At 37.4% G+C, this 144179-nt stretch overlaps 1 protein-coding gene across 5 annotated transcripts; it reads left to right on the plus strand.

Annotated features, from left to right (window-relative positions):
* The first annotated feature begins 43712 nt into the window (after positions 1-43712).
* Positions 43713-116976, plus strand: NETO1 (neuropilin and tolloid like 1). Of its 5 annotated transcripts, XM_063326434.1 has the most exons (12): positions 43713-43821; positions 44660-45695; positions 49349-49402; positions 51023-51160; positions 59684-59932; positions 84058-84099; positions 84209-84336; positions 94901-95129; positions 108979-109092; positions 111369-111927; positions 113096-113170; positions 114394-116975. In XM_063326434.1, the coding sequence occupies exons 2-11, from the start codon at positions 45668-45670 to the stop codon at positions 113154-113156; spliced, it is 1602 nt and encodes a 533-aa protein (XP_063182504.1). In that variant the 5' UTR covers positions 43713-43821; positions 44660-45667; the 3' UTR covers positions 113157-113170; positions 114394-116975. The 5 variants fall into 5 exon arrangements, 4 of the variants coding, with proteins under 4 accessions (XP_063182504.1, XP_063182506.1, XP_063182505.1 ...); XR_010069991.1 differs by lacking the exon at positions 43713-43821 and having other exon boundaries at positions 44480-45695; positions 113082-113170; positions 114394-116976; XM_063326435.1 differs by lacking the exon at positions 43713-43821 and having other exon boundaries at positions 44481-45695; positions 113120-113170; positions 114394-116976.
* The last annotated feature ends 27203 nt before the right edge of the window (positions 116977-144179 follow it).

Below are 144179 nucleotides of genomic sequence, written 5' to 3' on the forward strand. Positions count from 1 at the left end.
GCCAGATGGCTGAATGTTTGTGTTTCTAAGTAATGATAGGTAACAGTATGTGAGGTGACAGGGCAAGATCTCTTTCCCTTATTGTAACATCCTGTGCCTTGCTTTGGATTCTAGCCAGAAGGCACAGAGCACACCTGACCGTGACTGCAGCTAACAGTCTCTCTTGATTTTATCTTTATTTGTGAACTACACTTTAGAGGTTAACTAAATTTTCCTTTTTATTTTTTCTGTATTTTCTGCACAACTTTCTGAACCTTTATTGCAATACTCCTCTAGTGAATATATTTCAAAGATGTCACTTTGTGTCACTCTGTGACATTTCTTTTTCTATAGTAACATTTCTTTATATTAGGGAGTAAAATGGGATATTTTGATCCAGCAACACTGACTGTGGATTATTTTTTTTGGAGTTCAAATATTGTAATTTGTTGGCAAACTATGTGCAATAAAAGTGCTCAATAAAAAAAAAAAAAACAACAATTCAGTAGAGATACCTCAACAACAGATTGAAATATGTTTCACACATTCACTGTTATTTAAATTCTCAGTTGCTAACAGTGCTTGACAAGGTGCAGCAATTTTGTCTTGTCAGAAATTTAATTCTCTAGAATACCGAGCTTTCAAAAAATACTTATGTTCCAAGAAAATTAAAAATATTTAATCTAAAGCTGAAGTACTGGTATGAATCAGCTACAATGGATGTAAGTCACAATTCCATGTAATGTTACGGTGGGGCAGTTTCTGTGTTGCTCAAGCTTCTGACTTATTAGCCTCAGACTAATATTAAGACCAAGATCTAAGTCCATTTAATCTATGATGTAAAGAACAATATTTCTCTCTCTTTATTGCCTGTCCTGTCTTTAGAATGTTTTATATTTTTAGCGTCGTCAGAAATGTTACATGGTTTATTACTATTTTTCCGTTGAGGAAATTATTAATCTTTTGTATTCATTTTAAGTTTTGTGGAACATTTTGTTTATCAGCCTGGAAAATATCACTTTCAATGAGTAGCTGTCCAGCTTCTTTTGGATGGAGTTTACCTATTTTCTAGCAAATCTAATATCCACCCTGTGAAACAAGTCTGACCATAGAAAGAATTTGTACATGCCATTGTATCCTCTTCAGTTGATGACTGTAGCTCATTTTGTTTCTCTCTAGGTGTAATCCATCTTCCCATTTGTAACTGACTTGACATGGTTCTCTAATTTTATCTGTTCCACATTATTTGTTGTTATAAATGCCCATTTGTTCTTCTGGTATCAGTGTATAATTGGGTTCATTCTCTCTCTGCTGGCACTTGCTGAAAAATGCTTTGGTATTCTAATTCCATTGTCTTTTATATTCAAGCTATTCTAAAAGTCAAAACTGCGGAAAGCAATTCTCAGTAATGTGGAAAGAAATGTGCCACCGTCTTTGCACTGCCCATATGCTGTTTGCCCTGTCCTGCGAGTCTCTTCTTGGTCCCTTTTCTGGAAACTTTTTTTCAAGTGCTGAGATTTTTGTAGAGAGCTGCACTACAACAGTAGATCAACAAATAGGTCAGTACATTTTCTCCCCAGAATGTCTTGAACAGCTTGATTCACTTATTCCTTTGCTGCCAGGCAGTGTCTAGAATGACAGAGGGTATCACTCCTCCTGCATCATTCCTACTGTCTTCACCATCTGAATAATTAGGTGGTTGAAACACAAAATATTAAAGGAACTTGGATCTCACTACCACACGTTTTCTGGTCTTCACTTGTCCTTGAAGGTATATTTCTAATCGCTGAGCTGGAACCAAACCTCTTTGAAAGTTTCCAGTGTGAATATTTTAAGTTTCTCTCACTTGATCTTAGTGTTCAAAATATGTTCTTAGAAACATAGGTGACTTGCTGACAAACTTGTTCTTGGAGGTTTTTTCAGCCTGTTTATCTTGTGGGTACTGTTGACCTTAAATAATATTAAGCTTTAGAATTCAGTTTGGGGATCCTATCACTACTGCCATTTTGAGCTACAGAATTTAAACAATATGGTAACAGTCAACTAGTCTGTCCCTATGCTTGAAGTCTGAGAGCATTTCCCTGGAATTTGTGTGGCACTTCATCAATGCTTTGGTTTCTTCAGTAGGGGTCACAGGGATAAAAAAAAGGAAAGGGTATTTGTTTATTTCTGTTGTTGGAAAATGCCTTAACTTGAGCGACTGGTCTTGTATGCTACTGAATTTCATAGGAAACTTAGTTACTCATGATTTATGTTCCATATTTAGATTGATATCACAATTTTGATTAACTTCAATTTCTGTTATTCTGATTCCCAGACTCCTATGGGAAGGTAAAAGAAGAATGAAACAGAAGCAGTGAGATTACTCTCTAAACTTCAAATATTTTTTCATGTCACCTGGAAAATTCTTCCACTGGCTGAGTTTGCTGCTTAGCATTGGCAAAAATTAAGCTATTTAGTTTTACCTCATAGCATACCAAGTACACACATCGCTTTCTACACTGCTTTATTCTTATATGTATAACCCTCTTCCTGCACAGCTATCATATACTACAAAATGCGTGCATGACATCTTGTGTTTTTCTGATATGGGTGTCGTTCATGTCTCTTTTGCATCCTCTTCCATGTATAAGTGATAATGTTTGATAATGATGGTTTGATGTGCTCTTGTCACTTTCTCGTCTCAATAAGTTAATGACTTCCTTTTCTAGGGTAGACTGCAGACACTCATGTACATACATAATATAACAAAGAATAAAAACAAGGTTTCATCTCAAATGATCTTTATTTTTCTCTGATAATTTATTATAATAGAAGGCTTTTAAAATTTTCTTAATTTTAGTAAAGAATAATGGATAGTGTAATTACATAGAAATAACATTTAATTATGCCTTTTTTCTTTGCACGATATGACCTATTAGCTACAGTTATCAAAACTCATTAAAGTGCAATAGACAATAGCATTCACACAGTGTGTCTTGGTCATGCCAGAAAATTTTTTTACCATTCTGTACTGCTTGGCATTACTTTATTATGTTTGAGTGACTGCAATGAAATACGAACCCTACTGTAACTAAAATTAAAAATTCAAAACTAATTAATATTTGAAATAAATCTAACTTTATCATCTTAGCATTTTTCCTGAATGCTACCACTTTATACTCTCTCAATATAACTTTCTAGTGTATTGAACTAAAATGAATAATTGTTTATTAATGAAAAAGCATACGCAATGTTAAACACATTTAGCTAATTCTACTCATGAGCCATAAACCACCTTTTACCCAAATTAACACAATCCTTGAAAAATGTATGGGATAGCAAACAGTTAAAGAAATCTGAAAATATGAGTATGTAAATGAAGGATTGTCCATTCAGAGTGACAGGTATCAAATTTGGAAAAGAAAAGGAATTTTGCATAGAGGCAACAACCACATGAAGTAGAAGAATGAGTAGGGAACGGTCTTGTATCGGTAAATAAGAATTCATTCACTGTCACTTTCAGTGAAAGTGATGAAGCATTGATAAAAAAATAAAAAACCTTCCAGTGAACTGAGGACCTGAAATATGATAAATGGCAAAACTATAGAAAGTCATTGACAATGAAGTGCTATGAGTAATACTCTTCACTGTCTGAGAGAATCTGATTTGATTTCTGGATTTGTTCTTTTACCTTATCAGGCCACCAAATAACTGCAGGATTCTCACCAACACGCCCTTTTGCTAAAATCAGCCTATGTCTTTGGATGTTGTCCAGCCTTTGCCGAAAGCATAATGACCGCTTTATTTTTCTATACAATTGGTGTACCTTCAGTATTTAACCCATACTTGGTAAAATAAGTCTGAGTATCACGAGTGTGAAAAGAGCTACTTAGGAAACAAGCTATTCCCCTTCAGTTATTTACAGGAAAGGATGCTGGAAAAAAGAGGTATAATTCCAAGGTATGAATACTCGATAAAATTCACTCCAAGAAATCACAATTTGACTTTAATAAGAGCAGCAGTCAAGTTTAACCTACCTAATCATAGAATCATAGAATGGTTTTGGTTGGAAGGGACCTTAGAGATCATCTAGATCCAACCCCATGCCATGGGTAGGCACACCTTCCACTAGATGATGTTGCTCAAAGTCACATCCAACCTGGCCTTGAACACTTCCAGGGATGCGGCAAACTGTTCCAGTGCCTCACCACCCTCACGGTAAAGAATGTCTTCCTAATATCTAACCTAAATCTACCCTCCTTCTGTTTAAAACAATTACTCCTTTTCCTATCACTACACTCCCTGATAAAGAGTCCCTCCCCTTCTTTCCCGTAGGCACCCTTTAGGTACTGGAAGGCTGCTATAAGGTCTCCCTGGAGCCTTCTCTTCTCCAGGCTGAATAACCCCAACTCTCTCAGCCTGTCTTCATAGGAGAGGTGCTCCAGCCCTCTGATCATCTTCATGGCCCTCCTCTGGACCTGTTCCAACAGGTTCATGTCCTTCTTGTGCTGAGGGTTCCAAAGCTGGACACGGTATTCCAGGTGGGGTCTCATGAGAGCGGAGTAGAGGCAGAATCACCTCCCTCAACTTGCTGGCCATGCTTCTTTTGATGCAGCCCAGGATGCAGTTGGCTTTCTGGGCTGTGAGCACACATTGCCGGCTCATGTTGATCTTCTCATCAACCAACACCCCCAAGTTCTTCTCCTCAGGGCTGCTCTCAATCCATTCTCTGTCCAGTCTGTATTTATGCTCGGGATTGCCTTGTACTTGTCCTTGTTGAACTTCATGAGGTTCGCATGGGCCCAACTCTCAAGTCTGTCAAGGTCCCTCTGAATGGCAACCCTTCCCTCCAGCGTGTCATCTGCTCCACACAGGTTGGTGTTATTGGCAAACTTGCTGAGGGTGCACTCAATCCCACTGTCCATGTCACTGACAAAGATGTTAAATAGTACCAGTCCCAGTACTGACCCCTGAGGAACGCCACTTATCATTGGTCTCCACTTGAACATTGAGCCATTGACCATAAGTCTTTGAGTGCGACCATCCAGCCAATTCCTTATCCACTTAGTGGTCCATCCATCAAATCCATGTCTCTCCAATTTAGAGACAGTGCAGGACAGCAACAAATGTTTTGCAGAAGTCCAGGTAGATGACATCAGTTGCTCTTCCCTTATCTACCAATGCTGTAAGCCTGTCATAGAAGGTCACCAAATTTCTCAGATACAATTTGCCTTTAGTGAAGCCATGTTGGCTGTCATCAATCACCTCCTTATTTTCCAAGTGCCTTAGCAGAGATTCCAGGAGGATCTGCCCCATGATCTTGCTGGGCACAGAGGCGAGACTGACTTCCCTGTAGTTTCCTGGGTCTTCCTTTTTTCTGTTTTTAAAAAATGGGGGTTACATTTCCCCTTTTTCAGTCAGTGGGAAGTTCACCAGACTGCCATGACTTTTCAAATATGATGGATAATGACTTAGAAACTTCATCCACCAGTTCCCTCAGGACCCACAGATATATCTCATCAGGTTCCATGGATTTATGCACCTTCAGGCTCCTCAGATGGTCTTGAACATGGTCTACCCCTACAGTGGGCGGTACCTCATTATCCCAGTCCCTGCCTTTGCCTTCTGTGGCTTGGGTGGTGTGAGTAGAGAACTTGCTGGTGAAGACTGAGGCAAAAAAGTCATTGAGTATCTCAGCCTTGTCCACATCCTGGGTAACTAGGTCTCCTGTTTCCTTCCAGAGAGGGCCTACATTTTCCTTAGTCTTCCTTTTATCACTGACATCCCTGTAGAAGCTTTTCTTGTTGTCCTTGATGTCCCTGTCCAGATTTAACTCTGTCTGGGATATCGCTTTCCTAACCGGATCTGTGGCAGCTTAAAAAATTTCTCTGTATTCCTCCCAGGCTACCCATTGTTGCTTCCACACTCTGTAAGCTTCCTTTTTCTGTTTGAGTTTCTCCAGGAGCTCCTAGTTCATCCATCCAGGCTTCTGGTGTTTTTGCCTCACTTCCTCTTTGTTGGGACAAGCCTCCTTCTGAGCTTGGAGGAGGTGATTCTGGTCAATATACCAGCTTTCTTGAGCTCCTCTTCCCTCCAGGGCTTGATCCCACAGTACTCTGCCAAGCAGATCCCTGAAGAGACCAAAGTCTGCTCTCCTGAAGTCCAGGGTAGTAAGCTTCCTGTGTGCCCTCCTCACTGCCCTAAGGATCTTCAGCTTCACCTTTTCATGGTCACTGCAGTCAAGGCTGCCCTTGAGCTTCACATTCCCCACCAGCCCCTCCTTATTGGTGAGAACAAGGTCCAGCATAGCACCTCTCCTCAATGGCTCCTGTATCACTTGGAGAAGGAAATTATCTTCAACACATTCCAGGAACCTTCTGGATTGCTTATGGACTGCTGTGTTGTCTCTACAACAGATATCAGGGTGGTTGAAGTCCCCCATGAGGACCAGGCCTTGTGAATATGAGGCTGCTCTTGTCTGTCTATGGCAGGTCTCATCTGCTCGTTCTTCCTGGTCAGGTGGCCTGTAGCAGACCCCCACTGTAACATCACCTGTCCCTGCCCTCCCTTTAATCCTGACCCATAAACTCTCATTTGGCTCCTCATCCATCCCCAGGTGGAGCTCCATGCACTTCAGCCAGTCATTGACATAGAGGGCAGCACCCCTCCTTGTCTTCCCTGCCTCTCCTTTCTAAAGAGGCTGTATCCTTCCATTCCAACACTCCATTCATAGGACTCATCCCACCACGTCTCTATGATGCCAATAAGATCATAACTCTGCATGCCTGCACATGTGTCTAACTCCTCTTGTTTATTCCCCATGCAATGTGTGTTTGTACAGAGGCATTTAAATTGGGCCCCCCGATTAAGTTGATTTACTGGCTGGAGTGACTGGGATTCCTTTGTACTGCACTCCAGGTGCTCTCATGCTGAATTCTGATCCTTCTCCAGGCTCTGGGGATCTATTGCTGTCACTGGCATCAACTGGTAGGAGTGGAATGGATTGGGGTTCACCTCTGCTGGCAACTGTAGTTTAAGCCCTCTTCAAGAACTTGGCAAGCCTATGACTGAAGATGCTCTTCCCATTCCTGGCAGATGAACCCCATCAGCCCCAAGTAGACCTTATTTCTAAAAGCGAGTCCCATGGTCTAAGTAGTTGAACCTCTGGCTGTGGCATGACTCCTGTAGTCTTTTGTTGACTCGACATTGACTCTCAATGAACTTTAAGATACAAAGCTGTGAGGTTGCTATCAGAAAACTGTGTTTGTATCCCGCAGTTGAGCTAGCCTGCCAAACTTCATAAGTTTTTATTTATTGTTAGTACAAAGTACTTAAAACACAACTACAAAACAAATAAGAACACACTGTCCTTAGCACCTCATCTCACTCCACCTCTTCCAGGGCCTGATGCTGCAATCTCAGCTCAGACAAACAGCCTTTTTAATTGTGGCTAGCTCCATCCTTTGTCGTGAATGTCAAACAGATGAGGAACAATTATTTCTGTGAATAGAATGCACAAAGGTTTAAATATCTCATTAAGAAGCAGTTGCTCAAACTGAGCTGAAAAAGCATAGAAATATTTAAATGTGACCATTTAAATATGTGAAACACACTTACAAGAGAAGAGTCAACTTAGAGAAAATCTTTGCAAGGTCTTGGACCCTTACCCAGTGGCTTAACCTCCTTAAGGATGAGCCGTCTCCTTGAAGTGACCAGTAACTACAAATATGCAAGTGTCTGAAGTATTTCAGCTATACCATTCCAGTCTTGTTTTACATATATCAGACTCTTCATATATTTTGCAATAAGCAAGAATAAACAAACTAGACTGTAATTCAATTAAAGTATCAGTTCAGGATTTTTACCTAATTTCTATTAAAAAGTGTAAAAAAATGTGTAAATACCTTGCAATTTAATCTTCCGATCAGACAATGGCAAAGTGATGTCTTTCATTTGCCACTTGAATTTCTGTCATTACATACCACAGTAGTGCTGGGGGTAAAACAGACTATTTAGTAAGAAATGTCATTTATGCTAATATGAAACAGTGGCTTAGAGTTGCTGCTTCTAGCGCTGCAAATAAGTGTCTGCAGAACTACTGTTCGCCAATGTAGTGCTGAGGATATGAAGTTTGAACAAGAATAAGAATTTCCTCCATTTCCACAAATTTACAAGTACGGAATCAGAATTTCTTTTTGTGACTTCAATATGTTCTCCTTGAAAAATAATGGTTTAAAAGAGTAAGATAGCTGTACTTGCTAGTTAATTTTAGGAAAAAGCACTTTTAAAAGCCTGGGAGAGTCTCTCATCTGATTATCTTTTCATTTGAAGAGCAACAAACCAAAGTCACTTGCACAAATATTTGGCAGAGATATCCGCTAAGATCATTAGGAGCTTTAAGATCCCAATGAATTCTTGAGGCCTGGCAAGCTGCCAATGTGTCTTTCCAAACTCACAAGCCTAATGCAAGTTATGTAAGATGAGCTACAGACAGAAGACTAGATAATTCCAATCGTTTCACACAATTTACTCGTACAGTATTCAACTGTACTGTACAAGGCACAGCTACTATTTGGGACGCATTTAGTATGCTGCAGGTGCGTTAGTGCTAAACCACAACCTTCAGGTAATGACAGATATGATGCAATCTGGGATGCAGCAGCTGCTAATGAGTATTAATACTGCATAGGAAAAGCAATTGTTTTTCTTGGCCTGTCAGGCTGGCTTTGATTAGAGAAACGCAGCAGAAATACTCAATTAAACAGTTCTTTCAGAAAAATGGCCTCTGCACCTTATTCTTCGAGTATTTCCAGTATGCAACTGGACCTGTGTAATTTCCTGTCAGACTTGCCAACTCCTGTTGAGTTTTAGCTTTTGTCTTGCTTTCTTTAAATATTTTTTTTTGCAGGCTTTTTAACAAACTGAATTAATGTGTCATCGCAATCATTGCTGAGTGAATAATACAGCCACATCACAAGGACCACAGCAGAAGGTAAGGAGACTGCGCTAGTAGCTATTGCAGGGATGTACGTATTTTCACTCAAATTAGTTTTGTCTATATAGAGTGTACTTGTCTTCTAATTTTGTGTATTTTTGTAAGCAGTGGATGAAATGCCTTGTTTTATTTAAGATACAGCAATGATGATATATAAATCTCCGCTTCTCTCATCAAACCTTCACTATACAACTGGATTGCACCTCCTAAAAAGTGAGAAGCTCTTTTCTAAGGGTCTGAGACATGAGTGACCTTAGGAGCCCAGGCTCCTAGTCCAGACACAGCAGCTGCTCTCAGGCACGTTAAGCAGTCCTTTGCCAGCCCCTGCTTGCCAGCTCACTTGGGAAAAGATTTGAAAGCGCAAGTCCAGAGCAACAATATTTCAGCAATTTCTGTTATCAGGGCTCATGAACCTTTGAGGAACCTGTCATCTCCTCAGAGGTGTTTTACACATTTAATGCACAGCTCAGTGTCTTGGTTACAGAATGGTTTTGTAACAAAGACAAAATGAAACTCAGACCCTTCCTCTGTTTCCACGTAGGCTATGTTTAGCGCATTTCACTTCAAATGTTAACTAGAGATAAAGACAGGGAGCTGCCATCTGGGCCGTGTGATCCCTCACTGTAATTTGGCTCTCCCTTGAAAATGCTCTTATCAGGGGAAACACTGCAAGTGGAGAAAGGACCCAAATATTCCCCCTCCACCTTGGGGTGAGGTCCGTCTAGGCTAGAACTGCATTCATTGACAGGCTGGCACTGAACCTGCCTACTTACCTTTTAAACCAAAGACATGAGTTTGTAGGAGTGCATGCTTTAAACAAGTTGCACAAAAAATTGCCTGTTTTCCTTCCCACCTGCCATCCCTACCATGAGTAACTAATGGGTGCTAGAGTTAGAGGAATGAGCACAAGTGCGAGAGTGTATCACTGTGTATTTGCAATGGGTATCACATATATTTCTTGAGCTATTTAATTTCTGTTTTCAGACTCTGATTTGTCTTTTCCTTATTATTACTGTCTCATATCTGTCCTACTTTTAAGTGTGATAATATTTATTTGCAAAGTATGATTTTTACAAGATAATAGACAGGAGCTGTCAAAATGGAAATAGCTTCCATTTGCAGTGGTCTGAAAAAAATTTTCTGCTAGTTAGCATGGCTATTCATTTCTGAGTTTGTATTTTGTATAATGTATATATAACTTGTTTATTTCCTATATAATATCTTTATCAAAATCACATGAACTGTGGAAACACTTAGACATATTTTGTTCAGCTTTGATAGCTTTGCTGAGCATGATGGAGTGAAGGATGCTAATTTTAGCAGAGATCAGCTGATGTACACTGTTTGTTATTCCTGGAGAAATTTGGTCATGTGCCTACGTCCTTCCAAAGTGCAAAGCATGCTAAGTGACAGTAAAAAAACTCATTCCTTGTGAATTTGTGGCAGTAGATCTCCTCTTTTTCTTCGGAGTAGCTTGTGTCTTCCTACTAACTATTTTTCAGGTTTCTTTACTTACCAGTCTTCTTAGTCAAGGAAAAAAATCTAAAAAAAATTAACAAAGTGTTCGTATCTGCATTGTGTAGGTCCCCCTATATTCAACTTATATGGAGCACAACCTTGTTCAAAGCACTGCAACATATATATACCGTTGTGTATATGGGGTGGGCAGAGCTAACTGAAGTTTCTCACTTCCTTTACTTCTCTTGTAATTTAAGGGTGCCGAATAAAACTCAGATTTTTGAACACCAATTGTTCATACCCTTTTCTAGCCAGTATGGTATAAAACTGAATAATGTTCTTTTTCATTTTTCATTTTCCAGTTAGCAAATATTACCTGTAGGAGGGGAAAGTAGTAACTTAGGGTGAATCTCTTAGACAGGAGTGTATCTAAAGGGCCATAAAAATTGTAGACTTGATGTCTTGCTGTGAAAAGGTACCAAGACAATTTTCTCTGAAAACTTCTCTGAAACCCTCTGAAACAGAGGGTATTTGTAACTACAAATTCTTGTAGTTAAAAATAAATAAATAAATAAATAAATTAAGCTGTCCTTAAACCTTTTAAACACAGCTGTCTGTCATGAGATTCATTTGCTGCTAAAATCAGAATCACTTTGAGCCTGAACAGATACCCAGGATGCTCTTTCTCTCAAATGGTCTCTGTAGAGTCCTTAACTGTAGATCAATGTTTCTGAATTTTTATATAGGCTTTAAAGGGAGTATTGAAAGCAAATGCTCTGTTTCCTAGAACTAGTCATGGGCTGTTACATTCTAGGGATTTTACAAAGGAGTTTTCTTACTGGTTTGTCCGTGTTATTACCTGAAGGACCTGTTGGGCTTAAGTTGACGTACCTCATTCTTTCCTATCCGTCCACTCTACTAGACAGTGATAATATCCCCAAATTCTTTGTAAATATGAAAAGAACTCCCAGTGCTAGAAAGACTGATGGAGAGAGAATGCAGAGCAGATACATGTCACCAAAAATGAAGGGATTCCTGATAATAAATGAGGAGAGCTATGGAATAGGGGGGATTGTTCTTCATATTGTTTAAGACTATGTTTGAAGGGCTTTCTCGAATCAAGGCTCAACCTCATTAGGTACAGAAGTGCAAATTTTGATTTAAAGTGTCATCCTCATTTTGCTGCTGGCATGATAATTTCAGGCAAGCAATATGAACAAAAAGAATTGGACAAAACACTTCTTTTAGATTTTTCAAGAATTCCAAAAGCCCTTATGCTCCCAATTCTTAGTTCACACACAATCTCATCAACCTGGTTACCAAGACATTTATTTTCTCTTCCAGTATCAATAAATAAACCCTCATTCTTGTCATTTTCTTTGATATTCTTTGAACGTTACCATTCCAAGATGTTAATCCAGTAGTACCTTATATCTTTTCTTATTGGTTCATACAATCAATTTCTCTAAAATATTTATGTAGGAAATCCATAGGGTGTGTACTGACAGCTTCTGAAATCACACATCTGCCTTCAGGCTTCAGTTAACAGGAGAAAATGACTAGGGAAGTTATACAGAATTAAAAGCAAGAGCCTATGTTGATGTGAATTTAAAACAGGATTCTCACTCTTGAGTACACACAAGTTAATTCAAAGATTCATGCTCACTGACAGCACTATGTAAATCTTTACGTCTGTACTCTCTGACTGTTAGTATTAAATTTTAGAAATGTAGCAATGAATGGAATCATTGCTACAACATCCTGTCCATAATCTATCGTAGTTGGAGTTTTCTGGGAGTTTGGTTGGGTTTTTTCGGTGGGATTTTTTGTCTTGTTTCTGGTTGGGAAATTTTGTTTGGGTGTGTTTTTTTGGTTGGTTGGTTTTGTTTGTTCTTTTTGTTTGTTGGATTTTTTATTTTTTCATTTTTTAATGGCCTAAAATCTAAGTGAGTACAGAAATAGGCAAGTTTATATTCACGGTGTGCTGAACTAAAAGTTTATATCCAGACCTTTCTGAATTTCAGTCCTTTGCATACTTACAGCTCTGGGTATGAATGTAACTGCTTGGGCTGATTTCCATGGCATTGGAATTTGTGAACTAGCAGATGTATTTAACTTCTTTTTCTCTTGCGTTTTCTTCCCACTTCATTTCTTTTTCATCCACCTCTCCCAGTGGAAATAGAAAGAAGAAAATGTATAGAAAAAAGACATTACACTTGTCAGTACCTGGTTTTGATGGGGTTTTGCACAGTTTAGACTTTTAGATGAGGAGTGATCAGATCCAAAATAGAAATCTATGTAAAATGGGAACTGCAGTGAAATATTACATTACAAATAGGAAGAAATATGGTAAAATTATTTACAATTTTATGAGAATGTAGTCTGACTTGTGATATGATACTTGCTACTGATCTCCAGCGAGTTCCATAGGAGAAATAGTACTTTATTTCCTCACAAGACTCACTATTAGCAGAGCAATACCCTAATAAAGAAACAATACTCAGTGCTTGTTAAGGGAGCAAGAGAAAAGCTGGTGTGTCCTGGTGTACCGTCACAAATGAAATTTTCATAAAGAATTGAATTTGATCATTGAGAGAAATTACCTTTGGAATAAGATCAGAGAAGTTCAAAGTATTTCAACTGTGCTTTGAATGTAAGTAGAAATTAGTCAGCTGCTCTCTGTTCATATGGGAAGCTTGTTGCTGATAGTTTTGTTCTGCATAACAAATACAACCACAGATAAATGACCTTGATTTCCAGAGTTTAACTCAAGTGCTTTTCAGCAAACTAAACTGCAATTAAAGGAAAACAAAACAAAGAAGTATGGTTCACAGCTCTTTGTCGAGTTATAGTGATTGATCTGAATAATCCCTACCACTGCTTCATTTTCATTGATTCAGTAAGATTTCTGGAAGTGCAGCACACATACATGCACACACACAAAGAAGGCAGCTTATCTACTTGTCAAATTGTTTAAGCCACTAGTTATCAAGGGACCTGATCAAATATAATGAGGAAAGAAATCTCATTAGGTACAACAGACAAACAGATGCACGCACAGGGACGAATTAGAGGGAAGTGGTTTCCTCAGAGATTTCAGGAAGTTCTTTAAAAAAATGAATTTATTTGTTCATTTATTCCACAAAGAAGGACTCACATAGAGATTCACTGTGAAGTTCCAAGGCTCAAATTTCTGTTCTTCTTGAGCTGCACACAGAACTTCAAATCTGTTCTCCCAAATTCCAACAAGAGCTCTAATTTCTATGTTTTGGGGCTGCTCTGCTTCAGTATGTGTAAATAATTAGTCCTAGCAAATGGGCAAGAGTCACATCTCTCGGTCAAATGTATTCTGTTTAATGAGTCAGCAATACGCCACTTCTGAGTCCTGCCTTGTCAGTTTCCCTTAATTCTGTCCTAGAAGTACATGAAAGAACAATTTATTCTCCTTTGCTAAGTGAGCTCACAAGATACTTAATATCAACCATGGTAATAATTTTTTCAGCCTTGATTTACCCTCTAGGTAGATCAATGATACACTCACATTCCTGAGCATATTTTCACTGAACAACTTCTATTTATAGCCTGGATAGACTTTGAACCAGGTTCTTGAAAAAGATAACAAAGAGTTGTTACTTCATGAGCCATTCAGTCTCTTCACAAAGGGTATCCAAAGACATTCCAAAGTTACTGTGGATTAGCCTTTCAAATGGATTAATTAAATTACATTAAACCTCTGTGTGGTGATGCTTAATCAGAATTACAGGATTTCAGTTCGGTTCAGTTTAGTTTAATGTATTTTGAAGTGAATTGCACCTAATCAATTATTCCATTTAAGTTTTGAATGAACATGCTTATATGAGTACTAGATGGGGTTAAGTAATCTACTTTAAACTCACACCTTTAGCTAACTTAATTAACTTTTTGACCATGCCCACGTAGCCTGAGTCGATTTCAGCATGTATACAGGCACAAGGAAATTTATCCCCCATTCTTTTACCTTTTTTTCAGGCCAATATTTTAGAATAACTAGAAAGAATGTAGAATTGTGTTTTTTTCTGAAAACACTTTCTCCCTCTGATTGCTTGATTAAATCAGATCAAAGAGTTATTGAACATATTTCACAAATTAAGAATTACAGTCTTAGGTGCTTGATCTTAAAATAACTAAAGAAATATACTTCTTACTTCGGTAAGGAGCACTCACTAAGGTTGACACTTAAGGAAAAAAAGAATTCTTAATAGTTTCTGTTCTCTTTCCAGAAAACCTAAGCACAGAATCTTCTGTCTTAGTAGTTATCTCTTACCCAAAACCAGTTTTGAGTCAAGGAAATTAAATCAATTTAATTTATTCCCAATTAGCAAACTTTTAATTACTGATTCTTGTCTTTAAAAATAAAAACAAACAAATAAAGACTTAGGGCAACATCTCAGCTTCCACCTGGACGCATCTCCTGCCCCCTTCTTGGTCTCCAGTCCCCTTGTTACAGGTTACACTTAGTCCTTTCGGGCAGGTGACAGGTGGCGCAGGAGATGAGGGTCAGTGCATAGTGGTTCCTACTCAGCTGCTCCAACGTGGGTTCCTCCACTTACCACAGTGTCTTTGTGGTCATGCCTCCTGCTGGGTCACCTCTCTGTCCGCTCTTGGCTGTCTCTTTTTCTTCTGCCCTGCTTGGGACAGTTACCTTTGCTTTGATGCTTTTCGTGCTCCTGCCCTGGCATATTTCTCACTTCTTTCTTGCCCCTGCCCTGGCATTGTCTTTTGTGTCTCCTCCGTTGTCCAGCATCCTTCCTATGGTGATCTTTTCTTGGGATTGACCATTATTACTTAAATGTCTTCACAGAGGCATCATACTATGCTCTCTTTTGTGGAGGTGGCTGGAAATGTCTACAGGGCAGTCCCTGGCCCCTCTTACACAGGTTTCCCCTGTGGCCCTTCCACTAACAAATCCCTGACAGTTGTGTCCAATACAGTAGAGGGCTCCTAAATTTCTTGTGTGTTTAGACTCAGAGGATAAACTTGTCAAGATTTTTCCTATGAAAGACCATTAGAGAGCAAAAAGATGTACACTGTAAATAACAGAATTCCTGTTATTATTCTGCACCCTTGTATGCCTGAGGCTATTCTGCTTCTGTCAGTGACCAGCTTTATAACCCATTGACCATTTTTTATAGTCTTCATCCAGACAAAACTTTCTTGGCTGCTAGCATGCTGATGTTTTTAAAGTGACACAGAAATGTCTCCTTATAAACAAATAATAAAGACCTCACTATGTTTGAGACATTTGCTTGCAAAAATGGTATCTACTGGGAAAACCCAATCTGTTAAGAGAGAGATATTGATCAATTTCAATAGAGAAATCAATTCAGGGTTTTTTTTTCATTTTTGAGTTTCACTTAGACCTCGGAAGTCCCTCTCTGAGCAAATCCAACAAACATTTCCTCAGAGCATTGGCATTACCCACATCAGACTTTCACTGTGACTTAATAGTTAACTGGTGAACTCAATCAAGAAGAATAAGAAAAAGTGAAGCCAGACCAGGTCCCATATCTGGTTCAGTGTCACACAAAGGCAGAAATGAACTTCTGGTCTGAAGCAAAAGCAAGGCTTCTTTTTATGGAGACAGCGATACCCCATGCTGTCTAATGTTTTCATGAAATTTTGGGCTGTTGATTCTCCCTGCCACCTTTTTTTTTTTTTTTGCAGGGTGGGAGGGGAGGTTACATTCCCAACAATCACTTCAAATGCTGTAAGGCTCTTCAAAGCAGTCCACTTACTACAGCAGGGAACCATTTAGCTCAACATTTTCAGTAGGGAATGTATAGGTGCCCTGTCTACCCACCACCAAAGATCAGAATATTTTCTCATGGGTTAAGAAGTCAGAAACAATAGCTCTGCAAACAAAAGCTGATCATGAATCTAGAGCAAGTCATAGGTAAAGTAAAAGGAGAGAAAAGATGCATTAGAAAGAATAAAACCCAGAGGGTTTCAGCATAGTTCAGAACCTCAGAAGTGGAAATCAGTTATGTGTGTGACTGAATGTAAGATTAGGACTATGCAGCCAGAGCTGAACCGCTTACAACTGTCTAGTGGTGCTCGGGTACAGAATTAGCTTTTGCATCTCATCCTTAAGTTAAATCACATGAAATTAACATTTTCATATTAAAAGGTGAAGGATCATAAAATTAATTTTGATCTACCAGTCACAGAATATCCGAGTAACATGCCTCAATCTTTGGATGTCACCACTTGACAAACCTTCTAAAATATGACAGGTCAGTAACTTACTGTGGCTATTGGTTGATGAAAACCATGCAAGAGATCCTAGGTCACTATTTTTTGCAAGTCATACAATTCCAGGGGCTGCAATATTCTTTCTACATCTATATAACCTAGACATAAACATCTTTTAGATGTTTTCTGTAATAGTTTGTATAACTGTGTAATCATTAAAATTTTACTTCAAATTAAGGAATATATTTCTTAATTTAAGTATGTTTTTTACTCCACTGCAAGTCACGTAAATGCATCTGATATAGTAAGAGCTAAACTGACTACATGATGTACTCAGGGTTTCCACAGTTTTCAAAGACCTTTACAAAACCAGTTTTAAAAAGTTGTCCTGCCCTTCTCAGCAAGTGACTCTACTAGTTTGTAGGCGTCAGCCAAAGGTTGTTTTGCAACGAAAGCTTCCAATGTGTGAAGGAAACTTTAAGTATTGTTATGCAGATTATCATTTAGATATAATTTTAGAGGGGGAGGTCATCCTCCCCCTCTACTCTGCCCTGGTGAGGCCACATCTGGAGTACTGTGTCCAGTTCTGGGCTCCCCGGTTCAAGAAGGACAGGGAACTGCTGGAGGGGGTGCAGCAGAGAGCTACCAAGATGATTAGGGGACTCGAACACCTCTCTTATGAAGAAAGACTGAGGGATTTGGGTCTCTTCAGTCTGGAAAAAAGACGGCTAAGGTGGGATCTTATCAACACTTATAAATACTTAAAGGGTGGGTGTCAGGAGGATGGGGACAGGCTCTTTTCAGTGGTGCCCGGGGACAAGACAAGAGGTAATGGGCACAAGCTTGAGCATAGGAAATTCCACCTAAACATGAGGAGGAACTTCTTTCCTTTGAGGGTGGCAGAGCACTGGAACAGGCTGTCCCTTCCAACCCTATGATTCTATGATTCTATGATTTAGCAGACACTCATATCTGAACAGATGGTGAAATCAATTCAAATGAATATATAAACACATTTTCAAAGATCACAGCACCCTAAAGGAGAGTGCTAGCATTTATTTATCTTGAACAGTTTTTGTTGTCTTAAAATAAGACAGAGATAAGACTACTGAGACAAAGATTTTCACTCATAATTGTCATTTTAGATATCTAAATCCAAAGTTTAGATCCTTAAAATCTCTTTGTAGCTGCAGAGGTTCCAGAATTTCCAAAGTGCCAAGTTTTGATGCCAAAAGGATCCTTATAAGCAAACATTTCTGAAATGGGGCATATTCCTATCTGACATGGACCTGTTGGAACGGGTCCAGTGGAGGGTCACAAAGATGATCAAAGGGCTGGAGCACCTATGCTATGAGGACAGGCTGAGAGAGTTGGGGTTGTTCAGCCTGGAGAAGAGAAAGCTCCAGGGAGACCTTATAGCAGCCTTCCAGTACCTAAAGGGGTCCTACAGGAAGGATGGGGAGGGATTCTTTATCAGGGAGTATTATGACATGACACAGGGCAACAGCCTCAAATGGAAAGAGGGTAGATTTAGATTAGATATCAGGAAGAAATTCTTTACGGTAAGGGTAGCGAGGCACTGGAACAGGTTGCCCAGGAAAGCTGTGGATGCCCCATCCCTGGAAGTGTTCAAGGCCAGGCTGGATGGGGCTTGGAGCAGCCTGGTCTAGTGGGAGGTGTCCCTGCCCAGGGCAGGGCGGTTGGAACTACGTGATCTTTAAGGTCCCTTCCAACCCAAACCATTCTGTGATTCGGTGCAAACCTGACCACTGTTTGATAGTGATTTTACATTGAGCGTCAGTGACATTCACAGCTTGATGTGTTTCCTGGTTCAAAACATGTGACCAACGCTACCTCTCCACCTCCCTAGCCAAAATTTGAAAGGATGCATGCTTTTCTTACAAACTACAATCCATCTACCGTCTACCTGGAGAGCTCACCCAGAACATATGAGACCCAAGACTTGTCTTGTCAGCTCCCACACTTGCCTTCTTTTCCCTACCTTTCCCACCCATCACCATTTTCTAAGCCCTTCTGTTTTCTAAATTCTGATTTTAAAATCACTTGTGGGCCATTTATGACTGGCTAAAATCATAAAACTAGATTTTTTTTGTGATGATAGACTTAAAGTTTTGCACTTCATCATTTTAGAGCACAGCAAGACCTTGGCCTCGTTAAGAACACTCACTCATCTGAATCTACCCTATTTGTGTTGGATTTTTTTTCCTTTTGCCTATAAATCTTTTACTATGGAAAGGTAATAAAACCCTATGGTCTTGCTCAACAGTAGCTCATCTGAATATCCATACTTCATCTGGTCCCTGATCTGTCTAAGCACAGCCATCTATTGCCACTTTTCGCAGTTCAGAACAGGAACAGTCTGTGACCCATGGGATGAGAGAAATCTGGTTACAACGAAACTGTTGTTTGATACCACTGTGGAAAACTAACAAGATAGGACATAAGGAATAGGTCATTGGTATTGTGGAGCACACCTCCATCTGCTCATCTTGTTTCCAACAGAAATTGGCCTCTTTGTGAAGGAGGTACATTTGCAATAGAAACTTTTAGCTTTGGTTCCTTAAAAGACTTCTCATATTGTGCTTCTTTGAGAAAACAGACATTAACTGCAGTCTTCTGAGGCTCTTGTCCCATTTTTAAAGAACTGCTCATAATTTTTACTAGTGCTTCCAACCATCTCATGAATTTTTATGCTGCAGTCTTTAATATTTGCATGCGTGTTTACAGAGTACAAACTAAAACCAGGAACTAGCTTTCTGTCCCAAAATTCCACCACACAGTGACTGTGAATAAAGAGTTAGAACACATTTTAGTATTGAATTAAAGGAAATTGGTTCTAGTACCATGGTTTCTTTATATGCAAGTACTATAGGATCAGCCTGTCATAGGACGCACTAAAAATCATATTTATTATTGCCAAGTACAGACAGGCTGGCGTTCGATTTAGGGCAGTAGGTAATTCCTTTAAACATTGAATTACCTCTCTGTGTGGTGTTAGCAGATGACACAAATCTAAATTCTGTTTCAGACTTGCACTTACCCTACTTCACAACTATGAAACCACATCTATTATACCACATTAAGGGCTTTGAAGGTTCAAACTGATGATCATAGAGTGAGGTGAAAAGCTTATAGCTTTGATGAAATCTAGTACACATTTAATGAGAGGTTGCATTTAGGATATTAATTCTTACAGAAAGAGTGACAAAGCTAATAATTTTTCAAAATCCTCTTATTTTCATTGTGTCTGAATATCCATTAACTATTTTAAGGAATGGGATAGTTTTTCATGTTTAACTAACTCTTTACGTAATGAAAAAAATGTGGATCTTAGTATTTTCTCTGAGATCTCTTGTTATTCTTGAATAGTAAGCCAAGACATTTATTGCAGATCGCTATCTTCCTACTTACTCCTGCTGAATTATATTTTTTTATTTTTTTTACTAGTATGCCAAGATGTTTGAATTAAAGGTGATACCACTTATGGTGTGAATACCAGCTCTTACATTCTTTAAAGCCTCAAGGCCAATATATATTTTGCACAACAAATAAGGAGATTATTTTCCTTCCCTCTCTTCACTGCCTAATCCTCAGGTCCTACCAGAGTGCCCCTGAGAAGAAAGCAAGAACCAGTTTTTATACATATTTCACAAAAGGCACATTAAATCATGCACAACCCTTGTCTGTGACACTAACAGTCAGAACAGACAATTTTGCCGTCATTTGCCACTTGAAGATGTAGAAGACTAACATCTCTTTTCATTTTCTCTATAATTTCAGTCTCATCTGAAACATGTCTTGTTAACAGGAACAAAGAGTATCCTTAAACCCCTCTTACCATTTTCTTTTCAACTCCAATTAAGCCAAGAGTCGGAGCATCTTTTTTCTATTTCACATGCTTTTTCTCCTTACTACCCTATAATTGCAAGTACAGCAATTCAGAAGTTGGCCATAGAATTTGCATATGGAAAGACAGTAAGAGACAAAGAAAATCACTTGCAGTTAAGTAATCTTTCTTCTTAGCAGTAGTCTGTGTCTACCTGTGTCTGAAATTAATCTCCCTGTGCAAGAGGAAACCAGACTTTCTGATGTCAATGAAAAACTCTGTCTATTTATGAACACACACACATATAAACACACAAATATTTATATAAAAGGACAGTAAACGTAAATCCTAGGTTGGAAGAATAATTACAAATTTATCAGCATAAATGAATATGATTTATGTGACAAGTTAAACAATTTACCTTTAAAATATATTGTACAATAGCTGATTGGAAAGAAAGGTAAACAATAAAATCATGTTCTCCCTACTGTTCCAGAATAATCAAGATTTCAATCAAGCCATGCAGGTTTATAATTTAATTTGTCACAGTATATGTCTACTGAAGTCTTCACTGCAGATAGAAGAGCTTCCAGGGATCTGCTGTATAACGTAATACTAATTGTGTGAGGTTAAGAAATTTCTTGATCAAACGATGAAGATGATAGGAAAGATTGAAAATGTTGAAGAATTTTAAGGTTCTAGAAATACAGTAAGTAGTAATAGCAACTTGAGGGAATAAATCAAGAAGAACCCATTAATTGTCAATATCTTAGCAATCTTAAATAATAAACTCATTATATTTTAAAGTACACATTTCCACTCACCTTTCTATATTTATTTTTTCCTTTTTCTAAAGCTTCCATGCTACTTTTGTATCTGATTGAAAAAAGGCAAACCTCTCATATCCCATATGTCTGCTGTAGCTCTAGCAAAGTGCTATTTCAGTTCATCTAAGAGCAGAAAAATATGAAAGTGGAAAAAGTATGTATTAGAAAAAAGAGCACTTTACTGCCTGATATTGTGGAGAACTTATACTGAGTATCATGTGATTATACTACCAGAAAATCTTTCTTTGGCATGTGCAACTATCTGACAAGATAATTAACAAAATACTATTGGAAAAAAAAATATAAGCAAATATTTTTAGTAAATGCAAACCAGAGATATTTAAATTTTAGTTTGATTTGTCTGTAATAATCAAGACACTGTAAGTCTATTCTCATTGTCAAAGACCTAAAGAGAAATAAGATCAACAACAGCTGTGACTTTGTTTACCAGTATGTCTCTCTGTTAGATTTATATTTGCTTTGTTTGACATATTATTTTCCTGAAATCAGGTTATGGTGATATCTGGTGAGATCGTTGCAGCAAAGGCTACCATTTTGCACCAAAATAAGCCTAATAATCTAAACCCCAAAATATAGAACCCTCGAGACAGGCTACGTTACACATTGAAAGAGAAGGACATTTAGATGGCAAAACTACCACACCGTAGTTCGTGAACAGGAGAAGTTAAAGGAGTTCTGGTGTATTTCACCTCGCCCTATACAATATAATGAGATGATTTTTGAAATTACTGCAATGCAGCTGGAAATAGGGTACTGAATTTTTACAGACTGAAAATCTGCTGAAACCGAATACATTGAAAATGCAGTGAAACTAAGCAATAAATTCAATGTATATTTGGGTAATTGAACTTTGAATGTTCATGGCAGATAATTTCTCTAGATATTAGAAATCTGTGTCACACAGCACCGAGTCACGTTTTCTCATTCCTCTTTCCAGTCAAGTTTCTGTCTGCCTACAATTTAAGGAATTGACTTGTCTGCTGTGTCTATTGAAGCATGCTGTCTGTAAAACCTTAACTTATGGTTTATTCTTTCTATAATGTTTGATGGTTTGTGACTCATTTTTCAGGTGGCCAATCTACAGGGATTTGTTAATGGGAAGATACTACTACTGCTTTTCTAAAACCATTCAGGGATAAGTTAGTCATCCCTAACTGGGAGACAGTAAGGTCACAAAATATTTGTAATTTTGAAGAAAAGGTTAGGATGCTTACAATACATGAGTTGTAAAAATTAGGATAATGAGATGAAGAAAAGACTTCATTAGTGCATTTTTGTGTATTTTTTGTTCATGTAAGCACTTAATTCATTTGTATCTTCTCAGTTGTGCTGACCTGTTGGTAATTTCAGAAACCTGCTTTAATTGTCACTGAAAAATTACTGGGCATTGTCTTGGCTATAATCCTCATTTATTTTTCCGGACTGTCATTGGACAGAGAAAGTAAGGTGGCTCAATAATTTATATTAGTACCTTAAGACAAGACCTGCACAACCTTGTACCCTGCTGAAATTAGAAAAACTGCCATGAAGTTTTAAATCATTTCTATGGATGTGTTTCTATAATAGGATAAACATCTTCACCTGCCTTGATTTAATGTTGATTTTCCCTTAAGACTGCAATTACCCATCTGGCAAACACGGAATGGTCTCCTTAGTTATTCCTCAGCTAAAATTTACAGAGATTCATCCAAATGTGCTACTGAAATGTGAAATTACTTTGGAAGGTCAGGGACAAGATAGCTCTTAATACTTCCACCTGTCATTTCTCAATGTGTCTCAAAATAGAACTGCATCCATGGCTAATACGTCACATAAGAGTGAATGCAAGTTACGGTGCATGGAGTATATGCAAGCTGGGTGTGTTGATATTGCTTGGTAGCTTGAGATCCTGAGGTGAACTTTTGAGATCAAATTTTCTGTGCCACCATCTGCACATGCAGGACACTTTCCTAGTCATAGGCACATATGATCGTAAATCTTTCATAAAGTATTTTGAGAACATAAAGAGTCGCAGACTATGTACCTCTGTTTCTTGGACCCTAACAAATTTCATTTATGTACTTTACAATTCAGTGTCCTGATTAACTGAAATTGAAATGAATGGCAGTATAACCCTGTACTGACAGTAAATATCATCAGACTTGTTTCTCTCTGGAGTGTTAAACCATATGATAGAGAACTCTTGCATTACTGCATTTTAAAGAAAAAAGTTCTTGCCAGGAAACATATACTGGCTGTAACTTTTAGAGGTCTTCTGAAAGTGTTTTGATAAAAATAGATGAGAGTGGAGACTCTGAGACAAAAATGTGCTCAGAAAGAAGTAACTGTGACCTCATCTCATGTCAGAACATTTTTTGTTGTATTGCATTGTTTCCCTGTGTTGCTGAAGATGTTGTCTCAGGCTGATTCCTCAAGGTCTTGACCTGCAGATATAAGATATTTTGAGTGAGATTTTTCAGTGTAGACCAAAAACTGGTTTGAATCTTACCATCTGAGTGAATACCCTAACCTTTACACTTAAAAGGCACACACTTAAAGCGTTCAAAGGTCTCTATTTTATTTTGAATCAAAAATATGAAAATAAATCATAAGAAGAATGCAATTATTATCTTCTGCTGTGTTCTATTCACAGATCTTGCAGCTTAAGGCAATGATCTATATCAGCTTTACACAGGATTACAGCAGTCACTTGATAGTTCATAAGACACTAGAAATTCAAGTGGTAGCTTACTTTTGACTTGTAACAAAAAAAGGCCCGAGGACCTGCTATTAATATCACTTTATCATTCATGTCATCATTATTAGGCTGCCTTTAACAACATTCTAAATGGTATTTGCCCACGAACTGGTACTTGAACAGCTTGTATAATATATACCTCCCTCAAAAATAAATCACTATCAAAACTTTCATATCCCCAGACATGTGACTATATACCATTAGCAATGTCTGTTTTCCTGCATGACATTTTTTAATATATTCAGAACTATCTCATTATTCTTGACACCACCAGCATTTGACGCCATGTGAAAGATTTCAAAATGAGAATCTGCTAAATGAAATCTAGTCTGACTTTTCATTACCTCCTGGAGGAGCTACATTCTCTTTTTGCAATGGCTATCCTGTAGAAATATCAGAATATACTGCTCAAGGGTATTTGGCAGACAGAAAGGCATTTTCTGCACAGAGTGTTTTTACATTATGGAATACCCTGATGATTTTGAAACCTTAAAGTTATGTTAATATATCTGACAATGTAAGACACTCTTGAGACCACATGAACATTGGTCGCAAACCTAGATATGTCTTATCATCTAATTTTTCAAGCTACTAAAGAATGCAGAGATAAATTGCCACACGTTGCTTGCCCCAAGAACAGTGAACCGTGGTGTCAGAGCAGAGCAGACTAATTAGTCACCTTTCACCACCTCAAGGTCAGGAGAACAGGTTTTTTGTAGCTTGCAAAAAGTGATCATGTATGCTCTCTTATGGTCAGAATGTCTCTCTCCATTTTTTCCCCCAGTACCATCAGTATGGGCAGCCATGAGGAAAAGACTGCGATGCCAACCTCCTATTTTTGCAAAGTACTTTGGTCATCATCAGGTCTTTATATAATAATTTGTTTTCTTCGTGGAGTCAATTGATCACACAGTCATCTTGGCTGTATTTTGGTAAGTGGGTAGTCTGCTACTGAAGTCTGTTTATCTTCATGCATTGACATGTGGTTTGGACCTTTCTGATGCATGTCAGGATTCTGCAACTTTGAAGGATAAAGCCATCTTGTACTTTTATGTGTTTAATGTTCATGTGTGGTAAATGATTGTCCATCCTGATTCAAGCTCTCCTGTTATAATGTCTTTGAAATAGCTTTATGCTACATTACTGCTGAAAATAAGTTCGGCATCCTTTCTACTGCACTGTGTGATGTCTGCTCATTCACAGCTGTTTAAAATTTCACCCAGTGAATTATTTTTTTTTTGCTTTTTCCCAGTTAAAATTATCTTATTTAAAGCATCCTGTAACAGACATATTTTACACCTTTCAATGTTTATCTAGCCACAGCTTTGCTCAAGTAAAAATTTCACAATTTAATAATTTTAAAAGAAATCTCACTGTACTCCTGTAATTGATGACACACAACTACAGTGCAGAGGCACATATTCTTTTTTAAATGGGTTTATTTTATCTGTGAAACTACAAAAACCCTTCAAGCTTGGCCATGCGATTCAAATCAGATGGTCCACCACCATGTTATACCTTAAGTAGATGGGATGGCTATATTAGATTTTCAAGAGAGAAGGGGCTTCCTCTTCTGCTGTAGAACAATGAAAGCAAAGTTGTGACAGACACTGCAGAAAGAGTTCTGATTATTCAGGAATATGGCCAAACATTAATAATGCAGTTCTCAAAAATGTCGGATTCACCGTGGAGCAAATGCTCCCTTTCATCTATGACATCTGTAAAGAACATAACAAAATAAACATACTAGCTGGTGTCTTCATCATGCTTTTATTTTTGTTTTTATTCTGTTCTCTCTTCATTTATTCAGTCATACAAATAGAAAACTTTCTCCCATCCAAACTGCAGTGTCCAAACCTAAAGTAGTTTAAAAGAAAAATCCGGTAACTCTGTAATTAAGCAGAGAGGAAAACACGAATATCAGATATGGGTCCATGATAAATCAAGAAAAGAAAGGAAATTCAGACTGTGATTAAGGATGAGAGAGTGGTTTTGAAACCAAGAATTTAAATAGGTTTTTTTCTAATGTATAGCTAAGAGTATTACATCATATATCGTTGTTATAGCAAGATTTTGGGAATATCATTCATTCAGTGCATAGGAACACACATAAATGCGGAGTGCATTGTGGACTAAGTAACAGTAAAACTTCTGAAAGAATTGCATTTCTTTCCTTTTGCACCTTGAGTCCTACAATACAAGTGAATTCCATTCTTTCTCTTTTAAATATGGCTTTTTAGTGTGGCATTATGATAAGAGACAAAACTTAAACACGATCTTTTTTACTCAGGATTGTGAAACAGAAAAGATTTTGCTCAAAATGCAGATTTTATTATAGCCAGACTTTTTACTTTTCTGTAAAGTTCTGTAAAATTAGTATTGATCTGTTGGATTTGGGTTTTTTTTGGGGGGGTTGGGTACAGTTTCTCTCCACTCTTCACAGCAGTTTGTAGCAGACCTGAGTTGTAGAATTAATAGTTCGATCCCTATATCGATTAAATATAAGCTAAGATTTTGCCTTTGGGAATGTAAATGAATCAGACCAAATAATTGAGTGTATCTTTTAAGTACTAAAGCTGTGTAACCAGCTACAGGTTCTTACCCAAATTGCAGAATAGGCACAGGCTGTGAGACATTACTGGTGTACTGACAGTGAGTTTGGAAGTCAGGATTTCCAGAGTCTGTAGCTGCTCAGTGTTAAATCAGGGATTCCAGAAACTCCAGGAAGGATGCTTAGCCAAGAGAGCCCTTGGGACTTTCAAGCACCTCAGAAAGCCTCAAACATTGCAAGAGCTCTGTGGTCACCAAGGCAGAGGAAGATTGCTTGGCAGAACTTCCGTGGGACTTGAGAATCTGAACATCTTCAAGTCCTTATGACCTGCTTGAGAATACACAGGGAAAAAAGGAAGAATCTTTCGGGTCATTTGCAGCAGCTGGTTTAAGCAGGTGAAGCAGCTAACTTTGAAAGAATCAGCATCACCCTTTGGAAGCCCGTACCAGCACATACTGGTACTTGGCCAGCAATTCATGTGATGTGACCAAGTCCAGGTAAAAATTTCCTTCTTTTCAGACTTATCATACAGATTGCATGAAAATGATATTTTGACATGCATTTTTTTTAAACAGAGACTGAAAAGCATCGTAGTAAGAATATTTTAAAAAATTATGCATTGCATCAAACCAAAATCTTGTTCAATATCCTGTCTCTCACAATCAACAAGTGCAATTTCTTAAAGGAAAAAAGGAAATCAGGTATTTACCCTCCAACTTTCCCAATTCACCCACTTCATGTCACTAATATTTCTGTGGGGCCCCCATCATACCTGTTGTCAGTACTCTCTCTTCAAACCTATAGAAGCTACTCTATTTCTCTCAACAAGCTTCCTATCTTTTGATGCATATTTTTTCATGTTAATGTTAAGTTTTTTGAAATGGGATGAACGGGACCATAGGCAGCATGTAAGAATGTGCGTTCTAACCAAGTTGCCTATTTTGTTCTTTTTTCTGTTCCTGATCATGGCTAACACTCATTTTGCCTTCTGAAAATTCTATCTGATATTTTCAGAGCTACCTACAAAAGCTTCAAGAGCTCTTTCATTCATCATAATAAAGTAGAATCTGTAACTGTGTGTCACTGGGTGATTATTTTTTTTTTAATTAACTACCTTGTATTATCTCATTTGAGTTAATCTGCTACTTTATCTTCCAGTTTCCTGAGGCTTCTTCCAAATATGATAAGGTTCTTTTGTAATGCTTCACATTCAGCTTTGACTCTTCTGTGTGATTTTGTATTCTCAGCAAGTAATATCACATCATTACTCTTATAATTTTCAGATTTATTTGTGAACATATTTAAAAAAAAGACACCCCAAAAGGTTCCTCTGAGAAGTCCCTATAATTGTGATAACTGATCATTTATTTCCATATTTTGTTTCTCAGTAGGCGAAAATCTCACCCGGTGTCTCTGACGTCTTAGTTTACTTAAGAACTTCTGTATAGAATATACTGAAAAGCCAAGAATGATCTATTAACTGAATTGCCTTTTACTTTCTCACAAGTCTATTAATGTCTTGGGGAATCCTGGTGGATGCATCAGACATGGTTTTCTTTTACAAAAGCTGTGTTGATTCTTTGTAGCATGCTGTATTTGTCCTCAAGTCACCTTTTCCTCTTGTTTCTACCATTTTGCCCACTGTAGAGCTCAGGATGATCTATAGTTACCTAAATCATTATCCATGTTTCTTTCACAAGCTGGCATTGCTAATGTCACTTTTTATTCCTCTAGTACCAATTCCAGTTTAAGCAGTACTTTAAACTCATCCATAAAGAATAGTTTCAGAGAGGGAACATACGCACCTCCTCTGGGATAAAAACCAATACATAGAATTTATCTACTTCTTTTTCTGATAAAAAAAATCGTGTTCTTGCATATTCTCTATATATTATCTGTATCTGCCTTATATATATGTCTTATATATCTGGCCTGTCGCTTTTTTATTAAGCTATGAAGCAATGGAAACTAAATGAACACATTTCCTTTTCCACTACATTATGTATTTCTGATTTTGAATGTAGTATGAAATCCAATGCTAATCCTATTAAAATTTTAATCTTATAACTGAGAATGTGAATGTGGCTTTTGGTAGACTTTTTTGGCAAATACAGCATTTCATTAAATGAAATGAGTGATATGTTTATTCAGTTCAGATATACTGTGAAAATTAAACCTGATTAATAGGTTTTTTCTAATTGAGATAATTTATTTTACAAGGGTAAAGAAAACTTAGTGATGAATTTGGGTCCATTTTCAAACGTACATTTCAAAGAAAAGCTAAGGACGGTATAAACTTTGTAACACAGTAGTCATACAACAGGATAGGCAGACTATAACTCTCAGAGCACTCTTGAATTAACTTTTGAATGATCTCAGAAATGTTATCACCTGTGATTTCTCCCTTTCTGTATGACAGGCGAGTTTCTAAATATTTTGAAAGTGAACTGGTATGATTTACGAGGATTATTCCTTTATTATTTTCAGGAATGCAATCATCTGACTGTTCCTGAAATTTATTAGAAAATTTAGGGATTATCTGGGAATTATTTAGATTCCAGCAAGTATGTTCTGATCACAGGCCCTTGTGCTAGACTGTACCTTAATATTATATGCTGTGGTTAAGTCATAAAGACCTTTGTGCTTACTTTGTGATCTGTCTTTTTTCTTGCTTATTAAAGCTTTATGCAGAAGTCTGCTATAAGAACCAAACTCTGATTAGAAGCAGCAATCAAAACAGGCAAGGTGAGCCATAGTGGGGGGCATTGTGTCATGTGCTGCACTGAGCAGCCAGGAGGGAAATGAGGAAGGAATACTTGGCACCCCAAATGTCTCAGGTGTGTGGTGTCACATTATATCCTATACCACCAACAGCATAAATGGTGTAACTGAAGTCAAACTGCGAGAAAAAAAAGTATCCCACATATAAACAGTAGTTTGGCAAAGGGTTCCTCTGCAGGTAGTTTGGAGGGAGGTACTATGAGCGTCAAGCCCGCAGCTTATGTTTTGGGATACCTCTGGTTTGTACTCTTTTTTTGTGATCTCTCTTTGAGCCAAAGACTAGACCGATCATAATGTTTAAACGTGACAAATCTAGTTCCCTTACTAGGGGAAGCTTCAACCGAGCAGCACCACTGCACCCAGAGCAGTGTAAGCCCAGAGTCTCGTGATGCCGAAACAAGCTCAGCTGGCCCACGGCATTTTGTCAGTATACAGTGGATTTGCATCCAGAAAGACCCAGGTTGGATATTAGCATAACTGTTTGTAGTAATAGGGTCACTGCAGCATGGAAAGAAATTGTCCATCAAGACTTTGTTATCTCCTTTATTAGAGATTTTAAAGAACTGGCTACACAAACGTGTATCAGGAATGACAAATATATAGCTCATCTTCAGGAATGACAAAAATATAGTTCATCTTGCCTTGTGCCAGAGAACTCAGTGACCTCTTAAAGTCCCTCTCAGCTTTATTTTCCTATGATTCTATGAAGATTTGAAAAGAAATATAATAAAAGCTTTGAGATGCTCACAGACTGCAGTAATGGAGCCATATAATGTTTTGAATAGATGACACCAGTGCTGTCTTCCTGGGACTTTTGCCAGGTAAGTGATTTTGAACTACAGCTTTTCTGAACACTTATACTACTGGATCCCTCAATTTATTACCAGTGAAGCCTTTATTCTTAAATCCATATAAATAAATTAGGCATTTGAACAGAAGGGAACACATTCTGATTGTTAGGAACTGATTAGTATGCTATAAATGCTAATAAATGTAAATACTTCTATAAAGAACACTTCTCTGATTTAGTCCATTTCCTTTTTGACCTTTGGAGACCTCGTTCATTTCTGATCGCTGTGCAGGTAACATGATTAGTAACACGTACACACAGATCTCAGAGGGTTCTATGAGTCTTTTCTGGCTTTCAAACCTTTTAATATTGTCAGTGGAAAAAGGCACGTTTTCTGTGGGAAAAGGCTCATTTTGGTATAAATTTGAAAGATGAAATCCAATTAATATTGTTAATTACTGCAATGTAATTTAGTTATGGCAATATGTGTAAAATTGAAAATTATCTTAAAAGTATCTGGAAACAGAAATATTATATATATTCAGAAGTTAGGTATGCTATATGTGAGATTATTTGATAACCTAATAATATCCCTTGTTTGTGTAACAGTAGTATAGACCCTAATTCAATTATCACAATCTATTTTTTTCTTAAAAGATTTTTTTTTCCACAAGACCGAAGCAATAGCACCATCTAGAAGAAGTATACTTTCAGTTATGTGTTAGTCTTTTCTCATCTATCTTTTTTCCTCTTTCCTTCCTACTGGGTGGAAGATAGCCTTAATGTGCTTCTCAGTCTCTTGGGTAGACTTTTACTACTTTTGTTATTTGTATAAGGCATTAGAAATTTAACTTAAATTCATATCCTTCTATTTAAAATAAGGTCTCTATAATTTTATTCAGTAAAATCATTATCATAAAGATAAAGAATTAATTAGCAGATATTCTTTTTTCCTTTATATCAGACTGAAAAATGGCTGAACCATTTTTGACATTTTTACAAAGTATGAAGATAGAATCAGATACTTGACAGAAAAAGTCCACACAAATGGATAAAGCTTAGAAAAGTATAACAAACTGGAAATGGACCTTAAAATTGAAAATGCTGGAAAAACTCAAGATAAGCCTTGATGCACCATCCAGGATATGTGCTCATATCAGTAACACTGGGCCAATATTAACATGTCACATGACAATAGTGTAGCTTGCAAAAAATTGTCTCATATAACACCATGATAACCCTGATAAAATTTTCTCCCATAAAAAAGATGACAAAAAATTTTATCTGTAGGCAAAGAACAGTTACTCAAACATGCAGTACATCAAAAGCAAGTTTCACTGATCCTGGGATCAGTAAATGGCCAACTCATTGAATAGTTAAACTCATTCTCTGAGCAGAGAATGAATGATTGAACATCCCTCTCTGGGTATCTCTGCTGGTAATATAAATTCAGGACCAAATTCAATAATGCTCTTGGTATGGATATTTATGTTTTATACTTAGTGTTTCAGTCTCTCCTACCAGCCACCTGAGCTGAAGAAGCCTCATGGATTGTCCAACACAGTTTTTGTGTTGCACAAATTAGTGTGACTGACATAATTTGAGTACTTGATATCTCATTGTCTTGAGTATGCAGTGGAATGCTGTGCTTTGGTTTTTCTAGCTTGTGAACATATTATCTTATATTTTGGAAGTGCTAGCATTTTTTCAGTGCAGCAGTTTGACAGAAGAAAGTAGTTCGTTTGTTGGGGTTTTTTTTATTAAAATATAATGACTTCTTGAAGTGAAACTTACTGGGGCAATGAGCTAGTTTCAAGAAAACATCTTTTGGGAAAAGTTTCTTCTGTCCAGCATTGGATTTTCCAGGAAAAGTAAACAAGTCGTTTAGATGTGGTGTTGGGGGATATGGTGTAGGGGAGAACTTTGTAGAGTGGGGTTGATGGTGGGACTCGATGATCCAAGGGTCTTTTCCAACCTGAATGATTCTATGATTCTACGATTCTAAGTAAAACAACAGGTCATGGTAAACACCTTGACAATTACTAAGGATGCAGTACCTCTAGATTAAATATGCAGTCTGAATCAGGAAAAAAAATACTTGAACCAAGATTTCTCAGATTCCAGATAAAGGTTTCCTGTCCAACTCTTTAATTAGAGAAGACAAGGTCAAAGAGATGAACCTCGTAGCTGAGAAGAAAGAGGAGTTTTTTCTGTCCTTGCTTCATAGTGATGATAAAACCTTGTGTCAGTTTCTTCAACTTTATCTGGCTAGACCTGCAGTCTACAACAGAGTTTTGATTATTTATTTTTTACTGCAAGAGTAAGCCTGTTGTCTGTGTCTTCCTCCCCAAAATTTGAATTGACCTTTTAGTTTCCCTGGGCTCCGGCCATAAAGTAGCAATTAGATTAGAAATTATAGGGAAAGTCAAGTATCCTGGAGATGGAAGGACAACCCTGGTCTGTCTGACAAGCCTGTCAAAAATACGTGCCTTTTAAATCTTGCACAAGCTGGAATTTTCTCCACATGTGAAGTTTTGTAGTGACGCTTACTGCACTGCTGCGCTTCAGCTATGAGGTGAGATAAGCATGACAGGCATAAGTAATAACGCAGATTATGTTGTGCAAAGGAGCTTCGTACATAGATGCCTGAGCTAGACCCAAGCAGTGCTCAGACAGTGATGTGGCACACAGAGCTCAAGATCCTTCAGGCCATGGTGATTATCCTGTTGGAGGTTCCTGTTTGGAAGTCAGTGCTAGTTCGGGAGCAGCCATGCCTTTCAGCGCTCCATGCAGAGACAGAATCACCAAATGGGCGATTGTCAAATTGTAGTAGAAACCAAACTGCCTAAACTCTTGTTTCTTCACAGGTAGAGTGCCTTCCTTGCATATAACCTAAATTTTGGACAACTCAGAGAAGCTGTAAATTTACAAAGCATAGAAAGCACTACTCCACAGCTTCAGATGAGAAGTGTTCTGGACCTTATACCTTCTGTGGACCTATAGGTGGCAATTGTCATAATGATACAACTGAGGCCTGGCATCTTATACAATATGAATATGTTGAAAAGACCTATTATGTACCAGCTGATTTTTCTGCTCAGCACAATTTGGGAGAGAATCAATAACAAAAATGGCACAGCATAAACAAGAAATACGCTATATGATCTCTCTAACTTCTGATTTTTTTCTTTTGAGTCAGTTTCTAAAAAGCAAGACCAGGACATGTGCCTTTAATATATTCCAACTTATATTTAAAGGGTATTAAATGTAACTGATTTAGACTTTTTATTTCATGTTCTAAGTACAACGAAGCAGGACATTAGTATTTAGTGCTCTTTTAATTAAAATAGCAGTTTACTCTAAGCCCTGGAATTAATTACTTTTTGAACTGCTTCTCTGCTTAACTAATAATGTTTGGCAGTTTTAAAACAGAATAACTAAACTTGAGGCTATTCATTTTAGAAAGCTGATGCAAAATACACTGAGTAAACTGAACTGTAATTTAAAAAACTGTCATGTGCAAGTGCATACTATTCGTTTAACCATGAAGACCTCAGTGAAAATTTGCTTATGTGCACTGTAAATGAAAGGCTATACAAAAGATTGAAATCAAAGCTAATTTTAACATTATTGACCTAATGATACTAAATTTTTCCCTAGCTGTGACTTTATAGACAGCTGACTATTTTTCCATGAGGCCAGCCCTTGGAAAGAAATAGTTTGCATTTTACAGGAAATGTATAATAAAAATGCTGGGTTTTAACATATTTTTCTTAACTATGAAGAAGTATTATAGAACTTAAATGACAGGACATGCATTTTAAACCAGAAATTGAGAAAAGTTTTCACCTGGTAAAAAATTACTGATATAAATAATAGTCAAGGAAGGACTCTGTATTATATAGCTATTTTCTTGGAGAAATTACAACCTTAATACCTACTAACGTTTTGTCCTAAAGTGTAATACAATCATTTTGCCTCATTTAGAGTATTTTGATGCCAACCTCCTAAAAGTGAAATTCCCATGTATGCAGAACAAGAAAAACACCCTAGATAACTTCAGGCATTAATAAAGTAGGCTCCTACATAAGGCAACTGGCTTTTGGAAGCAGTAAAAAGACCCAAGTAAGGACAGACGTGGCAACGATGTGTCCTGTGCCATTATAGACAGGGACTGGCTGTGTGAACCACACGTGATACTGTTGTGGTTTGACTCCAGCAAGAAGCTCAGCCCCACACAGCTGCTGGCTCACCCTCCCCAAGTGGGATGGGGAAGAGAATTGGAAAGGTAAAAGTGAGAAAACTTGTGGGTTGAGATAAAGACAATGTAACAGGTAAAGCAAAAGCTGCTCACACAAGCAAAGCAAACCAAGCAATTCATTCACTACTTCCCATGGGCAGGCAAGTTCAGCCACCTCCAAGGAAAGCAGGGCTCCATCAGGCATAATGGTTACTTGGGAAGACAAACATCTTAAGTCTGAACACACACCCCCTTCCTCTTTCTTCTTCCCCACAGTTTTGATTGCTGAGCATGACGTCATATGGTATGGAATATCCCTCTGGTCAGTTGGGGTCAGCTGTCTCGGCTGTGTCCCCTTCCAACTTCTTGTGCACCCCCAGCCCGCTCGCTGGTGCGGTGGTGTGAGGAGCAGAAAAGGCCGTGAGGCTGTGTAAACCCTGCCCAGCAATGACCAAAACATCCCTGTATTATCAATGTTGTTTTAGTCACAAATCTAAAACAGCACCATACAAGCTATGAAGAAGAAAATTAAATCTATCCCAGACAAAACAAGTACAGATACACAGGGAAGAGTCTCTTCTAGACATTTGGGGTGCTAACGAACACTCCCTGAAGCAGCAGTCGCCAGCTCCACTTGTGTAGGTGCTGCTGGGGCAGTGACTCTTTGGAGCAATTTTCATGTTCTACTCAGGTCACTGTCTCCATTTTGGGGACGCTACCACTATGAATTTGCTTGTGTTGCTGAGAACCTCAGCGTGATTCGCTTTTCACTTACGGTCACCGTGTTTAAAACTCAAGCACCTCATGAAAGATGTAAGCTGAGTGATATCATCCTGAATGGATCCTATCCTGGTGGAGGTTTTCTCTGAGTACTTCTTTCACATGAATTCAAGTCCTCAGAAGTATTTAGATTTCTAGTGCCAGGTCTTGATGCGATACTTAATAGTGGAGCTTCCTGGATTTTTGATTATTTTTAATGAATCACTTTTAGCTGAGAAAAGTTAAGACTGCAATGTTGTCCATTCATACCCAAGTATCTCCATTAGAAGTACGTCACACTCGCCTTCATATATTTACTCTTTCCATCCCTTGTTTTCTCCCCGCCTCAAGATTAAGAACAGAACAATACAATTAAAGTCTAAACTATGTGTTAATCTAGAAGCTAGTAATTAAAATAGGACTTCATTTGGACTGATAAATGTGTATCCAACATCTTCAGTGAAATTTTGTTGATTTACATCTGCTGACAAAGCTAGGTTTCTGCTTCTAATTCTGTGTTCCTGTATAACTCTTCCTCTTTTATAGAATCATAGAACAGTTAGAATTGGAAGGACCTTAAAGATCATCTAGTTCCAACCCCCTGCCATGGGCAGGGACACCTCCCACTAGACCAGGCTGCTCAAAGCCCCATCCAGCCTGGCCTTGAACACTTCCAGGGATGGAGCATCCACAGCTTCTCTGGGCAACCTTTTCCAGTGCCTCACCACCCTCGCAGTGAAGAATTTCTTCCTAATATTTAATATGTCTGCCCTCTTTCAGTTTAAAATTGTTACGCCTCGTCCCATCACTACACTCCCTGATAGAGTTTGTCCCCATCTTTCCTGTAGGCCCCCTTTAGGTACTGTTAGGCTGCTATAAGGTCTCCCTGGAGCCTTCTCTTCTCCAGGCTGAATGACCCCAACTCTCTCGGCTTGTCCTCACAGAGAGAGGTGCTCCAGCCCTCTAATCATCTTTATGGCCCTTCTCTGGACTTGCAGTTAGCAAACTGCATGCAGCATTCCAATTCCTTTTCTCTAAGAGGTAATAAATAAGTGCCCTTTTTTAACCAGGTCTACAGTAATGGATATTTTCATGGTACCTAACAATAACTAATAATAAAGATGACCTACCCTACCTCCCTAGTGTAAAAAAAAGTGTTTGTCTTAAAATGTAAATTCATTCCTCTTAGCAAACCTCTGGAAAAAACGCATTTAATCATGTGTTCTGCAAGAATACTAATGAAATAAAAATTAGTTGAACTTTCCAATTAATTCTTTTAAGATCCCATAATATTAGGTAGGAGAAAAGGTGCTGTTTTGTCTTAGTAAGGAGGTCATTTCTTTTGTTAATGCCAAAGTGAATATTAAATGAATTTCAGGGAAACATGCAAGTATCCTTATAAGTAAATTAAACTTTGCCTTAAGATGCAATGAAGAATAAGTACATACAGTCCCTACATACATCACATTGTTTTTAAAGGCAGTTTTCAGGTGGGACTCCCATTTGGTATTTGGATATATTTGCCCTAAATACAGCTATAGGAAAAAGACTGCAGGGAAAGCTGCAATAGGATGGTCCAGAGGTAAGTGCAGATCAATCAGATAATATTTAATGTCACCAGAATATGGCTATAGAGCCTACTTTAACTGCAAATTGTGATGAGGTCCCAATTGCATCCATCATTAGGCTATAATTTATTACCACAATAGTTATCCAAACGTTTTCTATTCACACATGGCAGACCAATAGGCAAATGAATGTTCTCTTACCGTATCTGCAAATAACTAATTAAAGATGATAGGGAAAGTTCTTCAGAAGAGCAACAGGAACAAGGCCCAGAACTGTCTTACTTGTGTGAGCAGAAAGTTCCTGCAGTTCATCAGCAGCTTCTGTTGGCTATCTACAGCCACTGGAGTCCTTCTATGGAGTATGCAGTCACTTGATTTTATTGAGAAATACATTCTACAATTTACTTTTCCCTCCTCCACTTTGGAGCCTTGTAGTTTTATCAGATGCTTTCACTTTGGATTAACATTTTCTACAGCTGGCATCATACGGGGAGGTTTATTCCCCCCCGCTTTTTTCGGGATTGAGCAAAATCTCTGTAAGGCCTCCTTTTAATTCCAGTAAATATGGAAATGAATGCTCTGATTTGTATGAGTATTCACACTTGAATTGGCATAGTTCAAAAAAAATGAAGTGAGAAACCTCAAAGTTGACTTATTTCTAGTCTTCATTACAGAAGATAAAGAAAATTATGAATACCTAATTCCAAAATTCTGCATATGCATATGACTATGTTTATGCATTTATGTAGCAATTGATTTTAGGAAGATTTAAAAATGTGAAACATAGTTTAGGATATAAAAGTGAAAGAAGGCCTAGATATTTTGCAGTTTGAAAAATTCACAAACTTTTGTTTGTGTAAATATGAATCACAGAGGAGCATATTTTCCCACCCAAGGGATTACTTTCAGGATTTAAAAATAGGTAGGTATATAAACATTTTGAATCATTCTTAATAATTCTTCAGATTCTTTAATATCATATTGTTCTTGAATCTAACATAGTTTTTCTGAGTATTAAGTAGCAGGTTTAATAGTAAAGTTATTACAGAAGGACTGTTAAAATATTTACCCTAATATATAATGATATATTTGTAATTTATTACTTCATAATGAATATCAGATAGTTTTAACTCTTTAATGCATTTGCTCAACAACATTTGGCTGAAAACAGTGTTGCATTTGATTTTGCAATAGATATTAATTTATTATACCAATTATTGATTATATGGTGGTCAACAGGTTTAAAGGGTCACCCTTAACTGTGATATAAATATCTGAGTCTTCCATCTCAAAAGTGAGCCAGTCAATATTCTGTGGTAATAAAATTTAATAGAACTTTCTTACTGTAATATTATTGATTTTGATTAGACTGATCTATGTAAATGAGACCTTTTAACTTTCATACAACATGACCATTGTGTGGAAACTAGCTGGAAGATATTCTTTAGAAAAAATGCCAGTAGCATAAATTTTCATTGAGTGGTGAGTTATAGAAGTTTTGTAAGGAGTAAGTTATCCATTTTAAAATTAATTTAACTTCTGACATTTCAGTATATTAAGCATATTCCCATGGTTTATCTTCCACCGTTGCCTTCAGATTCTTAGTCTGTGATCAATGATACAGAATATAATCTTGGGAAAGATTTACCATGAGATTCATGTACTCTTACAGTAGTTTGAAAACTGATTATTTATCATTTTTTTCTTGTTCATTCTTTTTTTTTTTTTTCTTAGCATGAATTATTTTGGCCACAGAATAGTAATCGCAAAATTCCTACTGGATGAGTTGGAAAGGAGAAAATATTTTCAAATATTCCTGTTTAACAGCTTTCTTCCAGATTTTGCCAATAAAAAGCATGGGATTTCAAGAGCTCTTTCAGATAGCAATATGTCTATGTTTAATTCATAGAGCAACTCACCAACATGTGAATTACAAAAAACCCCACCATATTCTGTACTTAGAAATTCTGTCAGGAGTGACCCTTATTCTTTAAATGGTAAAATCAAAGGTTCTTGAAATCCTTAATTTAAGTGCCAAACATATCTCAGACTAAAAATTGGAATCCTGGCTAGCACTTCTACAAGTATCATTTGTTCCAGAGAGGATAGTTGGCACTGATTTTCTAGGTCAGTGGTCTCCAAGCTTTTTTGATTGCGAACCCCTATCAGTAAAAGATTTTTGAGCATGCACCCCCAGTATATGTATATTTATTCATTTATAAATTATATACATGTACCACTGCACTAATGTATTTGTACATTATAAAACATATACAACAATAGTAATTAAAAAGGATGAGCTAAAGATGAAATAAACACTATTTTTAAAAATATTCTTAATTTTGTTTAATAATTGTGCAAAAAAATATTGTCGTCTCGCACACCTATGGATTTTATTGTGCACCCTGTGAGTGCACAATCTCCCCCCATTTTGCAGACCACTGCTCTAGATAAACCAAAGAAAACTGAGTACAGTAGGCAACCTTGCCAATTCCTGTATTGCACAACCAATACTTTTTAATTCATTCCATTTCAGAGCGATACTAAATCAAATGGGAAGAAAAGAAAAGACAAAAAAAACCCCCAAAACAAAACCCAAACCAAAAAGTAAGCATCCTGTAGAAGAGAAATCTATTATCTCATTGAAATCATGGGGTATTGTGTAAATCCAAATTGCACGTAGTAAATCCTAGGCTAATTATGAGTAACTCTGCAGATAAAAAGTATCAATTTTTACTTCTTTCATTTTTAAAATGCTTTCTTCTTATATTTAAGTATTATCATCCAGACTAGCCTGTAGAAGGGAAACACACATCAATTTCCAATAAAAGATTGTGAGAAGACGTGTTCTAACTGTGTTGTGTTCAGGAAAGTCTTGTTGGAGGGTAGAGACCTAGAGTCCTCCTGCACTTACAGGAGACGGGTCTGCAAATGCCCAGAAAATGGATAATGAGAGAATAGATTTTGTTTTAAGGGACCAAAAGGTGCCACTATCCTGATATCCAACAGGGACCAGTGTCTGTATATATTATGCCTCTCGGTAGGTGTTTCAGCACAAAAAGAATGGAGCGTATTTCAGTTTTTCTTGTTTCAGCTTCTATTCTAGTTGAAAGAAATATTGGGTAAGTCCACATTAATAAGTAACTCAGTGCAAAAGAAGCTTATCTGAAAGGTGAAACGGTTGATACTGAGATGTCCATGCCTTCTCTGTATCTGTTTTAAGGAGTATTTATTTAGCATCAGTTTTACTCTGTTCCCATGGACTGCATGCCCTTTAGAAGTTGGAAAACACTCTGCTCCTGCAACACATCTCTCAGTCTAGTTTCATCCATAAGTAATACAGCTCACACACTCAAGACTGCTCCAATTTGCAATCCAAAATACGGTAAGTGGGGGCAATTGCAAGATTCACTTCAAAATCACATTCCTAATCTGAACTAAAACACGAACGTAGATGTGCTGATCATCTTGATGGCTCATTTTAGTGTTTCCAAATGTCACACTGTGTATAGCTGTATTATTCTGAGCCTGTAGTTTGGATCTGCTACGTTCTAGCTACAAAACCCATTCACAAAGAGATCGTGACAAAAAATGCATCTGTGATTACATACGTCAGCATGGAATTCACACTGTTTTTAAAAAAGTGTGGAGAAGTGAAATATCGCGCTCTCATTTCTTCTTTTCCACCCTCAGATGGGTAGATTGCTCTCCATAAATCAGGAAGGCAATGTCTCCTGCATTTCAGAACTTCGCTGTTTCTTGCGGTTCGAGGAGTCTTTCAGTAGGAATGTGGGAGTAACTCATGGCTACTTTGAATCCTTTAAGTCTTTTATCTACACAAAGGGGAATTAATTAACTTAGTTATTAGGGGGCGTAGTTAGAACAGTAGTCAACGGCAGAGCTGGGATAGGACAACGCTATCTGAAACGGCCAAGAAAAGGTATAAATGCTGGTTTCATAAGAAAAATTTTAACAGAGAAAGGTACAGGGACAATTTACCTGTCTCCACATTGGGGAACTTTTAACTGAGACTGAATAATCTCCTCCAGTTCAAGGAGAAAATAATCCAGATATATTGCCTAATTCTATTATATGTTACAAATGAAAGCAGGCTAATTCAATCCTGAATATTACGGAATTTCTTTTTCTCAATAACCATAAAAAATGAAACTATTCCTTCCTTTGTGCTCCATTGTCCCTCAGTGCTCACTTACAGAATCACAGAAACATGTAATGGATGAGGTGGGAAGGGACCTCTGGAGGTCATTTGGTCCAATACCCCTGGCTCAGGCAGTTCTCCAGGATTTACTTCTATTTTTCATATAAACACATCAATTAACCACAGAAGGGGAGAAGCAAGGCAGATATTTTTTTTTCTTGTGATTGGAACACCAGCATAACACAGTTCTGAGGCAAAAGCTTTCCTTCTTTCCATTAAAGGAAAGTGTCCAGTCCTTCACTTAGGTCTCAATAGGAGACTGTACATGACTGTTTCTGACAAAACTGTTAGAAATATTTTCATACTTGTCTTTTTTTCATTTTGTAATCTCAATTTGAAAATGTTCCATAGTGCTTAAATTGGCCTCCAAATGGTTGATCTCCTTTCAGCTATGCTAACCATCCTCAGGCTGATCAGTGTCTTAGGTTAGCCTAAAGATGTTTGACCACAGGAAGGAAGTGCTTTATATCTTGCTGAATAAAATGTTCTAGGTTCAAACAAACTCCCATAAAAACCAATAGAAAAACTTAGCTGTGAATGTGGAAGACAGAGCCTGACAGAATGTGCTATATGAAGAGATTACCATGTAATGGATGGTTTAAAACTACAAAGGATAACTTTTTATGTACTGAATCAAGGAACATAATTGTGTTTGGTTGTGTTGCTTATTTTTAAAAATAAGATTTCAGCTGACATCCAATAAAGAACTAATAAAAGTACCTTTCTAATCTAAAAGTGTAGCTGTCATTCCATGTAATAAAATAAGGCAATGTTCTTACTCTAAGGAAAATGCAAAACTTAAAACTTCAGAAAAACTTAAACCCATTTAAAAATCAATAGGACTCTTACCAAGTAAAATCCAAAGGATTCCAAACAATACTAAGATGTCATTTGAGACAATTGTTTATAGTCACTATTCTTTTCCATTAATTTTTTTTTTTTACATTTCATGATTTATTAAATGTTAATCCCTTTCTCCCATTTTTATTTTACTGCCTAGTAGAAATATAAGGGTAGAAATATGATATATTGGTGAAATAAAGATGCATAAAATACACACTAAGTATATAAATATTTACCCATACAAAACTATGGTAGTGAAAAGTGCATGCTGGCTGGTGAGCTACTACCTTTTCAGAAAGAGTATTTACCAAAACTCATATAAACAGATTTTGCCACAAAATGAGACATCAAACAAAAAAGGTGGCGGTGAAGACTTCAGTACTTGTATGAAGTTCAATATTTCAGACTCTCTACAGGACGGAGATCTATTGAGGTAGAAAGTGATTTTGACCAGTCTCTAACTTACAAACCCCGTGTGCTTGCTTATACACACATTTAAACAAGCTTTAAGCACCCAGCTACATAGATCCTGAGATATCCCCTTAAGCTCTCATTAGCAGAACTGGCAATGGTCACTGAGGTCTCACTCCGTAACGACAGTGACTGATTACATTTTGGCATATTTTAAACATACCTGGTATGTACCACGTGCTATTTGCCAATACTATTGCAACAATGTCCTTAACATTAAGAATGCCAACCAAAAGAGATCTAAGATCTTTAAAGATGAAAACATCCTATTTCAGAAAAGGAAAAATGTTGAAGCTTGCTGTTATATGATGTGACACAGCACATTTTCTCAGAACAGCAAAATCAGCTGCTTTGTGCCTACTTATTCTATAACCTTTTTTTTTTTTTTTAAGTAACTATAACTTGAAACTTAGCCATATGGATGTCTGCCTCATCCTGCAGAAGAAACATCTGACTGTCTATAAACACTCCTATGACTGTTTTCAACAGTATCTTTTTTTAGTTTACTGTTGCTTGACTAAAGCATACTGCACATCTGTATTATAGACGTTTATCCTATGGATAAACCAGATGACTTGCAATTACTGCACAAATGAAGTTCTTTAACTTGAGGTGGGAGAGAATAGGGAAGGTCAGAGAAAGTGCTGAGAGGGTTAGAAAGCGGAGTAGGACAGTTTATTAAGATTAACAGCTGCAGACAATGCTGCTAATGGCAAGACAGATTACAGAAAACAGGTGAATCCTTTCATGGAGTCATACATCCTCTATATTCTTTACTGTAAGGAGCTTACTGCAGAGACCTGTAGCTGAATCCTGTGCCTTTCTGAGCGTTTTTGAATGCTCAAAGTCTGGATGGCTGGGGTGATGGCTGGCCGGCTAGTTGAATGGATGAATTCTGCTAGCCCAGATCACCTCAGATTTATCTTAATGTGCATGCCGCTATTGCTGTCTGCATTCGTAAGCATCGATGGCAGATATACTCTTGATTTCAGAGCACAGAACAGACAATCCACAGGCTAAAAAAAAAACCCCTGAGATTCTTTGTTAAAACACGACGATATACCAAAAAAAAAAAACCAACGGAGGCTTCCTCATCCTTCACCTTCTGGAATAGCAGTTGCGCGGTTCAGTGCTGTCCCAGAGGGAGCAGAGGGACCCGCCTCATTAAAAACGTGCCCTAAAGACAACAGGTCGCCCCGCTACGTAATTAGCGCCCACCGGCAGCCGATAGCCGGCCGTCTGGGGGCCCTGACCCCGCGGGCAGCCCGGCTCCGCGGGTGCGCACCCCCCCCGTGCGCCCGGCGGCGGGGGCCGCCTCTGCCAGCAGCGATCGCCTCTGTCTGACCTGCGCTCGCCCCTTCTTTTGCCTTTCCTCACCCGCGCAAAGGTGGAGCCTGGACTGTATTTGATTTTTAATTGATTTCCAGCCTCCTCCCCAAAACCCTTCCGACCTCCCCCCCTCCCCGCTCCGGCTGCGCGCTTCCAGACACACTTCTCTCGTTGCAACCGGCGTAAGCATCAGGTGCGGGCAAAGAGGAGCGGGCGCGCCCCGAACTCCGAGGTGCTGGCTGTGGCGTGGGGACCCCGTGGGGTGCCCCGCGACCCAGGTCCGCCGGCTGTGCCCCCCCCCATCCCCGCGGGGGCGGTGGCGGCTCTCCCGCGCCTGTTGTGCCCCAGCCAGGACGCCGCAGCAGCGGTGCAGGGGGACCGGGGGAATCCCATCCTGCTCCCCTCGCACTCCTGTGGCACCGATCTTCCCCTCCCCGCCGCCCCCGTAGTGCTATTCGCCTCCCCATCTCTATCTCCGCCGCCCTCCCCTTGCCCGGGCCGGGGGGTGCGGGGACCGCGGCGTTGCGGGAGGCAGTGGCCGGCTGCCGCGGCCCTGCAGCAGGGCCGGCTCCCGGGGCCAAGGGGGGACGCTGCTCTTTCTCTCCATGCACTCCTCCTCTTCTCTTGTTTTTTTTTTTGTTTTTTTTTTTTTTTTTTCGCTGAGATCATTTCAGCTCCTCTCATTTCTCTTATTATTAATATGTTTTCCCTACTCTACTCTCCCCCCTCCCTTCCCGCCCTGGCCGCTAGCACTCTGCAACCTCGTCAAACGGATGGGTGTTTGGGGTGGGATGTAGCTGGAGAGGAAGATCAGCCTGAGAAGGGGAGGGGGGAGTGAAAGGGACAGATTTTGCTGTCGTCTCTGGGCTGATTGGAAGAGGCAATCATTCTATCTGCGGCCGGAGGATTAGCCGCTAAACTTTTATTGCTCCCTTTTGTGTGTGTGTGTGTGTGTGCGTGCGTGTATGGGGGTGTGTAAATGGAGAAGTCGCCTCTCAAAGGGGAAAATCTTTTCAATTTCCTTTTGGCAGGTGCAGTTCAAGGAGGAACTCACGAGCGTTTTGTCTGATCCATGAACTGATTAGGGGAGGGGAAACGATCCTTCTCCTCTTACTCTTCCTTTCCCAGTTTTGAAATCATTCTTTCCCCACCACCGCCACCCTCCCGCCCTTCCCCTCCCCTTCCCCTTCCCCTGCACTGAATGAATGGAAGAGTCTCCAGGGTTTTCTTCTTCTTCTCGCCCTGGAGTGGAGAAGTGAGGGGACATCTCTCTATCCTCTTCCATCTCTATCTCGCTCCATCCATTCCCGAGAGGATTTCAAACGGTGCAATGTGTTTTCAGCCTCTTGCCGCTGCTACCACTTGATACTATGCTACGCGCAGGGAGAGGGTTTTGCAAAAATGGATTTGTTCGATTTTAAAGGATTTCTTCTCTAATAAGGATCGCATTGCACACAAATATGACTAAATCCCCTATTTGGTAAATCTTTCTTCCCCCCACCCCTCCTCTTTGGGTTCCCTCCTGCCCGCCCCCACCCCTTCAGAGGAGCAAGCACAGGGAGCTGATGACGGACCCATTAATCCCTTCTTCAATGCATCAAAAGAAGCCGAAGGGCTGGAAGTCGCTGGGCTCGGAGTCCTGCAGGAAATGCTTCGATCTGCTTTTGGTTTTGTACGAAACTGGTGACTAGGGGTTCGGCTCGCCCCGCCGCCGCCGCCCGCCGGCACCTGGATGCGCGGGCCACCGCCGCCGCCGCCGCCTTGCCCGCCGCCGCGATGCAACGCTTCTGGTGGTGCTGATGGTAGCTCGGGTGTGATGGGATCGAGCCGGCGGTGATTATTTGAAGGCGGTGAGGGAGAGCGAGCGAGAGGAAGGGCTGCTCCGCTCTGCTGTGTGTGGGCTTCGGGATTATTATTTTTTCTTCTTCTTCTTCTTCTTCTTTTTCTTTTCCTACTTCCATCCTCTCCCCGCCACTGGAAGTCCTCCCGTATCTAAATGGAATTAGTGGAGACCGAAGCCCCTTGTGTAAGGAACAGACATGACCCATGGGCGCAGCTTCTTTCACAGTGAGTATCTGCCCCTTCCCGCCGCCCCAGGCTGAGCTCCGCCGCCGGGCATGGGCTCCTGCCCTCCGCTGCCACCACAACTCGCGTAACGGGACACCCAGAGCTCCGCGGCGTGGGGGTAAACTCCCCCCAGCCACACACAACACCCCCTTCCTCACCGCTCTGCGCTGCAGCGGAGGGGAGCCGGTGTCTGTCAGCGCTATGGGGCGGGGGGGGGGGGGGGGGGGCACGCTCCTGCGGGCTAGAGGTTTTCACCTGGGCGCGACGCGTCTGATGGCTTTCGGCGTGACAGGAGAGAGGGGGGCAGAACGGCCCCCGCCGTCCGCGGCGGTGCGGTGGCAGCCCCAGCCGGGGCTCGAACCGACGGACTTGGGGAGAAGGGGCGCGGGGCGGCACCGCGGCGGGGGCGCCCACGGCGGGCGCGGATCCCGGGGGGCTGCGGGGCGGGGGCGGCCCCCTCGGGAGAAAAACCTCCAGGAGCAGCGGGCAGGCACCGAAACGTAACAATTAATCGTCGAAGACCCCCGCCGGGGGCTCAGGCTGCGCGGATGGGACCCTCTCTCCCGCCTCAGTTTCGCAGAGGGCTCGCTCTACTGAGGAGGCTTGACAGGCAACAGTTCCATCCAGCACCTCTCTCTACGCCCGCACATGTAAAATAGAAGCGCTGTTGCCAGGTATTGTTTGTCCAACAACTCTTTGCCAGGCTAAGCCGCATCCATGCCAAATCACAGCCTCCAAAAAGCTGCCTGGCCAAGAGATAAATCTCTTAATGTACGGCTTGTAATGGAAAACCGCACAGATCCAAAAAGATGCAAAGATGCGTAATCAGAGTGGCACTAGAAAGCATGATTATAATTACACCCGTGATTAGGAGGGAAAGGGGGAGGAGGAAAACAGAGAGAAAGCAACAAGAAATTTGGTGAAACTTCTTTTAAAATATTCCCAGACCCAGATAATCACAATATTGTTGCCATACTGTCAAAGCTTTCCTGAGTGACAGCTTTGAGTGAGTGAAGAGTGCGTGACTGATCTCTTAGGGGTCTTTTTTTTTTTTCCCCTCTCTCTAGGAAGCACTGTTCTTTTCCTGTGGCTTGAGAAACAAAAAGGCAAGGGGTCATAAAATAAAATGGAGTACTTTGACTCTGGAAGTAAAAAATATCGTGTTATCTTTTCCCATAAAGCTCACAATTTTAGTTACTTTCTGGCAATATATAGATTTTGGTGATGCTAGTGTTAGCGCCACTAAAGGCTTTCTTTTTTTTGAAATATAGAAGTATTTCTCTCCATCTATCCAAATGTTAGATATGGTGTGTCCAGAAAAAACTTACTTAGTCTTTTAGTGCCTTCTTGCCTATTTCATTTTATTTTCAAGATTATTTTGACTCCTTATTAGTAGTCAATACTGCCATGATGATATGCAAGTATAGCTCCTTGCTTTGGAAAAACATAGCTTTGCAACTTGGAAGCATCCTTTCTAGCGGTTACAGCTGGAATTGAAGAGACTTGTGTTTTTTCTGTCATCTTGGTAATAATATCTCAGTGACTTGGACCAACTCTCTTTACCTCTCTGAACTTCTATTTTTTCCATATAAAAAAGAAGGGGAGAACTAATAGATAAAGGTGCTTGAAATGAACCTGTAAGAATCAGATATGAGTTATTATTAATTGCCTAAGAGAAAAACATTTCTCACACGGGGTTTGCTTAGCTGCTGTGCCTCCTATTTAGCTGCCATAAATTCATGGGCAGAAAGAACACCAGCAGCTGGCTCTGTATTCAAACAACAGCACACCTTACGCTATTGAGAAATTAGGTTTTGATTGGTGAGGATTACAGGCGTAGATGCACTATGTTCACTGCGTGAAACACAGTGAAAGTAAATGAGCAACTTAGTAAATGGGCGAATCCTTCATCCCCTTCAGATTCTGACAGAGCCGGCAGGCAGAGTCCCAGCTAGCATGTATTTCCAGAATCCATCCCTGAGGAGAGTTAAGGGCATGAATGGTTGGGTAGCATTCAGATCCGAGCAGAAGATATAATGTTCTCACTGAATGCCCATGACACAGAGGAGTTTTTAACTACCAGCCCTGCCAACATCCGTCTCTGTTAGCTGGGGGATTCAAAAAGACACAGGGGCTGTGAGCCTGACCAAGAAATAGTGAATATGCTGCCAAACCTTCATTTTCCCAGCATTTCAGCCTTTCCCTGTTTGAAAAGGTAGCCATCATCCATGCCTCAAACCCTCTGTCACATGGGAGGGGTTAAAGGCATAGAAATAGAGATCCTAATGCCAGCAGAATACTGGAAATATAGAGACACTGGCTTCCTTCGGGGTAAAAATGGTACACAATTTGCAGTTTAGAAGTTGAAAATGATGCAAGCACCATTTCTGAAGGCATCATTTAGGTACCTAATCACTAGCCCATGATGCCTTTTGGTGTCTCTTGGGGATAAGAAGAGGAAAGTATGCCATTCATTTATATTTGTTAAAGACCACAGGTCCATCAATTCCTCATCACAAGCAACAATACGAATGGCAGCTGATCAATCCAAAATACTCAGAATAAACACACAACTTCATCTCCACTTTAACTTTAGTGCAGTCTGGGCACTATGTCTGGGCTTAATGCCAAACTATCTGGGGTCAAAATCCCGAGCACTCCAGGAACTGATGGATCTGTTCTCTTTTGCTATTGCTATCCCATTTTCTCCAATAGCTAAAAAAGATATGGGTGATGGCAAGAAAATCAGTGCATAATTTCTGCATCAGGTAGCCAACTAGTCACTTTGATCTTCCCAAGCAACCTCATTACCACTGGCCTAAGTACTTGCCTTTTAGCTTTTTCTACTTAAAATGTCATATTCGTAAACTCCCAGAAACTCAGGAATTAGCTCCAGGTTAAAGTCCATGTGAGAAAAACCACATTTGTTCCCCAGAGGCACAGCTGTCCTATCATGGTTGGAGATAGGAGATTTCTCTTTGTAAAATGGGATGCAGATTCACTGCAGCACAAAGCAACATCCTCTCGACAAGTCAAACAAACTAGATTAATGAGACTGTTAAGCACACGCAATAATTTACTTCACTGGGGATTTGCAAATGCTGTGATGGATGTGAAGAACTCAACCCCTCACTTCTTTCACAGTCCCAATACTCATTTTCAAATTTTATTATGCTATAGCAAGAGATGTGAGACCAGTGGCACTGCAACTTAGCAGGCCTTTGTCTCCCTCCGTTAAACTAGGAACTAGATGATCTTTAAGGTCCCTTCCAGCCTGAACCATTCTGTAAGGTCAGCCGCTTTTCTGTTACTGGCCCAAGCTGTGATTATATAAATAAATATTGGTGAAATGGTTTTCTCTAATATTAAAAAAAAAATGAAATAGGAGGGAAACATCAGTGCCTGGGAATTTTGTTTTCAAGCCAAAAGATCTCCTCTGTATTTGGATACATTTACTACGATAAACACTTCCAAGGACAGATCACAAAGAAACTTGTTTATACAAAATGTGCAATTTAAAGATGCAAGTAAGCATGAAACTTTTTTTTTACGGTAATTCTATTTAACTTGTATTCTTCTAAGATAGATGGTTACAATTGATTTAATTGCAGGCACTATCACACAGTGGTATCTAATGCATATTTCTCTTTCAGTTGTAGCAAGTCTAATCATTCTACATTTGTCTGGGGCAACCAAAAAAGGAACAGGTATGTAAACTTCAGACATTTTTTTCAGATATTATATATTAGAGTCCAAAGTATGGATTTGAGTTTTTAGTTTAGTTCTTGAAATTTTTAGTAGTTGCCTACTTCCAGTGTTTGTCCTTTGTTCATTTGCTTTGAGTACTAGTGTGCCTGTACACACACGAAAATCCAGTGGTACTTTTTTTAACAAGTTAGTGACCTGATGCACAGCTAGATCTAACTAAAGACTCAGCCTGACTCTAACTAAAGACTCTGCCTGACTCTAACTAAAGACTCTAAAGTGCCCCCACTTTCAAATTGGGATGTCCAGTTTGGGCATTGGGCTATCTACTCTTAAGATCTTGTTGCTTGTTGAAGTAGAATTCCAAATCTGAAGTTGGTGGTGTTAGAAAGAGGTTCTTAAAGGCCCTGGATGCTAAGTGTGGTGACAGACAAGTAGGGAGAGTTGCTAAGCATGGTGTGTGTCTGAATTTGTGTCTGAATGCTCGGTCCCTGCAGGCTTGAATTCATTTCAGGAAATTGGGATCCGTGTTTCACTCAGCTTGGATACAGACCAGGAAGAAAGAGAAATGCTTGCAGAGCATAAGTCAGATCTCGGGTGGTTAAGATCATCGTTGGAAGGTGCTTGTATCCCTCCATTGATCATAGGAGGGACCCTCAAATGACTTGGCTCTACACATTAGAGGCTTAAGTTAGATGGGATACTGCTTGGATATAGATACCACATTCGGAGCAAACCACAGGAGTCCTCTTCAGACACCTGTGTGAGATCTAGAATCTACTATCCTTACTTTTAATGCAAACTTAGGTATTTTTCCCCCTGAACAATCCGTCTTATTTTAGCCTGCTTGTTAAAGCATGATGCCCAGCAAGTGATTCTTCATCTTCTTCAGCCAGAAAAGACTCAAACCTTTGTCTCCAGGCTTTCTGCCAATGAGCAGAAACGAGTGCAAGAGTTTCAGGGCTCAGAAGAAAGCAAACAAGAAGGTCTGACTCTACTCTCTGATGATTCACCTAAGAGGAGGAAAGTTCTGGGCTGTGACTCGTAGCCTCAGAGTTATTTATTAATTTTACAGCAAACAGCGAGATAAAAATAATCTACGAACCAGAATCCAGGAATTCCCCCGTCTATCTCTGCCTGCTGAATATATAAAGTCAAACTGCTGTGAATTTAAAACAATTCATATATTCTGTCGTAATTCTGTTTTTTTTTCTTGATTTTACAACTCTGATGTATTCCTGTTTTACAATATGTAGCTTGCTGACAGAGCACATGCTTGAGCCTTTTGAGATACATGAGTGGGAAACTCGTCTCCCACTTCTTGAGCACGTGCTTTCTCTACAAGGTTATTATTTAAAAAACAGTATCAATATGTCTTCCCCTAGACATCCAAGCCTCTTCTCTGCTTTGAAAAAATGTTTTGAGTAAGAATTATACGTTCGTACCCCTAAAGAATAGCCTTGTTTTCCCGCAGGTCAATGGTTTATACTTTTAGTCTCAGTAGAAAAAATCTGGCGCCACAGACAGAAGGGACTGTTTTATTCTGTAGAGAGTTCTAATTGTCGTAGGGACATAATAATTTGTGAGATAATGATATAATGCTTAATGTGATTGTTTCACAGAAAAGCAAACTACTTCCGAAGGACAGAAACCAGTGCAGTGTGGAACTTGGACAAAATATGCAGAAGGAGGCATCTTCACTTCTCCCAATTACCCCAACAAGTATCCTCCTGACAGAGAGTGTGTCTACATTATAGAAGGTGACCAGCTGAAGAATCTTTATATTCTATCATCAAATGTATTAAAAAAAAGTGTTTTATTTTATTATATGTGAAGAGTAGGTAAAGCCCATATGATCATGATAAATCTTTTCAAAACACAAGATTTAGAGAAGCTCTATGTCTGCACTTTTTTTTTTTTTGGTAAAAAAAAATTAAAAATTTTGTAGAGCATACTAAGAAATACTGGAAAATATTTGATTTATTTCCTGACATCACTCATAAATTAGTTCAGGTGGTAAGTATGCATGAGTCACTTCATAATAAACACAGTGTAATTTATTTCAGGATATTCAGAAAATGAATAGAACCTAAAATATTGTAATATGATCAAAGAAATAATATTTTAAAATTAGTTTAAAAAGTGAACACTGGAAACAAAAATGCTTTTGACTTCCATATAGGTATTTTAAGCTTATCATAACTGAATCAGGGATGACAAGCATAGCTAGGCAAAGAACAGTAAAGAAAACCATACAGAAAATATCCATATAGCGAGCGTAAAAATTATTTTCCATCCAAGTGTTCATGAGAGATGAAAATAAATGAAAAAAAAAATCAAAAGAAAACCAGAAAAGAATAAACACCACGCAGCTATAAGACACAGTTTTTAAAAAGTAGGCAGTTGCAGGCATGGACATTCTCTAAGAAAGGTTAGATGTATATTACAAGCAAGTTACATGGTTTCTTTTCATCAGTCCTAGAACAATGGATGTTGAAAGGATTGTTGTAAAAATGAATTTGTGGAAAGTAATAGAGATTAGATACTGTCAGAGCTTAGTAGCAGAAAAGATGAATCAGGTACAGAATGGTAAGTCATTGGAACGAAGAAGATTCGTTCATGGGTTGTGACTACATGCAGAGTACAACACTGACGCTTGTTCTGTCGATGCTTAGTTGGACAGATTATTAACAACAAATGATGGAACCAGGAATTATAAAAATACTTATTTAACTAAAGATGCAGGTAGTTCCGAGACGGATCTTCAAAGGTGTGTAACTAATTCAAATTGTATTAGCCGCTTTAGAACCCCTGACTAGGCACTTTTAGAAACCAGTCTGCCTTTCCAAATCTCATGCTTAGTTACTAAAGAAATATATTTCATAAAAATCTTCCAGAGAAATGATGGACAGAAAACGTTGTATGTATTGGTTAGGAAAAAAAAATCAGAGCAAAATAACTGAGTTCTCTGAATTCCACATTAGCACTAGGTAACCTGACTGAAGTCAGAAGTAAAGACTTGATTATAAATCATGGAGTCAAACAAGCCCTTTAAAGAAAATTTATGGCTGTCTAGTCTTCCCTTTTGAGTCCAGAATTTAAGCAGACACATAGTAAACATTTAAGTTCTTTCATGGTTTAGTAATTGATTCAAAATAAAAATAAAATGGAAAACAAACCAGATAAATTTATAGATTTAATATGCACTAGTTAGTGTTAGATTTTTGTTACACTTACATTGCTAGATCCAGATCTTTTTGCATATATTAATCAAATGATCTTTTTAATGTTCCTGTGAGACTGGGAAGCAGTAAGCCAATTTTATCTTTAAGGATCTGAAACAGGGATGTGTTTTATCATTAAAGAGAAAGGGTGTGGAAAAAGAAATAAAATATAGCCATTTTTCTAAAACTAGTCCAGTATATCAGGCCATAAGGTGTTCCTCATCTTAGTAAGAAGGTGCCTGAAAGACATTTATTGTAAAGACCTTTGTCTTTATTATATTAGTGAAGTACTTATAAAAAGATAGTTAGTTAGTTGAAAGGTGTCAAGATATGCTATTGAAATAGCTCAAATTGGAAATGTCTAAGAACAATTTAGGAAGGAAAGATTTAATCAAACAGCTTCAATGATGAAGATGCTCCATGTTCACAAATATGGAGCAATGTATAGCAGAAGGAATAATCCAAATTCAACAGACATCTTGCTATATTTTACGGGAAAAATCAATCTGTCAAAAACCAGTTGCACGTAATTTCTTACGACATCAATATTTTCTGCATCCTGTCCAGCCATAATCAACAGTTTGGATTGTACCAGGGTATTTTAAAACCTCTTCTGACAGCAGCTCTGTCAGTATACTGCACAACATTTTCAGCGCTGATATCCCCCTGCCCATTTCTGTCTTCTAAAAAGATTGGGAATAGTCATGTGAAAAATGTCACAAATATAAACAGAGATATAGTAAGACATCTGAGCAATGACATTTTAAAAAGTGACAGTTTTCAAAAGAGGCAAAATGCAAAACACTCAAGGGCAACAAAAATTACTTTGTAATTAGAGGCAAATATTTGTTCATATTTATTCTTTTTACAAAACACGAAGACAACAGAAAATGATAAAGACGGCTAGCAAGTGAAAACTTTTCCTCTTTTGTATTCTGTGGAACTCATTGGCATAAGATATTGAAGTTAAAGGATTTCAAAAAAAGGATTAATTATTTTACTAATAATAACATCTCTGAGGTAGGATAACAATCTATGGAGTGGATAATCCTTGCTAATCCAGGACGTAAACATCCATTCAGTTTTAGAGTAAGCCAGAAACGTCTCTATATGCATCTTATTCCTGTATTTATTATTAAGAATCCAACACGCTTCAAATAGCTTCTGGTTGCTGTTGAATAACAAGTACCAAACTAGAGGGACTGTCAGTGTCATCCATAATAGCATTCCCACATTGCTTTCTCCCCTTTTTATGTCTTAGAAAGTTACGTGTACCAGGGCTCTATATACCATACTGGCAGCTCTGTGGTGGGAGTTTAGATAATTATGTGAATCACCAGGTTCCTTCCTGCCTGTTTGCTGCCTTTCCTTCACTTTTGCAAAGACAATCTAGGGCAAATTGTGATGACTTCCCTCAAACACAATTCCTACGGACTTCAGCGGACCTGAGTGAGGACTCCAGGATGTAGTGTTGTAAAAACATTGAATTTCATCTCATGATACAGTTTTTCCCCCCACATTGTAGCTCATGTGAAATATATGCAAGCCTTTTATCATTTCAAAATTACTTTGGTGAAGTAAAGGAGCTGGCAAAAATTGCCATGATCATAGACTGTGAGTTTCTAAAAAAGAAGAGGATTTCTGACTGCAGAAGCTTCTATCCTAGCAGTTGAAGGCGTAAGTAGATCAAAGAGCTAGAAGTTTCTTTTTCTTTTCGTATTTTTTTTTCTTTTCTTCTATTTTAGTAGTAATGATAATTAACTATTGGAACAACTTGGAATTTTAAAGTCCAGATTGGATGCCTTTCTAAAAAAAATCCTTTAGGTCATCCAGAAGTCATGGACTCAGTACAAAAATTATTATGCTATAGAGGAACTTCTGGTGAATCCCATCTGCCTTTCAAAATGCATTTAGAATTTGATCTTTTTTTTTTTTTAATTTCAGTCTTATTGGGCATATATAAAACGTAGGAAATAGCTGAGTGTACACATTAAATTCCCTGTTGGACCCAATTTGACCCTCGTTTCTCATAGTCATGACTCTAACCCAGCAAAATTCACAGCTGCCCAGCACAACTGCAGCAATGGTAGCATTAGCCTTTGCCAGGCTGCAGAAAATTTGGCATGGGTGCTCCAAAGGCAAATTTGCACAGGAAGTTTTGTAGGAGCAAAGTTTTGTTTGTGTTAAAAATATTTGGGAAGTGGGATAGTCATACTTTACACAATATATCTTAAGAATTTGTTTGAAAGTCCTGTAAGTGAAATACTTGTAAGACTTTATCCATTCTTCAGTTTTTAATAATTAAATGCTTATTTATAAATATAGTCATGGACTAGAACTGTTTAACAGAGATATGAAATAAATCTTCCGCTTCATGTTTGTGTTACATTTAGAGTTGGCTCTCTCAAAGGTCTTCCGTGTTTTCACTAAAGACCATTGAACTCTTTAATCCTAGATATTTCACAGGTGTTAGAAAATGGTCACATATCACTGTATGAAAAATCTCTGCTCAAAGTCCTTTTGTATTTCACAGTGATTTTTGTGTTCAAAAAGTTTTTCATCAAAACAAGGAAAGAATCCTCTTTTGAAAGGAGGCTATAGGTGGCTTTCTTACCAATAATAGCTGGACAACCCAAAAACCCAAGGATTATTGAAAACTATTAGTAGTGTAGCAGCTCAGATAGATGGGGCTAGGTGTCGAATTCAGTGTCTCATTTCCATGCAGTCTGGTAAATTGAAACAGATTTTTCACCTAACTTCAGCTGTCAGTTACACAGACTTAGAGGCTGATCAGAATTAAAACCTTAATTGTGTGTTTTTGCTGCAACTGTTCTTCTACCGCAAGTTGGAACCCAATGCCTTTTTTTTCACTGAATGTAAAATCTCAAGACAGCACTCGTGTAAGATAATTAGATGAAAAATATGACAAGACATGCAAGCATTAAGTAGTCTTTCCATGCTATTAAACATTTTTGAAGAAAGATAATTGGAAGCTAAATATGGAAGATTTTTAAGATGTGAAGTAAAATAATTCTATGAGACAGCCTCAATATATTTTATTTGGACTTAACAAAAACTTTTCCTGACATTGCAGCCACATAAAAAGTTCTGACAACGTGTATGGGCTTTACCTGTGAATCAGGATACCAGAAATGACCACTCCATCACTCCTTTTCTGATTAGATTGCCAGATTCCAATCCAGTCTGGAAGAACCTCATGTTTGGGGCTTTTTGTTTGTTTGTTTTGTTCTGTTCTTCTGTAGCTGTACATACATTATTATTAGTTATTATTCTGGACTTGTTCTCACTCTATTTCTGTAAGTTTTACTGTGACCACAGTTGCACAGACTTTGTTGCAAAAGCTGTGGCACAAGATGCGTATTTATACAATACCTGCTTGTTTTAGCTTGCATTCGGCAAAGAAACTCTTTACTAAAGACAGAGTATAAGTCCAAAACAATACATTTTTCTCTAAAAGGGAGTTAAAATTGGGAGTTTGAATTGTGTGTTTTCATCCCTTATGGTAATTTCCAGGAAGATTTCAATAATTTTGTTTCTTAGGTAAATTATTGCAAAAAAACCATTTAACTCTAAATATCTTATAAGATGAAGCATGGAGGTGTCTTTAAAAGCACATGATGAAAAGGTGCATGGATGTGTGTATAGGACCCCTTCCTTCCTTTGCCCAATCTTTTGTGATCACCACAGTTCTCACAGTTACAGAAACATGAAGTGATGTATTCCGTGTAAGAGTTAGGAGAAAGGACCTCGTCCTGTTTGGACTAGCTTGCAGAGCAGGCTGGGACGCAGGCAGTACCTATGCTAATACCTAAAACAGGTCAGGAAATGTTCACTAGCCTTAAAATTGATAGACACAATCATGCATGTACAGATTAACTCCCTTCCCCTTCCCAGTCAAGAGTACAGATGCAAGCTGCTTGCCGTGAATGGTCCTTGACTGATGCGAACCACCACATCATGCCCGAGAATGGGTTTTGGCAGTTCTGACTGGCATGGCCCAAATGATGCCAGGAGGCGATTTTAACATTTAAGGAGTGTGAATGGTCAGTGGTTCAGCCCCTAATCTCATTCCCTAGCCTTGTCTTATTTATCAGCGGGGAAACGGTGCTAATGAATAGTCAATGCTCCATTCTTAAAGTGGAGCAGCCTCTACACATGGGAGCTTTGAGGGAAAGTAGAAACTCTTCCTTGAACCCTTCTTGAGCTGATGTGATTCTCTCTGACCTTCTTGGCAAGAACTGAGCTTCATAGGAAGAGCCTCATCTTGACTTTGTTGAAAAATAAATAAAAGCAGAGGAGAGTAAACTATAGCAATATTCTGATCCTAAAACTAGCTTGCAATGTGAGATTCAGACTGCTATATAGAGGTTGTGGAACCTGAGCAGTCTTTTCTCAGGCTTAGCTTTCACCAAGTCAATAGGTCTCATGTGTAAGTGTAGGTCTGATTCTCTTTTACCCACAAAGACTCCTTTTATATTATACTGAAGCTATAAATAGCTTTAAAGCTTCTTTTCAAAATCATATAAAATGACCAAGCTCAAGGGCCTCATACCCATTTTTATCATGTGTTACACGAGTCTTGCATCCAGAGAAGACCTGTTAAGGGTTTAATTATGGGCCAGCGCTTCTAAGACTCCTATTGGTATGAAATGGAGTAGTGAAGTCCTAACACAGGAAGCTGATAAAGGACAAATTTATTACAAATGTATAATGGCGTATACACAAGAACAATGGCATAGACCATTTTTGAAGCAGGTATCTCTTTGTTGCCGTGGAAAGCAGAGCAGCCACACACTGTGGTATGATGCTGTCTGACACTAGTAATACTAGTGGAATTCATCTTCATATCTAGTTTCCAACACTAAAAAATTACAACAGAGTTTATGTAGGTTAATAGTATAATATTTTAATGCAGAGTATATGAGACTTTCAAGCCTTAATAAGGATTCTTAAGATGATGTAAAGCATTGCCAGGATGGAGTTTCTGATACCTGACTCTGCAATCCCTAGGTGAATGATGAGTAGTTCTCAACAAATCTCCTTAAATGGAATAAGAGCATACAAAGTACAATCATAGATTGAAAGGTGTTGATTGCTCTCTTCTGCTTTAGTATTGCTTAGTTAAGTTTAAATCAATATTTGTTATAAATAGGTGAAGTCAAGGGTAGAAACATCTGAAAAAAACTAATCGATGATGTCTTCCAGTGATTCAGTCTTTCACTATAATCTAAAATGCTACCAAGAGTAGCATTAGTAAGATCTTTTTTACAAGCTTTATTATCAGATTTTAATTTTGTGAGTTTTTTCACACTTTCAAAGTAGTTTCATTTCCACGGGCTGTGAATTTGGTGCAATTATATGTAATGTTTTAGGTTTTGATTTTGCTAGTGAATTTATATGGGCACAAAGATCACAAATTTCCTATGCACTGGTATAAATAACAATGAGCCAATAGTAAGTACTTTTCTGTATGTGAATTTCTTCAAATTGAGAACAGTAGGCAAGGTTTCTTTCCTACTCTAAAATAAGTATTTCAATAAACATGGATCACTTGATTATATTAACATTGAATGTAAAGCTATAAAAAGATTCTTTCTTCTTGAATAACCTGTATTATTAAGTTACTTCTTCAATCCTTCTCATAAAACTAGGTTGTATTTATTTGCACGAAATAGTTGTAAATGGGATCTGACTGTGTGATCTTGTGTAACGATTGTAAGATTTACCTAATGTCTTCTTATTTAGTTAATTTTAAATAGTCTCTCTTCTTAAGTAAGTAATGCAGTCATCCCAAAAGCTCCAACTTAAAACATTTCAAAATACATACAAGATCTAGGTTCTGGTCACACTGATAGTGCTGCTATTATTTCTGAGGAGAGAAATGGAAGGATGCTGACTGCTGGAGTGACAGCAGTTTCCATGTTAAGCTTAGGCACTCGGCTTGGAGTTTGATTTCGCATGTTTTAATGTGAAAAAAATGGTAACTCAGGCAAAGCTCATAACAATTTCAACCTCTTCTAATATGTGCAAAGTGTAGGACTCGATCCCATGTGAGTCACAGCATGCAATGACACAACAAACCGTTGCCTTAGCAGAAGGCTTTGTCAGCAAAAGGCTATGTCGCACCGTGATCTGTACACTGAAGGCACGCATTTTTTGCTATGGACAGGATTAAGCAGAGGAACAGCACATGCCAGGGGTGCCGCAGCTCTTAAAATTTGTAGACAAAAACATGATTTATTTTTTTCGCCTTTTAAGGAAATACTATAATTCAACCAGTAATTATTTTGCTTTATGCAGGAGATGCCGGGGAATATTTCTGTTAGAGATCATCCTCACTGCCACTAGCCTTAGTATCTTTCAATAAAGATGGGTTTTATGTCTAATTAAGTGGCCGCTATAAAGTTTCTTCAAAGTTTTCAGTAGAATATTGTTTGCTCTTTAGGTAGACATTAATTTTGCTTCATCCTTATCTTGTTTCTTAAATGAGAATTCACTACACTTGTCCTTGTGTTTCGAAAGAGATGGTAAGTAATTCTGAGTAAAAGCAATTACAGTCAAGCCTGTCATTAACTGCAATACATATAGAAACAGAATTTGTCCTTCTAAGTATAGCACAGTTCTGATCAGTTTTTCCTTCATCTTTGTGAACATTAGGTAAAAGAGTATTCTGATTAACATTCTCCCCTGCCCTCCCCAATCTAATAAAACACCGGTTTTCCAGATGCATAAGTTTCTTAGAAAGATTTTGTGTTTGAACCTATTGTTCCTAAATTGTATTTTGCTTACATCATAGGTATCTCTCTTAGTTTTGCTAAGAACTACTGTCATGAGCACTTTTTGAAAGGAAAAGAATAGATCAGTAAACTGATGGTGATAAAATCTATAAAAACATAGATGTACTAATTTTCAAACAAATTTTTAAGCAAAACATTAAGATGCATTCAAAATTGATATATTTAATTTACTTTAATTTTGTTTTATGTTTGAAGGGTCTTGGTTTAGAAAATAATAAAATAATTTTATTTTCATCTCTAGCTGCCCCTAGACAATGCATTGAACTACACTTTGATGAAAAATATTCCATAGAGCCTTCGTGGGAGTGTAAATTTGACCATATTGAAGTACGAGATGGACCTTTTGGCTTTTCCCCAATCATTGGACGTTTCTGTGGACAGCAAAATCCGCCTATGATAAAATCCAGTGGCAGATTCCTATGGATTAAATTTTTTGCTGATGGTGAGCTGGAATCTATCGGGTTTTCTGCTCGGTATAATTTTACACCTGGTGAGTACAAACCAACACACTTTTTGATAGAAAAAGCTTATCCAAGTAACTTTGCTAATGAAGTATAATTGTGGTGTTGAATAATATCTTTAACTGGGACTACGTTTATTATCAAGGAAAGTATTAACAGACAGTAAAATGATAGAAGGTATATATAAATTTTACATAACAAGTAAGGCTTATTCAAGGAAGAAATTTTCAATGTAGATTTGTCCAACATGCATCTATTCAGCCTCTGTAGTTTTTTAAAAGAATTATTTTCAATTGAATTCTATTAGAGAAAATCATTCAAAATGTTTCATGGGAAGTTATGCATTTTATGCTTGATTGTTACACTGTGCAGCTTTTCTTTCAAAATGATCATTGATAAAGTATTATAATAAAAAAATGTAATTATCTCAGGAAATTCCATCATTGCTTTTCCACTTCACCAGTCATTTCCCCAACTGAGGTGTGGAATAGTTCTCCCTTTTCAATAAAGCAAACTATTACAAGTATTGCCAGAGGAAGCGTGAGGTTCAAATAGTAAAATGAATTAAATATTTTTCTAAAAAAGTTGTAAATCTTAATTGTAATTGTACAATTATTTCTTGTCACTTTTTAAATTTAATTAATTAAAGTAAAACAAAAATCATACTCATACTTTCCATTAATTCCTCTCCTCCCCCCGCTTGTTAACGAAAGACTGCTGATTTTAAATTTCATTTTTGGCTGCAGCTACCCTATGCTTCACTGCACTGCTGGATTTGACGTAGTTCTGTACCTTCTTATGTATTGAGTGATGAGTCATACCTTAATATAGATCACTCTAAAGCACTGTAATTATTATGTAATTTTGTCAATTATGTCACTATTGTTTCAGCTAAACTGTTGTATTAGGTGGAACAATATTCTTTAGAATATCTGCTAAAATTAACATGCCCCACATTCTGCTTGCTCTTATTCCAGTAGCATCATAGAAAAAAACAGGACAACTTGAGTGTTCCTTTATGTGGTTTTCTTTCCCTAATGCAAGGAAAATAGTTACAGAATTAACCAGAATACTTCAATTTTCTTTTAAGTCAAAGATACTGTCTTCCAGAGGGTAAACATACTTAGACGTTTCAAACAGCAATGGAACACAGAATTCTGTAGCAAATAATCTGATAGTGAGGTATATCTTTATATTGTAAATGCAAAGACAATGGATTAAACGTTAATATAGCCACACTTACTTGTCTCTGAAAAATGAGTTAAATTTGTATCTCTTATTTTCTGTGGCTCTGTGGGCTTTTGCCATGTTCCTCCCCACCTCCGTTGAAATTTCTTTGCTTTAGGTTTCATGTTCTTCTTGTTTCAAAGGGTTATGTATTACGGTTGAAAAGATGTTCATAGCGCAATCTGCAGCTTATTCTGTCTAAAAAACTCTCAAGTGAAAAACAATTTCATGAGCCATGTTTTATCCTTGTTCCTTTTCTACTGATGTAAGGTGGATTTCTACACAGAGATCAATGCTGGTAAATTGCTATAGTGGCATAAATTATTCCAGACTTCAGACGGAATAGCTATGTCTTTTTTTTTTTTCTTTTCCTTCATAGATTTCAATAGAAAGTTCTGCAAATGATAGAGGGTTTTCAGGAATATTGGCCAAAATGAGAATATGATTAATGTCACAAGTGCAAAACAGCACTGCTGCCTCCTCGATTACCAGTAACAAAATGCAGTTCTCATATTGGATGATTGCTTGACCAGTCCTTTATTATATAGGCATGGATATGCTTTTTTGAGATCTGTTGTCCAAATATGTGGAGGGGCCACTGTCAACTCATCAAAGAGAGTGGTGTCTTTCAAGAATACATGAAAGAATAGCGTAGAGGGGGATTGCCTCCAGAAATTATCACCTAAACCATCTAGGTCTGTCTTGAGTAGTGACAACTTATGAAATTAAGCTATGAACAAAGGAGAGATCAGAAGAAAATTTTCAGCTATACTCTCTTTAAAGAACGTCAAGAAAATGAACCAAAGCAAAGACTCATTTGAAACTATTGGTATCTAGAGCAGCTGAACACTCAGGGGAGATGCAATCTGTTGCATCTGATGGGGCACAAGCACCACACTCTGCCGAACTGCATAGCAGGCTTTCTCAATCCCAGTGATAATCGCAACAGAACTATTTCTTTAGTACCAGCAGTCTTTGATGTTCCCCACCTCTGTGGTCCTCACCCACCCCTGAAATGTTCCTCAGCTGCCAGTTTTGTATTTGATGTCTTGATGGAGGCTCTGGTTTGTTGATAAATACAAGAAATGTGATGCTGAATGTGTGGGTGTGTGGCAAGATTTAAAAAAAAAATAATTAAGTAAATGTGACTAAATTGAAACTGCAACCATTTATTATTATTTGAATGGTACCTGGAGAAGCAGGGAAAGAAATGATTTACTATATCTCCAGGGTGTACAAAAACAGGTAACTGGATTAAGTTGAAAAAAAAGATCAATTAGGGTATCAGGAAAAATGTTCCAATGAAGATCTATTAGTCTGTGCAAAAGGAAGGAGCCCTGTCACCTGAGGCATTTTAAAACTAGTTTGGACTAAGTCTTAAAAAAAGAAATTTTATCGAACAATCCTGAGGAATAGACTAATATTTTGCAATTACTGGAACTTTTCTGTTTAATAATTTCTTTGACTCCTTGGTATTGAAATTTTTGGAACTCCATCCAACAATGCAAATGTCCAGTGGAGTTTCAGTAGTTTCTCAACAGGCTGGGGTTTCAGGCATCTTGAAACAAACATAATTCTCTTGCTGTGAATTCTGTTTCGTTTCAATAGATTTGTTTTCAGAGCACTTTTCAGCACTCTAAAAGGTGAGATCTAGCAGAAGAAACAACTTTAATGACAAATCCAGAACTACACATGAAACCAACACAAACCACTCCCAGTAAGTGATAAAACTACGGAAAATTTTGCAGAAAAATATCCTTATTGGAGGGATAATTTAGGCTTTCATTTTTGTGGTTTTATAGATTGTACAGTTAAGCAGATGTGGCTGAATGAAGCTGCATATATGGTATAAGGATGAACTATTTTAAATATCAAAACTCTGGTTTAGGAGAAGTTGTCTTTTTCTTTTATATTATTATAGCTAACTACCAGTAATAAGGAGATGCAATTTGGATGTAAAGTAAATTTTCAATGATTTTGTATACATGAGAGTTTATAAGCAAAACAAAACATATTTAGTCTTTATGTACTACTTTATTTTTTTATTGTTAAATGCAAATTAACTGTGATAATTTATAAATGGAACTATGTGAACCTATGAAACCTTCATAAATGTATAGAAACATTCTGTTGTTTTCTCTGCAAATGCAATGTATAAAAGAAATAACATCATACTACAATATTTTCAGGTTGCTCTGGTTTGTTTTGAATGCAAATATGATTGGCTAGGGAAAGATACATGAGATAAGTCACATAATATTTCTTTCTTGCTCTTGTTTTGTCATTCTTTGGGCCACTGAAAGGCCTACAGCTGAAATTTCATTATACATCTCTGAGTTCTTGGACTCAGTCTGTTACCCTTATTTTTGCTAAAAAGCTGTCTCATGATGTTGAATCACAGTTTTGTGTAGAAAAATTCAGGTATTACTTCAAGGGGATATACTCTTGAAAAAACATTCTTTTAAATGAGTCAGTTTTTTAGTGTAGCCAAAGATTCAGACAGAGAGAGGATATGTTTATTTGAGCTTTCTTACTCAGCTAGAATAATCAGATTTCTCTTTATCCTGGTCCCTGATTTTGCAGGACACTGGCTTAAGATAGTACATCATTACTTTCAGTTCCTTCACTTAGTAGAAGCCATCTGTGTTATTATTTAGCCTCATTAATATAAAGGTCAGTCAGTAATGTTTTCTGTTCAACTGCCTGATAATGGAAAAAGAAAAAAAAATTATATTCTTATGTCCTGAAAAGTGGAGTGTAAAACACTGCCTAATCAGAATAATGGTACTTTTACATCTCCGTTGCAGTGGTACAAGTAGCTGTAGAATCTCAGAGTAATAGAATAATGACATCATCTATCTTGAGGAAAAAAAAACAACCACAAAAATTCTTCCTGATTGGGGAATTTCCATATTTTAGGACTGATGAAATATTTATTGTGAATTTATTAAAATCAATTACAGTTTTAAAGAACTTAGATAAGATACTGTCAGATCATTTGGCCGTGTAATGTCCAAGCCCTCCCTTGTGTATGTTTTGGGCAGGACTATTCCCCAGTCACCTGGGACAGCTGAATACTTGTGGGAGCTTGCTCACTTGTTTTTATTTATTTGTTTATTTCTTTTCCTGTTCTCTTCTGAACTTGGTCCCACCACTTCTAAGTTAATGTCAGCAGTGGCAACAACTTGAATCATAGAATCATAGAACAGTTTGGGTTGGAAAGGATCCAACCCCTCTTCAATGATCAGGGACATCTTCAACTACATCAGGTTCCTCAGAGCCCCATCCAACCTGACCTTGAATGTTGCTGGGGATGAGGCATCTACCACATTTCTGGGCAACTTCTTCCAGTGTTTCACCACTGTCATTGTAAAAAATGTCTTCTTTCTATATAGTCTAAATCTATCTTAGTTTAAAACCATTACCCCTAGCCCTATCACTACAAGCCCTTCTAAAGGGTTTGTCCCCATCCTTATTATAAGCCCCCTTTAAGTACTGAAATGCCACAATTAGGTCTCCCAAAAGCCTTCTCTTCTCCAGGTTGAATAACCCCAACTCTCTCAGCCTTTCCTCAAAGAAGAGGTGTTCCATCCCTCTAATCATTTTTGTGGCCCTTCTCTGGACTCGCTCCAACAGGTCCGTGTCTTTCCTGTGCTGAGAGCTACAGAGCTGGACACAGTACTCCAGGTGGGGTCTCAGGAGAGCAGAGTAGAGGGGGAGAATCAGCTCCCTCGACCTGCTGGCAGCGCTTCTTTTGATGCAGCCCAGGATACAGTTGGCTTTGTGGGCTGCAAGCGCACATTGTCAATTCATGTCCAGCTTTTCACCCACTAGTACCCGCAAGGCGTTCTCAGGGCTGCTCCCAATCCCTTCATCCCCCAGCCTGTATTGATACCAGGGGTTGTTCCAACCCAGGTGCAGGACTTTGCACTTGGCCTTGTTGAACCTCCTGAGGTTCACACAGGCCCACTTCTTGTGCTCGCCCAGGTCCCTCTGGATGGCATCCTGTCCCTCAGGTGTGTCAAACGCAACATTCAGCTTGATGTCATCTGCAAACTTGCTGAAGGTGCACTCGATCCTACTGTCTATGCCATTGATGAAGATATTAAAGAGTACTGGTCTTAATACGGACACCTGAGGGACACCACTTTTCACTGATCTCCATCTGGACAGTGAGACATGGACCGCTACCGTCTGGTACCATCGGGTACCATTGACTGCTACCATCAAACCAATTCCTCATTCACTGAACAGTCCAGACGTATCTCTCCAATTTAGAAAGAAGGATGCTGGGGGGGACCATGTCAAAGACCTTACAGAACTCCAGATAGACAACATCCATAGCTCTTCCCTGGTCCACTGGTGTAGTCGCTCCATCATAAAAGGCCACAAGGTTGGTCAGGCAACCAACTTGTAACCCAGTTAAGTTTTCTGAGAAACAATAAACAACCTCAGAGCCATGCAACTTTGAATCTTTTTCCTTTGGGATCAGAGTTGGTTTGAAATTATAAGAAATTACTCATCATAACTCCTCTTTTAAACTGATGAGCCCGAACACACTGATGTTTAAAAAAAAAATGTGTGATTTTTTCTTTTTATTTACTGAGATTTCTAGCTCTCAGTTTTTCAAATTGTTATAAGCAGATTCCTTGAGTTATGAAAGTTTAGTGTATTCATACAAACACACAACAGTCAGGCACTTCATTGCTGTTTACAATGTATTAGGGCTTCTGGTCTTGTGAATGACAATGAATTTCACTGTAACCTCTGGATGTTGCATTTGTATCTTACATTGAGAATCATCATCAGCTACATACATATTGTCCTTTCAAGGGAATTAGATTTGCAAGATTCCATTAACTTACACGAACTGCAGGATTAGGCCCAGAATATTTCAGTACCATAAATATGAGGTTATAATGGGATAATATGCTTATTTTAAATTTCAAGTGAAATTCTGTGTGTGGAGCAAATGAGTATCTAAAAAATCTCACAGGATTCTCAGGTCCCATATTACCTTTTTTTATCACATACTTATATTTTTCTTTCTACAATACCCAAAAGGCAACTACAGAACTTCCTATTTTAGAAATCCCTGCATGCTGGGAGTATCGTATTACCAACAAAAAGAAGCTAAACACTTATGTTCCTACTCGTTGATCTTTGCTATAAAAATAAGAGCAACATAAAACCAAGATATAGTTTTAAGTATTCTAACATTGGAAAAAAGAAAGTACCCTATCACATGGTTTGGTAAGAGCTGCATTAACTAGGGACATTAGAGTTGCATTTGTATTGACTATGTACGAACATCGGAGGGAAGGGTCTTTCCAAGTCCTGTAGTGGTATCTCACACACTAGGACTGCAAGGAGCAAGTTTCCAGCTGATGTCATAAGTGAAGTCATAAGTTTAAATTCATATCCCTCTATTGATGGATCTTAAAAGACTTTCAGCGTTAATTTTATTTGGGTATTTTCTACTTCAGCCATTGTTATGAAAGACTGTTCCAGGATCCAAATTGTTAGGAATATTCTTCTGATTTCTTACCCAAAATTATTCACAGCCAGCTTATGCCTTTGCCTTCTTATACCAACATTACTTGTGAGCTTTGAAACCTTTTTTTTTCACCAAGACTATATGCCACTGTGTCCTGAGCTTAGTGATGGCAGTCATCTCTTTTTTAAGATGTCAGTTTGCTTATCTCCACAAGGCAAATTCTCGTATTCTCTTTTAATGCCGTAGGCTCTTTGTTCCCCTTTCCATCAGTACCACCCCTCTTCCTTCCAGAATATCTTCTTTGTTTCTGTTCTGCAACAAGTTGAACACAGACTTCTAGAGGAGGTTTACTAGGATATTGTACAGCAGTACAGATACAAATAATTCTTTTCTACCTCTAGAGGAAATACCTCCCTTGATATGTTGGTGATCTCACCAATAAAGGTGATTATGATGTTGCGTTGTTAAATATAATTTACAGAGGAACCACATTTCTCTGACAGAATGTCTGTCATTTCAGAAGCACCTGGGAGGAACCCTTAACAAGCTTAGATTTACATCCAAAAATAATACTAAAAGATGAACATTTTTAGATTAAGCTGCATTTTTACAACACCATTGTTGTAATTCTCAAAATAGTTTATGTTATTACTTGTTACAGAACAATTAAAACTAAATCTTAGAGGCAGGAGAGGTTTTTCCTTAAATATGGTCCTTCTCTTATGCTCTTTCCCCTAAGGATACACTTTTGGCTTTATGCAAATACTATACTGAATTATCTTAACCTTAGGTCTGATATAGAGCGATTACCCTTTGCTTTAAACACTTGCAAAATGTGGAAATAATCAGTGAGCCCTGGGCATTTGTTTTCCCTATTAATTCTTGATTTCTCTGTAATGTTTGTGAAGCACTGGTAAATGGCAGAACAGAGAAGATAATATGGAATTTGTACTGAACAGCATAGCACCTCCAAAACCTGTTGTTAAGTATCTTACTTGGTAGTTCTCATTCAAATGTTTTAACACCTATTTCTTCAGGGAAAAAAGTGAGAAACTTTGTGTCTCACGTGTAATGAGTAAGGAATTTTTGAATACTCTTCAAAGTTGTTCCAGTTCCTCTGACTTCCTTATCTGGCAGATTTTCTAGTAGCTCTTACTGGGATGCACTTCTGTCTGATTGTGTTGCAGTCTCATCCTGGCAACACTGTCGTCTGTAATAGTTTCTTTTAGTGACCTTGGCAATGTGGATGTCTGTGGAGTTTCTGCTGACATTGAAGCATTTTTTTCTTTACTTATCCATTCCTTAAGTTGTTAACTTTTCATCTTTATGTATTGTATCTACAGGTTTCTGAGGTGTTATGGGTATAGACAATAAATCTTGACAGTCACCGCAGTGCTTTTGTCTAATCAGCATGACCGTGGCCCTTCTGTTAGGCAGATAAGCTATTTTTTATTCTAGCCACAGAGTGGCAAGTAGTTTGATTCTTTAGCTGTCATATAGAAAGCGATGCTTTTACGTTAGATAAAAAAACATGTTTATATCACTTGTGTTGAGTCATCCATATTTGTTAATTTGATATTTGCATAGGTTCAAGTAACTGTGATTGTTGATTCTGTTGTTATCATCTGTTCCTTTGATGAAGTGTTTCTCAATTCTAACAGCAATAAGTAAAGATCTTTTTTGACATATTTAGCTTTCCTTAACAGATTTTGAATAAATAACTCTTTGAATAATGCTTCCAGCTAATTCTCCTTAAAGAAATGCACACAAACCCTTATTAGAAAGCTCCCAGTCCTCTGTAACTAATAAATAAAGTTCTTGATCAATAATTAGAAGCTCTGATTATTTAGTCTTTGGAAAAGTCAGTCATGTTTCTGTTTCTAGAACTGAATACTTTTGCAGTATGTAATGATTAGCTAATGAGTAAATGTATCAAATTCAAAATATATCCTCTCTCAGCATTTTAGTGTATACTCAGCAACTATTTAGCGTTGGTTCATTTTCTTAGGGTAGTATTTATATTTTTTTGTAAAGAGGTCAATCCAGAGAGTCTCATTTTCTGACCAGAACTGAGGTTAATGTTACTTAATATTGTTTTGTATATTTGTAGTTCTAGTAAGTGTATGTTGACACCTTAATATATCTTTTGTGATATTGATGGCTGTGACCAATGTTGACTTGTTTATTGTCTGTTGAGAAATGCAGACTATGTAATTCTTTCATGTCAGATGTAACATTTGAGATTCTTTGGTGCTCAGGTCCAAAAGTAAGATCATGCTTAATTCAACTTTGATAGAAATTTTGTCCTAATGTTTCTGTAAATAGACTTTTAGCTGGCCTATTAGATTATCTATGCCTTTGATCTGTCTTCTCTCTTATTATATGATATCAAAGACCTGGCGATCTTTAATACCATACTGCTCTTATAGGGTAGAAAAATACTATCATGCATAGTCTTTTCCATGTGAGGAACAGAAATACAAAGATTTTTGTGAGAAGTAGATATCATCTCTATGGCTAGTTCTAGACAATATATGTATTGCTAGTTGTGAACGTGGTGGAAAATCAAGAGCTTGACTCAAGCCTCTGAATAACTGGACTTACTCCTATCTGGTTTTTCCCTTTCTCTCTTTCTCTTTTTCTCTGTACAATTATAACCTCCCTCAAGCTACAGACAAGCTCTTTTTACCTTATATACATTTACCTTATACATACACTAAGGAGTTATGAGCAAACCTCATCTCAGTAATGTTAACTGATGTTATGTATATAATAAACACAGGTATGCTATCCTAAAAACAATCGTGATAAATTGAGGAAGTGAGAAGTTGAATTCTTTAAGTTCAATCTTAAAAGAATCCAAACTTCAAAATATAAAAATCTATAATGAAGAGGTATATATTGGTAATAATAGGTTCAGGCAAGAGTCACCTGCTTATTGCGAGCGTTGTTTAATGCTTGTGAATGCTGAGTAGATTAGTGTCTTTTTTTCTTATAATATTAATTCACATTTTGCAGACATATTCCTTCAAAATTTTTTAAGTAGCGTATTCTTATGGTCAACAGGGTAAGTCTGACAAAATGTTCAGCTACTGAACACAGGATGCCACAGATGTCCGACATCCCTATTTAAAGTTCTAGAATTTTTTAGCCTCCTATGCTCTGTTTCTATAATGTCAAATAATGTAATTTCCACTGTATCTTGTAGGTGTTTTATTAGTTAGCTTTGAAATAAATAAAAAATTGTCACATAATTTTCATTCCTGCAAATCTTTGAAATCACCTTTACATGCAGAATGCCACTAGCACAGCTAATGTTTTTCTTTTGTTTGGGAAAGCCAATAAGTAATTTTTGTTCAATTTATGTTCAATGTGTTTATTTTTAATTTGCACACATTTTTTATTGTGGTAAGTCCAAATTGCTAAGTGTCTTTTTTTTTTCCCTCTGAAAAACTTGTTCATTTCACTAAGGCCCTCAAGCCAAATATGAATAATAGCTACTATAATTTAACACTACAATCCGTCAAAAATCTCTGAAATTACTTTCTGATATGCCCAAGGTTAATTCCAAAGAACAGTTGCTTAAGCTTACTATACTCAAGTGCTGCACTGGCAAGCCACTAAATCTAGCCCAAATTTAGCAAACAACTTCAGGAAGTCTACATTTAAGCATGTACCTAAATATGGGCAATCTCTAGGCTTGGGTACTTAGAGGTAACTATGTTTACTGTCCTCTACCTTTTCATCTATTGAACTAAGTCAGAATGACAAATTTGTTTATTTTGGAGAACTGAACTACTATTTCTTCAACTCTTTTTGTGAATTAAAAACTAGTTTTCTACCTTTACACAAATTATGTGGTAGTATATATTGATTCAGCATTTGCGTATTTGATCAGTGTCACGCTAATATAGCCTTAAGTAGGCTCAATTTATTCACTAACTCCCAGTTTCCACTTGTTTTCATATTCTGTTACAGTCACTTGAGTTTTTGTTGGAGTAATAACATGGTGATTAGCGATTTGTCTGTCTTCCTGTGCTATTCTTCCTCTAGATATCCTTGTCCTTAAAAAATCACCTCAGAATTGTCTGAAGTTAAATTATTTTCTGTATATAAAAAAGTATCATTTTCTTCAACCATGCTTAAAACTGAGTTCATTCAGATAAGCTTTTTGGTCAACTCAGTTTGTCAATCATGTTTAATACTTGTAAAATTAAGTAATACTACTTCGGCAACCATTTGCAATGAGTACTGGTTCCACTTCTTGGATTTTAAATTTCAAATATAAATTACACTTTCCAGTAGATTATTACTACATTCCCACTACTTAAACTTGTGGTAGTGCATCCATTGCCAAATGGGCTTTTAAAAATAAAAATGGAGCAGAACTTCAGGATAATTTTTTGAAAGGAACAATTATTTATTGATAGGAAAAGAGGCCGGTGATTTTTTGTGTTATCATGTGTTCTTTTCTTTAAAATTGGAAGTTAAGCTCACAGAGAAATCTCCACAAACAAGAGATACCTAGGGAAAGCCAAATGGTCTTTAGTATCTTGCTCTTTCTGCAAAATCTCATCTCCCCACTCTAGCTGATTTTGAAACTCATTAGGAGTGAGGAGGAGTTGTCTTTATCACACGGCTCTCCAATAATGAATAAACTCAGATTTCTTGAGCCTGAGCTAGCTCAGGTGCTGATCTTCCAAAGAATGGTGTCTGTCTTCCATGCTGTATGCTGTTGGCAGCTATGACTACTTATCACTCATTTATTTACTCTTTACTCATTCATTTATTCAGCCTGAAGACATTTAAAAACATCTACATTCTCTGTTCATTTATTTTCTTTATTCATTTAGGACCAATTGTAAAGACATTTAGGTGGTGAGACGTCTGTTGACATAAGCAATCATTTAAGCAATAGAACTGAATTTAGAAAGATTCAAATTTAAGAAGTTTGTGTTCTTTGTCAACCTGGCACTTTTTTATCTTTCAATTACATTTTGTAATTCTATTTGTATTTTCTGCCTTTTATTTCCCCTTCAGCTAAAATAAAACAAACAAACAAACAAAAAAAAACCCAAACCCAAACCAAACCAATACTTGATTGTTTGCTGGAGCTTTGAGCAACCTGGTCTAGTGGGAGGTGTCCCTGCCCATGGCAGGGGAATTGGAACTAGATGATCTTTAAGGTGTCTTCTAACCTGAACCATTCTATGATTGTATGATTGTATGATTTTAATTACATTATATTGATAAAAATGTGGTATTTTTATTTTATTAGTATAAAGAAATCTTTAAAACTACTTTATTCCATACATTACATATTTCCAATATGAATTAAGAGCGCTTTGCAATCGTATAGACATACAGACTAATTGAGAACCTTTCATTAAATATATGCTAGTCATTCATAATCAAATCAGGTAACATTACTGTTAGCAAAATTACTTCTGCCCTTAGAGAGAAATTCTCACGACAGACTTTTTCTGTTTCTTATTGAAAATGCATTATATAATAAATACAACATATATTCAACTACACAAATCTCTTTTGAAATTGAGAGATCCAGTGCTCTCAAATTATTCTTGCTCTGAAGACTCCTCTCGATTACATGTTTACATGTTTACATGATCACAGCATAGCCTGCAATTCACTAGGTAAATGAGTGTCTGACATTAGTGTTTCCTCAAATAGATTTGTAGAGGAGAATTTAACTTCAGTGAGACAAAATATTTTGGTCTGTGTCACACCGTCTAAAACTGACTTTTGATTAATTTTTTTTTAAATGTTTAGGGTGACGAAATCTACCAGACAATTGAGAATGCCATCAAAAGGAATAATTTCATTGCAAAATTGTGAAAATAAGTAAGGAAATACTTTTGATCAACATTTTAAAAATATTGCTTCAGATACCATTACACATTAGAGATACAGAGAAGTTGTTTGAATTTTTTGATGTCAAAAGACAACATCTAATATCCAGTAATTTGCATTAAGAAAGATTGCTTGAGTCATGAGTAAGATGATGAGAACAGAATTGTGAAATATTTTCTGAGAATTCAGATTCAAATAAACTGATGTCTGTGGCACATCCATTATTAAAAATTTGTACTAGCATGACAGAAGCAGGTAGTGTGAAATGTGTTATTCTAGTCACATATCAGTCCTCTAGATGACACTGAGAAGCCAGAAGATGTTGTGTAACAGGACTTACAAACATAATTTGCCAGATGTTATCTGATAGTTGAAGCTCAAGAGACAATGTTATCAAATCTGCTGGTTGCAGTATGTGGGTTAATAAAAGATTGTATGACACCACTTCTTGTTTTCTCTGGATCCTTCCCTTCCCTTCCCCTTCCCCTTCCCCTTTCCCTTCCCCTTCCCCTTCCCCTTCCTCTTCCCTTGTACTTAGTAGTTTAAAAACCAGATTCAGGTAATTTGAATCTCTGTAATTGTATGTGCTCTCCCCACAAGAATAATTTATATCATTAATATAGTTTGCATACCAGAATGTTGCCTATCAGTGATAGTCCAATATACATATGGATCAATGATTTACCAAGTGCTTTTATATGAAATTTTTATTTATATTTGATTTTTTTCTTGATCACTAGAGCTTTAAATAACTCTTTCAAATCAAGCTAGGAAAAATCCTGCTGTTTGGCAGACAAAAACTTGATGTGGTCAAATGAAATTTAATTATGGCCTGCTTGTTGGATAAGGGTCTGACCCATACTTAAAAATCCCAGGTACTGTGACTGACAGTCATGTTTGACCTGCTTCTGCTGCTGAAAGTGAAAACTAGCCTGATACTTAATTTCTTCTAAATATTAGCACACCAACAGAAGAACTGGAGAATCTCTGATCAGTAGCCACTTAGCTCTTCTTTTCCCAGTCTCTTCAGCCAGTTAATGGCAATATTGCATATCGTATAAAGTAGACATAAGGATTTATTATGAACGCTGCCTTTCCAAAGTATGATTTAATGAATCATGTTTTTTTCATGGTGAATGTGATGCAAAAGACCAGTTTTAATTCTCTGCATGAGGCTGAGGCATTCAATCAGTGTAGCACTCAATAAATCAATTGCTAAATTCAGGTCAGATTGTGGGCCTAAAACTGCAGAGTCAATATTAAAACTGTGAGTAAATCTAGTGGAAATCAAATTGTTGCTTCAGACTGGTAGCTTTTGAATAGAGGAGGAAATCTGCAAATATGTTGAATTCCATGGAAATGATTTTTTAAATCTAAATTCCCAAGTTATGACAATAGAATTAAAAATTTGCTAATTTATAGTGAATATAAGAACTCTTTAGGGATAGCTGGATCCGGAGTTTCTGGGGTGTGAAAGAGTCAGTGGTAACTGAGGTTTTATAGACAAAAATGTAAAACTATTCAAACTCTAGATTACAGATCTCCAGCTATCCACAGACCCATTTGGTTACTGACGTTCATGACAAACCAGTTTGAGAATCGGTCAGTGAACACAGAACAAGTGGCATAAATGATACTCAAAGAGGACTGAGGATCCATTAGAAGGATCTTTTTTTAAAGATTTTTTAAAGGAAATTTTTTTTTAAAGATTTTTTAAATAAAAAGTTAAAAAGGATGAAGACAAGACCCTTTGATTTAGAATTTATCATCCTGTTTATTTTTTCATGGGGGCATATAACAAAAAATGTCTTACTGACGAGCAACCATCTTTATTCATTAATTTAAGTGGAAACAATTTAGAGCTAGGGTTTGTATGAATTTTTTGTTTTAGTCAAATACATAGTAAAACATACAGTAAGGCTTTTCTCATCAAAATAATAAAAGTCCTAACTGACCTAGTATCTTGTTTCTAACAGATTATATGTTTGTTAGGTCAGTATTAGCAATTAAGCCTGGTTTGGACTGTTCTTTGGCACTTTTATTTGCATGAAATGGGAGAAAAAACTACTATTTGAACAAAAGGGAATGTCAGACTCATGCAGTTGTAACCAACAGGAAGCAGATGAACAGTGAGGCCAAAAAACCTAGCTGTAAAACCTTACTTACCAAAAATTTATCAAAATGTTTTCCTTCTGTAATCTCAGGAGAAGTTGAATTTCATAATAGTAGAAAGACCGGAAGGGTTATTGCTTCCTTCCCATATATTATTTATATCCCTTAAATATCTGAATTTTATCTTGTATAATAAAATGTAAAATTTGTAAGTTTGTGGGTAATTTAAGTAGGAATTCACAGTTTAACACACAGAGTTATCTCCTTTCTGGCAACTGCACTATACTGAAACTCTTCCTCAGAGAAAACTGCTACCCTGTGCTGCTAAAAGGATGAAGAAGAAAAAGAAAGTGCCAGAATATCTCCAGGGCAGCTCCACTGTATACTCAGTAGCTAAAGCTGATGAAAACGCATCTTCTCGTCCTGTAGAGAGGGCTTAGTACATTTGGCAAGACTGCTGGGGTCAACAGCTCAGTGGTCCCTGAAAGGACAATTTCTAGGCAGGAAACCTCCTAAAAGTAGCAGAAAGAGAAGGAAAACTACAGTCACTGAAAGCTATACTACTATGGATGCTGAAAGGAGAGGACAGAAGACTTATTTTTCCCTCACTTGTTTCTTGGACTTGGTGTTAATATGCCTTCCTCAGCAATTCATTGAGCTGTGTGGCTTTTAGAGTTCTTCTTCTTGCTCACTGAAAGTTTAGGTTTAAGCTCTATTGCATTGTCTGTGGTGGGCACATATAATTACAATTAGAGTTGACAATTTGGTTTAATGAATGAATTTCCCTCCTTTTTTGATTTCGTTGGGGTTTTGTTTGTTTGTTTGTTTGTTTGTTTTCCTTTAGGAAGAGAGCATTCACGGTCCTGTGGGAATGAAAACCTAGAATTCTTCCTTTGATGCTAAACACCAACAGATTTCTACTCTGGATATAGAGTCCGGATATACATTTTTAAAACATCCTGTCACATTGTCTTTTGGAATCATACAAAGACTTTGTTATAGGAGAGCACTACAATATAATTAATTGAATAACTTTGAAAAATCTAGCAGTTGCACAGTAAACCAATGAATGGCTTTTTGTCTATGGCTATTTCATTTCTTTCCACTCTAAGGGTCATGTTTTCTGAAGTATTGTGTCTGCTTCATCTCTTTCTGGTATCTCATATAGTCAGATGATTAAGCAATCAGTTGTTTTTAAAAATGCAACTCATCTTTCAGTGCTCTCTGACATGGTTAATCACTTTAGCAAAAGTCCACCTGATGTTTTGCTAAGCTGTAAGAGAAAAATATTTGGAGACAGCACAAGAAATCTCTTATTAAAGTGGAAGGTGAACTGTTTGCACATGGAAACTAGAGGAGATATTTGAACTTCTCATGTGAGATGCAGTTGTCTTCAAAAAGATGCCAGTAGCCTACATGGCATGGTTGGTGTGGCCGGTGACAGCAAGGGAATGTCTGTAGGGGTAAACACTATCCTGACATTTCTGTTTGTATTGGAAACGTGTCTTAATATGTGGTCAACTACAGTTTATTCAGTACTATTTGAAGTAGCACAAATGATATATTCTGTTGAATAGAATAACTGAAAAAGATGTAGCTCTTCAAAATTTGGAACACTGTAGTGAATTCATTCTGTTGAATGTTCTGAGGTAAAACTAGGAGAAAGAATTTCTCCAATGACAAAGTAAGGTTACTTTATATCACCAAGTTATTCCTGTAAGTTCCTTCTGTCCTGGGAAATCCACTCCATGGACTGATAGAGCATGAACACCCTCTCTGAAAAGGATATGCAAGTTTAGCACTTAATGGTAGCAAGCAATAACCATGTATAAATTGGTTCAATCTGAAGAAGTAATGCCTAGCAACAGCTGTGGCTAAACTCTCTGGATCATTTTTCCCTATACTTCTGCTGTGAACTTAAAGTGTCATTTCCTTGGGCTAGGTCAGGAGTTGTCTCTAACAAACCAACAAGACAAATCCCAAGCCTTAGTAGTTTTATGCTGAAATTGCATGACTAGGCCATACTTAGTATTCAACATCTGTCAGGAAAAGCTCTGTAGCACTTTTATGTTGTACATCTTTCTTCCTAGTCAAGTTCGGAGACCATTAGTCAATCACAGGAAGCCACCAGGATCTTATCTCGGGGAGACACATACGAGATATCGCCCTTGACTGACAGTCTGTCCTGGCGATCAAGTTAGCTGCACTGTCACAGCAAGGCTGCATTGCTCAGATAAAGTGGGCTCCTGAGCTCGTTCAGTCTTGTTTCACACATTTCCGAGCAACTGGCAGATAAAGGTATATGCATCCCCTGAAATGTTCGTCTTGGGATCATTTTTCTCTGTGTTTCCACACACAGTGTGCTGCATAAGGGGAATACGATGCCTAAATGGAGCACTCAGCTGCTAGTGTAAGTATTTAACATAATAAAAATGATCTGCCAAATTATCCCACACATATCATCAAGACTCCCAAACTTCCTCTTTCCACTCAGCAGTCTGACGTTGTTGCCCATTCTTGCTCTCCTTTCTTACTATGTCAGTTCCAAGAAGGACTTCTCACTTGTGGTATTTGGGTACGCATACTAAATAGTCCAAACACCATTTGAAGATGACGGCCAAGCTGTCATGAATCCTCTTACCTTCTGAGATGGTTTCCACCCATACAAAATTTACACTACAGAAAGAACCTACTCTGAACTGTTCAGAGTAGACAAGGGAGCAAGCAGGCTAAGATCTCAGAGCCTGCCATTGTGTGCATGAAAAGATCAACAAAAGCAAGACAAAATAGTGCCTCTTTATGGAGCTGTATCCTCAAAAAAAAAGAGTTTCTTAAACTTCTCGAGAATACAAATCTTTTTTGGCTTATTTGTCTGCATATGACTTCCTCCTGATCTAATAGCAGGTAGAACTTCAAGGTGAAGTACCAAGAGTCATATTCAATTTTACATTTGCACTTTCCACCTTTAAATTCTTTCATGACTTTGCTAAGGAGTGAAAAATGTGAGAAGCATTGTTTTAGATTACAAATACATAGCCTCCAAAATAGCCACCCTTGCTCACAATACTGTTCTTAAAAAAAAGAACGTAGAAAACGAAGAGCAAATACAGAACATACTATTGCCAGCTATAATTATTATAGTACTGTTTTTCAGGTTGTCTATCAAACTGTAGGCCTTCTTTGAAGATCCTTTGATATCTTTAATACAGATATAGACATATATATTGAAGTTTCAACAAGAACACAGAGCTGAAAAGGTTCATCAGAACAAATTTAACTTTTGGCTAACAAGACAATAATTTGTGTATTTTTGCACATCTATCTCAGTTGTTTTTTTTGTTTTGGCTTTGTTTTTTTTTTTTTTTGTTTGTACTTTTGCTTTACTTTTCCCAGTAGAATAGCTAGGTCCCCTTGTTGTACACTTCACAAAAAATGTTTACTTATAAAAACTTCTCATATTTTAGAAATGCTTTAGTGATTCTTTGAGCAGACTTTTATGCTTTTAAAATCTTTTGATCATCATTTTCTAGTATTTTTACTCTATCATCAAATACTAGGAGGAAACCACATAAAATACCTTAGAACAATCCTGCTGTTTTGTATTGAGTTCTGCAAGCTCTGCTTTTACAGAGAATTATATTTCAACCCTCAAGTGGGCAGGGCTGGTTTAGGCTCCCAGAAATCATTGTAAAAGAACCTGACTTCATAAACTTGAAAATAAATAACCGGTGGCTTGCTGAATACTGCAAATTTCTTTACTTTTCCTGAGCATTTGCATGTAAAATCAGAGCTCTTATCAATTCTGTGACAGAGAACCACATGCGTGTGTTAAAATTTCTTAAATATTGATAGATAAAAGTTGCCTATTTCTAGTCATTCAAAAGACAGGAAAATGAAAACATGTATCTACAGCTGTCTGTTCAATTAGTAAAAATGGACAGTTTTCCTATAAATCATTAGGAAATATGGTTTCTACATATTGTGACTACCTTGTGTATATATCCATTAAAAAAGGAGGGGGTTATATTCACAAACAGTAAAAACTCCTTTATGTTTCAAATGCCAACCCTTTGTAGTGTATAGGTTGATCAAATAATTCCTTTCTTTCTCATTTATAGAAGAAAACAAAGCAAAACACCTCAAAAGTTAATCACAATCAGGCCTCATATCTCATCAGGATTTTGTGGTACACATTTCCTTCATCTTGACTTCTGATCATGCAGTAATTGCTCATATTCTTCATTGTATATACTGTACTTCAGATAAAAAAAAAATAAAATCTGTCTAATTAAGTCTATTTTAACCCAGATATGCTAAGAAACATACAAACTCAATCTTCCATTTTTTAAGAGATATTGAAACATCTGTTGACTTAAATCATTTGACTTCCAAGACTGAGATATCTATTATTTCTGTCAGTACAAGCAACAGGTTTGACATTGATAGCATAAGAAAGTGTCCAAATGAACTTTATGTGAAAAGCTAAAGACACTGATTAACAAAATATGAAAGGTTTACTCACAAATTTATGTGTTTGTAAGAAAGAAAATACTGTATTTTTTCTGTATGATTTAAAATTGCTTTTAAAAGCCCTGTGGATACTGTACTTGAAGACAAGTTGAACAGTTTTGATAACTGGATTTTTTATTCAAAATTTGATCTTTTTAAATAGATTTAATAATACTTAACAGCAGAATATCTTGTTGCTAGTAATTAGTTTGAACTCTGTGCATTTTCCATTTTTCTGTTAGAAACTATCTACCTGTCTCTTACAGAAATCGCTCAAGTAATAGAATTTTAAACAATTTCACTCTCTGTGCAAGTGACTTAGAGTGAGAGAGTGCAAGCATACCTGTGAGTGCAGAGGTGGCTAGATATGTGTCCGTGTAGATATGCCACTGCTGGGCAATCACATAAGACGTTGCAGTTTACTTGTAAACAAAGTGATTTACATACTTTTCAAATAGTTAATCCCTTTTGACCTTACACTTTTCTTTATTTCATAAGCTTTTTGAGCAATCAGATGTCCTAACTCTTTTTTTTTTTTTTTTTGCATTTAAATTCCACACTTCACAGCTGCTTAGAAAATCCAGACGTGTTGCATCTTAACAATGAAACTAAAAATAAATAAATGTAGCATGGTTTCCACGGGCCAGGTATAGAAAAGATCCCAGAGCCAGCATCTGAAAACTTTAGAGGCTCCCATGAAGAGCTGGTGGATCCATTTAGAACCAGTCCTAAATATTACAGATTTCTCCAGGATAGATATAAAAGTTCCTATGTCTCAAAGCAAATTCCACCAAAACAAGACTGTATTGTGATAGAGATTTGTCTAACCTCTGCTATTACCTTAGATTTGTCTTTCAGCTAGTTATTTCAATATTAACCAATTCCGGTGTTTAATTATTAAGGAATTAAAGGATCACAAAATGGTTGGAGTTAGAATGGAACTTTGGAGGTCATCTTGTCCAAACCCCTGCTCAAGGAGGGTCACCTCAAATCCATTGCCCAGGACCACGTCTAGACAGCTTTTGAACATCTCCAAGGATGGAGACTCCACAACCTGTCTGGGCAACCTGTGCCACTGCTCAGTCTCCCTCACAGGGGAAAAGTGTTTTCTGATGTTCACTGGGAACCTCCAGTGTTTTGTGTTTCAGTTTGTGCCCATTGCCTCTTGTTCTGTCACTGGGTACTGCTGAAAAGAGCCTGGCTCCATCCTGTTTGCACCCTCAGTTCAGGTGTTTATACACATGGGTAGGATCTGCTCTGACCCTTTTCTTCTCCAGGCTGAACAGCCCCAACTCTCTCAGCCTTTTCTTGTATGAGAGATACTTCAGTCCCTTAATCAGTTTTATGACCCCTAGTCTCCAGTAGCTCCATATAAATTTTGCACTGGGGAGCCCAAAACTGGACACAGCACTTCAGATACGGCCTTACCAGTGCCAACTAGAGAGGAAGGATCACCTCCCTCAACCTGTTGGCAGGAATTCTCCTTATGCAGCCCAGGATACTGGTGGCCTTATGAGAAAGAGTATCCTTATGTATCCTTACTGGTGGCCGTAAGGATACATTATTGGCTCACGTTCAACTTGGTGTCCACCAGGCACCCCAGGTCCTTTTCTCCAAAGTTGCTTTCCAGATGGGTGGACTGAACATATATTGTGCATGGGGTTGTCCCTCCCCATGGGAAGGTATTTGCAATTCCCCTTATTGAACTTCATAAGGTGTCTGTCAGCCCATTTCTCCAGGGCTGCTTTTGAGGCCCCTCTGAATGGCAGCATGACCTTCTGGTGTATCAGCCACTCCTCCAAGTTCTGTGTCAGCAGCAAACTTGCTGAGGGTACACTCTGCCTCATCATCAAGATCACGAATGAAGTTAAACCTCATCTGACCTAGTATTGACCCCTTGAGTATACCACTCATTCCTGGCCTCCAACTAGACTGTGCAACTGATCACCACCATCATGGGCCTGGTTGTTCAACCACTTTCAAGTCTACTTCACTGTCTTCTCATCCACCCAATTTTTTTTACTTGTTAAGGAAATCTACAGATTATCACCATTTTCTCCTTGGACCACTCTAAAGTTTCTCATTCTGCTTGTTGGACAGTAACTGTGAATAAGCTAGCACAGATTTTTGCATCTCATAAGAAGTTTCTACTGTCCTTCATGGAGAGTTTACAGAAAAGTTTACAGTAATAAAAATCACAGGAATCTATTATTTGTGGACTATATCACCAAAGGAAATTTCTGGATAACCTTTATTTTGTTGGTTTTAGTTGGTTTTAAAAGAGACATTCAGTGCTTCAGGAAAGAGCCACAGAACTTATTTTGGATACAAGGTCTTCCATTTACATAACCTTCACACATTTTCACATTTCTTATGAAAATTCATGGTTTCCTCTGTACGTACTTCATTTCCCCATTAAGGAGATCCCCAAGAAAAAATTTACACATACTGCATTCCCCTCAAGGCCTATTGCCTCCTGTTTTTCTCTCTCATTGTAGGTGATCGATCTTATTTTTCACAGCAAAATTTTCCTGTTGTGGGAGGTTTCCCTAATGGGAACATGATTTTAATCAGGACTCTGCCTATCGGAAGATCTAGCCAGTCAGTGTTTAGATATCATTAAAAGGGTTCTGACTCAGCCAGACTGATAATAACAATTTGATTGAATTACATACAGAAGAGCTGCTAAAGTATAATCTGTTTAATGGTAGACTATATAAAACACAAACATTTGCCGGGTAAATATGCTTAAACATGGTTGAATTTCCAGCATCTCTGGTAATACCTTATTTACAGATTGTTGTTTTTGTTACAGTAATATTGGTATACTTTTAATGTTTAATGAAGTGTATCACCTCAAGTGTTGTAGATGTTATTTCACTATCACTCTTGAGATGTTGAAAGGTTGCAAAAAGAACATTTTTCAAAACTGAACAAGATCTACCGTATTTCTACAATTTTAACAGATTGTGCACTTCTATGTGGTTTTGTTCTAACTGTATTGTTAGCAAATGAGAACATACTTCCGGAATTTTTTGGAAGGTCAAATTGCATGGTCTAGATTATACTTCAGCCTGGATTCTTGCTATTAACACTCCTTTATATGAAAACTCCTTCATATGGGAGAAATCCTGTCTGGATCTTTTTCTCCTTCTTTCCTCCTCTCTACTTTGGTAATGTCGTGGAGTTTTTTCAGTAGACCAAAGTGATCCTTGCAAACTCAGCAAAAGGAAGAAATGTAATGGTTACACTAGACACGGTTTGTATGTTAATTTGAACCAGTAGTCAAAGTAGGCTTCCTTAAGTATCTTGCTTTCAGCACTAGATATCAACATCTGAGTACATTAACTGAAATATTTAATTACATTTAGTGTTGTTGGCTATCATATTTATCTATTGATCTATAAAATTGCTTAACAATTAATGCTAATTGCCTACTCAATTATATTTGCAGTCCCTTAAGTTCATGGTATTTACTCACGATTTGCATTGTGAAACTGTAAAAGATAACTGGGAAGAACAGCAACCTGGTTATAGAGGGACAGTTTAAAAAAGTATTTTACAACTCCGATTTTTGAAGTCAACACATTCTCACTGTTCAAGTTAAAATGGATGATCTTTCTTACAGAACACGACTTTTTCCGGATATTATTTAGTTATGATTCTTACCATCATGACTTGTCTAAGGCTAGAGTGGAACAGCAGTTTTGGTGGTGGATTGTTTTTTATTTGTTTTGGGTTTTTTTTTTAATATGTTTTCTACTTCCAAACTTTCTCGTCATTGCTTTATTTATAGCCTTTTCTACACTGACCCAATTCTGAAACAATAAGATCAGTTCCATGAGTAGAGTACATGGCTCAAACTCTACCATGGTTTTCCTCTTGTGCAATCCTTTTGAGGCCTTGGCACTCTGTATGTGGCTCAGGAGAAGCTTAATGAAGAGTGTATATCATTGTTTTCAGAAGAACAGATGCTATCAACTTTTCAGAGAAATACAAAGGCCAGTGGATTTTTCTTTTTTTTTTCTTTTCTTTTTTTTTTTTTTTTCTCCTGAAAATGAGAAAAAACAGTGTGGAACATTCGTTTTAGTTAAAAAAAGCAGTGCAAATCTCCCAGACAAGACCAGTCTATCCTGAAGAGATCATCTTCTCTTGAAATACTTTAGCCTCATTCACATTTCTGGTTTTGGACAAATTTTGTGAAATTATGATTTGTCTGTGGATAGCTGTCTATTGAAGCATAGGTCTAAGACCAAACTCATTTCATCTATGTCTTATATCTGGCTATAAAAACATGATACAAAGCATCTCAGTGGGTAAATATAATCATGTTTATCTGTTTGAAAATAGCACATGTATTAGACTTATTACCTTGTTAGCACAATGAATTCCATTGTAAATTCTTATGGTATTTATTTCAGGAAGCCCAAATGGATGTTTCTGCTAAAGAAAGTGTCTCCTCTTTGTCAGTAGGGATGGCAGAGTATTCATAAACAGAATGTAGTTTAGATTTCTCTAGTTAACATGAGTGTTATAATCATAGTGCAAAATGCAAAATAGGCAACAGGATTCTGAATGGATCTGTAAATATATCCTCTTTCATTAGACTGATGTATTAAAATATCATGTGGTTAGCTGTGTGATGTTCTTGCTTGCTAGTGTATGCAGAAATATTTTTGAACTCTTCTGAAAAAAAGACACAGAGAAAAGCAGGATTTCATAACAGAAAAAAAAAAGAACTTGTTATGGTAGTGTTGATAAATTATACATTAATAATAACTTTGTTACTATAGTTTTGACACATTTCTCATTTCCAAGAAATATATGTACAATCATACCACTGAAGTGCATTGTCAAATTTTAATACATTGACATTACACATTGACATTATAGCCAAGATATTGAACAAAACTAATTTTATCTTTCTCAATTTTTAAGATCCGGATTTTAAGGACCTTGGCGTTTTGAAACCATTGCCAGGTTGGTATGTTGGTGTTATTTTTTAGACTTCGAGGCCTTTGCACTCTGCTGTAGAAAATATTTTTGTTTGCTGTTCAGGTTTCATTTTTTCTGGTATTTTGTTATTCAGTTTGTGAGTTTGAGATGGGAGGACCTGAAGGAATTGTGGAATCTGTACAAATTGTCAAAGAAGGAAAAGCTTCTGAAACTGAAGCGGTAGACTGTAAATGGTACATCCGAGCACCACCCCGATCCAAGGTCAGTCCTTCATCCAGTTGCTGATTTGCCATTTAATTTAAGAAATTGACTTTTCTAATATGTTGTGCATTTCTTAGCACAGTCAGATCTTGTTTAATAACTTTACAGCTTGAACTTGTAAACTACTTTTTTTCTTCTGCCGTGGAAGGGTAATTTGTCACCTGAGTCAAAATAACCTTCTTTCTCTATAAATAATGATGTGGGCAGTGTTAATGTGCTTTTTGTGCCATAAGTAATTTTCTTAAATTCATCTTTGATTTTGCTCATATTTTTTAAAGAATCAATGTGTTTTCTTAAGCAGGGGGTAATTTTATCACTTTAATTTTCAATATATTTCAAATACCTAATACAGAGAATACTAAGGGAATACTGCTGACTCCCTAGGTTCATCATTGTTCCTCATCTGGGAGCTTTGAAAATGGAGCCAAGGTAAATTCATGTTCCTTTATATGAGAGCTTTAGTTCCTTTCGTTTAGAGCCACAGACAAAAAAAGAGAGTGTTTTCTCTCCCACCGCAGTCAGCAAGCCATGCCTTTGTAACAAAAAGGAGAGGGCTGCAGTGAATTTAACAATTCTTTTCTTGCATTCTGTTTGAGTTCCTCTCTTATCCGTGGTTTATTAGTTATTTTATGGATTAATTGTTGCTGGCTGCACTACCATTCCTCCTCTCTTTGCAACTGGAACAGCTTCGTGCCTCCCACCTACTTTCATTCACTCTGTTAAAGACAATTCCACATTATATTTTTTCTAGCTCTCTTTTATTGGACAGAAAAGGTTTTACAAAGTAGAATTTATATATCCACTAATCTCTGACATCTTTATACAGATAAGGCTTTTTTGTATAATCTTAAAGCAGACTCTACTGAGTATATCTAATTGTTCCAGCATTTGGTATTGAATAAGCAGGGGGAAGGGTATTGGTATTGAATAAGCAGAAGAAGAGAAAAAGTCATTAGTATAAGCATTTTTCTATGATGAAAGTTTAGGGAAGGAGTTGAATAGTTGGCTCATAAAGACTACAGATAAATTATTTCCAGAATATACTTTTAATTCTTTTTTTTTTTTTTTTTTTACTTTTGGATAAATTCAATATTCATAGAGGTTTTCAATTAAGTAGATGGGCTTCCCATTTTGCTGCAGTAAGTAGCTATAGATGTGAAATGACTGGACTGATGAATGATTATTGCATATGTTATATGCTTAGGTATTAATAGAAAGAAAACAGGTAAACACAAAATTAGAATTGTGCTTATTAGAATCAGCATACTAAATAAGATAGTAGTATTGTCCTCTAGTCTTAATTTCAGTTTATGCTTGGTTGGTAAATAACGTCACTGTGATATTCTCACTTGATCTAACTCTAACTCTTTTGTGGCACACCGCCACAAAAGTTCTATATGACTCGAAGTCCTGCTAGAAATCCCACATTTATTTACCTGTAGAATTTATCCACACTTCATGTACTTCATCCACACTGATGTAAAAACACAAATTGTGTAGCCACATAACTGTAAACACAGTGTCTAACAGAATGTCACACTGCTGCTGTTAATAGAGGATTAAAAACTGTTTAGTTCTTCATGAACTTTTGTACCTGCATTTAGTTGTGCTGGATTTCAAAAAGTGTGTAACAGCTGAAGAGCATCTGGAATGGAGAACGATGAGGGAGTTCTAGAAAACCTGAGGAGAGACTGGAAGCTATTTAATGTCATCTGGAATATTTTGTGAAGGAGCATGATACCAGATAATAAAAGGCTTTTACAATGAGGAAGGAATGCTCTGATGTCCATTTCTATAGGATAAGTCATGGTCCTGCACTTCAAAAGAAAGATTCAGGTTAGACACTAGGAAAAAAGATTTCAAACAGCGGGGAGGCGATTATCAATTACTGGTTAAGAAAGTTTGTTCAGCCAGCATTGCTAGCAGTCTTAAAGTGCAGGTTAGGTAACAAACTATGAAAAAATGAGAGAAACATTACTAATCCTACCTTTAGGCAGAGGAGTGTGCTGGGTCATCTCTTGATGAATCTTGCTACTCCCATCTTACAGAATTTTCATATAGTATGTAAGGATTTAGTGGTTAAAATTTTAAAAAACCTTGTATGAAGTAAGATTTATGTTGTTTATTGGCCTGATTCAATTGAACTGGATTCTATTGTCCATATTTTACAGTCAGCTTCATTTGTGCATATTTAACCTTGAACTAATGACATATTCAGTGCAATAATTCAGTGAGATCATTCTAATTTATGGCAGCTTGCACCTATGAAAACAGGCTTTCCTGCTAAGAACAGTAAGAACTCAGCAGACGTCTTTAAATCCACATGTTCCTGTACTCTGGGCTGCACAGTTTGTTACTGGGAACTATGCCTAAAAGGCCAGAGTTTCTCAGACAGAGTTTGGGTTGGATCTTTACATCTTTAGTTTCTTAATTAAACTGTGCCAGAATGTAGGCTGCTTGCAATTTCATTTGGCTTAAACTCATCCAATCTAAACTGTCTGCAGAAGCAAGATGCAAGTCCTTTCCTTGGTTTGCAGTTCCAGGTTCAAGCCAAGTCTGAGCTCAACACATGAGCAATGAGATCAGTCAGGGAGTACGAACTTGAGATCTCTAAGCCTGAGCCTCAAACTGACAGTCTGGGTGTAATATTGCTGCTATCGTCAGCAAGCTGGAATGGGTCAGAGAGCAGCAAATTTCTTGCACACACGTAGAGCCATCACTAATTTCCTTATAGAATCGAAAGCAAAATGCTGAAAATGCATGAGGAACTGAAACTTTCTGGAAGTGCAGAAGGCAGCAGAAGGCAATTTGAACAGGACTTCAATCTATACGCAGACCTGGAGCCTTATATTGTCAGTGACTGGCTGCAAAGTGTGTGTTTCTTGTAATCATTTGAAGTCAGTTCCTGCTGAGCAAGATATCTGAGAATCTGGAGTTTGGAAATGCTGGGGGTTCTGCACTTCATGTAGAAGCAGATTTCAATTAGTAGAGAGCAAGAATGGAAACTGAGGAGGCAGCTGCTGACCAAATGTGCCAACAGACCCAAAACAGAAAAGAGATGGAGAAACCTCCCCATCCCAAAATTACTCACTGTAGAACAAAGCCAAAGGAGGAAGTGGATAAGCTTATTGCACTGGGATTTGAAAAATTTCAGAGATATCGTAGGCTACAGCAGTGGATAAGCAAATAATTCTCTATTTACAGGTAGAAAATAAGAAAATTAAGAGAATGATGGCATTTTCTCAGTTTCTGTTAAGGGTGAAATATTAAAGGATAATATCAGAGACAAGCATTTTTCTATTTTGGATGTGTCAGCAGAGTTTGACAAGGCCCCACAGGAAAACAGAAAGCATATTTATACTCTGGTAACGCTCCCTTTGCTGTGTAACTTTCCCAGCAAGGTACCATTGTATCATGCTTATTCCTTGAGAGGTTTTGTAGGGAAAAAAAGACAGCAGAATTTCATGGTAAAAATAATTAAACTGTTACAAAGATGATGTTCTGATGCTGGGAAAAAACACTAAGCAGTTCTTATAATCAGAAGGTCTGGTCAGCTCAGGAAAGAGCATCCAAACTACAGATAAGGAAGCATTGATTTTAATCCGGTGACAGTTATCAAGGAGAAAAGAGCAAGAAGTACTTTTAGACTGGGGAAATAGTCTAGAGACACCACAAGAAATAAAATGAAGTTGTAAGCTAGTTAGGCAAAGTGATGCCTAGTTCTCCCACCCCACCTAACCACACTACTGTCCAAAAGAAGATATCTTCACAGGTTATAGGATGCAAGACTTAATAAAAACCTTAAGGAACTGAAAGGATTAATTAACAAGTATCTAGTTTTGAGATATTAATGTAGTATCCTTAAACCTGAGCTATCAATGAGCAGTGACATTTGTTTCAAGCAGAGCTGTTGGGGAGCAGAGGGAAGGGGATGCTCAGGGCGCAGGGTGGGAGCAGGGCAAGAGTGGCCACAGAGCCAGGACATGGCTGACGAGAAGAGCTGGGCAGGCCTAGCCGTGGTGGCCGGGATGTGGTGGTGGTGGGAATACACCTGTGGCAATGGGGACAGCCAAAGCTTGCGCTGGGGTGGCAGCTTGGCGAGGTGAGGCTGGGGCAGTGAGGCTCGAGGCCAGGCGTGGGCCAAAAGCTCACGTGGGACCAAGACACTTGCGTATTTACAAAGCATAGGTGCTGCTACCTGGTAGACACTTTCAGTTCCAGGTGCTTGATTTTCAGATTGAATGTAGTCTGGTGAGGGGAACGGGCTGTTGCACACACATTTCCTAGGCAGTTGGGAGGAAACACGTGGTGAAGCAAATTGTAGAGCTACAAGTCTGTATAAACCAATCTGACTAAACAGAAACATTTTCTGTTCTCACATGTGAAGTGAAAATTTACGCTCTCGGATGAGACCTGCAAGGAAAACACGTTTAAGCAGTCAGCACTAGCAGACTAGCATATCCTTAATTTTTAGAGGCTTCTTAATCAGATGTAGAAGAGAAGCCTTAAGCAGTATACTAAAATTTAATAGGAAGCCTTTGAATGGTGATTCCTGAAATGTTACAGAAAAATGAAAAACCTAATAGCCAGAGACACTTTTAAAGGCTTCAGATGAGCTCCACGTTTGAAGAAGCTGTGAAGCTTGCTACCATACAGATAATGCAAATAATATTATGAATTAAAAAAAAAACAAAAAAAACCCCACAACACATTTATGTGGCATCCCTGGAACAAGGTGAACAAATTATGTTTAAACAAATACAAAATATTGTGTACCTATGTTAAACTATTAAAACAACTTATTTGAAACAGTTTTGTTAGATGAAGACGCAAGACAATCACCTGTGTAGAATTGCGTATGTAGAATTTCTTCTAGCAGGCATGGTAATACACATGCCAGAGTAGTAGTGGCAAAAAACCCAAAACATTTTTAAGTTACCATGAATCTATTCCATTCAGGTATAGAAATATAGCCAACCCCAGCATCCCCAAACCAAATTATTTTTAGGAAATGCAATTAAAAAACTACTGATGAAAGTAATAAAGCATCTACCAAAGAGAACAGAAGAATCAGGATGTGATCTACAGTTTTCAGTGTTAAAAAGCAGGACAGTACCAAGGAGCTGTAAAGGTTGCCACTTGCAAGCATTTTGCCACTGTATAAGAGAAAAACGAGGGTGACTTGACAGAATAAATGTCAGTTATTGGGGACTTGCAGAAGTCTGAAGAAACAAATAGGGCAAAGCAAAGAAATCTGAAGAGCTTCACTTGTTGTTGAACAATGGCTTTTTTTTTGCTTGGTTTGGTTTGTTTTGTGTTGATGCATTATAAAGGACTGGATGTCTGTGCACATATATTAAGTCTGATATTCTGGGATATGGTTTGAAGCCTTTCCTGACTGGCCTGATCAATCATGTTGTCAGCCCTAACCTTCAGTGATTGATTAAAAAGCAGAACTCATCAAAAGTGATTCACTATGAAGAGATTATAATCTGACCATTTGACTGAGGTGATATATTATTCATAGTTTACAACCATTTTTTTTTCCTTTTCTAATATATGCAGTCAGAGGTTTCTGTTGTTTTCAAATTAAAATAAAAAATAGTAAAACTTATCCAGCATTTCCTTTTTCATTATTATGATGACAATACAAACCTTAAAGTTGACAAGACAATTATTTAAAATATACTGTGACCGAGTGTAAATTATATATGCCACAGTTGCAGTGAGGCTTTATCAGTTTTGTTGCTAATGGCATTGGCATTTGCAGTAACATCTTGAGGCTCAGTAAAAGGTAATACTTGTGCACTAGGAGCCTGTTCTTCTGAGTAATGTGAAACTGATGATTTGAGTAAAGCATCTTATTAAAACTTTACAACAAAAATGTGAAAGAAGGCGATACGGCAGTTATGCTGCTTCTTTCAAATAAGATGTTCTCTTCAACAAGAATGTCCTGATTATGCTAATATAATGTGTCAGTACCTAAGGAAATGTTATCATTCTAAAAGCTCCCATTGGCATCAATGAAAAAAGGCTTAATGAAGGCAGATGCTGGCTTTTGAGTTTGTGACCTCTTTTTTGTTCATTTGTTTTCTTTTAGGGGAGCAAAGTTTCTTATCCACTGCTGGTAGAAGTGATGACTAAGATCGCAGTAAATGAAATAACCAGAAATATTGAAAATTTTTCTACCACTTTCTCCGTAATTTCTCTTCGTGAGACCCACATACTGGTGGAAGTAATGAGAATATTGCCACTGATTTCAGAAAACTATGTATCAGGAACATTTTGCATTAGATAACAGTTTGTCATATAATCAGTTTTATTCTTTCCCTGGGGAAGTCAATTTATTAGTCATTTTCTTCTGCCAGTGTGGGTCTTACAGCCAGTGACAGGAACAATTGCAAATATATAGTAATAAAACCACAAAAATTGGCAGAGGTGTGCAGATGCAATTAAATTATTCCAGCTCTTTAAAATAAAATCCGATCCAATATCAGGATGTCAGTTTGTGCAATCAAGTTTCCAGTTTTTAAAAAAGCACTGCAGTCTTAATCCATAGGTCTGATCCAAATGAACTTACGTAAATGGAAAAATACCCACTGATTTCAGTGAGCTTTGGATCAAGTCCTCATTACTTTATATAAAGTTCTGGGAATAGTCATCTCCAAAGGAGACTATGAGAATGAAACTCCAGTTTATCTCAGAATATCAGGAATTTATTTTCTCTAATTTATGAAGGTGCCATCTTTCTTCTGAAGGATGGACATAGATTTTAAAGCCAAATATTTCTTTCCAGTGCTTCCAGGACCTATCAAGTCTATATATGTTATGATCTTAGCTGAATTTATCACAGAAAGAAATGAACTGGTATGACCAATAGCAGAATTCAGGCTTGAGAAAAACTGGAAATGTTCACTTCTTCACTGAAAGACCCAAAGTGAAATACTAAGTTATTGTTCTCTTGATCCCTTCTCAGCATTTACGACTGCTACTCTAAGAAACATTTTACTATTTCATAAGGCTGGTGTGCCCTCAGAAACTAGAGAATGTCAAATGATAAGCTCATAGAAATAAGACTTTGGCTGTACTGTTATATGAACAATCTGTTTGAACGGATCAGGAATAATTGATGAATGCTGGAAATTGCTGTGAAAGCTGGTATTTTATAACCACAGTGAGGACTAGCACACATGTTTTGTAAGAATGAAAACCGATATAAATTACATCTCAGTATTGAAATGGGATATCCGATACAAGACATATGTGCTTATATATACATGTATACACACATATATATGTACATATAAATGTATATTATATATAAGACAGCAGGATAAAAATAATGAACAACTGAGCAAACGTAATAGGTCTTTCCCCTATTAGGTGAAGTATAGTTTTACTATTGTTCTGCAGTCAGACCAAGGTATTTTTTTCTGGAGTAAGTAAGAGCTTTCCTGAAGAATGTAGTAAGACAAAAATATGATATACGTACCTTGCATTATATCTGTATGGTCTATTATATCTATACATGGTATATTAGAATATATATACAGTATATATGTGATAGGCATATATGGCATTAAAATAATTATTCATGACAATAATATGCCTTTGGTGCGTACCTATGAGACATTTATCTGACATGCTTTGCTTCCTGGAAAACAGTCATGTGTATACAGTATTGCATAGAATCAGCTGCGGAAGGATTTTATCGCATTACTTACTTTTTGCCTGAGACAAAGCTGGCAAGCGCTGGAGCACCCATCTGAAGCTGGCAGCTTCTGTTAGCGGAGGAAAGAAAAGCAAGGCGCACGTTTAACTCTCCATTCTAAGTGAAATGTTATGCAGAGATGGAATATGGACTATCTCAGCAGCTTCACAGGAGAGGCTGGGTGCCAGCGTTTCACAGTGCTTGTTGTGCTCATATTTGAGCAGGAGCAACTGGTCTGTAGTATGCAGGAAGCAGCTCTCCAGCATGTCCAACTATGTCCAGTTGCTGGCTGTGTGTATCATGGGTCTGCCTCTTCCCATACATCCCTCCCTCATAATCTTGCACTCGCAGGACAACAGTGTGCCTGTGCCAGCTGGACCCCTAAAGCCACTAATACGAGAAGTGAGGAGTGAGGACTAAGAGCTCGTCTCAGGTTGCCCACCCCAGTTCTACATGGCTGCATTTGAGTCACTGGCTGGTCCAAAATTCCTGTCTGCAGCTTTCTCACTGGCCTTTTGCTGCTAATTTTTGCTTTGTTCCAGTTAATTTCTGCATGTTTTTATACACTTTGATTACACAGGTGTAACAATTTCTAGGAAGTAGCTGAGAGTGAAGGTCAACCATGTGCCTGATGGCCATGGAAGCGGCTGATGCTGTATAAACAGAGAAGAGTAGGAGCCAACCATGCTGAAGACGACGTTTACCTGAGGGGCTAAAGTAGTCAGGCATCAGCAAGACAAAAATGATCCAAATAGCTGGAGAACGCCAACATGGATTTGGAGCACAAGAAGGAGTAAAGGGTCGGGTGCCTGAGCACGTGGAGAAGGGAGGAAGAGTGTAGAGAATGAAAGAGAGACTTGTAGAGGGAGTGGCCAGTGCGGAGGAACTTCAGAAATGCATTTTCTGCACTCAACAAATCTTCAGAATTCAAAACAAGCCTTTAAGTATGACTTCGCCAAGAAAGTAGGTGACCTGTTTTAACAGGAATGAAAATTGCATGTCCCCCAGTAGAAGAAATGTCTCAAGACAACACATTTATAAAAAGTTGGGGATACTGTGAGAAAATTTCAGCAATGCTGGATGACTGAAATCTAGTAATTTTTCATTCCACTGCAGGGGTGGAACAACCAGCAAATGAAATTAAAAACAGTATAAAAAGTATTCCTTGATATAAGATATTGCTAGCTGAATATTACTTTGTGTATTGCTGTTCACTGTTCCATTTTTGAGATCAATATAAGCAGCTTCCTTAATTTATAGTATTTAAAAAACATGATACATGGCGAAAATAGAAGTCATTTAAGTGCAATTTAATTGAGATATATTCCTGAGTTCTTCTGGAGGATGTGAATGTTGGAAGAGAAGTAAGGATTACCATAAGGAATAAAATACTAGAAGGTTAGGCCAGCAAATGAAACCTAGTATACCAAATTTCATATGATAGTAAAAATTGTTGTACAAATATTCTTTTCAGAGAGAACAACAGCAAAGCATAATAAGGAATGAAAATGTACTATAATACATTATCTGAAAAGGCTCATTTAAAAATCTGAGTTATTATTAAACAGTGACAGACTGATAATAGCACATAATTCTTAAACCATAAGAGCTTTAATATATCAATGAGGTGAAGTGGTGAGTCCTGTTGCTACTAGGATACCTGTGTTTGTGTAATTTAGGCAAATCCAGAGAAGCTTTTTAAGCAATTGTTCTGTGCATGTAAAAAACTACATGAAGTTAACAAGCTTGTTTGTGAAGAAGTATACCTGATATCTACTACAGTGGAGTTTCTTTTTGTTTAGTTTTTGAAGTGAAGATGCATATAGCTGGATGCTGAGTGTGTTTACTGGCTTTTTATGCTATTTCTGCCCTACTTCAGCTTTCTGTATCATTCTCCTGAAGTCTCCTGGGTACACTTGGCAGTTTGATTATGTATCACGTGTTTATTTAAAATATTACTTAGCTTCTCTGTTACTGGAATACTTGATGTTGCTTTCATTAGCAATTGCTTTTAAAATGAGTGATTTTCCCTATTAAAGTCATATATAGAATTGAATATCAAATAATAGCATTTTGTAATCACCTCTGCTTCTTTTTGAGTAGATTTAAAGAGTTCTTTGCAAAGGGCAAGGCATCTATTACATTTACTAGAGAACTTAGCTTGTATGCAAGAGACATTTCCTAAAAAACTTTCTAGGTTTCTAGCAGTTTCCACGAAATACTCTTGATTTCAACCCTGTTAAATTATGAAGATATATACCATAAGGTTTTGTTTAGAAAAGCTGAGATGGTGGCCAAATTGCTTGAGGAAACGTAAAAAGATTAATGATTGAGTTCTGCCTGGCTCCCAGATTCTCACTTCCTGAATCAGTGGAGCTGAGTCATATCACAAAGATGACACATATTGACTCTGGGGAGGGAGCAGCAATTATTTGCCTTATTATTTTCCATGTCAGGCACGTAATAGAGTAATATTGTGCCAGCCAGCGAAAGAAGAAATTTCTAGCTTGTCCGTCCTTCAGCTTGAAGGACTGTTGTACATGCTTCTCAAAGACGGGTATATATTTGGAAATAAGGACCTTACCGCGAAGGAAAACAAAAATATCTAGATCTTCTGCTGGATTCTACTTTCAAGCGAGACAAAATACCAGGCAGTATAAACAGTTCTCAGTTTCCATATTAATGCTCTTCCAGGGAAGTGGCCTATGGATCATCAGCTCCAGAAAAATCATTTTGGTGGTGGCGTTGTGTAGTCTTTCTCCCATAACGTAGAGCAAAGCTGTTTAATGTTTGTTTAGTCATTCTCAAATGTCTGTACATGTTACCTTTGTTGTTTGTTTGTTTGTTTCATAGATCTATTTGCGATTCTTGGACTATGAGATGCAGAATTCCAACGAATGTAAAAGGAATTTTGTAGCTGTCTATGACGGAAGCAGCTCCGTGGAGGATTTGAAAGCGAAGTTTTGCAGCACTGTTGCTAATGATGTAATGCTGCGGACAGGCCTTGGTGTAATCCGCATGTGGGCAGATGAAGGCAGTCGAAGCAGCCGATTCCAGATGCTCTTCACATCCTTCCAAGAACGTAAGACCCTAATCAATGTGTCTGCCTTTCAGTTTGTTAAGTGATGCAAATCCCCAAAACTCTTAATATTTTCTTCATGCAGAGAAGTCACTGAAGAATGTTCCCAAACAAACTATGTAAATATTCAGAACAGCTTTTATTCCAAGCATTTACAGAGTGCAATAATTTGTAATGCAGTAGATAGAGCACAGGATTCAGAGACAGGAAGACAAGTATGAGTAGTCATGACCTGTCCTGTCGTATAACCATGACTTTTATCTGATCCCCAAGCTATTGATGTCTCAGTTTTCCGTTACACAACATGGACAATAATACAGCTCTGAAGGTTTTTATCAAGCCTGATCCTTTTTCTATGAATTTGATTATTTAGATCTCATTATGATGGGCATTTGAAAAATACCTTGTGATTATTTTATCACAGATAGTGGGTGTGTTTGTGCATATTCTAGAATGCACATATCAATAAACCTATATGTCAGATATTGTTAAGCAAAAATTTAGTTAATTTTTTCTAGTAGCAGAGGTTTTCTAAAAGCCTTACTAGATGTTTTGGTTAATATTCTTTCTATACACCTTGCTTGCATTCATATGTTCACAAAATTTCTGGACTCAGATAATAAGCAAAATAGCTTTTGAAAGAAACAAAATCTAGTTCTAGCCAGTTAAAAAGAAAACAAAAACAAAACAATGAAATAAACAAACCAACCACAAAAAAACCCTCAATGAGACCCAATAATCCCATTCACTGGAAATTATTGACTCAGGTAATCACCCATGAAAGGTATCGATTTGTTTTCTTTGATGGAAATAATGCACATTTGGTCCCTTGAGGAAGGAGTATATGCATTTATTTTCATATGCTGATTCATGTTAATTTTTAATGTATTTTTTGGTTCAAGCATCACATGTCTGACAGAAAGATTTCTGTGCGGCTGTCAGTGGTCGGAATGAAGGCACAATCCTACCAAACATATTCTTCATCTGTATTCTGTGTGTGTGTACCCTGCAATGAGGCAATGAGACTCTGTTGAGAACAGCCTCTCTAATTCCTTAATTATGGCTCTGATTAAAAATTTCTGACAGTCTACATGCCTGAAACTGCATGCACCACTGTACTCTCACACTGCAGCCTTAGGGTGGCTTACATTTTTCTTGTCTGTAAATCAGGCCAGGGTCTAAAAGATACTAAGAACCTTCAGTTGAGATGGTGCGGCCCTTTTCTCATTTCTGCAACTGGAGACGTCTTGAATATTCAAGATCTGATTCATTTTTTTCACAAGGCATCCTGATCTGTTACCTTAGAAACAACTGCATAGACACTGGAGGTTCACAGCACATAAAGAACTGGAGAGTGAAGCACTGTGATGACTAACTTGAAATGAAGGTTTGAATAAGTGTGTGTTTGCAAGGCTTTCCTATTTTAAAGGAAAATAAGGAAAAATGTGATTTTTTCTCTTATAGTATTCCTAATATGTTTACCTGACATGCTACATCTTATGAGCTACTTTGTTCTTGTAAACAGATGATAGTTTATACTGTATGGTATTCTGACTGTGAATTTGAAAATATTAACATGCTGTGTTTTCTGTAAATTTATTCTGAAGAATCATTGCTCGCTAAAAGCTGAAAATCTATTAAGGGCTCAGTTGTGTTTGAGATATGTATAGACAGCCTGCTCATAAATATTAGAAGAAAATCCATTCATGTTTTTAATGCTGGAAGTTGACTTTAAAGACTTGAAGGTGATGTTGATTGTACACCCTGTGCCAAGTCAGCTGTCCCTAAGTGCTGCCCTATGCCGCAGACTGATGCTAGCTGTCAGGAGTCAGATAGAGCAGATGTCCGGTGGTGCACGCTGCGAGACACAGCTCATAGCATGTAAACTGCAATGTCTTTCAGCAGTGTGTGGGAATAATTAGATCATCTGCATGGAGGAGAAGGAATGTCAGTCCTCATTCAGGGAGATGAGCATCAGGGAACAGACACCTGTGTCTCTACTCGGGGACAAAGAGGAAAAAAGTAATTTTGTTCACCTACATCTGTGAAAGAAACAAAATAGAAGACGACATTATGTTGTGGTTATGTCCATGGGAAAGAGTGACAAAGTAAAATCCCTGTATTTACTGTTGCTGTGGGAATGGCCAGGAGGTGTTGTGATCTGTAGCTCCCCAAGTTCCTCTCCTTAGTGTGGAGTTAAGTTGCTGATATTACGGTCTTCCCTAACAGAAGGGTCTGTGAACTGGAAGTATTTTTTTTTGTGGAAACAGACTACTTACTTAGCCTCAGGAATGTTTTCTTTCTGTGTAAGTCTGCTCAATGTTAATTCTTGTTATAGAGCTGTGTCCTGGGGACTTGACATTTCTCTGACTGACTTGAACAGAGAAATCTTAAAGACATTTCTTATATGATTATTTTCATAGGGTTTGATAAGTGTGTTCCAATTACATTTGAAATATATGTGTCTTTTTGTTGGTGTCTAAAAAGTGGTCTTACAAGTTTCCAAACCTCTACCAGTGATGCTCTGCAGAGCAGCTGTGCTGTAAATATGTCTGAAGGAAAGGCATACGATGCAAGAAGTTTTAAATTTCCTATGCCAGAAAATCAGTAATGATTCGCACACCATCAAAATAGTAGTAGAGCTCTAAGTAACACTTAATAACCAATTAATTCTTGATAGCTGATAATTTAGAGTGATGATTTGATATTTCGTGATCAGCATTATTACCTATTCCAACTATCATTATGGGTTTTGTCTGCTTATGTCATTACCTTTTTAATATCTAAAATATCTTCCATGCAAAATATCTTCTAATATGTATCTAATCGTATCTAATAGTATTTTTGTGTATGGGAGTCATTGTCTACCATAGATTTCAAATACTTGATAAATTAATTTAAGGACTAGAAAAAGGAAAACAAGAAAGCTGGTATCATCAAAAGGTGTCTGTTCATCTGGTAAGATGACTTGAAAGATTAGTCTTTGTTTCTTCACCCGCTGACTAACTGTTCATTTCATTTTCCATGACTGTGAGAGTGATCTCCAGCCTGATTAATGACAGCTGTATTACACCTAGAGCTTCTTCAAAGAGCTGCTCCTGAGCAGACACACCTATGCTTTAACCTAAAAGCAGATTCATAGAACCAGGGCGTACGGGATAAGAGAAAATGCCTCTGTATGCACAGCAGGCAAGATGTTCTTTCTCTCACCTCTGACTGCTATTTGGTAGCACTGTTTCCTTCTCCATCCATAACCCTGCATCACAAACCCCAGACCAGAAAAATACCACTTTTATTTTGTTGCCCCTTTGAGCTCTAAGTCTGTTTTTAAAGCCCTGTCACACATGGCTTTCCTAAGGAAGCATAAGTTCTATCATTCCTATTTTCTTTTTATTAAGAAAAACTGTACTTGGGTAGAAATCTAGGGCCATGTTTAGAAGAGTAGCGCATAGCTTTATCAAGTAACAGCACTGAAGTCCTTGTTTACAGCCAGAATCCATGAAGAGGATCACCCCAGCAAGGGCAATTTTCTAATGGGGAAAAGGCACCGTGGGTATGCAGTATTAATGCCTGTGTTTATTGTGGTGATGCAAAGGGAACTATTGAGAAAGGGAACAACAAAGCGATAAGTGAAGAGATGGTTTCCCTTTGCAAGGACTTGTGAGTGTAAGTAGATTGCAGCTTTGCTGGTTTTGCTTCCTGCTTCCACTCTATCATATATAAAAAAAGAGAACATTGGGATTGCCTCCTTATTGGTGAGCACTCATCACATTTTCTGCCTCTCTGTGCTATTTGCGGTTATCTCTGGTGAAAAACCCTCACAGGCTAAGCATCCCAGTGTCTCTCTGCCCCTGAACAAAATATGTGTTTGTGGTGCCTAGAGAGTATATACTGAACATAGACTGGAGCTCTGAGAAGATGCTCCTGAACTGCCATTCTCTGGTGGGTTCATATTCCAAAAAACCCCATGGAACCACATATAAGTGTTTTTTAAAGACTAAATTGTCGATATGTATCTCGTGGCATTAACTATCCATAAAAGTTACATTTATCTTGAATGAAGCTGTCTGAAGGTGACTGAGAAAGAAAATTCAGTATTAAGCACATTTTATTTTCAAGTTTCTAATAACTGTATTTTAAGAATTTTTTGTCCATTAGTGGCAAATAATAAGTAATTTTACTTTGGGTAATATACTTGTAGTGTACTGTACTAAAACTATCCTAATAATTTTATAATTTTAATAAAGTAAGTGAAACTCTCTCAGCATGACTGATAAACTGTTCCTTGGAGAGGCTGAGAGAAAAATTCCTCTGTTTCAAGGATGATTCAAGGAACACTTGAAGAATTTAATTTTTCTTTCTCTTGTGAAGGAAAGAAAGCTCTATTTTTCAGTAAGGAACAGTGGGAAAAGCCAAATGATCTATACTTAAAGAATTCATGTGCAGAGCATGATGCAATGAACTATCTTGAGGACATGAGTAGGTGTGAAATGTCTAACGAGTTCAGCGTAAAATGTTTATCGCATCTAACCATTATTAAGATTTCTGAATTCACCCTCAAGAGAAGGCAAGAATTCTCAAAAATATTATGACAAGAAGGGAAGGGTGGAAGAGAGAGAAGTCTAAAAATAGCAAGTAGGGTAGGGTATTCATCTAAGATTTGGGATCCCTGGACTGAAATCCCTGTCTTGAAACAGGCTCAAAGGGTAAATCCACACAGTTCAATGAAGTACGGTGTCGACACCCAAGCCATCTTGCTCGGAGCTAATTCACACCCCAGAAGCAAAGGAGTTGCACTAACTCTGCGTGGTGCTGAGAAACAGTGTAAATACACTGGAGGAAGCACCGCGCTGAAGTGGAACGGCCAGGCTTCACACCTGGCCCGTAACAAGTCAGCTTTTTACTTCATCTTGCAAAAATATTTTGACCTGGCCATGTTTGCATTTTATCCCCAAAGTATCCTGTGGCGTCCAACAAAATGATGCTCAACACACAGATAATGTATTTTATTATTTCATAACATCACAATAATGTAATAATTATTAATAACACACAGAATATTTAATTGCTATATTGCTTTAGAAATACTGTTATTTTATAGTATAAATGAGCATATATTACTTGTGATTATTTATTTTATTACCTCAGTGAAAGTAGTAATTTTAAAAAAAATATAAAATATGAATGCTTTTATTTCTGTTACTTCGTAAACGTGCCATATGGAAGAACTATTAATGTTCTTTATGTTTCTCTGCCTTAGGGCTATTCAGCATTAAAAGAATTTATGATCATTTTGCATTCATAAATGAAAAAGTATAGATTATTGGCTGCAAGTGCATTCCCAAAACCTTCCAATAGAAAGAAAATATAGACAACTCTATTGGCTCAATTTTTATAAATTTTGAAAGCAGTAACCTTCAAATACTAAACTCGGGCTTTTTTAAATACTGTGATGGTAACCTTCTGGAAATATGATCATTATAACAATCTCCTAACTTGTACTGGAAAAAAATATATTTACATGCCAGATAACAGAAATATCTCTTAGATATCATGTCTGTTCCTGTTAGTTCACTTGCTTATATATCTTCTAGGATAAGTGCACCATCTTGTGTTCAGCGTAAATACTTGTTGCGGAGCAAAAGATGTTACATTATAATTAATTCAATAACTATAAAATCTGTTTTTATATTAAGATACAAGGTATCCCTACAGATACCACAGAAATTTTTAAAAGAAAATATTATCATTAAAAATAATGTAGAATGAAATTATTTTAAGGTTTTTTTGTTTTGTATATATTATTTTATATAAACTATAATTTTACATAAAAATAATTATTGTTTCAAATCCAAACTAAAATAAGAGCCCCTAATAATATTTTTTTTCTTTAATTGGTGCTTTAATTTAGATTATAGTGTTTTCATGCTGTAAAAATCCAACAATGTAACAAAGACCTAAAGTTACTAAAATACATCAGGGTGAGTTATATGGATAGTTCGAATTTGCTTGCTTGGATTACGGTTCGTTATGGATTGTTCATTATGCTACATATGCTATCTCACTTATTTCTAGGCCAGTACCTTGGCAGAGCTTGAGTCAAGGCAGCTGTGGGACACAGGAGAAGTAACATAACTGTGTGTTCCCAGCTGTTACTTTTAATCTAATTATGAAGCCATCTTTTCAGAGAGTCACAGGATTGAGGTTGGAAGGGACGCCGGGATATGGTCTAATCCAATCCTCCTGCTCAAAGCAGCGTCAGCTACAGCAGGTTGCTCAGGGCTGTGTGCAGATGGGTTTTGAATATCTACAGTGATGGAGAGACCACAACCTCTCTGGGAAACCAGGTCTCGCACAGTGTTTGACCAGCCTCAAAGTAAAAGTTTGTTCTTGCATTTAAGAGGAATTTCCTGTATTTCATTCAGTGCTCATAGCTTCTTGCCATGTCACTGGGAACTGCTGAGAAGAGGCTGGCTCTGTCGTCTTTACTCCCTCCCATCAGGTATTTGTAGATATTGATGAGAGCTCTCCCACCACTCCTCCCCCCAAGCCTTCTTTTCTCCAGGCTGAACAGTACCTTCTCTTTCAGCCTCTACTCATATGTTAGATGATCCAAGCCTTTAATGGTCTTTGTTGACCTTTGCTGGACTCACTCCAGTACGTATATGTCTCTCTTTTGCTGCACTGCAGATGAGGCCTCATCAGTGCTGAGTAGAGGGGAAGGATCACATCCCTCAACCTGCTGACAGTGCTCTTTCTAATGCAGCCCAAGATACTGGTGGCCACCTTTGCCACAAGGGCACATTGCTGGCTCATTGTCAGCTTGTTGCACACCAGTTCCCTTTCCGCAAACTTGCTTTCCAGATGGTTAGTCCCCAGCATCTACTGGTGCTTGAAGTTATTCCTCCCCAGGCACAGGACTTTGCATTTCCTTTTGTTGATCTGCTTGAAGTTCCTGTTTCTCCAGCCTATTGAGGCACATCTGCACAGCCACACAGCCAGTTCTCCCAGTTTTGCACTGCCTTTGAAATTTCTGACAATACACCCTGTCCCATCATCCAGGATATCAATTAAGACCTTAAAGAGTATTGGTACTCACCCCTGGGGTACACCATTAGTGACTGGCATTCAGCTGGACTTCATGCTACTGATCACAATTTTTTGAGCTTGGCAGCTCAGCCAGTTTCAGTCCAACTCATTTTCTATTTATCTAGACCATACTCATCAGTTTGTCTATGAGGATGCTATGGAAAATAAGGGTGAAAGATTTTCTTAATTGGAGAAATACAACATCCACTGCTCTCCCCTCACTCACCAAGCCAGTCATCCAATTGTAGAAGGCTGTCATGTTGCTCAAGCATGACTTCCCTTTCGTAAGTAAATGTAGGCCACAATCTTCTTGTCCTTCATGTGTTTGGAAATGGTTTTCAGGATTATTTGCTCTGTCACCTTCCCAGGGATCAAGATAAGGCTGACTGACCTGTAGCTCTCAGGATTCTTCTTCTTGCTTTCTCAAAGACGGGGGGACATTTGCTTTATTCCAGTCCTTGGAAAGCTCCCCCAATCACCATGACCTTTCAGAGATAATCAAGAGTGGCCTCACAATGACATTAGCCAACTACTGGGGGCATCACATCAGGGACCATGGGATTGTGTCTGTCCTTCACTACCTCAGACATTTCCATGTCCTTTGTCACCCAGTCTCCTGCCTCATTTAGCATCACATTCGCAATTTCCCCCCATTTTGCTTTGGCAGCTGACATACTGCTTTTTGTTGCCCTTCACAGACCATTACCAGTTTCAAACCCAAGCAGACTTCAGCTTTCCTAACTGTATCACTACATCTTTGGTCAGTGCCCCTGTATTTCTGCTGGGGTCATCTGACCCGGCTGCCACCTCTTGTAGGTGTCCTTTTTATGTTTAAGTCAGGAACTCATTGTTCTTCTATGCAGGCTAGCTGCCACCTTCACTTGATTTTCTGCTTGTCCAGATAGACAACTACTGAGCTTGGAGGAGGTGATCTTACATAATCAACCAACTCTTCTGGAACACCTATCTTTCCAGGACCATCTCTCATTGCATTCTTCCAAGCAGAACCCTCAACAGTAAAATTCACTCTCCTGAGGCCCAGAGTTGTGATTGTGTTTTTTGCCTTATTCCCTCTTTGCAACATCCTGAACTCTGCTCTCTCATGATCACTGCAGCCAGGGCTGTACCTGACATTCACACCCCTAACCAGTTTTTCCTTGTTTATAAAGGTATGAGGCCCAGCAGAGCTCCCCTCATCAACTCCTTGATTACCTGTATCAGGAAGTTATCATCAATGCACTCTGGAAACCTCCTGGATTACTTGTGCCCTGCTGTGTTGTCCTCCACAGATATCAGGTTGTTAAAATCCCCCATGAGGACCAGGGCCTGCAAACGTGAGGCTTCTTCCAATTATCTGAAGAAGGTTTCATGTACTTCTTGTCCCTGATCAGGTGGTCCATAGCAGACAGACATCAACTACAATATTGATAGCTGTGGGCCGACATTGGGCTGACCACTAATCCTGGCCCAAAAACTCACTTGGCTCCTCATACAACCCAAGGGAGAGCTCTGTGCATTTCTGCTGCTCTCTCATTTAAAGGGCATTTATACAGTCATGGGAAAGACCATAGGCTGATGGGTGGAGAGGTTTGTGCTCTTCACCTAGTTGAAGGTAATGATAGAAGATAGAAGATATAAAGAAACTTTATTAGGAGTGGAAGAAAGGACAGCTAGAAAGGGGGCATATAAGGAAGCTGTCCAAACAGCAAGAGACCTGGTGAGAAAAGCTAAAGCTCAGTTAGAATTAAATATAGCCAAGGAGATCAAGGGAAACAGCAAAAATTTCTATAGGTACATTAATGGTAAGAAGAAGAATAGGGAGGGTGTGGGCCCCCTCAGAAAGGAAACGGGGGAGCTGGTGAAGAGTGATATGGAGAAGGCCGAGGTTCTCAACAACTTCTTTTCCTCAGTCTTTACTGGCAAGAGCTCCAGCCACACTCATGGAGTCACAGAAGACAATGGCAGGGGTTGGAAAGAACTGCCCATCGTAAGTGAAGAGCAGGTTCGTGACCATCTGATGAACGTGAAAGTGAACAAGTCCATGGGACCCGATGGGATACACCCACAGGTACTGAAGGAACTGGTGGATGAGGTTGCTAAACCGCTCTCTATTATATTCCAAAAGTCATGGCAATCTGGTGAAGTCCCCGCTGACTGGAAAACGGGAAACATAGTCCCCATTTTCAAAAAGAGAAAGAAGGAGGAACCAGGGAACTATAAGCCAGTCAGTCTCACCTCTGTGCCTGGTAAGATTATGGAGCAGATCCTCCTGGAGGCACTGCTGAGGCAGAAGAATAACGAAGAGGTGACTGGGTACAATCAACATGGCTTCACCAAGGGAAAATCATGCCTGACAAACCTGGTGGCCTTCTATGAGAAGGTCATCAATAGACAAGGGGACAACTGACGTAATTTACCTGGACCTGAGCAAAGCCTTTGACACTGTCCCGCATGACATCCGGGTCTCCAAGCTGAAAAAATATCGGATTGATGGACTGACAATTCAGTGGATAAAGAACTGGCTTGATGGCCACACCCAAAGAGCGGCTGTCAATGGGTCCATGTCCAAGTGGAGTCCCTCAAGGATCAGTACTGGGACCGGTCTTGTTTAACGTCTTCGTCAGCAACATGGACAGTGGCATAGAGTGCACCCTCAGCAAGTTTGCCAATGACACAAAGCTGTGTGGGGCGGCTGACATGCTGGAGGGAAGGGATGCCATCCAGAGGGACCTTGACTGGATGGAGAGGGGGGCCCATGCCAACCTCATGAAGTTCAACAAGACCAAGTACAAGGTCCTCCGTCTGGGTCGGGGCAATCCCAAGCACTGATATAGGCTGGGCAGTGACTGGCTCAAGAGCAGCCCTGAAGAAAAGGACTTGGGGGTGCTGGTGGATGAGAGGCTCAACATGAGCCATCAGTGTGCACTAGCAGCCCAGAAAGCCAATCGTATCCTGGACTGCATCAGGAGGAGCGTGGCCAGGAAGTCGAGGCAGGGGATTCTCCCCCTCTACTCCACTCTTGTGAGACCCCACCTGGAGTACTGCGTCCAATTACGGAGCCCCTACTACAAGAGAGATATGGACATGCTGGAACGTGTCCAGAGAAGAGCCACGAGGATGATCAGAGGGCTGGAGCACCTCTCCTATGAGGACAAACTGAGAGAGTTGGGGTTGTTCAGTCTGGAGAAAAGAAGGCTCCAAGGAGACCTTATAGTGGCCTACCAGTATCTTAAGGGGGCCTACAAGAAAGCTGGGGAGGGACTTTTTAGGATGTCGGGTAATGGTAGGACTAGAGGGAATGGATTAAAACTAGAGATGGGTCGATTCAGACTGGATGTTAGGAAGAAGTTCTTCACCATGAGGGTGGTGAGACACTGGAACAGGTTGCCCAGAGAGGCGGTGGAAGCCCCATCCCTGGAAGTTTTTAAGGCCAGGCTGGATGGGGCTCTGAGCAACCTGATCTAGTGGGAGGTGTCCCTGCCCAGGGCAGGGGGGTTGGAACTAGGTGATCTTTAAGGTCCCTTCCAACACTAACAATTTTATGGTTCTATGATTCTATAGCAGCAGCTTCCTTTTGTGAAAATACCCACAATCTTTTCCAGGCTTAAATGGTTACATATTGAGACATTGTCATAGATGATGTTGAAGCTATCAAGTGCTGCTGCCACATACTTTTTCTGCTTGATTCTGTTCACATCTTGGGTTCTGTAACAGCTTCAGGAAAGAATCAGGACCAGATCCATCTTGCTGTTAAAGAATCCTGTTTACTACCAGTTCATTTATCTTTTTGCTGTTACTAGAATGTCCTTGATGCAGCATCCCAAGACCTCTTTGCTGTGCATCTTCAAGGGTAAAAAACCTAATTCCTCCAATATGCAATGGGACTGACAAGTTTTCAGCTTCCCCTGATGCTTTCATTCATTACAACAAAAAGCCTTCATTAGAGTGGGGAAAATATATTGATTTCTTGTCCAGCTTAATCACTCCAGGTTCAAGGAACCACAGAGAGAACTTGACTATACCAATTTTATAAACATGAACAAGAGGATGCTGTTTGTCATGAAGTTTAGGAATCTTACTTTTGGTTTTCTCTCATGCTAAGTTTGCTGTACTTACTCTGAAATTGCTATGCCTCGCTATTCATCTAGTTTTGACATTCATTCACATACCGTCTTTTTCCTCATAGTTCAACAGCACAATTTAGAGAAACTGAAACTTTATTTCATTTTTCTTCCTTTCCCTTGCCTTTCATTTCCAGATCTCCTGGCCATCACTTTGCATAATTATCCCTTCTTCTTAAATCTGAAAAAAATATCTTTTGTACTGCTCTTATTTTTTTCTCTCATATTTCTGAAACATTTCCTAGTATTTTTCATTTGAAATAAAATCTCTTGTCATTCCTTTACATGCAGAATGCCTCGTGTCATCTATTTCTGTTGTGCAGTTCTCTTTCTCTTCCTTTCACTTCCTTTACTACCTTCCTCTAGTTCCTCCTTTTTTACTTACCACCACTGTATTTCTAAATTCCTTTATTTCTTCCTCACACAACTCTCCTTCCATCCCTTAAGTTGTTGTCTATTCTTTTGGGGGTTGTTTTTCCACTATTAATCCTTACTTGGTGGTTGCATTCAGGATTAAATCAAACTGATTTTAACATGACAAGAGCAAGCCATAGACATCTAAGAGGCTCCCCCTGCTCAGACACAGCACTCTGTCCTCACCACTTCACTTCTAAGGCTTTTCATGTTACTCTGCATGTCTTTTGGTGTCTCTGTGGTTGTTTTTTTTTTTCTCCTTTATTGCTTTATTAGTATAAATTTTCCTAATTCTGCATTATTTATTTTTTCTTCCTGGTTTCCGTATTACACCCTTCTCTATTTGTCATTTGGGTCATCTTTTCTTGGGCACTTCCTACTCACTGCCATGCATTTTGAATGGGTGGCCACTTAGGACTTCTTAGGTTTCCCTTTCATGAATTTTCCCCTTCTCTGTTTCTTTTTGTGTTTAAAGCAGGCAGTGAAAATCTTTCTGTGTCTTGGAAAGAACCAGTCCCCAAAGATCCTTGCCTTTCCCAGAAACACGGATTGCAGCTAGAGTATGGAAGGTTGATGGTACCTCTGGTGGGTCCTCTGTGTGATCTGTCACAGTATCCTCCAGGCTCAGCCCTCACTGTCCCCAAATGACAGCAACAGATAAGGACTGTCCCAAAACAGCCTCCCTTGATAATATGCACGTGTGCTGTTCTGTTCTTTCTGTCCAGTTTAAAGAAAAATCCTTCCTGTAACAAACTTAGCACCTGAACAGGGTCAATGCAGCTTAGGAGGTAGTATACCAGATTTTTCCAAAAATTGAACAGTGGGCAGAACCAGTCTGCTGCACTGGCTAAGAGATACAATATACATATACTGTTATATCTGAGTGGATGTTTGTGTATTTGGGGGCGTGTACAAGTTTTGGTGGCATATACTATTTATTTAACAGGCCATAACTGCTCTGAAGAAGCCATTACAGTCAGTTATGTGTATCTGAACTTAAGCATTTATTGAAAAGTGCTTTTCTTGATATGGTATATGGAGTCACTGAGTTCTACAATACAAATCCTTTGTAGTGTCCTTAGTTAACAAACCACTGAAGCAGTCATCTGCTCTCAGCTAGTCTCTGTGCTATGCATATAAGTTGTCATAGGAACTGCTTTTAAAGTTGCAGAGGAGAAAAATTACCATGAAGCAACAAATTCTAAGCATCAATAATATGAGCATCAGCTCCTTTCTGATTAGATATGGGTCTTAGGTTATTTTTTAATTTTCCCTTAAAATAATTATAATAATGCTTTTGGGTTTTTTGAAATAAAAAAAATCCATAAACAGTTAATTTTTAGTGACTTAACACTGATAAAGTTTGTAGCTCTTTTTCTAAATCAAGGAAGGTCTTCTGGTTTGGTTTTAATGAAAGAAATATAAGGAGTAATTTATATTTACTATTTTATATAATTTTGGAGTAGTTTCTCTACATTCCCAACCCCAAGGATCTCCCAGGACTTAAGTAGCACAGTTTAGCAGTGTGTACACTTCCTTCTGGTGGCTTCCAAGCTGCTTCTTTTCTTTCAGTAATGCTTCATCCTGCAGCATTAATCTGCATGATTCTCCTAGACCATGGTCATCAGGGACACTGAAGACTGTTGCTTTTTTTAATCTTCACACTTGTGATCAAAGGCGTACTTTTTTACTGTAGCCTTTCTTATGAACAATAGGGTTTTAAAATAATTTTGTTTTCTCTGTGTATAAATGTTCAGGCACCATTGATACGGGCACTAAAGTACATATCTTCTTTCAGTCACAGAAGTTTTCTTATAAAACTGGAGTTTCAGCAACAATCTTTGAAACAAATTATTTCCCATACCTGGAATACAGTTAACCTTTTTCAGAGCAGCCTATAGGGTGCTGTGTTTTGAATCTGTGGCTAAAACTGTTGATAACATATCAATGACCCCCCACCAACGTTTGGGGGGGCCAACTCACGTAAGAGTCAGACTATGGGAAAGTCCATCCATCTTAGAGAGAACTGAAAATCTGTTGCCATAGAATAATAAACAGGTGTGACTTGAGTGATCTCAATGCTGCATGTCAAATATTAAATATGTTTGAGGAACCTGTGTTGTATAGCTTTCTCCTATTACAGACTACATGATCACTCCTAGATGTGTTTGCTGTGGAGACCTGAGTGATTTGCTACTTAATATCAGCTTTTTCTCTCTTGTTTTTAGCCCCTTGTGAAGCCAACACATTCTTTTGCCACAGTAATATGTGTATTAATAATACATTGGTCTGCAATGGACTCCAGAACTGTGTGTATCCTTGGGATGAAAATCACTGCAAAGGTAAGGTGTAGAATTGGAAATGTCAAGTCATTTAGACTGCACGGAATACAGCATATTACCCTTAGTTTCTTGTTAAGTACATGCCAGATGGGTCAAAGCTCAGGAAGAATAATTCAGGGAGAGTACACATCAAGCAATAGACAAAAGAAAAGCTGTAAAAATACCAATGGATTTTACTTTCAGTGTTTGCATTTGTTTTGCTTGGTGTTGATTGGTGTTGGTTATGTCCTTCTGGCTGGTTATGGCCTTCTGGCAGGCTTTCTGAGCACTTGGTCTCTGTTTCCCATACAATCTAAAATGTAATTAAAAGTAATATTTTGGTTCCTTTGTCATAGTTACCTTTGTAGTTGAGTAACATATGGGTAGCAGGTGTCTTTTAGCTGCATGCCATGCTCATAATAGCCCAGGTGGGCTAAAAAGACAAGGTGAAGTGGAATTAACACTGTGAGAAAGCAACCAAATCTACCAATAATCAAGTGAAATTGAAGAGCAAGGAACAAGCACAGGAAATCAGGCATAATGTCTATTTCATAGGTAGGGACTGATGTTCCCAACCAGGTGGTGACAATCGTTTCTAAATATTGCTCTGTGTTTCTGGGAAAAAAAATAAAATAGCGTCTGTGTTGTCTTCAGAGAAAAGAGTTTAACTAACTTACACTGCAGGCTAGGGAGACAGTTTTCTTCCCTCCCCCCTCCCGCAACTGCAGATTTGTTCCTGGAAACATGGGATATGCCAAATTTAGGAACCAATCAAGTAAAAAAATCAGAATGAGATGGATTAGCAGTCAGCTCATAAGTCTGCTGAAGCCTGTAAAATCCTGACAAGCAGTGCAATAGGGTAAAACACAAATGAAAACATACTTCAAAAGAACACAGCAAAACTGTGGCATGGAATAATATTCTTCAAAGAAACTAAACATACAATTGGGAAATAATTATCTGTTCTCTACTTGTTCAGCACAGAGGAAAACAGAAAACCTTCTCCACTCTTTAATTTCCAGAATGATTTCCGTCTTTCATTTGCCAAGTATCTTTTTATGGGTTTATTTATCCTCTCTTGTTTTCCTGACTAGAAAAAGGAGGTTTGCTGATTCCAGCAAAAAAGTTGTTTGCTGTTGTGTTTCCCCGGAGCCTGTGTCAATCAGTTAGAGAACCCCCAGGTGAATCTACAAGAGTAGGCAATGGGGAGTACTGAAAAGTTCATTTTTGGTATCGAGGAGATTATGAAGAGATGGACATTGTTGTTTTGGTGCCAATAACTTTCATTCCAAAGGCTTTTTATTAAGTTGTTTGATATGTTTTAGGTTGCCAGGAGAAGTTACACTAAACTGGGTGTTGAAACTTAATCACAATTGTCGAGTCTTGCTATGCCTGTGACAGACTGATGCGAATGCTTTCAGCTTGGATTTCTACAAGGCTCAGTCACCGTCTCATGTGTCTGCAGCCATCTGAAAGCAAATCACAGAGAAACATACACAACAGTAGGGTGAAACTATTTTTCCTTTTTACTATTTTACTGCATATTTTCTGTTTTTCTCCATTCACAATGCTGAATTTGCTGGCTGACTTCCTAGAGGCCCCTGATTAAAGGATAGTAGGTAGGATCAGGTTTTGGACTTTTATGGGTGTTTAGGAAAGTTGTGGTAATTAATAGGTCAGGGAAAAAAGAAATAACTTGCACTTTTTTTTTTTCCCTTTCTGAAACCTCAATTTGAATAACTTTTCTATTTTCTCCTGTTTGTAATTTTCATTGGTACTGTCAACAGTCCCAGTCAGCTCACAAATATTAGGACTTCACTAAAGTTCCCAATGCAAAGAATTTCTTTTTAAAACCTGAAAGTCTTGCCCTTTCATTGGTCCTAATGTCCTAGTTGCATATATTTACTGGAAGAGACAGAAAATAATGAAGAGAACATCTGTAACAGTCTTGGGGGCTTTAGCAGGCAAATGGAGTTCAGAGGTGACACTAAAGCCATCTGCTTGTTACGGTGGTTGCTTTTTATAAAAAATGTAAATAATCCTTTCATCTTATTAAGCTTGTAATATATGCTGAATAAATCACTTTCCAAACGAATAGGCACACAGAGGACTTGTGTGTTGTTTATTTGGCTTTCACGAATACCTGATTTCTTTGTTTTTATTTTTCGTCAGTGAGATTGATTAAGTGAACTCAGACGCAGACTAGGTTCAGCTTTGCAGTAATCTGTGAACCCATCATCATTTGTTCTTGAACTGCAATTAATGCTGTGCTTTTTTTTTTTTCTCCTGTCACACAGAAAAAAGAAAAGCTAACCTATTGGACCAACTTACCAATACCAGTGGGACTATAATTGGGGTGACTTCTTGCATTGTGATCATCCTCATTGTTATCTCTGTTATAGTACAGATCAAGCAGCCTCGTAAAAAATTTGTCCAAAGGAAAACAGACTTTGATCAAACAGTGTTCCAGGAGGTGTTTGAGCCTCCTCATTATGAGTTATGCACCCTCAGAGGGACAGGGACTACAGCTGACCTTGCTGATGTTGCAGATGACTTTGAAAATTATCATAAACTGCGGAGATCATCTTCAAAATGCATTCATGACCATCACTGTGGATCACAAGTGTCTAGCATTAAGGGCAGCCGTAGTAACCTCAGCACAAGAGATGCTTCTGTCTTGACAGAAATACAACCCCAGCCTGTAAAACCACTCATTCAGCCCATGAACAGGAGAAATATCCTTGTCATGAAGCATAGCTACTCACAAGATGCTGCAGATGCGTGTGAGATAGACGAAATTGAAGAGGTACCAACCACAAGTCACAGGCTGTCCAGACATGATAAAGCTGTTCAGCGGTCAGTATCAATAGATTTTTGATGAAGACTATTGTGTAAGGACTTGATTGCCCAACCATATTCACTCTTTATTCAGTAAAGACATATTTTCTTTCTTCTTTATTTATTGTTTAAATTTCTGTTTCCTGATAGCACATACCATTATATTATCTCTCTCTTCCTGTCTCTCTTTTTTCTCATCTCTGCTTCTGTTTCCTGAAGGATTCTGTATCTCAGTTTTACCTTTCTACTTTATATCTTTCTTTTTCTTTTACTATTTTACACATACCCACATGCATACACACAGAGGTCAACAGAGAACAGGTACAATTTTTAAAAACCAAAGAAGATTTTGTATGAATCTAGTTTTTGAAAGAGCCACATGCATGTGGTTTCCTTGTAACTGAGGTGGCCTTGAGTATTATCCACTGTTGGACTAGCATCTCTAAATCAATACATCAATAAATAAAAAATACATGTGTCCACTTTGATGCATGGCACAATAATGAGAAACATAATCCTGGGGTAAGAAAACCCATTTCCTCATGAAACATTATCTTTTATATAATGAATGACAGTATTTGCAGAACTTTACTGTATCTGTTCCATTATTAACCACAGTATCTTGGATTGTCATATTAACATATATATATATTTTTATTAGAATATGAGACAGCATAGTGAATAGAGAATACTTGCATATTTACATACAAGAATGTAGTTAAGAGGAATCTTTCTAATTAATAAAAAAGTAAAGTCAAGCATGATATTTTTAATAAAAGAGCTATTTCTACTGTATATTGCACTTTGAATGACTGTAAATATGAATGATTAAAAGTTTACAAGTAAAAGAAAAAGAAAATCAGAAACATTTATGAACCATTTATTTGAAAAACTACCCACAGAAACTTTTTATATATATTTGTGTTTTCTCTTGCATGCATTATTTATACACCTCTTGTGACTGTTTACATGCCCTCCATATTTTCTTTGCACGTTAAGGCATTTCTGTCTCTTAAAAAAAATAAGTTATTTGATTATTTTAATCTAATTGCATGCCAATGTAAATTACTTCATGAATATTGATCAGATTATCATGGCATACTGTTTATTAAGTATCTATATGCATATATTTCTTTTTTTCTATGCAAACATTATTATTTTGAATGAAATAGCCATAACATTCCAGGTTCTGCCTCATTGGGTCTCTAAGCAAACATGAGTCTGAGTACAACACAACTAGGGTCTAAGAGACAGACTGGAGGTAAGTAAATATACCTATACAACAATTGAACCATCTATTGCTTTCCATTTTATTTGTTACATTGCTAAAATGCATGTTAGTTCTCAAGTTATATGTCACCTTGTATGGAGAGAGACAGGTTTGAATACTGAGAAAAATTAAATACAGATGACCACTTTATCTTTGTAAACTCAGCAAAATCTAATAATTCCTTATTATTGACACCAATATAATCATCCCCTAGCTAAATATAATTTTCATTCCAAACACATCAAAAAGACAGATGCTTTGCATGGCTCTGCTGTTTCACTTATTTTTTTATTTATGAAAATAAAATTTAGAGTCCCAGCATGTGAAATAATATGTAAAATTTGGCAATCTAACCCAAGTCAGGAAGAGGTGGAACTATCTGTTTTCTGTTCGTTTTATTCTTTCAGCCTTGTGAAGTGTTGAGGGAAGGGTATGTGGTAGTACTGATAAATTTGGAGATTCTGTAGCACTAATGTTAATGTTTGCAAATTAAACTTCCTTTTTTGAGTCTTTTCCTAGGCTTTTAATTTTGTATAATTTGTTACCATCATTCTCAATAAACATAATCTCAGATGTTTATAATGAAATTATAGATAGCTGTTAGTCTGACAATTTATGTATGTCTATGTGTATATATATAAACATAGACATGTATATACATGTTTATATGTATATATATGTATACAGCAATTTTACTGGGCAAGAATCCATTAATGCTTTTTTGCTTCTAGGTAGTTTAGGTAAATATTTGTCTGTATTTTTCCTCATAGAGAGAATATATTTTAACTTTGGTTTGCTTTCAGACAACTATTCATGCAGTCATGCAAACGCTGAACAGAAAAACCTATAGTGAATCATTTCAGCTGAAAGAGAAAGTGGACATGTTTCTAATTTCATTTCATTGCCTTTATCCAAACCTAAGAAGTACAGGCACATCTTACTTCCTTAACAAGATATTCCCATTGCACAATAATGTTTCTTTTGTAATTTGCTAGCCACCAAGTGCTCCTTAGTTTTTAAATACATTTGGAGATTTGCTGCAAACTTGAAGAAGAAATTAGCTCCTAACTGAGACAGTCTTTTTTTTTTTTTTTAATCTTAGTTTTATTTCAGTTGATATGTTTTATGTCTGTTATTTACTTGTATGTTGTGTGATATGTGGAAGAAGATTTACATTGAACTTTTGTTATATGTACGTTGTTTTCATTATATAGACTGCTTGAGAATAGTGCGCTCCTGGGTGATTTTGAACATGCTACAATGAAATGTGAAACTATCGTCCTTGGAAACACCAGCTAGAGGTTTTATGGACTCTCTGACCAGCTATTCTCATATCATGACAAAATTCAGCAAACAGTGTTGAGTAAAATTACTAGAAGGCAATAAGACTTTGGTTATTATGCTTATTGGTCATTTCTCTTTTTCTTTTTCTCTCCTCTTTTTGTTGCAAGTTAAATTCCCAATTTCAGGAACAGTTTATTGAAATCAGGTATTTAGCCATTCATAATCACTTCAATAGAAATGTCTGTTGGATAAGCATCTAGCAATATGACTGAATTTGACATTGAGAAAATAATCTGCATGTATGTTACTGAATATTTGAGTTGGAAAAAATCCCTTTATTAGATACATTGTAAAAAGCATGCATTCACAATTATTGCTGTTACTGTTCCATTTCTGTGTCATATGCTTGCTACTTGTAACTTTTTATATAAAGATACATAAAACAATGTATAATAATTTCTTACCTTGAGTTTAATGGCAATGTTTTCTTTTACCAAATTTTCAAATCTTGTGTAATTCGGGAGATTAAACTCAAAATGTAGCTTCTAGGAACTTGAAACCCAGATACATCAGAGAATCAGCTGTCTCTCGTCCCTCACTTATTGAAAAGCAAAACACATTAATATCTCAAGATTTAAATGTATTCATAATACATAAAGTTGATCACTTAATTTCAGTTAAAAGGTTTGTGATAACCTTTATGTTCAATTCTGAACTCTTACCTAATTTATTTCCAGGATAAGTATTAGGAAGTTTGCTTCAGTGTAGCAGGTTTTTATCAGTTATACAAATGTTATGGTTGGGATCCAATTTTAGAGATACAGGTATAAACCACTTCCTTATGCAAGATAAAATGATATTCATAATTCAAGATATAAGCATTAGTAACCAACACCAAAATCAGACCTGGTAGGTTAAGTTATTAAGGAATTACTGTAGATTGGAAAGCCACAATTATGGAAAGTTGAAACCGCCCTCATTTAAGAACTCAGTAACCATGTGTAAAATTATAGTTTTGTTATCTATTTAAAGTATTATGTTCCAAATTCTGTTTCAAAACAAATCCCAGTTCCTTCTTAAATATATCGTGTCATTTGTGGTCATTAGGTTTTTCTGTATAAAAAAAATTTGCTAGTTTTATTGAAAAAGCTGGAAGAATTCCATGGATATTCCCAAAGTATAGATGTCAAAAGAGAAAACCTGAAAGACTGACATAAAAAATAAACTGATCTGTATAAGCTATTTAAATATATAATACATAATTTACATAATTAAAAATACAGGAAATCTGTTTTCTACAAAGCAATTTCTACAAATATGATTTAGGAATCACATGAGAAGAAGGAGGGTTTCAGATATTTTGCCTCCCTTTTTGTACGCTATATTTGCAATGTATTTTACATAGTTTGATTTTACCTTGATTAATTTGTTTGTTATCATATATTAGCTGCGAAAAGTCATCTTTCCTCCTCTACAGTCATTGAGAGTCATTGAGTCATCTCTCAGTAACATGGATTTTTAGCATGCACTGATAGTTCATTTCCAGCTCAGTATCTCTTTCCAAGTTCATATACCTTATCACTCTTTTTTTCCTTAATCTTTCTAAGTAAGTCCTATCTCATAATCCTTGCTTAAGTATATTTTGTTAAGATATTTGCCTCATCTGTGCTTAAAATTGATGCATATACATGCATCCATTATAAAATCAAGGAAGAATGAAATACTTGCTGAAAGAATGCATATACATGCACACACATCTATCTATATTTATAAACATTTGCTGATGGAGATAGTGTATAAACAAATATATAAGGAGAAATCTAAATATGAGAATTTAGCCTTGAATTAATTATATTGGTCACCTAGAAAAATGCTGAAGCCTTGAATTTCGAAGTTACTATATATTTAAGTGCCTAAATCCCACTGAAACATAGAGTTGGTCTAATCCCTCCTAGACATGCACACAATGAAATCAATTTTATGATTTTTCCAGTGAAGCAAGTGTTGACTGAGGCAACTGAATTGGAGAAGACATGGGCATTAATAATTATGTTGCATGCACATCCTTGCTTTCTGAAAAAAAAACCCAACTTGTTTGCATCAGGGAAAATGAGTAAGAAACATAAAAACCTGTGTAAATAGAGCAGGTCAAGCAAAGTGAAAATGGTAATGCTTACTTGATCTTGGAAACTTCTTCAGAAACATGTTGTCTAATAACTAGGTATACCCTTAAACAAAAATACCATTGTAAGTGACAAAATATGTGTATATTGAGGGAACAAGGTCACATTATAAAATTATCTATTAAAAAAGCCTAAACAACAATAAATTCAAACCCAAAGTAAACATTATAATTTAAATATTTAATTTTAAGTAATTATATTCTGTATATAGTCAGTGTAAATAATACCCTAGTCCTCTATACTGCAAACAGTAAAGATAACTTTTGTTTGGTATCACACAATAGTAGGATATATTAATGTAATCTATAAAACTCAAAATAATAAAATAAAAGGGGTTGTTGCTGAAAATAAACAGTTTGCCTTTCCTATGAGTATTTTTTATTATTATGAAGCCACCTTTTTAAAATCAGAAGACAGTTCAAGCAAGCTAGTTCAAACAGACAAGCTAGTTCGAGCAACTTCAAGTTCATGCAAGTTCAATTAGCTATGAAGCGAATGCTCAAAACTGGTATTTCACCACATACAATAAGTGAAATTTAACCTATTCTGTTACATCTTTTCCATTTTACAGAAAGAAAGTTTGGCTTGCTAAATTACCAGCTGATCTGATAGTGTTAGCTTCATGCATTTTGTATCATGTTTGCCTTAAGCTAAATTAAGATTGGTAGTTACTAGATGATTTTGGTTTGGTTGGTGCAATGTGTGTGATGTATAGCCATGTTGACAGTATGCTTATTTCTTTTAAAGATGAGTTTTTGTTATCACAGTGCATTGCCACATTGTTCATAGTTTCACTTTTTTTTTTTATCTCCCATGGATGTAGTGTTATGTATATGCTTTTCTTTTTAGATGACAGTGGGAACAACCACTCCCAAACATTTTTCTCTGATCCAGGAAGTACGGCCTTTTCAGATTATGAAGTCTTCTCTGCAGTATCTTTTAAAAATCTCTAGGAAGTCCATTTTGTAAACTATTACAGCGTAAACCCTTTCTATCTTCCTGATTCTAAAAACAGCTTCAAGAAAAAAAAGAAAAAAGGCTCTGAGAAATGTTACTACCTTATCCTTCTATTTTTGTCCATTTTTATGCTGGAGATATTCTCTTGAACCTAGCAATGATGTAACCAATGAAAGTGAAAGTAGCAAGGTTTCCTGCTCAAAAGAAATTGCTAGCACCCAAAAAAAAAAGGCAGACAAAGAAAACAAACAGAGAAATGTATGCTAATTAGAAGAAGAGTATGAAGGATTGTTGCTCACAGCCATTCACAAATTTACAGACATATTTAGGACAGACAAATTCCTTAGACACCAAATAAAAATGTACTGTACATACGCAACTTGAAAAGACAGCTGTAATATTTGTGCTTTATAGAACACTGTCCTACAAAAAAGAAGTTGGCCTTTTGTGTTTTCTTGTCTTCTACTTTATGTGCAATCTCCCTGCTACCACAAATATATTCCAGCTGAGGAAGCACAGCTGAAGAGCTAAGTGATACAAAGGATGAAAACTGTACCATTCAAAACTCTTTTTAACACAGAAGTCCGTATCTGATCTGGAAGTTTCTTATCCCTTTACTCCAGACTCAATATTTGATGGGAAGTCCTGGACTCATGGCTCCACTGTTCTTCCTCATCATTACCTTAACATCATCTCTCTTTACTCTTCGATGATCATTTTACATATTTATCATTGCTGCCTTTCATTTCTGTCTACAGCGAGTTCAGCTCTGTTCCCTTGTCTCCTCCAAATTCACTGTAAATGCTGAAATCCTATCAGCTTATGGACCTTGTGTTACCCTTGCATCCACCTGGCTCTTCCCCATCTATCACTTCAGAGCCATCTTAACCTTACCTTGGCTATAAACAGCAAAACAAAAACATGTCATCACAGTATGTCTTAATTATCTTTAACTTATGCAGCACAACAAATGCTATGAAGATGCATTGACTGGAGTGTGGGCTTATTGGGGATACTGGAGTTGTATTTTAATGACTGTGCATCTATGTTGTCTGGGCCATCTACCTGTGGGTTGGCATGCCTGCTCCTGCTACAGTCACCTCAATGTGCCACAAAGAGAAACTTACCTCCACCCCTTTTCTATTCCCAGTGATGCCTGCAGCATTGTCAAACCAAGTTTTGTTTCAAGCACTTCTATGTGTTTTTCTATACTGTATTTGTATTAGTATGTCACTCCACACAACATAAACCCCTGTGCTAGCCTCCCTCACATGCCTATTAAAACACATTTGAGCTGCATAGCCTGGCAAACACCTGCCAGTGGCGTGGCAGAGCTATCATCAGCAAGGTAAGAACATCACCTACCAGGAGAAGCAGAAGTTGCTGCTTCCCTCCGTTTTCTTTCCCAGGAAAAGGAGTCATGCTGATCCTCAATCTCCCAACAAGGTCTATGGGAAAAAAGGGAAGCTGCTATCCCCTTCAAGCAACAAACCATAACTAGGAGTAGAGAGACAATCTAAGCAGCCCATGATAAAACTCAGAAAGAACAAGATTGCTCAGATTTTATTACTGAAGTAACAGGCCTGACCAACACCCTGCAGCAGCATTGCATCTCTTCTTTCTCAAAAAAGGAAGACTGAAGTGCACATCTTCGTTATCCCAGGGAGCAGGATACCACAACTGTGAGTACCAATTTTGTTTAGGGCTCTGGAAGAATTTACCAGCTCCTTGCATAAATGTAGGCAGACAAGGACTTACTGGGCCTATAGGGGCAGTCTTGTGCTGCTACATGCGGTGAACAGCTCTGCAATATCTAGTTACTTAGAACTTTTAAGTTTGCCATTCTTCAGTCTGTCCTCCTCAGCTCCAGTGAGAGACATAGTAAATCCACTCAACTATTTCTAAAATGGTGGGTTTGTTGCAAAGTGGTTACTTGGCATTTAATTTAGTGGGATCTGAAAGGCATCTATTGTAAAAAAATAAATAACTGGGGGCTTTTCACAGATCCTAGATATATCTGGTTAAATGAACACGGACCTGTTAGAGTGAGTCCAGAGGAGTGCCATGAAGATGATCAGAGGGCTGGAGCACCTCTCCTATGAAGACAGGCTGAGAGAGTTGGGGTTGTTCAGCCTGGAGAAGGGAAGGCTCCAGGGAGACCTTATGGCAGCCTAACAGTACCTAAAGGGGGCCTACAGAATCAGAGAATGGTAGGGGTTGGAAGGGACCTCTGGAGATCATTTAGAGCAGCCCCCCTGCCAGAGCAGGGTCACCTACAGCAGGTTGCACAGGAACGCATCCAGGCAGATTTTGAATATCTCCAGAGACGGGAAAGATGGGAAGGGAGCAATAGGATGAGGGGTAAGAGTTTTAAACTGACAGTGTGTAGATTTGGTTAGATATTAGGAAGAAATTCTTTGCTGTGAGGGTGGTGAGGCACTGGAACAGGTTGCCCAGAGAAGCCGTGGATGCCCCATCCCTGGAAGTGTTCAAGGCCAGGCTGGATGGGGCTTTGTGCAACCTGGTCTAGTGGGAGGTGTCCCTGCCCGTGGCAGGGAGGTTGGACTAGTTGACCTTTAAGGTCCCTTCCAATTCTAACTATTCTATGATTCTATGATTCTATGATCAACTGCATGAGTAAATGAAGACATCTTTAATCTGAAGTTTTGCTAATAAAACTGCATTCATTCAGCCTGATTCATGCTGTAGTCGCAACATCCCTCTAGATCATGCTTTTTTCTGAGTTTAGCCAAAATTTTAATTAGGAAAAATCAGTGTGCTGAAAGAAAATGGCTTTCACTGTCTCTAGTGAAACACAGAATACAATTTACATTGGGGAAGGAGAACTTCATTCCACATTTCTTGCTTAGCACTAGAGGAGTTTTCAACATCAATGAAAATATAGGTGAGCTGCTATTTCCCTTTGACAAATCAGTGATTCAAAGCAAACTTAATGCTCTATACTTAGATTTTAACATGTAAGTTAAAAAAGGAAGTAAAACAATGAAAGAGAATGCCAGATATCTAAAGTAAGCATATTTCCCCGCTGATGAATGCAATATTTTTAACAGTTAGAAGACTAACAGCTGAATACATGGTTACTATACAAACCCAATCTTAACCCTCATTTTTGTGACAAATTTCGTATCACAAAATGGAGTTCAGCTGAGGAATATGAATGATTTTATATATGTATACCCGTTTAAAATTATAAATTTAACATTTGAACAAGGAGCTGATATTCTTTATTTTGGCACAGACATTTTAAATACAACTGATTTTGTGGGACAGAAGGAATTATTGTTGTCTATTTTTCAGAGCCAAGTCCCTGCATTTTGATTTTTCCTTGCCAAATGGAAGAAATTTTTAATGCCTTTACAACTTTTTAGCTCCCACATTCTGCTGACTGTTTTGGTGTAGAAAACACCCATGGGGTGGTTTTGTTTGATATTCTGAGTGTATCTGGCACCTCTTTAGTAATGAAACAGTACATTACAGCTTTGCCTGCAGGAGGAATTTCTTCAACTGTTACCTAAGTTGCATGGCAAAGATCCAGGCCCAGAGACTTTTGCTGTCATTTGAGAGTAACTTCAGTGACATAAAAGATCCTGTTAACTTTCACTGTGTTGGTGGAAAGTCTTCACCAGTCCAGGCAAATATTGAGAGTTAGTTAGCTAATAATAACTAAAACCTTAAATTACTAGAAATAATACGAATATGTCATCTCCATTTGTTAATATCAGCATCACGTTGGTGACTGAAAAAGAGAGCGATATTAACATGGAAAACTTTCAGTTCATAGCAGAAGGGAGCAAAGATGATGCAACATTATTATTATATATGCTAGGGTTTTCAGGTCTGTGATTCTTCTCCTTAAATTCAGATAGAATTCTTAGTTTTACTCCTCCTCCCCCTTTTGTAATGGAAAATTTGTACTCTGTATATGTTTATTGGATGAAAATCTCTGGCAATTCAGTATCTTAGTGGGGACTCATAAAGAAAAAATATATGCTATGATAACATACAATATACAGCTTTTTTAAAAAAGGTTATCAGATGTCATTAGAGTTAAGCTGAATCACTTAATGGGCTGTTGGAAATTGATTAGATCAAAGATGCATAAAATTAAAAATAGGAAAGTACTCTGGAATCTCTGCATGATTTTAGTTGTCTACGATTTTATTATTCAACTGGCTTTGATCAAAAGGTAGAAATCTCAACAGGCATAAACTTTTATGGAAATCTCAACGGGGACATAAAGTTTATATAGCACAAAGTTTTAAACACACATCTGTTTGGAGTATATGGAGAAATGAAAGGGAACATTCAGGAACTTTTTTAATGGTTTGAGAAAATGAGTTGTTCTTCTATTTCGGAATTAGTCAGACTGACTTTGCACAGGCTCCTTTCTGTAGCACCTGTGCATTAAAACATTTTAATAGGAGGTATAAAATGCAATCTTTAAGAAGCAAGAAAAGTACATCATGGTAGTGAGTGTTTAGAAGTATGGTCTGCAATTCTGAACCTAGTAAATACTACCCTGCAAGGGTAAATAAATACTGCAAAACTTAACGTCACCTTTTGATTTCCTTACTATAAGGCATATGATTTCAAGATGCTACATAGCAAGGGGGTAACATCAAATGAAGACACAAGGAAACTTCATTTCTTACTGAGGCTCCTGTCTAGTTCCTGAGTCAGGGTCTTGTCATTCAGTCTGTGAGGTCATCTGTTGCTGATGACACTAAATGCGCTGATTATTCATAGGTGATGCTCTTCATGACAGACCTGTTATTTTTGTTAGCACTGCAGCTAACACCACCTCCAGCTATGATGGTAATAACAGAAGTTAGTGGGTGATGGACAACTTCATCTAGTTAAGCCTTAACTATATATGTATATTGTCTGTATCTATCTATATTTTAGCAGTCAAAGTAGAAATAACAGGATAGTTAATTTAATTTAAAATATATTCTATCACTCTGGATTTTCACAGGCATGTTCATTGATAAACACCTATCTGAAACATTTCTTGTTGAACGTCATCGCTCAAGTGACGCTGAGCTTGAGCATGAAGGTCTGAAAATTTAAATTATTGTATAACCCACCCCTCACCTCCCCCAACATTTATTAACATTTCAAAGCTCTCCAAGCTTCTCAGGAACTGTTATCCCGTTTGGAGCTGACTTTTGTCAGCGATGAGTACCAGCTGGGGCAGAAGAAAGAAGAAAATCTTTGCATTTGAAGATTGCTAATATATTTTCTCAGTGTGAAGAACAACTTGAGTACTATAGCCACATGGATGCTTCTACTGTTAGGTGAGAAAAAAACCTAAAGGTCCAACTAGCTAGGTTTATGCCATAGCTGTATTTTCACCATGTGAAAACAGTCCTTATTATCCTCAATTTCAAAGTACATACAAGAGAAAGTGGAAAGCAAAGAAGGCTGCTAAGAAAACAAACAAACAAACATCCCAAACCGCAGCAGTGGTAAGTAAATAAATCTTTGTATAGTTGTGCATAAAATTAATGTACAGCATACCATGGGGTGGAGCCACTTCTGTTCCTTTTGGACAGTTTGCAGATTTTCTAATGAGTTTATGGCATTTGTTTTTAGACATGGATCAAGCATTGTCTGCTAACATTTTGGTTATGTTTGCTTCATCGAGTTTTAAGAATTACGACCTCTATACATTCCTAAATACTTTTGAAAGCTGTTACCCAGACACTGCCAACACCTTCCTCTACTCTACGTATTTTATAGATCATTTAGAAACAGGAACTACACTATGGAACTCCTGTTGAGCCTAGTAAAACATTGCATAGCTATGGCATCTAGCCAGTACTGTAATCGTAGTGCATTGTTTGAAGGGGAAAAATGTAGTGATGTAATATAAGGTCACATTCAAGGACCCAGTCCTGGAAAAGGACCTTTTAGAGAAAAGGCAGTGCAGAGTTATTTCTGAGGAGCTTGAAATTTTCTTTTTTCATATGCTGATGTCTAAAATGATAACAAGCTTTGTGAAGGAGAAAGGGAGAACAAAAGTATAATCCAGATATTTTTTTACTTTCATGATAATAGTAATGCTTATCTCTAGATCTGCTGCTCGAGTGATGTATTGTTTGGGGAGAAATCTGCACTGATACAGCCTTTTGATCGTAACATGTAATGTTGATGCCTATGCGAGCCTCCCCAAAGCTTGTTATTGAAGTTTCATAAAATTCATAAATCCAAAAAACATGATATGAGAATATTACATTTTGCCTTTGCTGTTTTCAGCAGGAAATACATTCTAGATTAAAAATTAGCAGGAAGCTCAAGTTTGAACAGAAGTCATGAATTCCTCCCTTCCCCCCAGTCATGCAGACAGTGCGTTTAACACAGACTACTTTGTAAAAATATGGTGCATATGCTGACATGTGCAATCAATATTCTAATATGGCATGCTTACCATCACTTAGTATGTATATGGCCCAGGTACGTGGGTACTCCATTATGAACACAAGAGCTTATACGTCCCCAGACAGCAATAAGCAGTCATCAGATTTCCGAAAACTGCAAATGTGCCCAAGGTAATGCTGCAAATATTGTATTGCACAATGGAGTTGGATGGAGAAATACAAAGGAAGGTTTTAATCCATTTCCAGAACATTTCATGCTTGGCATTACAAAATGTATTTCAATTGCTATGATGATGAACATAAATTAAATAAGATTTATCCGTTCTCTTTCTGAAGATGCAGGTAGTGTTTTATTCTGGGACAAAAAAATGATGTAGCTAAAATGTCATAATACTTAGAAAACATCTGTTCTACCAGATTATGACTAAAAAAACTCCACACTTTCTTTATTTGTGTTTTGGTATTGTTTTTTATGTCTTTCAATCACTGAACCTTAAAAGCTGTTAGTCAAAGGTACGTAATGTCTCAAAACTGAGTCTTACTTCAAGAAGATCTTGGATGGGTTGGACCCTTACTGGGATAAGTACAGCAGGAGCCAAAGGGAACAATGGGTACTTGGCATTTCCCCAAGCTTGTGCCACTTCAGGGAGAGTAGGGAAGGAAACAGCCTTGTCTGAAAAACTTCTAGAGGTTGGTTGGACTCCTTAACCCTATTGTAGCTCCGAGACCAAAGCACCATAAATAAAGTCCCTCTTCTGTAAAAGTACCTCTTTTGCCACCATCAAAAAGAATATGAGGCAGATTCAAGCTGTTTGACATTCTTCTAATTTATTACTAGGTGATTGTTCATCTGCATTAATTTTCATGCAATAGAATTGCTGTCTCCTTCTGAACGTGATCCTGGAGGTCTGAAATTTAGTCTCCCATGTAAAAGAAAGGCTGGGTCAAGGAGTTGGACTCTTCCTCACTCCTTTCCCTTCACTTTCTCTCTTGTTGTCATGAATGGTTTTCTTTAAATAGAAAAGGAATAGCTCTCATGAGAGTAATACAACAGAGAACCATGCAAGAACTGTTAGACTGTTGCACTTGCAGGTGATTAGTTTAAGAATAATTAATTTCCATTAAGTTATTTGAATTCAAAGCTTTAGGTAACACTGTCTGAAACCTTCCTGTTGAAGAGAGCCTCTGACATTGCATCTGTCTTTCCATGTTTCAGTTCTGCTATTCCAGTAGAATTTGGACGCTCCTGCTTCTGAGGTTTGGAAGAAAATCCTTACAAAAGAGGGGCTGCTGCCCAACAGATGCCTCAGCCAAATTTCCCTTCCTCCCAGCTCAGTCACTCTCACAGATGACCAAGGTCAGCAAGGTAGCAGCAACCAGTAGCAGCTGGAGAAATGAGACCCTGAGGTGTTGTGGTTGGCAAAGGGAAACTGAGGTCTTTTCCTGGTCTATTATTACTGCTCTTTCACCAGTAACTACTGATAAGTTGTCTTGCATCCACTAAAAGAGAGTGAAGGTTTCTTTGGGCAACTAGTACATACATCCCATGTGTGAACTCACACCTTGTGTGAACTTACAGCAAATGCTGACTGACAGAGGGGACTGTAAGTACAATGTGCCTTTTTCTCTCAACTAATTCTGCATTTTTTTTTTTTTCTCAGAGAAAGGTTCAAAAATTGTTGTGTTTAAATAGAACTACCTTATCAGCAAGGTGATAAGACACCTCAGGTTTCAGTGCAGGACAGGTTTTAGACACTTGAGTATGGCAGACAGTTTCTATCAGAAAACTCAGTGTCCAGCATTGTTGTTTCAATGAATTCATAGTCAAAGTTACTTTCCTTATGAGTACTTATTTCTTTTGATCCAGGTCAAAACAAACTCAATTACCTGCCTCTGTGACAAATTTCATTAAATCTTATTTCTTTCTGCTAGAATGAGAAGATGAAGGGAAGAACGTAACATATTTTACCTGAAGTCAGTTCCTAATTCAATTAGAGCTTCATCTTGGCCCCATTGAACTCACTGGGCTTTTTGCCACTGACTTTAATAAGGTTAGAATCAGACTCATAACACTCAGTTTCTTATTTCTTCCAGATAACCAATTAAAATATTAAATATCTCAGATTGAATGCTTCCTTCTCATCTACCTGTCCCTTGATATTGTGTTATTGCTTTTTCTTCTGTCCTTCATTAAGTTTTAATTAAGAGTTCCTTTGTATGTAAGTACGGGAGGCTGTTTTATTTTAAAACTTTTCAGGATACGCTTCGGTTTTGATGGTTTCTAAAGAGAGAAAAAATATGAACATGATTTTTTTCTAGTGGAGGCCTTATCTATCAAATGTGCTTGCCTGAGGATGAATTGGGAAATGAGATGACGAATAAGGGATATGAGAGCAAGCACGCATATCCTCTCCTCTTTTAATTAAAAAAAGAATACATTTGATTAATAAGAAACCTGGTTCTAATCAAGGCTCTCCAGAGAAGATAAACCTCCTTTCTATTTCATAGAACGTCCATTGTAAAAACAAGATTAGTATTACTGATAGTTGGTTTCATTTCTGAAGCCTCATTACATTCTTATCCATTCATTCTTCTTTTTAAACCTGTCAGATCAGTGCTTGTTATTTTACATTCGTGACACCTAAAAGTAATGCCTTTTGATCCAATTTGTGGCATTGGTTGATATAACTGACAATAGAGGTGAAAAGAATGTGATGCCAGAGACTATAGATTCAGATAAGAGCGTAAAAGAAGAGATGTGGGCAAAGTAACACCTCTAAAAACATACTTGAATGCTGGTATGTTCTTCCATGAGGAAGGAAGGTATTTACTTGAGTAGTGGAGAGAAGAAGGGAAAGAGAAAGGGAGTAATTTGGCTGGATTTTCGTACAGATTTGTTCTAGTGACCATGTACTTGTTGGTTTGCAGTGTATGTACCAGTAATACCGCCTGGCTAATACTTGAATGAATGTATATTGCCCTCCTTTCAGGCACATACCTGAAATCATAACTTTGGTCTAAGCAAAGACTTTGCACTATAGCTACTGACTTAGGCCTTATGTGCAAGGCCAAAAAGTTATTAATTATCTCTCTTCTGTGCAGGTACACACAGCATATTGGTATATGAAAGATGATAATTCAGGGCATTTGTAGGGCATGTGACATTAATGAAAAATTAAATTTTGATTTGGATTTAATAACTGTAAGGGGATAGAAAAGGAGAAAGTAAAATCCCATCAAATCCACTGACTTGCCCAGTCAGTAAGAAGTTATTTCTAATGGTGTGCAATGTAATTAAGTCTGCTGACTCTTTTTATTCTAAAAACCTAAATTACACAGTCTAAAGTGTTAGATGCATGATAGTGATTCCCACTCCTTGTACAAATTAAACTGTTGGCTGCTTACAAGGTTTTCTAACAACAAAACTACCTTGTGAATTCATTATAGCCTTGTTCATCGATTTCCCTAGATCTCTAGGGAGATTACAGACTGATCTGAAATTTATGTCTCAGATGTGTAATGAAAGACTTAGAACCGCTGAAAACAATCTATTTAATATACAAATACTTTTGTCTAATTGTTGACTTTAAAACTAGCTTAAACAATGTATTGGATGTCACCATAGCATTAACTTTTCCCTCTGATGAGGGTGTTTGAGCATTGTCCTGCGTGCTTTGCGTTCCTTGCTGTAGACGCAGTAAGTGCAAGAAATAATTTTTCTCAATACAGCATTATGCTGTGATATCCTCCCCAGAAAAGCATTTTATCTTGACTAATACTTTTTTCTTCTGTCTGAAAATCAATGGGGAATGTTTTCTATGCATTGTACATCCTGGACAACTGCCAGGGTTTGAATTTTGGCCAGTGTCACTGTGAGACTCTAAGGGCAGAAATTTAATATTTGTTTAGTTAAATGACATGGGAGCCATTGATCAAGATGTTATTTATAATCCAATGATCCAGGCTAATTTTAGTAGCCAAGCTATATATGCCTCAAGCAAGCGGTTGTTAAACCTTCCTTAAAGAGCTTTGATTTCTATTGATCTTGCTGATTATAGCCATACCTTTCATCTGGAAAGTGATAAATGGAGATCCTTGGATAAATTGAAAACCACATCAAAGCAAGTTAATGCCTTTTATTTAAACAAATAGATGTGAAACCTCATTTTGTCTATATGTTGGCTTCAGCCCACGTCATATAAACTGCATGAATTTTCTTCTTTTTTCACCTGATCCAGGTAGTAGGATGCTTTCATTTTCTCCATCAAGTTTAAGAGACTACAGTTTGAATGAAACTGTACTGACTAGATGTCAGTTTAAACAAGAATGAAGGGACGGAAAAAGATATTGAGTCAAACTGAAAACAGGTCTTGTACTTCATTTGTTCAACAGGCTTGCAACTGGGTTAGCTTTTGTGTTACTAAATACTAGATTCTATGTATCTGGCCAGAACTTGTTAGATGAAGAAGAAAAAGAAATAAAAATAAATGTCACAGGCATTTATCTCAAATCAGGTGTTCCTTGATGTCACTCATGACTATGTGACTTTTAAATGTGATTAAAGTTATGCTGTACAGCAAGGCAAATTTTCCTTTGCCAGAAATTGTCAAGCTTTGTAAAATGACATAGATTTATTTAGCAGCACAATAATCACGTGATCTTTTTTTTTATTAATTCAACAAGGAAAAGCAAGAGATCCAAACCACAGCATTTTATTATAGTATTCAAGTGTTTTGCACAGAAATACATGAGTCTGAGGTGATTCATACCACAGATTCAAACCTGTGTTTTTTCCATATTTTGGTAGAGTCCTTGGAGGAGCAAGTTTGTACTTATGCATATGCAAAATAAATCTATTACTCTAGAAAACTGGCATATTTTGATTTAGATATTTAAGATCTGTTCCTTTATATCTAGAATTAATCAGTATAAATGTTATCAGCAGGCTTTGAGTTGCTTAAAACTAAATCTGAGTGGTCTAACAGTATTACAGAAATGACCCTGGTAAAAAATCTGAAATAAAAGTGAAGGCAAAAACAGTTCTTGAGCTCAAAACTTAGCTTAAATTGATCTATTTCATTTAGTGGGAGGATGGTGACATGCCTGCAAGCATTTACTGATCAGTGAATGTGCTGATCTCTTAATGGAAAATCCTATTGAAATTATGGTAAAATTACATTGATTTTTTTTTTTAAATGTTAGAATATAACTTTAGAAAGATCTTTATTATAAAGTGCATGGCAGCCTGCATGTTATTTTTTAGTGGAACAATTAGTTATCAATTACAAAATGAAAATACTTCAACTTTGGAGCCATTCTTGTCAGTATGAATAACCAAGGGAACACAGTAATTACTTTTAATGGCAATTTAATGAAATGTGAGCAATGGATAATGCTAGAGATCTTTTGGAATGGCTGATCTCTCTAGTGGTTTATCAGAAATACAAATTCTAAGCTGTAAAAGCACAAACTATGTTTGTTTCAAATTTTTATTTTATATAAAACTGATTGTATTACAGATATATACTTATATCTCATTTAATGACACTATAGTAATTCTATCCATTTATTATCTGTCTGTCAAAGTTTGTACTAATATAACATTCACAATTCACATCAGCATGTTCTGAGAACTTAAGGGTGTTATTACGATTTATAATGTTAATATCTTTCTGCCACTTTTCATTATTTATGAATTGATTAAGATCTGTTGCGCAAACTGAGAAAGCAGTTTGAGAAACTTCGTATCTCACATTCTCTGTTAGTTTAAAAAGAAATACAACCAAACACCTTATATAGTTAACTGTGCTATAGTCTTTTAATTTGTCCTGTGTAGTCAGGCTCTACACTGATATCTCCAAAAGCATCAGCACATCTGTCCATTGATCATATCAGAGCCTACACTGTGTTTCTGAAGTGTGCACTGAACAATTTGTAGTGTGCACTGCTCAGTGCACTGAAGTGTGCACTGAACAAATGAATATATTTCTTTGGCTTCACTTGGTCTTGCTATTTTCTTGTTAGGATGCCTAAGGATTTTGATTGAACTGGTGGGATTGAATATAACTAGTTAAGGTTTTCTTGGCACTGAAACTGATCTTGGCTTCACCTTTCAAATTCCAGTGGATGGCAATCTAAAGTGAATTTGTTCAGCTGAAATTTCTGGGACCTAAGTTACTCCAGGCTACTGGAAGGACATCTTATTATTAATCCTGCATTAATGAAGAGATTGGATTTAGGGCATGATCCAGAGCCCATTGTAGTCAATGGGAGTCTTTTTCCATTGACTTCAGTGGGGTTTGGATCAGGCCTTTACTTCCTAAAATGAGTAGACTCCCAGCGAAAGTCTGCTGTAAGCGAATGGCATCCTTTCCTGAGACCTTAGAAGATGCTGAAGACAATAGTATACTCATTCTTCGCTCATGAGTGTGGCTAACTACTCACGGGGAGCACCCAGTGTATCTTAAAAGTAAAGAAAACCCTTGAAGTCTAATCATTGCTGGTCACATTCAGAACATTTGATCTAGAAAGCAGAGGTTTATGTTCATATTGTTAAATTATGGGAAACAATGCAGATAAATTTCTTAGTATTTCTTAGTTCCCAAGGGAAAGGGGAGAATTTAAATTTAAAAATCCCAGACCTCTAGTATGTGGATCCTTGACATTCAGGAATAAAAAGCAATGATATCACTAAAGACTTCTTCTTCTGTCACAATGACTGTAAAGGAAATTAACACTACCAAGGAAGTAACTGATTTTTTTCTATGAGGGGTGACCATCCTCAAAATTTCTATTTCTATACAAGGGATCTAAATATGCTACAAAATTGAAGGAAACTAAAGAATTTCTTCAAAAAGAACAAACAGTAGGGGGTTACAAAGTTCCTGTTTTGTTGTTTTTCCTGAATAGTTTTAAAGAATTTTCCTAAATTGAAGAGCAAGTAGAAAAAATTTAAATACTCCCCTACCTCTTGAACCCATTTACTTTGCCAGGAAAAAGTTCTGTTTCAAGTCACGTAAATGTCTGAAATCCTGAGTGCCTGAAAGCACAGGCTAAGCAACAGCTTCAAGGTTTTTGGCTTCATAGTCTTAATTAGTTACGGGATGTCTTGACAGACATCTGCAGGACTGTCTCTGTGTCTGAGCTAGTTGCTCAATATTTTCTTTACAGAGGATGCTTTTGTAGCAGAAATCTTATCATGCTCATGCCGTTGTTTAAAGTTGATCTGATGAACTATGCTGCAACCACTGATTATGAAAGGAAAAAACACGACAACTAAAAAATACATGTATACATTTAAGCACATGATTTGCGTCAGCCTCCCTCCTCAGTTAATACAAACTGAGAACCTTAAAACCCTGTGATCAGGACCAACAAAAAGCTTGTAATAAGGCTGGAGACTCAAGAGTGAAGTGGCTGAGAAAGCCTTTGGACTTCCAGCAATCCTTACGGTAACAGTGAGAGGACTTGGACACTGCCAATTTCAATTTCCACATCTCTAAAAGAAGTGTTTTGCATATCAGGAGCCTGAAAGATTTCTGCCAGTTGTTGAGGGACATCTCAAGTCCAGACAGTCCTGATACCCTCTTCTTCTTTTCCTCCTTCCTTGTGAGGGTGCTCATGTCTTCCATTTCCGGCCAACAGCCTGAAGCAATTACTTTCTGGTACTTTGTAGAAAATTCAGTCAAAAATTGTCATTTTTAAATAGAGACTTCTGTCCTCCTTTCCTAGGCATAGAGAGAAATAAAATACCTCTGAAATTTTTGTTCTATTTGGCACCTCTGAAAAGAGTTATCTATAGCATTTAATTAGCATAATCTTTGACAAAACTAATCATTTCTACTGAACAAATAGTATGGGGCAGACTGTTCATGCTTCTGTGGTGGTTCCATCCTCTACAATAATTCCATAAAGGTAGAGTTCGCTGGCTGACTGCAACAGGACTTAAATAGAAAGGGAGCTGCTTGAAAAATGTTTTGGAAATAGAATAATATAGTGGAACTCCTCAAGAATGCTTGCTTTTATAGCTAATCCAAATGTCTTTTCACATTACAAGTTGAATGCATTAATCTTGTCAGTTAACACAAATTTTACAGGAAACTTTATAATCAAAGTATGTATCATAGTTGGGATCATTATTTCACCTGATAATTTGTTTTCTTATAAAAAGTTACATTTCTTACTAGGTGTCTTGTGACAGTTCTTATCTCCCTTGATTGATGTGACCCTATTTGACTCCATCTGTGCAGTTTACGATGTCGTATATGTCAAAAATTCTCTTTGAACACCAGAAAGGTGCACTCTTAAGTTTTGCAAAGTTATATTCTGTGGGGCAAATTGGCATGAATGTAGTTAATAATGCAACCAAACTGTAAATCTGTATATGTAAATTGTAAATACTGTCTTGAGGTTGACTTTCGGCTGCTGGTTTTTGAAGGTTGCTTTTATATTTTATAGTTCCCTAATAAATGTTACACTCACTTGTTTTTTTTATTTTATATAGTCTCTTCACTTCGGTTTATCATTTTCTTATTGCTAGTTCTTAAACTTCATGCAGGAACACTAATTAAAACTGTTAATATATTGCCTGCTGTAATGAATCTCTTTTCCTAACTTGTAAGAGAATATTGGTAGTATGCCTCTTTATATTTTTGAAAAAATGCTATGATAACACTGACGAAAAGTTTTGGAATTGTTTTCCTTTATATCATGTAAATTATTTCTGTCATCTCTGTTATTAAATTTTAATTCAGTAAAGCTGAGCTAACAAACTATGAAGGGCACAGACTACAAACCTTTCAACAGCTTTGGCAAGAAAAGTCATGCAAGGAAAATACATGTGAAGGTATGAATGGCGAATTGGAGGATCAGCTGTGTGAATGGGTGATGTTATAAAAGGAGGACTGTATTTAGTATTATGGATGGTGATTTACATCTTCAGCTTGAAAAACAATGCGCATATGTTTTACAAACTGTGATAATTCAAATTGACCAAATTACAGGGACGTTAATAAACTTCCTTCTCTGGTGTCTATGTAAAAAAAATAACTTTTCTTTCTTTTCTTTTTCTTTGAGATAACACAGAAATATGAAATGCAAGAATTCATTCAAGTATGCCACTGTGGTGTGGTAAATTGCCTATTGCCCCAGCTCAGACAGAGCGTTCTGCAGAAACTTGATATGTTATGTCTAGAAATTTATGTTATCTACAGACCACCCATAAGTTGCTGCAGTCTTATTTTTAAGAGTCTTTTAAGTGATGTTAACTATGTAGCTATCTATGAAACTATCACTGTTTCAAATACATTAGGACTATCTTATTGCTAGTTTCTCATATCAAAATAATGTGTGTGCATTAGCTGACAATAGAAGAGAAATGGCTGAACATTAGAAAACCATTGTGATGTGCAAGTGGACAAAGAAAATTAACCAAACATTATGGGGAATTGGATGTCTCTATATGTTTGTTTTCTCATTGATTAAGGTTTATTTAGGACAATAACTCAAAAGTATACAGAAAAATAATTCATCCTCTCACATATAAAAAGAGAACAAATGGTTGTTGATATGAAAATTAATTACTTAAATAGCTATTACACACAGGGATATTGAAAGAAGCATTGTTATTTGCAACAGTATTGATTTCTTTATACTGCATGTAGTGATTGAAATAAGGCTATAAAACAATCCATTAATGTGGAGAGACATTTTTTATGAGTACTAGAGAGTTATAATGTTGATTTTGTACAGAAGTGATGCATGTTAGAAGAGAAACTATATCAAGGCCTCTTAACCCAGAGTTTACACTCAGAAAGCGGAACAACTTTTTTGATTCACAGTTGATGGTCTCAAATAGATTTATGTCTTTGGAAATTAGTTTCTGTTGTGGTTTAGGCTGGGCTGGCCGCTAAATGAACAACAGATGCTCTCTTTAACCTCTCTGCCTTCCCAAAAGAGAAGGGAGAGAGAATAAGCGAGAGAGACTTATGGGTTGAAAAGAAACTAAACTAGTTTAATTAAATATTATGAAATGAAAACTATTAACAATAAAAAGAAAATACAATAATAGTAACAACAAAATAACGAAATATATACAATATATATATAAATATATACAAAACCAGTATTGAGCTTCCAGGATGGTGGTCACGTCATCGGCAGGCACTAGGAAAGTCCCAGACTGGACTCAGCGACAGACAGGAACTGGACTCAGGAACTGGATTCAGGAATGTACGGGTTGGGGTCAAAGTCAGATGAACAGACAGAGTCCTCTTTGGACACCGGTCATTGAAGAGCAGAGAGATAACCCTTTTGATCCCTCAGCTTTTGGTCAGTTTTGGGTCACCTGTCCTGTCTGCTCCTCCCCACAGGTGTGACTTTTACACTCTTCCCCCTCCCACCCTCCGAAGTGGCAGTTATCAAAGGTAACTGACCTTGGTTGTCATAGCAATAATTAAAAGCAAGAGCTTCTCTGCGTACCATTCCTTGGTATTAACTATAAACATCAGGCCTTGTCTCTGCTAGAAGTGGACACTGTCTGAAAAATATGCTGTTAATTTCAGAGAGTTAACTGAAAAGTAAAATTACTGAAAAGAAAATTGTTTCTGTTCTATATCAAACCAGGACAGTTTCATTGTTCAGAGGTGGTATATCCCAAAGTACTAGTATGTACGGAATCCTGAGTCTTGAGAGCTTGAAAGAAAGTCTCAGTTGCCATGCTCACCTATGCAAGAAAAAATACTGTTCATTAACTGAGCTGTGGAAATGTGCTACACACAAAAACAGACACACAGACACCCTCTTCATACACAATTGATACATTTGCTATTCACTGTTTTGATGACTCAGTTTCAGTATTTATGGTGTATTTTATTTTTGAAAGAAGATCTTGCATGACAGCAAGAAGAGATAGGATTTTGGCAGGTGTAAGAATAAGGTGTAGGAACAGCTTCAATTTCTGTAATATGTAGTCCCAGAAACACAGCTGTGTCATGGTACAGGCTCTAAGATGACCTGCAAAAGACATTTATTCAGCCTGGCAACCTGCATTGCTGGCTGTGTTAAATCTTTCCCATGCAAGCTGATCAGAACTACTGTGGATCAACCACCACCTCTTTATTTTGATAAACACACAGACCTGGGTGTTTCAACAGTTTCACTGTGCATAAAAACTGCATCCTTTGCATGAGGCCTCTCCTACTACTCCTCTAACTATTGAAACTCTCAAAATGAAATATTTTAATATTACTTTCTTCCATATCCTTAATAAATAGTTATCACAAATAAATTTTGGAGCTGAAGTTCTGTATTTTTGTCAGCTGTTACAAACTGCCAAATGAAACTGAAGACTATAAATGTCACATGAATGTGATGTTGAAGAAGACAAACACTGCAGCTATTAATTTAAATTTCAAATTATCCGTTGTCAGTATTCAACCAGCACTTAACCTCCCAGGCTAGCACTGGAGGTGTGATGTTTGGGTTTTTTTTTTAATAGAAAATAACCTGCCTATATATTCTATAGGGTATATTAGCTTGGAAACAAAGACAATGAAGGGTAGTTTAGGTTTAGACTGACAAACTAGATTTCTTTTATTTCAGACTCTGCAGCATTAGAATCTTAAACCCTGAGCTTTTAAGAGCCAGAGAAGAACTAATTACATTTGAATCCACTTCTACATACCACACACTGAAAATACAGAACATAATTTTGTAAGGACACCTGAAAGGTGAGCTATCAAACTTATCTTTTGCTTGATGTCTTTCATAATCTTACTAGGTAAAAAGGAGGTAAAAGTTTCAACGAGGGTCCTTCATTTTGTCAGGTACTCAACTGTTCATGTGTGTGTTCTTCTTAAATGTCCTTTTTGTAGTTTATGGCACTCTCTCTTCCAGGCTTCTCATTTATTTCTTTTCCAGGAGTGATGCAGAGGAAAAATAGCAAGATGGATCTGATTTTGCATACTAATTGTCAGAGCTCTAATATATAAGCCTAGGTGTTTCTGTTATTGTAGCAGATAAAACGCATCCTTTTAGCCTGTGGATATATTGAAAATATTGTATTCTTTCATGATACCAGATGGTTTCTAATTACTAAGACCCTTGCCTGGAAGACTGTTTTTAGTCACTGACAAACTCACATCCTATTTGCATTTAAATGGCTCTCAGATGTACCTAACAGCTTCACAATGCTCTGTCAGTAGGGACACACTTGTACACTCCAGTTCTATACAGCAGCTACACTGAAGTAGTCACTAACCTGCTGCCTGTCTAGAAAATGAACGTTTCTGCTTGGAGTAAATATCGGAGGCTCCAGAGTGATGACTAGTTACCTGTTACTGCATTCTTCAAAACACTCAATAAACCTTGATAAACAAACCTCTGTCTTTAACACAAAACATCATTCTGACTACCTCTTACATCTCTTTCATTATAATTTTCCCAGGGCTAATCTGGTCTTCCCTAATGAAGCTAATTACTTCCAAGTACTGTGCATAAAAATCTTCCTTCTACATAGAACGAAGAAAACAGTTTCCATTTGTTTATGCAAAGCTTTCATCATAGCACTGCCAATGCAAAGTTATTATTGCATTTCATCTAAAATTGACTGAGCTTCATTTCAAAAATGAATTCTGTTCAGTACAGATTAACTTCATCGAATTGTACAAAACTGCATGTCGCTTCAAAATCAACAACTTTGCTGTGTCGCTTCTGAACCCTGTGTTGGTAAAATTTTGTTTGGAGAATTCATCTAACGTAAAAAATACGGAAATTTAAAAGTTAAAGCAACAATTGTGTTATCCCCAGACTTGTACACTGGTGATCACAGATATAGAGAAGCTTTTCACTGGGTATTGTTTCAAAGATTAGGCTTCTGAACTTGATTGTTCTATGATCAAATGGTCAGAGAGAATTGTTTTCTGATGTCTATAATTTAAAGAAGGTGATAAAATGTCTATAAAGTGATTATGTGACTCTATCTCCATTATAATAATCCAAAGGCACTTATATTTTTTTTCCATATACAGCAGTGTCATTTGTTTACAAATTTATCACAAGATTTTTTTAAAGTATTTAATTTTATGATTAGAATTCATAAAGATGAGAAAAACACTAACTCCTGATAGTTCCATTATCCCAGGTAATGGCATCTATTAATTTCTGCAAGTTCTTTCCTTTTAATTTCTGTTTCAGTTATAGCCCCATCTATCTATATTGCTACAGCAGGCTTACATATTGTTGCTGTTAAGCAACGGCAGTGTCAGCTAACTGCGGTGTCAAGGACTGTCATCATCTTGAACCTAACAGAAAGACATATTATGGCCAATTTTCGTGAACTGTCAGATGAGGTGAGCATGCACTGATGTTAAAATAATTGTAAAATGGGCAGTTAGTCGTTTGTACTTAATGTATTATTACTCTATGTACTTTTTGCAGTTTGAGGTTTTAGCCCTCAAAAAGAGGTTTTTTTCTGAGACAAAACCTCAGTGCTGATGAAGTCAATGTTAAAAGGCTCACTGAGCTCAACAGGCCAGATTTCATCTCTGGTATGTACATTTACTGTAGACCAAGGCAAAACTTAGTTATAGCTCTTCTGTATTGCTCTATTTGTTTGTTTTGGGGGCGATGGAATCAGCCAAGTATGAATGCAGACAGTCAGGACGGGATCGTTTTAATGAGTGAATGAGCATGAATCATACTACGGATCAGGAAAACCAACTGCTAGAATTTCCACCACGTACAGCTTTAAAAGAAATACATACTTTGCTGAGGCACGTTATTATTGTATAACTGGTGGCAGTAGCCCTACAGATGGCAATTCACACAGCAAAGGACGGAAGCCTGATAACAGCTGACAGCAATGGAAATTTTTTTCTCTGGCTTCAATACGACTCTGGAATGAAATGCTGACCCTATCTGTAGTTTATCTACATCTTGTTTTGCAAGCTTCCCCTTGCAGTCAGTGGAAAGGCATAACCCTCTCTAGAGAGTGATTCATTCCATGCAAAGGCAAGTGTGAAGTATGTGGAGGGTGATTCACCTGAGTTATTTCCTTCCATCCGCTTGGAGGGGAAGAAAAACATGACTAATATAGGCGAGTCAAATATCCAGATCTCTAATTAATCTTCTAAATGGGATCTTCAAAATATCATGTTGAAATTCTTGACATGAATAAATATAACAGACAAAAATTAGTTTAAAATTAATTTCAAGACCCACAGTCAAATTGTGCTCAAGCGCAGGAGAGTAGGATGAAAACACTTTTCCTTGCTAAGTTTTGTCTCCTATGTAAGATGCTTCCTACAGTTCAGGCTGTTTTCTCTTCCAGTAACATTTTTAAAGCCATCTGTATAACCAGGAACCATCAAGGGCAAAACTCCATTGGTGTCTGCCAGCCAAACTGGGCAGGCATATGCTCTATATTGCTGGAAGGAATATAAAGGCAGGCATGATCCATTCCTGCTGTCTGGAAAGCAGGCAAACCTAAGAATCTACGTAAACACATTGTTTACCCAACGTGTTGGTATGACTCACTTGGTTCTAATAAAAAACTAATTTTCAAATTAGCCTTGTGACGGCTGTCTTTAGGAAGATACATTTCTGTAGCTATGCTGAGGTAGAAAATATTTGAAATTGATCCTGACATGGATAAATAATGTCAGAATCTGTAAAGGCTACATATAGTTTCTGGTGCTACCACTATTGCAAAGTCTCCTGTCCAGGGAAAGGAGAAGATACGCTGGTAGGTACTAAATACGTTATTGTGAGAAAATAGAGAAAAGGAAGGGAATTGTAGACGCCAGGTCCAGAACCCTCATCAGGAAAGTATCTCTGTCCAGCAATGCAAGATTACTGCATGCCTTTCACCTGCAGGCACCCTTGGCAGGGCTGGGCTCTTAGGAGGCGTTCAGAGGAGTGGAGCAGCTCATCTCTTGGGAACTTACAAAAAGTAGAACGTTCACTGGGATTGTTCTGCTGAAAAAGACTCAGAATGAATGAATCCTTTCCACACATTAGACTTACTTCTTGCTGAGGCCAATGGAGATATTAACTGAAAATTTGTAGAGGAACATTTGCCTCTATATTTTTTGATGATATAACACCTATTAGTTTCTTCTACATTATTTTTAATGGCCACACCAGACCAAACAGAAATTATCTGAATTCAATAGAGTGCTACGACAACACTTCAATTAGGCATGTACACTTCAAAGATGTAAAGCATATCTGGAAAAAACAAAACAAATTTCTGAAAAATCTTTACCAAAACTAAGTCTTGAACTATTTAAGGCTGAGTTGCATAGACAAGAATTTCTGGGGGGTTAGTTTGCTTATTTGGTTTTGTTAGGGTTTTTTGTGGTTGTGTTTTTTTTTCCCCCAGACGATTAGTTCATTCCACACCACCTGAGCCATTAGTTTAATATTTATAAATTTTGGAGAATTTTGAGAGTTAACTGATCAGGAACCGCAATGCAATAAATGTTAACAGAAGTTCCACGGAATTATTAGCTTAATAATAATTAGCTTAAGCTCAGGAGTATAAAAAATAATTCTGTCTTTTGACGTTAAGAATCACAAATTAATAGAAGAGAATGGTAGGTATGTCAGCTTTAATTACAACCTTTATTAATGACAGACAAAATGAAAGCTAGGGCTCATATCTTTCTCGTTATGGTCCACAAAAGTCTACTTTTGATACATTTACATATATTTTTGTCTCATATAGAAAAATTATTACAGACTATGTATGTAGTTAGTGATGAAACAGAACCAATACATACCAAACATTTTTGAGATATCAAATGTTTTTGAAATAATGTGATAGTACCAGGCACAGATTTATAGATCTCTAAGACAGTTTTTGGTAATATTTTGCCTCTGGCCCACAGCAGAAAATGTAAGGATCTAAAAATCCTGATAAACTAACTGGGTAGAGAGCTGTTTGACTTGCATTTTAAAAATGGTAAAAAAATGTATCCTTGGCACTGCTTGTCATTGTTATTAAATAAAATCAAGGAAATGCAGTACACTCGGTACCTCTGAATATGACAATGGTAGAAGTGGCACAATCACTATGAAAATTCTCAAACTGGACTAAATTTAAGGTGTTTGAAAAAAATTTTTTCTAGGCTCACATTTTAGTCAGTGTACACAGAAGGAACCAGTAAATACCTTGAAAACAAAGAATTGAGAGTTTGGCTGCCAGCAGGGTAAGAGTAGCATACTTGAAGAATTAAAAGTAACAAATTTTGTGATACTCTGGGCAAAGTAGGATAAACAGAGAAAGCCGTTTCCCAGATAGGGAAGACCTACAAATGATGTAAATTGCAATCAAGGAGGGAAAAATATGTCCTTGGTACAAGATTGTAGCCATGAGTGAAGTAACAGATTTCTGGGGCTGTGATCCTGCCACCTGGGTCTCCACACTTAACAGTAAAGCAACTGCTTTTTGAAGAGAGAAATACCAGGAATTAGGCGTTTACTGCTGGGGTTGAAAACAGCAGCAGTAGCTCTTGGGTCTTAGCCTATACCCTTTTGAGCAGCAAGCTTTGATCTACAGGACCTTTACTACTCTTTTCTTCAGGCCCTTTCATGCTCAGCCTCTCACATTTAGGGCAGAAAAATTCAGGTCCGGTTCTATAGTCTTCATTGCCACCTTATTTCCTAGGAAGATGCAGGGATAAATTGTGAGAGCAACTAAGGAACTTTGGAATATCTAGAACCACAAAGCATTTGCAAAAAGCTTACTAAATAGCAAGTTTTCTGCCATGTCTTCTCTCTAGTAACTACATATTTTTTTAAAAAGATATTTTCCTGGTATGCCATTCTTCTACATTTCTTTGCTAATAAAATGGCTGTAATTCTTTAATCCTTGACTCTCAAGCAGTCTGGCATATAAAAAAAAAAAGAAAAGAAAAATGTATTTACTAGAAGTATTTGCTATTTTAAATCAAGCTAGTAGAGCCATGTTATCAGCTGAATCTATTAATTTCATTTTTATTATGTCAGCCTACCTGAACCTGTTTTTTTTTTCATTATCATTTTTTCCTATTCACCAGTCAATCCTTTCTAAATTTTGGCAATTTCTGCTACCAGTGGAACAATAGCACATTTTTTCTATAATGAAGAAAGAACTGCATCTTTATATGAAGTATAAAAGGGTATGGCTGGTGTGTAAATTAACCAACAAGCAGACCACAGGTTAATCCGTTTATTCATTCAAGTACCATTTACTTCTGGACTTGTTTTGCATCAAAAGCAATTGCTACTGTCTTATATAATTAAAAGAATAAATCTTTCTGCTTTATAGCATTGTTCACTAAATTTAAAGCCTCTTTCAAAGCTGAAAGATGATTTTGCTTGCTTTAAGGAGTTACTTCCCAGCAGAATTTATTACGTATGTCTGTGCATACATATTTAAGCTAGCCTAGTTACAGAACTTTGCTGTTGCCTTTTTCATAGTTACTGCTTCAGTGAGATACATATCTAGGTACAGCACTCTGGCCTGGAAAGAAGACTGAGAAAATCTTGTGCATGTGTGGTAACTATGAATTTATGGAAAGTCCTTTCAGTGTGATTTTTAAAAGCTTGTTGAAAACAATGAACACACCAAAATTACTATTCCTAATTCACTTGCTCTCCATTAATTTTATCTGTGTAAAACTGGAATTTAAAAATCATCTACAGTTGTCAGCTAAAGAAATGGCCTTAGATCTAAAACGTCATAAACAAACTTTTTATCTAAAGCAGCAATTCCTGAAAGGAATCCACATACCTTAATTTAAACAAACACAGAATCCAGGTAATATTAATAGAATTCTGGACAGGTTGGTTTCCTGTAAGGTTAGTTATTTGATTTCCTTTTGATATGGTGTACCATGCCACAGTAATTAAAACCTGCGAGGAGTTAATAGAGCATGGTCACTGTCATTACAGATGTCAGGATTTATGATGTGACATTTGTACATCAATATACCTCCCCGTTGTTAATTGTTTGAAGCTATTGTCTCTATGACTGCCTGTCCATGGATATGAAACTGTAACATGCAATACTAAACTACGTTATTAAAATCCATTTTATTATTTGTCTTGTTATGCCTTCCACTGAGGATTTTAAGTTAGCCCTTGCCATCTGAAAAGAAACAATTCTATTAGTGGCAGAACTGCCAAGGACATTACAGGGCTCCCTGGAATTCTTTCAAGGAAATGTCAATTTGATCAATACTGAGGGAATTCAGAGCTCTATGAAAATAAGGCAAAGAAGGACAAAGCACTTATCACATGAAACAGACAAAACTGAAGTTTCAAGTACAGTTCTCTTGAAATATAGATCTTCATATGTGTAAATTTGCAGTTTAGATTCAGCAGGACAATTGCAGGGGATGTTTAAGGTAGATAAAATTAGACAATTTTATGCGCACTAAGACTCTCATAAACCTCCTAACACCCTACTTACAGATGAGTAAATTCAAGTGCAACATGTAAGTCTACTACTACCACCATTGACCTAGTTTATTAATTTACACCCACACTTTCAAACAAGTTTTAAAAAAACAACAGGCAAACTAAGGCAAATAATTTTAAAGGGAATCAAAGGGATCAGGTTAGACTTCACACATTCTGGATGACTTAAATTCTGTGAGATTATCTCACTGTTTGTTTCTGGCAAGTTTTATAGTAATTTTGATCTAAATTTACTGGAACACGTAGTTTACATGTATTATTGACCAATGTTCAGTGTAGGTACTGAGAAGTAACTGGGCCAGAAGTCAGTATAACTCTGGTCAACTAGAATATAATTCATCATGGGTAAGAAATAAAACAGGACACTGCATTAAAGCCTGTGATCATTCATAACTTGCATGTTTTCAAGGAAATCTGAAGAGTCTTTGAAAAATAACTGGCCTGATGAGAAAGAACATTTCAAAGAAAATAAAAGCAATGAAACGCCATCTAGCAGAAGGGAAACAAGACGATTATTAATGACAATAGGCTAAGCAAACTTCCTAAATCATAGTCTTGATCATCCAAAGATTTGAAAATGAATATTATACAGAGGGTGTAAAATTTTAAATTTTAAAATGAGGGAGAAGTAATACAGATCCACTCCTTTATAATTCAATATTGAGCTTGTCAAAGGGGGCTGTAATATAGATTGTCTGGGCTGTTATCCATGTACCATGTCCCAGTACATGAGCATTTACAGAGCCAAGACCTATGTTATAACCTCATTGCAGCATCATACATCAAGCAAAAAATGAAGTGCTATTTGGATTTTTCTGGACAATTCTGTGAAAAAATCTTTAATTTGTCACAAGAGTCTTTTCTAAAGATATATATTATATATATATATACATTCACAATGACATTTTCATACCACCTGTCAGGTAGTGAGAAGTGTGACAATTCTGTACAAGACATAATTATTTCCCCTAAGATTGGAGGTTTTTAATGGAATTAATCTGTCACTGGATGTGTGCTTTAGATAGGAAATTCCTCTTCCATCATCTTGTGGGCCAGTGAAGTGAGCTTGCATTTGCCTAGCACAGGGTTTGTTAAAACTCTGGTGTTGCCTTATCTTTTGAGAACAGCTGGCTGGTAAAACTTGCATATTGAATTGCTTGAGCTCATTCATATTTCAAAACATGTTTATATCTGTCAGTGAGCAGTTTTATAACATCCCTCTTATATTTTACATCAACAGTATTAACTACAACTCATGTTGTTCATTTGCTATTAAAAGTAACAGATGGTACACTAAGCTGTTTTTTCTTCAACATAAAGCACGCACTCAGTTGACATAAAAATGTGTTACTGCTCTGAAAATTGGTTTTCATAAAATATACTTTGTGGATTCCACATTTATTGTTTCTCAATGATTCCTGGATGAAATCATGTCTTCTTTATAAGTCATAAAATGGGTCTTACAACTGCTTGCAAGCTTGGGTGGTTTGTGAAAATAAAGCTGTTTTTAATGGTGCCAGAATCCACCAAGGAAAAAGACTTTTCAATGAGGATTTAGGTATTAATTTTGTTCATGTCATATAGTCAGGCATATATTCCAGCTCAGTCCCCAGAACTGTACTAGTCTTACCAAAAAAGGAGGACCAAAATAAAAATATGCAAAACAGAATATGACTAACCCTTCTCTTAGACCAGCCAGCTAAACACTTG

Source organism: Chroicocephalus ridibundus, chromosome 2, assembly GCF_963924245.1.
Source record: "Chroicocephalus ridibundus chromosome 2, bChrRid1.1, whole genome shotgun sequence".
Taxonomy (NCBI): Eukaryota; Metazoa; Chordata; class Aves; order Charadriiformes; family Laridae; genus Chroicocephalus; species Chroicocephalus ridibundus.

Bases quoted from the DNA above. Each gene is read 5' to 3' on its own strand.
- NETO1 (XM_063326434.1), top strand. From the start codon at position 45,668: ATGACCCATGGGCGCAGCTTCTTTCACA. The intron at 51,161-59,683 runs GTGACCAGCTGA...TTTCATCTCTAG, and splicing joins GTGTGTCTACATTATAGAAG to CTGCCCCTAGACAATGCATT. The intron at 109,093-111,368 runs GTAAGGTGTAGA...CCTGTCACACAG, and splicing joins GGATGAAAATCACTGCAAAG to AAAAAAGAAAAGCTAACCTA.